The sequence below is a fragment of the Taudactylus pleione genome, unplaced genomic scaffold, assembly GCF_031769625.1.
Source record: "Taudactylus pleione unplaced genomic scaffold, aTauple2 ptg000040l, whole genome shotgun sequence".
In the NCBI taxonomy this organism is placed as follows: domain Eukaryota; kingdom Metazoa; phylum Chordata; class Amphibia; order Anura; family Myobatrachidae; genus Taudactylus; species Taudactylus pleione.
Window position 1 is genome coordinate 23,741,570 of NW_028284442.1, and position 144,179 is coordinate 23,885,748.

Sequence of the window (144,179 nt, forward strand, 5' to 3'; positions counted from 1 at the left end):
TGAACGGCTTGCTTCAATGGCATTCTGACAGGACTACTTCCTACTGAATAGATAAACTTTGGTCTTCAATATATTGGTTCAACCTACAAAATGGCTGCCACCACATGTGTAGATGACATAAGCAACAATGTAAGGGATACATACTTCTAGTGGCATCCTTTAAATGCATACTGAAAAATACAGAAGAATTCTCCAAATATTACATTTTTCTCATTTTGTTTTTCCAGCAGGCATTCTTACTCTTTCTTGTATTTTTATTTTATTTTGCACGGTCATCCTAGAACAGCTCTGCCTGAATTACAGTGTTGGAACATCTAACAGTGAGAACTGATCAGTGACACAAAATACACATTTTACAGATTTTTTCCTCTCACAATCTGCATGAAATCCTTATGACAGCCACATACAGATACTGTGACTGAAATATAAGTGACCTTTACAGTTATTACAAACCACATAGCTAGGACCCATTGTCTAATCTTCTCATACCTGATGCATTGTAAAGAGGACAGAACATTTGGTTCTAGCTAGCATTCTCCGCTACCTGCTACTTGGCAGCCAGGTATCAGGGAGAATCATTGGAGCCGCAGTTAGAGAATTAGCCACAATTTGAAGATTACCATGCTAAAGTAGTCTGTGCTGATTTGTCACATAAAATGGTGGATTCCATAGCTAAACATTTGAATAACAATCTAATTCTCAGTTGACAAGTTTTCAGAACTGTAGAAAAAAAATGCACAAAAATGATGTGTTAAAACTATGAGAGGTTATCGGTTTATATTAAAATAGGCATATTTTATCAACTCTTCAGCAATTCTACATTTTTACACAGACTAAAACATTTATTTTCTTAAGGGGCTGAACTGTCCCCAATATTGCAATTATGGCATGATGAAAATCTAAAAAGACGGAAGATAAAACAATGGGGGGAAATCATGGACAGATAAACGCAGTTACATTAAATTCTGCAAGGATCTTCGTTATTGCACAAATGCCAGTTGCTAAAAGTTTAAAGGAGAACCTGAACCCCCATGGCTGTAATGGTGTGAGTACCCCGAGAGTTTCCCATTGGGATTAATGGGAAGCTTAGTAGCGAGGGAGCTTAAAAACACTGCTAGGAATTTTATAAACACCAGAGCAGGCAAAAGGATTTATTACTCGGTCTGGAACAGCCGTCGTGGAGGGAAGAACAATTTCTTTGTGTTACTTAACGCAACTGAAAACTATTATTTTTTTTTTTTATGTTTCGAATGAGGTTATCCCCTAATCCTGTCAAATTTTTCAACATGATCCATTTATTAAACTAGGACTCCCAGCACACTCAGCCAGCTTTACAAGGGTCTAGTTGGAATATTTTTTGTTGTCATTATGTTGCACAGAAGCCTAGTAAAAGAATATGCTTTACATCATCTGGGGGTTTTGGGAGGTGTAAATTGAGATTAATTGGAATGATTAACAGATGACAATTTAAGCATTTTATGCAACAGCTTTGCCATTATTTATAACATTACAAATGCTGACTGATAAAAAAGAAAAAAACAACAACATGAGTTTCCAAAATGGGGGGAAAAAAAATAAAATAAAAATACTTGTGCTGTGGAGCCCTTTAATTTCATACAGAGCTTTAGATAAATCCCAACTGAATAGTGGAGATCAACGTAGAATAATGTTGTAGTATTTTTTTTTTGGTTGTGTACCCCTTTGCTTCCACAATTTTTACGACCATGAAAGCGATTAATTTGCCTCAAAAACTATTTGCAATTCACAATTATCACAATACAACTTCTGTTTCTAAAAGTGACATTTAAGTTAATCAGGAGCTCAATGGGAAACTCTCTGGGACAATGAAAATAGAAGAGCAGAGGGCTTTGTTAATACAATATATACACAATGCACCTGAGTAGTGAGCTCCTTCATCACGCAGGTGTGAGAATCTTAGTGCTTGCTCGTTATAGGACTACTAGCTCACAATATTAAACGGTGCCTAGAGTAAACTACAAGGGGTTAAAATCATCTGCAAAAACATGTAGTTGGGCTTGATCCAGAAGTGAGCTATCCATCAGGACTGGTACACCGGTTTCCTGTTTATCACGTCAGTTCAAAACTAAAAAGGAACAGAGAAATAGATTAGGAAGCACATCACAAAACATAAGCTAATATTTGCTACTGTGTGGAAAGATTTGCGAGCCTTCACAAGCTTGCAAATTGAACATTTGGAGCAGGCCTGGACAACCTTAGGCTCTCCAGCTGTTATGAAACCACACATCCCAGCATGCCCTGCCAGTTCTAGCATTCCCTAATAGCAAAATGGCAGTAGGGCATGCTGGGACTTGTAGTTTCACAACAGATGGAGAGTGATAGATTGGCCAGGTCTGATTTAGGGCCTGATTCAAAGTTGGGATCAAAGCAAAAAAAACAAAAAAAAACAATTTGCACCTTGGCAAAACCATGTTATACTGCAGGTGGGGCAGAATTATAATTGAGAAGGGGTGTGTCCCAGCTTAATTCTGAATTTCAGGGTAACAAAGTTGCCCAGTATTTGTTTGCTCCATGCAAGTGCAGACAGTATTTTCCCTGCAAAAAAATAAACGCATTAGTACCCCCCTTCCATTGCAACATGGTTTGTTCCAGGAGCAACTGGCTCCTTTTTTTTTCTTGCCTCTATTTTTGTGGACACTGGCAACTCTGGGGTGTACAGGGTGGTGTGTGGAGCTGGTAAAGTACTCTATAGCCGGGCACACATTACACAATGTGTGTACCCGGCTGACAGGGGCGGATTGGCCATTGATCTCACCGAGTAGTTTCCCGGCGGGCCGACACCTGTGGGGCCGCCTGTAGTCCGAGTGAATTATTTATTTATTTTTGACATTAAAAAAAAAAAAGTAGGTAGAAGCCTGGGCCGAAACGGGTGGCTCCGTCCCTGTAGTCAAGTGCTGTTCAAGGGGCAAGCTGATAGGCGCAGCCACAGTCACCACCTGTCATATCTGTAACACATGGCCAATCAGAGTCAGCCTCCCTGCAGTAGCCTAGCTTGCTAGTCGGTTTCCCTGCTTCCTTGATGTGTGCTCAGCTGTCAGCGGCGAGTCCCCGCCCTCCTATGTCTCCACGGGTCTGCCAGGCTGCTGTGAGAGGCGCACACGTGGAGCAGCATACTATAGCCCAGCCCGGAAGCATCCTCTGCAAGCGAGTGAAACGGCAATGCGGATCTGAACTGATCAGTCCCGCACATTGCTGCTCCTCACCTTCCTTCTCCCCTTCAGTCTCCCTGGCTGCAGCTGCTGTAATGGAGGTCAGTCAGTGTTCCGTGGTTATAGAAAAGGGGCAGAGCAGAGTGTGTAATGTCTGCACACCTCAGAGGCAGTGACTGCAGACAACAGCGAAGACAGGCATGCACTGTGATAGCAGCAGTGGATGAAAAGAGAGAGGGGTCTGTGACTGTGTAATGTGAGACTTATTCCTCACAGACTTTCAGCCCAGGTTAGAAATGGTCACAACGTGTGTTACTGAACGGATAGCTGCTGATGGATAAATGGCTGAAGAGTTCTGCCAAGACAGAGTTAAGTTCCTCAATTTTTCTGGCATTTACGCTCTGTAAGGTGACCTCTGACCTCACTTGACATTGAGGGCACTTTCTTTCAGAAGTGCTAATGTTTATATCTTCCCACCAGACTTAAATCACTATGGTACCGATGTATTGTATGTCTTGAACATCAGATAGCACTGTCATTATATTGACATTTATGTGATCTTGTAAATTATGCTGCAATCCTGTGCTGCTTCTCCAACCCTCTGTGCACTGCACCCCTAACCATATGTGTGCTGCGCATCCCACCCTCTCTGCAGTGCACCACAATTTTCTGTGTGATGCACCCCCAACCCTCTGTGTGCTGAACCCAGGTGGGGATTGGCCATAGGGCTCACCTGGAAAGAATGGAGGCTGGATTGACTGGGCAGAAGGGACATAGGGAGCAGGAGGTGATACAGGGGGCACAAGTCTGGTGAAACATCTTTTATATGGTGATAACATTGGTTACATTTCCACAAAAACATGCACCTGGGCCATGTGATCTCCTACATGAATATTAAATAAAGTCATGGGAGGATCAATTTGTCCAGAGGTTCCCTGTTGCAAAGAAACCACCATATAGGTAAGGTGTATTTTAATTTAGTACATAGCAAAAACTATAGATTTTTTTTAAGGTGTGCGCTAAAGGGACTATAAATGTCACCCCAGTTTTAATTTTTTATCTACTTGTTGTACAGCACAATACATTCTAGCCTTTTTTGTGTTCGGTCTGGCCATGAAATTCTCAGCTTTTTTTGGGTGTATCTCCGCCCAGCATTACTTGTTTCTTTAGCCTTGCCTATTATCGATGTCTCCAGGTATAGTGATGTACTAATCCCGCCTACTTTGGTGTTGGTTCCGCCTATACTTGGTTTGGTGCCGCCCATGTGAGGCCACTTCCCAAAAAATTTCCAGGGCCACTTTTATTTCCCAATCCGCCCCTGCCAGCTGACCCATGATGCGATGAACAACATATTGTGCAGTCGTTTGACACATCATGATCTGGCGAACTACCGCACGATATGTCGTTCACCAGCTGCCTCCACAAGCATGGGGTCGTTCATCAGATTGACAGATTGAGCAGCATAATAGGCTCGAGCTGTCGATGCGATGAATAACCCCGCAGGAGCTTGTGTGGTCGCTTATAGTGGGTACACGCTTGCAGATGTGGACGATATGTCGGACATATAGTCTAGTGTGTACCCACCATAAGGGGTCAATTTAGTTAGGAGAGAGTTGAGTCCCGCAAGCTCTTTGCAATTCAATTCCAAACTTGCATTGTACTTTTCCAGGAAAAAAAAAAAGTGTTCGCACCTCTGCAGGTGTAACGATAAAAGAAAAAAATCTTTATTGTACGGTAAACAAAAAAAAAAAAAGAAGACCCTCTGTCAAACCCAGCCAAAAGAAATAATAATGTATTTAGTTTATCTTTATTGAAGCATTATACAAAGTACAATAAAATGTATAGACTGAATAGTATATTATGAAATAAACTGAAAAGTACATTGACATAATATCTCCATTTATAAATCAGAGAAATAAGGATATTCAACAGGGCCGGACTGGCCATCTGGCACTTCTGGTAAATGCCGAAAGGGAGGAGTGCGGCTGCCGCTGCACAGGGTGGAAATTGCCTGCCTGACTCTGGAGGTGTCCCCGTCCTACACCCCACTGATGGAGTTCATGGTATTAGCTCAGGGGGAGGGAAGGGGTGGCGGCAGTGATGGGCTGGCACACAGGATGGGCGGGCCTAGTGTTAAATCCTTGCAGAGCAGCACCGCCTCTCGGCGCTCTACTCGGCCGGGATATTAAGACAGGCCAGGCCGTGTGACTCGCCCAGTGAAACTAAACCTCGCCCCTTTTGCAAACAACCGCACACCTATGGTGCGCACGCCAGGGGGACTGCCAGGTAATCTGCAGCCCCAGTCCATCCCTAGTATAGAATAATGACATTATAATGCTGAAATCAGAATGTAGCTGTGGTGCCAATATGCAGAGCTGGAGTGAAAGCCGTACATGAAACAAAGGTTCTGAAGATGCTCATCCTTCAGCGACAACAATGGGAGGATTACTGAGAAGAGCACGAGTCTCATACCACTGAGTCAGACATACGTCACCCTGGTGGTCCAGTGTTATGCCGCGGCTGCGTTCCGACTTTGACTGTCGGCGCTGGCAGCAGCCACAGTCACCTGACTTTTCTTACTGCGCGCATGTGTGTCTCCTACAGGGCTACGGAAGCCCTGTAGGTCCACAATTATTACCATAAAGGCAATCTGTGATACGGCCGTCCTACCGCGCATAGACAGCCGTATCACACTGGGGATTGGGGACGCCTGGAGCTAGCTTGCACAGCAAGCGCGGAGGGAGGGCGGGGGCAGCAGCAGTAGCGAGTTACACTCAGTATATGAGTGACAAAGCCGCCCTGCTGCTAGCGGCCGTGTCACCCAGGACCCCCCCGCCTCACAGATTTCGTTGGTGCCCCTACAGCCCATTAATACCAATATCCCGCCCCCCTCCCCCCAAAAAAAAAAGAAATAGTAGGCTCCCATAATTAGTCATTTTAAAATAAATAAGTGCCCCTCCAGCTGTGGAACTACACATCCCAGCATGCCCTGACACCGTTTTTCTATCAGGGCATGCTGAAAAGTGTTAGGCATGCTGGGATGTGTAGTTCTCCAGCATCTAAAGGGTAGCTTATTATTGCCCAATGCCCACCCCTGGTAGGAGGATCCCACATGGGAGCCATTGTCAATAGGCAACTCCCATATAAGCAGGGCCATGGAAAGTCCACCCCTGGCTGCACCCTGAATCAGAATGGAAGAGGAGAGAAAAATAATAAAGGAAGAAGAAGAACCCAGTTAAAAGGAAATGAAAGTGAAAAGGGAGAAAAGCAGAGGAAGAGAGTAAAAAAAAGAAGGACATCGAGGCAAGTATGTTTAGTATTGTATTTATTCTCTCTCTCATATGTACAAGGTGCTAAGTGTCAAATGCGCTTTAACCAGCGCTATTTTACTTACATTGAACATCTGTATGTATGTTAGTAGATATCATAGAGAAAATCACTTTTCTCTATGTTATCTGCAAACATCTAATGATTTCACTACTGTATGGCGAAGGAAATCATGCAGATGTTGCTAGAAAACAATAAGCGCACTTTTGTGGCTTATAGTCTTTCATATATCAGCCGGCTTACCTGCTGGCATGTATACTGTGCAGTGCAGTGTCCGTGTCGGTACATCTGCGCAATGTTGGCGAGATCTCACGTATGGGCAGTGGTGTTAGCCAGGAGGCAAGATGCAGTGCATCAGCCTAATAGTGATGTTCTACGGGACTTGCAGGGATCGCCAGAGGAAGGAGTTTTCTCTCCCCTACTCTGGCAGCCGGGTTGTTAATACATCTCGGAGATATTGCTTACTGCTTCTCCTCGATAAGAGGCGAAGCAGAAAGAGCTATAGCGGATGACAAGTGCCGCAATAATACATCTCCCCCACTGAGCTCACCTACATTTTATCCGGCACACTGCTAGCTAAAGGTCACCCACCTCTGTACCAAAATCTGTAATATACTAACATAGGGCCTGATTCAGAGAACTATGCAATGCTGATGTTTCACGGAACTGAGCGATTATCGGCAGGCTGCTCATGTGCTGCGTTCGCATTGCGCATGCGTCAAGGTGCCGCAGTGAATACACACGCAATGTGGATTCCTTTGCTAAGTGACCATTTTGGGGTGTTAACATGGTGTTAGCGGAGAGTGGTTGTAAAAATGCAGGCGTCTCATGGTCGTTCTCAGGGCGTGTATCTGATGTCAGCTGCGAGCCCTAATGTGCAAAAACATTGCGCTGCATGACTACTGAAGGGTCTGTGTAGACATAGGTCTACCCTTCAGCCCGATGTTCCTTGTTCCTGTGTATAGGCTACGTATGTGAACGCAATTGCGAATGAGTTGTGGTAGCTCCGGTGGGTATCTCTTTTCATTTGTGGGCGGCAGCTTCACTTGCTGAGATCTGCAGTTGTGTTGCGTAGAAAATCTCACTTACAGCTGCATTAGTATACTGCTCTGTGCTGTTAATGAATTGCTGCCTATATACAGTAATTCAACTATATGTACATTCCTGTTTTACTGATAAGATTATTTACAATCTAAATTTCTTATGGTAGATGTTTACACCATTGTGATATATTTGACAAAAAAATTTAATAGTTTGCAACTTTAGCATTATGTGAATTTTTGTAAAAAAAAAAATTCTTTATACATAATTTTTTTGCATTATTTATTTTTATTATTTGAAATGTAAAATAATAATGTATCTTTGGGATAATTAACACCAGGCCTATTTTTTTTTTATTAATAAATATTTATTCTACCAAAAACCTCCAATTTAAGGATGCAACGTTACTTATGGGCCAGTGCTCTGGACTTGCCCCCCAGGCTAAAAGTTGCCAGCCAACCCCTGATTGTGGGATTCTGAAAAGTCCCATTCTAAATTGCCTATGAGGGAATAAATATGATTACATTAAGAAATAATTCATTATATGAACTAAATGTCAATAAGGAACGGGATCTAGAGAGCCCACAAACTAAATCTGAGATAGTAAGAGTAGGAAACCTTTGCAGCCATTGCCGCACACATTGGCTAACTAAATCATGGTCTAGATCTTCTCTTAGAAATGTGTAAAATATTGAGATGGCCTTATGAGGAGGAATAGGACGAGAGAGAAGCCGCTCAAGGGAGTTTTGCCAGACTGCATCAGGGCATACCCTTACCACCAAACTTATATAGTGTTGTACCTGAAAATAAGTTAAGGGAAACACCTCTAAAGTTCCAAAGTTTGCAATTGCTTCGAGGGGTCTCCCGCTGGGACATTTAGCAAATGATGATGATTGTGGATTCCCCCCAGTCTCCATAATGTGAAGGAATCGGATGATTGACCATCCTGGAATTCCAAATTTTGTAAGAGGGGAAGATAAATGGATTTGTGGGCATTAGGGCAGGCCTTGTAATGTAATATATGCTAGAGCCCTCAAGTTGTCATGAGGAGAGGTTCATCACGTACCTCTAGGGCAGCGGTTCTCAAACTCTGTCCTAAGGATCCGACATAGGTCACTTTTTCCAGGTCACCCAGCAGCTGCCTAGGTGTATTCATTACTCACTAACACATATTAAAAGATCCACAGGTGGAGCTAATTATTTCACTTGCGATTCTGTAAGGAGACCTGGAAAACATGCACTGTTTGGGGGTCCTGAGGGCCGAGTTTGAGAACCTGTGCTCTAGGGGAAAGTCTTGATCATGGATGTGGAGGAAGTATATGAGGGCCACTGTGGGTAAAAACTTTGATTCCAAGGATGTATAGGCATACATATCTTGGTCCTGCAGCCAGTCTACTAAGAATTTTAGCTGAGTGGCATGATTGTATGTAAGAACATTGGGAAAGTTAATCCCACCATTATCAAGGGCAATGAGCGCTGTGGATCTGCAATATACAACAGGATGTCATCAGCAAAAGTTGTAGTTTTGATGTTAAGTGTGCCCACCCGGTCTCCCCGGAATTGATGCCATTGTTGTAAAATGCGAAGTAGTGGATCCAGAGTGAGATTGAAAAGAAGCGGAAATAGGGGACAGCCCTGACGAGTCCCCCTCCTCAGCTCTGTGGGCGCCAGAAATCCCATTTAACAGTAAAGATGAGGAAGGATTGAAGTGAAATCAATAAGTTGGATAAGGTATGGGGCAAATTTCCAAAGTTCCAACATTTAAAAAAAGGTGAGACCAGAGGACTGTGTCAAACGCCTTGTGTGTGTCAAGACTGAAGTAAATTCTGAGTACTGGTATCCAAAGCCAAAGTACTCACAATGACAAGAGCAGCCCGAATGCCCAATTGCCTTCCCCCCCATGAACCCCAGTTGATGTTCCGATAGAACTCTTGGCAAAATATTTAGCAGGCAAGGCCATGATCTTGGAAAATAGTTTAAAGATAGTATTTAATAAGGTTATGGGATGATATGAAACAAGAAGGAGGGGATCCTTACCTGTTTTAGGCATTACGGTTGCATGGGAGGAATTGAAAGATGCATAGGACAGGGAGTGGCAATGTATTCTACGGAATAAATGTAGGAGGCGGGGGGGAGGATAGAAGTCCTCCTGGAGGAGCTTGTAATAATCTCTGGAGAAGCCATTGGGACCTGGTGCTTTATGTGTGGGAAGGTGTTTAATGGTGACACAGAGTAGTTGATCAGTAATGTCCTCACGAAGAATGTCTTGTTGCTCCTTAGTGAGTATGGGTAGACAGGCATCAACTAATAAAGCTTGTTGTTTGACCAGGTCAACTGAGGAAGGCGAGTATAATGAAGACTAATAAGAGTGAAAGCGGGACTAGATCGCCTTAGAATCTGTAATTTGGGCCTGTGCTTAACTGCTGTAATGTGATTTCTCGATTTCCAAGATTGCCCACATTAGCCAACAGGCAGCCTGCTTTATTGCCCCAGTGGAAATAATTGTGTTTTTAAGTTATGTTTGGCTTGGGAGAGAAGAAAGTCTTCTAGTCGTAGTCGAGCCTGCTTGTAGCGAAAAAAGTTCTCATCAACGGTTTCCTACTCTTACTATCTCAGATTTAGTTTGTGGGCTCTCTAGATCCCGTTCCTTATTGACATTTAGTTCATATAATGAATTATTTCTTAATGTAATCATATTTATTCCCTCATAGGCAATTTAGAATGGGACTTTTCAGAATCAAACAATCAGGGGCTGGCTGGCAACTTTTAGCCTGGGGGGCAAGTCCAGAACACTGGCCCATAAGTAACGTTGCATCCTTAAATTGGAGGTTTTTGGTAGAATAAAGATGTAATCCGAAAGAACTTGGGCGTATGTAGTGGTTTCTAAATATGACAACGTGGCCAATAAAGAAAAGTCAGTTTTCAGGTTATTTTCTCTAAAAAGCTGAATAATGGGTTAAATGATGTGGGGACAGCTATGAAGAGGTGTAAATGATGTGGGGACAGGTATGTGGAGGTGTAAATGATGTGGGGACAGGTATGTGGAGGTGTAAATGATGTGGGGACAGGTATGTGGAGGTGTAAATGATGTGGGGACAGGTATGTGGAGGTGTAAATGATGTGGGGACAGGTATGTGGAGGTGTAAATGATGTGGGGACAGGTATGTGGAGGTGTAAATGATGTGGGGACAGGTATGTGGAGGTGTAAATGATGTGGGGACGGGTATGTGGAGGTGTATGATGTGGGGACAGGTATGTGGAGATGTATGATGTGGGGACAGGTATGTGGAGGTGTAAATTATGTGGGACAGGTATGTGGAGGTGTAAATTATGTGGGACAGGTATGTGGAGGTGTAAATCATGTGGGACAGGTATATGGAAGGGTTGTATTAATGGGAGAGGGAGCTAAGTGTTTTACCCAATTTTTTACAAATAGGTATAGAAACACTGGAAAATCATGTTAAACACATTTTCTGTACCCCAATATACAGTAAAGACTTTGCTGAAAAAAACTCTGGCTATCATTTTTACCACCACTAATAAAACTTAAAAAATCAGCCATTTGACATCTTTCAATAAACTTCAGTACTTTCCTTATGGCCACTAATAGAGTTCTATACCGTCCAGCTATCTTAGCTGGCACTTTGTTGGGGTCCAGGATGATTTCACCAGTATTTCATGCACTTCTCCCGGGTACATTTTGTAGAAAAGTCGCGCAAACTCGCCAAGAATCATCATTTCTAACTGAACGTAACATTTAGCGGGTGCGCACATTGCTGCAATGTATGAGAGTATTATGATGCAAGTTCACCTTCACAAAATTACATCTAATTGAAGTGACCTCTAATTGTTTTCTTACCCACCTTATGATCAGGGCAAGAGAACATGTATCTTACAAAAAATACCAGTTTGGAAGATCTACATCTCTTAGTGTGAGCATAAGAAGGAGGTACACACTTATACAGAAGAAGGTACAAGCAGCTGGCTTTCCTCGTGTAGTATAAGGCGGCGGCCCTCTCTTGTAGATCCCCTATTTTGTTTTCCACCAGGACACGGCTGTACTGCGAATTGGTCCCTCTTTCTGCTGAAGGTGGTGTCAAGATTTAATATAACTCAGGTCATTATAATTCTTAGGCCAAGATATGACCTCAACTGGTGAAGATGACTTATCCCTCCTGGATGTAGTTCGGGCCTTGAAAAGTAATATGGATAGATCGGTTTTGTTGCAGACCGCCTTCTAATCTTGTAGGATGCACACAAAACAGGTTGGGCGGAAGTTAGGTGGTCATATCCGCAGTCCTAACCAGGACATCGTCGCAAAATTTGCCCAGGGTAATGCCAGGGGATATATTCGTTTTGGTATGCGCAGTGTCTTAATGCTAATAACTCTGACAAACTTAAGTCCCAACTAATGTGGGAGATGGACTTTACAAATTATTTTCACACCACAACAATGGGAATCGTTTTATTTAAAGGCACATCAATTGTCTAAATGTCATAAACGTCTAGAACTGCAATACAAAATCCTTCACCATTTATATTTTACCCTAGCTAAGCTACACTCCATATGGCCGACTCAATCCAAATTTTGTTGGCGTAACCGCTTGTAAGTTGGTGAAATTTATCATATCTTCTGCCCATCTCCACATCTTATGGTGCGCGGTAGTTGACCTGGTGTATAAGGTTTTGAAGATTCGTATAAGACCTTCCCCTGCGCTTGCTCTTTTCCATGATTATCAGACAGACATGCATAATTCTGACAGCTATATTTCGGGACATATTCTCATTGCTACCAAAACAGTGATAGCCCAACTCTGGAAATGCCCCCCACCCCCGTCTCTATATAGGATTGTACATAGGGCCTGATTCAGACCCGCTCGCAAGTGCTCTGCACTCGCAAGCGGGTCGATTGTTAGGCAGTGCGCACACGCGGCATGCACGAGCCCAGGAGCGAGCACAAAAAGCACTTGCTCCGGCACTCGCATCCAAAAGGGACGGCTGTCGAAGTTGATCGACAGCTCGCCCCGTTTGGAAGGCGGGGCGGGGGGGGGGTGGCTGGGCAAACGGAGGCGCTCCTGCAGGAACGCCTGCCGTTCGTGAAGTCAGTAGGTGGACTTCCTGCTCTGTTAGAGCAGGAAGTCCACTGGAGCTTGCGGCAACGAGACCCTACCGTAAGGGTCTAGTCTTGACCATTGCGACCATCACCTGGCCGCTTGCATAAGCTGTGGGTGGTAACCCACAGCTATGAGAGCGGCCAAGAGGACACAACTAAAAAAAAAAAACCCCCGCCCTGATTCAGAACGAGCGCTCGCTTTTTGAGAGCGCCTCTGAATCAGGGTCTTAGTCCATTATGCGTTTTTAATGGAAACTCTAAATGTTCCCTACTTTACGTCTGTTTCCTCACCATTAATGACCTGGATTAGATGGCACGAGTTCATTTCTGCTAGAGAGGGGGATGATTTATTGTTGGAATCTGATATTTCCTCTGCTTAGTTATCCAGTGAGTCCTATGAGATTTCATTTTTGAACAGACATTTAAACATGGCAGATTTGAATAATGCTTAGCAGTCTTTGATAACATGTATGTGGTGTAGTTAAGTTTGTATTGTATGCCTGTATGTGCATATTGTATTGTACCCTTATTCCCTCCCTAACCTTTTCCGGTTTCTTTTTTTTTTTCTTCCACAATTCCTCCTTTCATTATTGATATGTCTATGCAAAAATTCAATAAAACACATTATTGGAAAATAGGTTGGTCAGCAACTAAATAACTAGTGGCCATATGAATCACGGCTACTATTCATCAGGCGTACATCTTGGAAGATGAGTGTATTGTGGCGCATTCTACCAGATCTGTGAGCGCCTCTGAAGGTGCAGTTGTGCAGAGCTGCCTCCTGGTCCTCCGTTAATAGTTTCACCAAATAATACAAGCTCTATGAGTTTGCATCTAGAGCGGCTAGCTTTTGGTGAAAAGTTATGTGTGCAGTTTTTAGCTGAATGTAACCTCCCTATGGTGCAACTTTGGAAAGGTACTAACCATTAAATCCATTTCTATGGGGTCGTCTGGAGGACACTACGCTCCCAACCCTTTTTGCACTCTGTCTTTGTTCATTCTCCAGTTTGAGTATGGTTCTTGCTTGAATGTTTATTGTGTTAGGCTTTCCTATGGGCTTTGTTAAGTTTAAACTAAATCATATTGGCTCTTTAGTGATTGATGGCATGTAGTGGGGGAGAAGTTCTACCTACAAACAAGTTTAAATTGATGTGCCAGCTCCTCACAGCACCCTCTGCACACCCGTGTGCCCCAGATGGCGGTTATGGAGGAGATCTGGGTTTTTCTATCCTCCAATATTTTGGGGAACTGCTCCTAATTCTGAATCAGAGCTTTAGTGCGTGAAAGTGTATGTTCATATTATAAGAGTGTTAATGAATTCTCATTTTGTGGAGTACAAGTCAAACTACATTTAAACTAACATTTCTGCATGTAACCACAGGTCATGTCTATTAAATTTAAATGGGACAAAAAATACAAATTTGGGAATGCCTGAAGAGCTAGAGATGCAAGTACTTAAAGTTGCTGTATATAATGCCCAAATACGTATGTGAATGGTTGGGATTCTAGGTGTGACTCTTGAAGGCTTATGTATTAATAATCGCAACACTGCCTCGATTAATAACACACTGCATTGCAGAGAATATTTACATTTTGAATGAAAATATCCCAGGTAAACCTCAATTATCAAAAAAAAATAAAATACTTTCGTTGGGGAAACCGTCCTGGTAAGCTTTTAGCAAGAATGGTAAAATCTTACACGTCTTCTAAGCCTATTTCTTTAGTCAATTTGACCCCCTCCGAGTCCACTAGGATGCCTGATAAAATAGCAGAAGCATTTTTACAATATTATGAAACATTATACCAGGCACCTATGGATGACCCAGATAAAGGAATGAAGTTTTTAGAACAGGCAGGATTAACCAAACTTACGCCATTAGATAGAGAGAGTCTTATTTTACCTATAACAGAGCAGGAGATTACTTCTATTATAAAAGCGTTACCTACTGGTAAAAGCCCGGGCCCTGACGGGCTATCAGCGGCATACTATAAAATGCTCACACCGCAGATCAAACCCCATCTTTCAGCTTTATATAATTCAATACTTAGCGGAAATCCTGCCCCACCTGCATTTAATACCGCGCGCATTATAGTTATACCGAAACCCAATAAAGACCCTACCTTAGTCGCCTCATATCGCCCAATTTCTCTGCTCAATCAGGACCTGAAATTGTTTTCTAAGATTATGGCCCAGCGCTTACAATCCTTACTACCTAAATTATTGCATCCGGCTCAAACAGGCTTCATTAAAGGATGTCACTCTACTCACAATATACGCACAGTTTTAGCAGCAATGTATCAGCCACATACGGAGAACAGTAAAGGAAACATTGTGGTGAGTTGTGACGCTGACAAGGCATTCGATAGAGTGTCTTGGTCTCATTTAATACACATCAGGAGTTCGGTCCCCAATTTTATTCATATATTTGAAACATTATATCAAGATCCGAAAGCCTTCCTGACAATAAATCTTTTAAATACCAGACCATTTTGCCTAACTCGAGGCACGAGACAAGGCTGCCCACTTTCGCCACTACTTTTTGATTTAGCCCTAGATCCCCTCTTGCATCACTTTGAAAAAGCAAGAGGCTGGCGAGGCATTTTTTTGGCAAAACACGAGATAAAATTTTCTGTATTTGCCGACTACTTCTTATTATATTTTGCCAACCCTAAGGAAGCTATCCCACTACTCCTACAAATCCTGCAGGTGTTCGAGGAGATAGCGGGTTTTAAAATTAACTATGCTAAAACAGAGGCCTTGGCCTTTTTTGGGGAGAATAAGGCAGGCTGGGAAGATTCCCTTCCCTTCAAATGGGCAGATAAATACATTACTTACTTAGGGGGTCAATGTTCCTTCGCACCCTTCTCAGCTATATGAGGTTAACTATACCCCACTATTGTTAAAAACACATAATGATTTCAATAAATGGGCCCATCTTCCACTGTCCTACATAGGTAGATGTTACCTTTACAAAATGATCAGTTTCCCCAGATTCCTTTACTTTCTCCAGAAGTTGCCAATTATCCCAGATAAAAGAGACATCAAACTGTGTAATCAGGCTCTCCAAAAATTTATATGGGCCAGAAAACGACCCAGAATTTCATTGTTTAAATTGCAGCAGCAGACACATTTAGGAGGGGTAAATCTGCCATGTCTCAGACAATATGCTATGGCTGCTAATTATCGGATAGCAATGGACTGGATTGGAGGTCATAACATTTACACCACATACTCTATGGAGCAGGCATTTATTCCCCACCACAACTTGGTATCTCTTTTACATACCCATCCCCGTAATATACCTTCAGAAGCTAGAGAAAACATATTAATAAATACAACATGTATAGCATGGCGAGTTATTAGATCACAATCCCATTTATCCAAATTGTCCTCAATTTTTTTACCACTGTGGAAAAATCCATCTTTTTCACCTGGTAACTCTGCCCAATTTAAATGCTGGCACGCCAGTGGTGTTCGGTACATTTACCAATTTTTACACGACCAAACACTTCAACCTCTCACTCGTTCACAAATGCAGGAGAAATTTCCTCTGGTCACTATCCCATTATTTCCATATTTACAGGCGATGAGTTATATTCAAAATATGTTACATGGACTTTCGGAAACCGATCTAAATTGGTGTCTAGATAGTGCACTACGCTGTAAACCAAAAGGACCATTTTCAACATCTTTTATATACTCCTGTGCCCGACCACTTATAAATTTAGAAACAAGTACTATAGGACTTGCAAAATGGAAGGAGGTTTTCCCACAAATCCCCATAGAGTCTATTGCTCTTTCATGTTTTAAAATGAACAAACAATTGGGATCAGTATCTTATGCTGAAATGCATCTAATGCATACACAGAGCATACTACACCCCTAAATTGAAATATATTATTGGTGATTCGCCTGATGCCAATTGTTATAAATGCTCATCGCCTAACGCTGACATCGTACATTGCCTATGGGACTGTCCACAGGTACAAGTTTTCTGGGAGAAACTTAATAATTATATTAAAGAAATTCTAAAAATTGATTTTGTGATTCTTAAAGAATGGGCATTTTGGAATATTTCGGAAAACACACATTCTCAGAGATTGACTAAGGGAAATAAGCTACTTATGACCAAATTGATGGCAGCAGCTAAAAAGACCATTCTCTCACAATGGATTGATCCTCACCCACCTACCCTTACATTATTACACCCTAGAATTATATTTTTGTTTACAATGGATTGGACAGAGACGTCCACTTATAAAGAAAAATATACTGAAAGATTTTTTGACATATGGCTGCCCTATATTCGTACGCTTTCCCCATCACTTAAAGACTCCATACGAAATTGCTTCCAACTAACATCATGGTATAATTTGGAAGTGCTTGATAATAGCCCCCCTTTTTGACTTAACTCAATCTATGATTTTGATCTATGTCATTAATGGTAACCGATTTACTGACAGTACTAGTATATGTAACGTTGTATGTAAATGTTTCTTATATGTGCAACTACAATTTATATCTGTATTTCCATACTGCAAATATTATAATTATTTTGTTGTATGATCGTTCTTGCAAAGTGATTGTTCTATTTACTATGTTGAAGATGATTGTGCATATATCTGTACTACAATATTTTGTTGTCCTAACAATAAAAATTATTTTGAAAAAAAAATTAAAAAAATATCCCTAGTATGTACTAAACTGAACCTGCAGGGACAGCCCAGGCCAGAGGTTGCAGGAGATGGATCGGAAGATCTTTCATGCAAGTAAAGCCTCCATAGGCTTAATGCAGTTTCCACCATCTGAAGACTGTGTAACCTAATGGGGCTACACTCTGAAAAGCTTAGCTTTTTGGAATTTGGTACATAGGGGTCAGATTGTAGTCCCTATTGATATTAATGAGGGCTGTGACCTGCAGTGGTAATTAGCTTTTGCTGGAGATTTCTGTAAAATCTCCTGCATTGTGCTATTATTACATAGCAACAATTGATACAATGATGTATAAACTGCAGTTTATACATCATTTTATGGAGAAAAAAAGCTTGATAAATAGGACCCATTATTCAGGCCCACCCTGCATTTGAGGCACCACATTGAAGCGGGATCTCTACATGTCACAAACACAGAAGCTCAGGCTGCAGTCAGGTAACTTCTTCTACAGCAGGGATGGGGAACCTCAGGCCTGGGGGCCGTATAAGGCCCCCGGAATCATTTGGTCTGGCCCTCTGAGCTGTTTTCTGTTAGTCTCATCTGGCTAGCAGGGTGCCTAGAATGGCACACTGCAGCCAGAATCTATGCAGCAGTGCCGCCTGGAGCGTCTTACGACGCTTCAGACAGTCACACCGCTGCCCTTACAGCTCCTCAGGATGCTCCGGGCATTTCTGTAATCACCAGCGATTGTGGCTCCGCCCCATGTCACATAACATGGAGGGGGCGTGGCCTACACCAGGCCCCCGAATAATGCTATATATATCAAAATGGCCCTTGGCTGAAAAAAGTTTCCCCACCTCTGTTCTACAGCATTGCTCTAGAAAATAGGTTGCACTCTCATAAATATTGGTTCAGGTGATGGATCCCCAGACAGAAAATGCTTTATTGTAAATAATCATTAATAAATAAGAGCGATTGTTGCATTCTTGCATGAGTAATAAAAACAGGAAGTATTTAGTGATCGTACTTACTGAACTCATTACTTTAGTGCTAATCGTCTGCTGCCACCATTCCTTTCACTGGATCCTTCTCTCTCATCTAAAATTGAAACAGTATTATAATTATTCATTTAGGTCACATGAGAATGAACAAGTTAAATCAAGCCATAGAGAAGTGACTTGTTAGTATGTGTAGTTACTTTTTGTCCGCAGGGCAGTTTTTATGGAACTGTGTGTTTTTGTAACTTGGTTAATTGCTTCCTGCAAAGGATGAATATGAGGGGACTGAAACGCATAAATAGCTACTAAATTCCTCCCTCTGGGTCTGCTCTAATAAGTGCCACTGTGAAGGAGAGGAACTAAACAGGAGATGCCAGAGGAGGGCATGACAATATGTCTAGCACCATTGCAGCACCGCTGTCCAATGCCAAGATGACTCTATTCACTGAGAAACACATCAATGAACCCCCAGACTGCACAGTTCTCCGGGAAAGGGGGCATATTTGGGAGGCTGGTTTATTCTCTTGGGAGTCCAAAATTCTCACATATTCTCAGGAGAGCGGTCAAGTATAATATTGTATAGTGACTGATATAATATGGTTAATACGAGAACAAATAGATATACAGCAGTCTTAGCATCGCTAAATGTATGTACTGTATGCGCATTCAAACTAATTTCCCAGCAGACAATTCTGAAGTCTACCCATACCCCTTTTACATCAGACCTAAAACCCGGGTTATTGCAGGGTTAACCCGGGGAGAGCTCCTTGGCGTAAAAGGGGACAGGGTTGGATTCCGGGATGGAGTGACCCAGCAATCCAACCCAGGTAACTTGCAGGGTTTTACACGGGAATAACCCATGAAACACTGCAGTATAAACGGCGCAATACGGGTCACGGTGACCTGGATCGTGCCACATGCCTGCCGATTGGCTGGCTTCAGTGGCGGTTGGAGATGACAATCTCCAAGCATCCATTTTAACGCCGGAAAAGCCGGGTCACTACAGACACGGCTCCGGTGTGAACAGCGCCGACCCGGGAATATCCTGGGTCAGCGCCGGCTAAATTTCGGGTCTGATCCGGTTTGGAACCCAGAATTTAGGTATAAAAGCAGTACCAGATAAAGACAGATTTTAGAAAGTTGTGTTACCCATTTCTAGTCAGATCTAGTTTTATTATGGACAAGAGGGTGATCTACATCTTGCAACCCATAATCTCTAGGCTAAGGATTACCTCTTCATTTTGTGGTTTTGCAGTCTGGTGCTGGTTGTCCAAAGCTATTTAGGAACATGTGAATACCTTCCACTTTGCTGGACCATTTATTGTATGATTTGAAGTGTGGAGCATTAACCCCTTCATTGCTAAGTGTTTTCATTCCTTGTGGAGAGACCATTTTTCAACGTTTGCGCTCGTCACATTCCAGCATCAATATCACTGATTTTTATTTTATTTTTTATGCAGTACCCACACAAGTTGGGGTTTTTGTTTTAGAAGACTTTGCATTTTCAAAAAAATGCCATAAGTCTTTTTGCTCACTCACAAGTTGCCTATCCATTGCACGACTTTTTGAACGATCCGACCAAAACCAGGAGGTTTTGGTCGCATTGTTCACAAAGTCATGTAATGGATAGCCGGCAAGGACCAGCGATGCACGTGCACGCTGGGTCCTTGCCGACCCCGACTATTTACGGAACATTCTGGTCAACCTGACGACGCTCGTCAGGTTCCTCATGTTCCGAGAAAGGTCGGGATCCTGCACTGAAAGACGTTCAGTGCGGGCACCGCACCTGGCGACCTGAAGGACTGAACGCTAGTCGTTCAGTTTTTCAGGTTGCCTAATGGATAGGCCCCTTAACACATCCAATAAAATTTTGTCAAAATGGGCAAAAAAAGTTCTCATTAAAATTTCAAGAAAGTGAATCAAAAGCAAACGCTTGTATATATATTATATATATATCACAAATAAATACTATGTATTTCTTACTTTAGCATTAATTCACCATTCATGAATTGCAACCAATATCTGTGCTTGATAATATATGGAAAAAAAAAAAATTCTGTCACAACTGAAATGGTAACCATGTGTGTAAGAACATTGCAGCCCAACAAGGCCTACAATTTTTTTAAACTAGCAAACCTGCCGCACTGAAAGAGGGGAACCTTTTTATTTCAAATAGTGCAGAGATCTGGGATTTTTCATCAGAAACGGCCTGGCAAAGTCCTGGGCGGGTACTAGAAGTGAGCACAAGAAAAGTCTGTCTCATGGGAGTGTTGGGGGCATAGCAGTGTAAGCGGCCACAGTCAGACTGAGAAACTGCAACTGCCATAGGGCTGGTGCCAGTGATGGCGGTGTATAAAGACACACAGCCAGTGTTACTGCATGCAGAGACGCTGAAAGTGGGCATCTCAGCTTTGCGCATCAGATGCAGGCTGCTACACCAGGGAGGGCTGATACTACCATTTGTATATTATCACAGCCGCGACTCAGGCAACAGACACAAGATCGGATGCAGCAGCGTTTACCTCTACAGGAATCAGGCTCTACAGGTGCAATTCTGGGTGTGGTAGGGCATACAGTGCCCTTCCTGCCTATATATGGAAAACCATGTGTTTTCCATAGCACTGAATAATCAAGTGAAAGGGGTGTGGTGCTCCCATGGTTTCAGGGTAATTATGTGTATGGTAGGACGTGTAGTGCTATCCCGCCCATACATGGAAAACATATATTTTCTGTAGCACATAGTACATGTTGTCTGATGATCACCAGGCAATTTACCATGTGACCCCATCATTGAAAAGGGGAAGCACCCTCTTTCTAATGTGGATGCCCCTTAATTGTTGGAAACCACGTTGGGGAGATCTTCCCCATGCCTGGACTCCATGATTTTTCTGTAGTGTTGGTCAGAGGTTCCCAAACTCCGCCATTACAGCCCAGGTTTTAAGGATATCCATGCATGAGCATAGGTGACTTAATTAGTTCCACAGTCCATTTGATTTAACCATCTGGACTCCTAGATATCCTTAAAACCTGGACTGTAATGGTGGAGTTTGGTAACCTCTGATGTAGAGGGTTAGAAGGTCTGATGGTCACACTGAATGTGGTAGATTCCAAGGTTGTGGAGACAGGGGCATTTAAATGAACTCAAAATACTTTCAGCATTTTTTTTTTTCTTCAAAACGATGTTGGTACCCAGAACTCGCTCCCAGGCTGCCTGGAAGTCCCAATTGGTTGTCCAGTCTAGTAGGGAAGGCAAGTTTTAATTTGTTTTTGTGGGACACCCTGCAAAGCAGATGTGTGGGACTCATTAATCCGCAATCTTGATGTATATGTGGATAACAAGCTCTCTGACGCGAAGGAGTTAAGGGGTTCCAGACTGTATATAGACAGTAATTAGATAGACAATGTCTAAGTAGACACCAGATGTCAGACAGACAAAAGTTTGACAGGGACTAAAGATTGACATGTAAAAAGGTTGACAGGTACAAATGGTTGACCGGGTCAAAATGTCGACACAAAAATGGTCAAAATATTTTTTTTTTGTTGCATGTTAGGGTTAGGCACTAGAAGGGACTGTTAGGGTCAGGCACCTACCCCGACAGTTCGGGTTAGGCACCAGGAGGGAGGGGTTAGGGTTAGGCACCAGGAGGGAGGGATGGGTGAAGATTAGGGCTAGAAAAAAATGAAAAAAAAAAAAAGTGTCGACCTTTTGACCCTGTCGACAATTTGCATCGGTCGACCTTCTTACATGTTAACCTTTTGTCCGTCAAATTTTTGTCTGTATAACATCTGGAGTCTACCTAGACACTGTTTATCTAATTACTGTCTATCTCTTATAGCACACCCGGAAGATAAGGCATCTCAGTGCACTTTAAAATAGCCGGTTTTAAATTGAAAAACTTCCTTCTCGTGTAATGATACAATCCGGGGGGGTGAAAAGCTAAATGAATAAGTGGATTTTCTGAGAAGCAGAAATACCAACCTCATCCAGCTCTTTCTTTGTTTCATCCTCCATCCTGCGAATGTCCTCCATTGTGAGCTCCACCCACTTGTCCAGCCAGCAGAAAAGCTGCCGATGGAAATTTGTAAACAGCCGCCTCTCTTGCTGATAACAATTAAAACAGAGTTAAAGTGAGAAATACAATGTCAAAGTAAGCACAATGTTTATAAAAAAAAAAAAGGGTGTGATATAGATATATATATATATATATACGGAAAGCAGGTGTTTATTGTCCTGAGTGCCACACCTGCTTTCCGTGTGTACTGCTCTTTGCTGTGAGGGCACCGGCCAGGGCTGTTATTTTTCTTGGAGTGCCGGACCTTTGTATATATATATATTTATTATATGTATATGAAGCTGGCAGTCATTCTTCTATAGCTTGCATCTTGCCACGGTGCCGCATAACCAAGAATAAATATACACCAGCGTATAAGGTAGTGGCACTCTTGACTTGATATAGATAACACAACCAGGTGCAAACCACCAAGAGCTGTCCTTAGAATAGTCAACATTTCAATTTTAATAAAAATGAAACGTTGATTATTCTAAGGATAACTCAAGTGACCTGGTGACTTGTACCTGGTTGTGTTATCTATATCAAGTCCACAGACTGCCACGCCTTCGCACCTGAAAAGGGGGCGTGTCTATAAGACCCGTCACCCTTTTCGTCACGCTTGGGGGCGTGCCCGGCACTTACGGATACGCCGGGCAGCCCCCAAGCGCCGCTGACAGGGAGAATAGATGCTGGGCGCATGCGCTGTGAGGGCACACACACACACACACACGGGGCCTCAAATCATGTATTTTCAAAGTAATAAAGTTACAGTTTTACAATGTGAGCACTTTACATCATGGGAATTGCCATAAAGATCCCTCTCAGTGTGCCGTACTCTTCTGCACATGCTGAGAGTGAATACAAACTGTAGTAGGACATTCTGCTTTTTAAATAAAAAAAAGGTGACAATACAATATAAGCACCTATGAAAAAAGGAAACTGGGGGAAAATTGCTATACTCCATTGTTTCCCAAACTCGTTCCCCAGGGCACCTTAACAGTGTAGATTTACTGAGCAGCACAGTTCGTGTAATGGTTAGCATTACTGCCTCACAGCCCTGAATTCTTGGGTTCGATTTCCACCACGGCCCTAACCGTTTGAAGTTTGAATACTCTCCCTGTGCTTGTGAGGTTCTGATTGGCTCTCAACAACAATGAACCTGATTGTGTGTGCATGTGATAGGGAATATAGATTTTAAGCTCAACTGGGGCAGGAACTGATGAGAATGACTGACTATTCTCGATGTAATATGTGTGCACTAAATAACTGGTAATAAATATTAATAAAGAATATCCATGCTTGAGTACAGGTGACTTAATTAGTGCCTCAGTCATTTTGATTTAACCATCTGTGCTTAACCATTGATACCCTTAAACCTGGACTATTAGGGTGCTTTGAGGACCACTGCTGTAATCCAGAGCATCCAGGCACTGACTTTCATTTCATTTACTTCTATTTTCTAAACTGTATTAGAAAATGTACAGAATGATTTGTGGCTATTGTTAGAGGAAAAGTGCACACCAGTTTTATTGTGTGTACCAGCACGTGTCACTTTTTCCTTCTAATGTTGATTTGTATGCAGATATACTGTACATGTAAAAACATTCTAAACATGAACTAACAAACCAACCATCTTATATATAAAATTCATTGGTTTGTTTGTTGGTTATGCATTCGGACAGCCCTGCACAGATTGGGATAAAACCAATGCGAGGAGGTCAAGTTTGGATCCTGGCCAGGTTTTAGGAGGTTAGGGTCCCGGTCGGACCTCCCGTTGGTGTAAGCTGGGCATAACTTTGACCCGGGGAGCCTGTTCTGGGCCTTCCACTGTATGGATTTGGATGAAAACTTCACAGAAGTGTGGCAATTGGTTTTGGATGCCTAATGGAGTGGTTGGGGTCATGGTTGGACCTCACGGCGGAGTGCGCTGGGAAGAACTTTGACCCAGGGAGCCTGTTCTGAGTCTTCCACTGGATGCATTTGGATAAAAACTTCACAGAGTGGTAACTTTGGATCCCAGAAGACATACTAGGAGGTTTAGGTCCCAGTCGGACCTCCTGTTGGTGGATGCTGGGCAGAACTTTGACCTGGAGAGTCTGTTCTGTGGCTTCCACTGGATGGATTTGGTTGACATCACATAATAAGACTTAACTTGAATATTTAAACCCAGCCAACGCTCGGTACTTCCTAGTATTACATATATGAAGAAAGGATGCGGAAGATCTAGAGAGGCTGCTGCCACTGAACAGCAGCAGTCTCTGTCTGCTGTGCGGTGGGGGCGCGATCACACTGACTGCCCTCCCCCCCCCCCATCTGGATTTGCACCTGGCTGAGGGGCACTCAGCGCCCCCCGGTGCAGCGTTTTTTTTAAGGGGGTTGTGGCGACTGCCTAACTATTTGACCACACCCCCTCCAGTACCTTGTCCCGGCCCCACTGAAAACCGGAGTATTTACACTTCCACACAACTCTGCATAGCCTGCAACTCTGTCCCTGAATTTCACCTATATGAGAACATTCCATTACAGCCCAGTTATGCCCCTATGGTCAGAGGGGGAGATGTGTATAGAAGAAAGTACTGAAATTGTGGAATGGATGACAGGCTGTATAAATGAATCCTTAATTAATGAAAATAATTCACTATATTATTCAAACAAGAATGTTACAGAAGCTCTTTCTGCTGCTATGGCTACAATAATGGTAGCAGACCACCTTATATTGTTAAAGTGATTTACATTATTATTATTACAGCTGGAGAAGTGAGGTGTGGGTCAATAAATTGCAATACAGTCACTCACCTTTTGTATAAAGCTTTCCACTTTGTTCTGCAGGCCCCACCACTTGAATTTTACAGTCACTAGCTTGTACGCACACATGTGAGGGACGTCCGTCCGCTGTCCCAGCGTTTTCTACAAGAGGCAATGCACACAAGTTACTGATGTACTTCAGCATTACTTCAAGCAACACATAAGGAGGCACAAACAGTTGCTCTAACCAATTGAAGCCAATCTGTATCTATCTTATGAGAAATGTAACATCTGATTGGTTACAGCAGTTTTTTTTACTTTCTTAGGGGGCGATTCAATTCAACACGAATTGAATAGCACCGGGAGCGAGCTCCCGGAGTTATTCAATTCAGTGCGCTGTGTGGTCGGAGAATGCCGGTTATCGCGCCTTAACAAGGGTGTTAAGGTGCGGTAACCGGCATTCTCTGACTAAAGTGCTGGGCGCGCGGCTGTTAGCGCCTCGCTATGTAGACAAAAAGCTGCGCACCGCCACTTTGGTCGGATTTCTAGTCGCATCCCCTGGGGGGGGTGAGAAGAAATCCTTAGCGCGTCCAAACAGCACGGTGTATTGAATAGCTGCGGGAGTCCCTCCCGTCGCTATTCAATAGCGAGTTGAATTGAATTCCCCCCATAAATTTAAATCAGTTAGTAATACACCAGCTTTCGAAACCTCCCCCTATTACGGGGATAAATTGTACTTTTCACCTTCTAATACAAACTCAATCACTAAAATGTAAAGCATAACTGTAAGTTATGCAAAGTAATTAAGACCATGAAAAGGCCTACAATGTACAATTGGGCAAAAGTCTTGTCTATTCTATCAATGGTAGGTATCTGGTGTAAAGCAGGGTACACACTAGAACATAGATTCTCAAACTCAGTCCTCAGGACCCCAAACAGTGCATGTTTTCCAGGTCTCTTCACAGAATCACAAGTGAAATAATTAGCTTCACCTGTGTATCTTTTAAAAAGAGTCAGTAATGAATAAGCCTGTGCAACTGCTGGGTGATCTGTTTGTGGTCCTGAGGACAGAGTTTGAGAACCACTACACTAGAAGATATGTAATCCGGTCTCGCGATCGGGCCAACATATCGGGCACATAGTCTAGTGTGTACCCACTATGCGCGCTCCTCGTTCATTGGGGTCATTCCATTGGCCTGAATGCACAGCTGATGGAGCAACCCAGCTGCCGGCAAGGTCAATGGTGCTGGTGAACGATATGTCAGGTGGTTGTTCACCGGATCGTGCAGTGTGTACTGACCGTCCGTTATATCGTGTATCGGCACCATCGGGCGTTGCATTGGCGGGTCGCTAAGTGTGTACCCTGTCAAACTAACATTGGTATCAACTTTTTTTTTTTTTTTTACCAGTCTACTCCCAACTCCATGGAATACATATATAAAACCTTGTAAAACAAGAAAAATTGAGATGAGCTTCTAGCTATCATTTTATGATGTACTAGATAAATGATCACTAGAATTCGTTTGGTTTGGTTAGAAGGTTTGATAAATCTCCCACTAGGAGTCTCTGAGGTTCTATTATACCATTAAATTCTCTTCTGAGATACCAAACAACACAAGGGGATGTCCTGTGACAAATACACTGTGCAACAGAAGCGGACACTGGTCATCTTGCACTAAATTCTAATGAAACTACTGACTGAAGTCAGAAATTAGGGCAATGTATTATCATATTGTGGTGATGAACCCATCCAATTACCTTCCAGTCAGGAGCTAGTGGTCCACGACAAGTCTTGACAGACTTGTATTTTGCTGGGTCCTCTTCTGGTTTATAATCCTAAAATGTACAGGACAAGATAAAATATATATTTTTTTTTAAGTTCATGTAGTTCTGCACATTTGTTTAAAAAAAAAAAATGTTACCAACATATCAAATCATCAGAGCTGGAGTATGCAGCTCATTATATGGCCACAAACAGCAAGTTCTACCAAACTGCGCACACAGAAGTGAATTTACACATTTTTGCGTATCTCCGGACAATTCTGACAGATCTTGGCCAGATCTCTCTTAAATTACATTTCTGGGAGGCAATTCTGTGGTCACATGCAAGAGATCTGTTTGAGTCATGCGTTCATAGAACAGAAGCCTGTCGAGAGAGAGATCGAGAGGGAGATCGAGAGAGAGATCGAGAGAGAAAATCCGGGATAGGCCAAATACAGTAGGGCCATAATGGCATATCTGAAAATGTACTGAGATTGGCACAAATATACCTGTCTAAGCCATATTATATGCAGGTGGCTGAGGGTAGCTACTCATGCACGATGCTGACTGAGAATGCACTGCTCGGTTGATCGGTGCTTTCTTTGTTGCTCTTACATTGAATATGTTTTTGTGCTCGTTTAACCAATTTTTTTCTTTTCCAACGCGAGATGGAGAGTTCTACCTGCCAAGAGGTTCTAATGGAGTAATAGAGCCTTAAAACAAATGTGTATTTCTCAAGCAAAATAGATGCTTTGCGGCGGTGAAGCCCGGCGAAGTACTGCAACTCGATGTGGCATCGATTCCACAAGTGGACGGAAGACCTGTGGAGAGAGGTTGACCTATATCGTCTGGATAGCTTCCCACAGCTCCCCGATATTTGTAGGTGTAATATATTTGTGCAAATGGACCTATTCACCACTATTCATAAAAGCTTGATTAGGTTCATGTCCGGCAAACGTGGTGGCCACACCATTAGTCTGAACTCTCCAGAATGCTCCTTGAACCAATTCTGGACAACTTGGGACAGATGACACGGTGCATTATTCTGATGGAATATTCCATTGTTGTGGGGGTACATGAAGTCCATGAAGAACTACAAATGGTAATCAAGCAAAGCAACACATGTTCAAGCGGACCAGCAGACCCAACCAAAGCCACGTGAACACACCCCACACCATTATGCAAACACCACCTGCTTACACTGTGCCTTGTTGACAACTGGAGTCCATTGCCTCATGGGGTCTGCACCACACCTGAACCCTACCATCAGCCTGAAACAACTGGAACTATGACTCATTGGACCACGTCACATGTTGCCAGGCCTCCAGGGTCCAGTGAGGCGCTGTGTCTGCTGTTGTAGTGTTAACGGGGACATTCTGGTGGCTCTTCTTCTCCCATACCTTATGGAAGCTTAAGAACGCTACACTGACTTGCTGGATATGTGTCTGGTAGCTCCAGCATTGAATGTAATTTCAGCCAGTGTCGCTTGCATGTTACACAGACAATTCTGGCCAGACACTGCTGGTCACAATCATTAAGCACCCAGGGTAGGCCACTCCGCTGTCAATGGTGGGTGATAATGCCTTCTTTGCTGCGGAACTTCGGAAATGGAACGTCCCATCCATTGGGCACCCACTATGATCCATCGGGCACCCATGAGCAGCCTAGCCGGTGTTCAAACTGACTCACAAGATGTCAGATTACAACTGATGCAGGCCTGGGCATTCCAAGACGTCACAGTACAGTGACGCCACCTACCATTACCTTTACATACTAGTATCCCATGACTTTTAGCACTTCAGTGTATATATATTTATTTAGTTAATGTTCTGTGTACCAACCTTAGAGAGAACCTGGCTCCGATCTGCAATATCAATTTGTACTATTTCCACATTTTTCCAGACGTCTGGCTCTAACTTATGCACCTGCAAAAAGAGATAACATTAAACAGGCTGTAAATACATCTAAAACATAACTAACATTGCCAGTACTTGAGTATAATAATATGGTGTAAAATTCTGCGGAACCAATAAAACAGACTAGTAACTTATAAAACATGTTGGCAGGATTTGTTCTATACATCAGCCCCAGTACTGACCACTGCACTCTGTATGAGGAGCTAAACAGGGATGCTTGAAATCTGCAATTCCTCGAATTACCATCAACATTTATATTCAAAATAATTATCAAGTTGATCAATAGAAACTTTTATACAAGTTATTGACCTTCTCCGGTCAATAACTGTTGCTGAAAGCCTTAAGTAAAAATCCAGCGGTTCCATGGTACCAAAAACTAAAAAATGGCAGAAGACAAGAGGCTCAGACCATAAACATATGGACCATCATCCTCCCCCCGACCTCGGGAAAGAAACCACAACTAACCACAACTAACCCAGCCCAAAGTAGGCTTCAGATTATTAGTTTACTGTGAGTGCACCCGCTTCGAATATGGTGCCAAATATTTTATCTATTTGTATGTTTACTTATCAACTGTTATGTACTAGAAACATCTGCAAAAATACTACATGCCATTGTAACATGCGTCATATACAGAACACAACCAAAAAGTTTGTAAATCTTGCTTTAAAAAAAAAAAGCAACATCAATCACCACCAGGTTTGGGATGATTTCTATATTAATAAAGGTTTTCTTTCTGTCTAAAACTTACATTGTCTTGTGTACCCATATCTGGCTTGTGCCACGTCTCAATCTTAATCAAAAAATCATCCTTCATGTATTCGTTCTGAAATAGAAACACACGCCATAAGTGTCTTACTGTGTCATCTCAGCAAATAGGACTATAATGTGCCAAGATCATTAGCTGTACGCGGGTACATTTGGTGACTTCACTGAGTGGGAGAGGAAACACGTGTTGCGACCAAATTATTATTGCAAACACTTATAAGGAACAGTCAATTATGTTTAAAACTATGGTAATGTAAGTGAATAATTATTTACTGTACTCTTCTGTAGAATATAAGAATCCCTATTACGGTTTACAGACTTAAAGACAATACTTAGGGAAACCATGTAAAATATTGTTAACATTATAAAGAGAAATTAATGTAATACAGTAGCTAGAACAGGAAGACATGTTAAGCTATTAATGAGAGTACATTTAACAATGAGCCACAGGCAAACGTCCCCCTGGGGAAAACTATTTGCTGGGGAATAAAAAAAAAGAACAGAAATGAAGACAGTGGTGCGTTTTGCATCCCTTGCATGAGTAACGGATTACATTGTGTGGTAGAACACAATCTAAAAGGTCACCGTGTTGGCTGAGGCAGTAATGGCAGCTGCAGGACTTTAAATGTCATCAGAAGTACTTTCCTAGTGACTGCTTTGTTAAATATTGATTAGTAATAAAGATGGAAAAAGCCATCTTATGCAAAATAACTTTTACTTTATAAAATTGCTTTAAGTTCACAGCCTGCAGTCATGTTATATAGGAGGTGCGTCGATAGTACATATAGAGGGGTATTCAATAAGAAAGGTTAACTTCCCTGGCGAAGTTAACGTTTCATATCGGAGTTTTTTTCTGCGTAAAGGTATGGTGCGCGCTTCCGCTTATCCCCGTATTCAAAATAAAATTAACGAAAACGGGAAACTCCGAAGTTGGATTTCCGTAAAGTTACAAATTTTTCCTTAAAATAATTGTAAGACCCCCCCTAAAGTTGTAAAAACATGGGGGAACACTACGGGTACCCCCGTTTTAGCCTTTAATTGAAAGTCGGGGATTTAAATAGCCGCAGCAGGTGTTTTTTTTCCGACATTGAAGAAGTGATGCAGAAGAGCACTTAGGTTATTTTTTTCGTTTTTTTAAGTGGTCTCATCAAATTTGGGGTACATGAAAATGGGTACTAGCTTATTTTTAAGTCCCTAAAGTCAGTTTTTAAAAATTCTGCATTTGTACACCTGCTGCTATAATTCTATTCTAGAAAACATCAGCCGCATACTTGCAGAATAGCCCTGAACCTATTTCCCTATTGTTTAACAATTTTTTCCACCCCAATTTTTTTATTAATTTTTTGGGGTTTCCCTATTTTTTTTTTTTAAACTTTTTTTTAAACAGTTCTTTTTTAAATGTCTATCTCAGGGGTGCAGGCTATTTTTTTTTTAACCCTGCACCCCTAAACCCCAATTCTGCACTTTTTTTCGACACCTATTCAATGGTGAAAAGTTATCACCATTTTTTATCAAAGACTTCTCAAAACTGCGATAAGTCTTTGAAATTGAATACGGTGTAAAACTAAAACCAGTGATAACGCAAAAAAGTTAAAAAGTGCGATATTAACGCAAAAAACTATGTAATCGCACCCATATTGAATACCCCTATTAGTATGGTTAAGTGGCAGTTTAAAGTTTATCTCCCCGACTACCCCGAAAACAGAATCCTGTCAAAATCAAGGAGAGGACCTGTAACAATTCAGGCAAAAACTGGACGCTAGCTTACCATGAGAGAGTGTCATGCATATGTATTTAATTTTTTAAAGCCCGGGTATGGTTCTTTATTCCAAATGTTACAGACCGATTTAGGCAGGAGGTACTAATACAGTGCAAGAACAAGATATGATATCCTGACAAGACCACTGCATCTGGTGCAATCAGACAGAGGTTACAGACACTACTGTTGCTGCTGAATGAACCGGTCAGGATGTGAATACTACATTCATCAAGTCCAATGGTGACTGTCTATCCTAATGGCTGTTCCCAGACTAAAGCAGGGTGGCAGCTCTCTCTCTCACTACAGTACACATATTAGTCAGTATTGGCCCTGTTTTTCAGCATACAGATGCCACCTGACAGGAAGGAAATTTACACCTTTCTCAATAATGGACTTAAATTCACAAATCGATCTGTATACGTTCCTACACCTGGTCAGAAACATATATCAGTGACGTGCGGGGAGGTAAATGACTGGGGAGGCTCTGGCTAGTGTCAGAGCCAGATTTACAGATACATATATGAATCAGAGGGTTCATGTGGGCATTATACAAAAGGTTCTATTGCAGAAAAAAGGGGGAAGCTGAAGCCTCCTACCTGCCCCAGGTGATATTAATTAGTATTGGTCCTTGCATTGCAGTACACACATGTAATGGGCACTATTACAGGTAAGTCCCAGATAAATTTATACTATGTGAGTATTTGGGATGTTAGTGACCCACCTATATAAGGTTCACCATGACGTGGTAGGTGGGCAAACATCTTAGGCCAAACATGTACTAAGAACCTCTATATAACACCATGCTAATTGACAGTTTATTATATATTCTTTATATTTATTATTCTTAGTATTTAGAGTGTGAATCAGCTTCCCCCATTTTTTCTGCAATAGAACTACAGGTCTCAGCATGGTAGCACCTCTGATAATGTTGTAATTAGGTTGTGCAGCCCACCCCCTGCCCCCATTATATAAAGGTGCAGCAATATATAGTGCTGGAAATTTGGTGAGTTGTGATCAAGGATGTGCAGAAAAGGTAGACAGGGGAGGCAGTGCCTCACCTGCCATACACTTTTTACTCCAGAGTTTTAACTACAATTATAAGAAAAAGAAATATCTTCTTTGCATTAATATAATTATTTTTATATAGTCAAAACTCTGGAGTATACCCAAGTATGATAGGGAAGGCTCTACCTCACCTCACATCATTGAGATAGATAGATAGATAGATAGATAGATAGATAGATAGATAGATAGATAGATAGATAGATAGATAATTATCTATTTGTTGAGAGCAAGTTATGGTTTTCGGTTCTCAGTCAGAAGGTGGTAAAGGCTATAAAAGGCTTGATGCACTGTCGTTCAATAAGATTACTTTCACAACTTTCATTCAAATGATCTCTTGTTTTGGGAACCTCCTGGAACATTAATACATTTTTGTGAATGTTTTTAGAAGCTTTCTAATATAGGTCCAGCTTGTATTTAAAATATAAGTCATTCTTTAGGGAACTCCGAACAGCTTTGACATTTCTGGGAGTCAATTAAAAGGAAACAACAAATGGGAATATAAAATTAATCTAGAGGCTGATACATAACACTACATTATGACTTTTTAGTCCTGTACCTCTGCAAAGGTCCAGATAAGTGGTGCTGTCACAGGTTCTTAATAGCTAATGAAACTTGTCAGCCTGCCCCTTTCCCCATGTAATATTTATTGCGACACTTTGGAATATATTTACTAAAGTGCAGGTTTTTAGAAGTGGAGATGTTGCCCATAGCAACCAATCAGATTCTACTTAACATTTAACTAGCACCTTCTAGAAGATAATAGCTAGAATCTAATTGCTTGCTATGGGCAACATCTCCAATTCTAAAAACCCACATTTTAGTAAATATACCCCTAGGATCTTTCTCTGCACAGCCGAGCTACTCCTGGACATACAAAGCGTAATGGCCGAAAGTATCCATCACAAGGTTGCAGTGAATACAAATCAAATCTCTTCTACCCCATGTTCATGACCTCCTATCATATTGGTGGATTTCAAAGAATATAGGGGTAGATGTATCAAGCCTTCTAAAGAGTGGAGAAGTTGCTCAAAGCAACCAATCAGCTTCCACCTATAATTTTATAGAATGTACTTCATAAATGCTACCTCAAAGCTGATTGGTTGCTGTGGGCAACTTCTCCACTGTTTAAGAGTCACTTATCAACTTTAAGGTTAACTTTCATAATAAATGTTATTATATGTCGGGCACACCCACAGTCCCTGAGCTTGGCACTCTACTCTTATTAAAATAAATATTTTGTCCAAGTGGCTATATCTCTTGCAGTCCCTCCCTGTGTACATTCAGACTTCCTTCTTCAGAATAGTACATACTTCTTTCTGTGTTTTTTTTTTTATGGCAAATAAACTTCTTAGAGGTGAAGTGTCTCCCTAGAATTGATGGCGGGTAAATTGTAGTGGGGCTATTAATGTGATATGGGGGCTGGTGGAGGCTATTTGTGTAATGAACCCTATTAGTGGGGGCTAGTAATATATTTGGGGGTTGTCTATTTAGTAAATGTGGAAGTAATTTAAAGCCAGGTCTGGTTAGGTGCAGGTCTGTCTAACCAGACCTTGTTCAGCTTTCCAGGAGGTCAACAGTTCATATTCCTTTTCCAAATAGAGCCCCAACATTCCAGGTTCCTGCTAAGCAGCTGTCGAAGTAAAGGTGTAAGAATAGGAAGGAAAGAGCAGCACAACTGTTCCACTTCTAGTGGGACGGTCCCAATTTTGATGAACTGTCCTGACTGATTTGCAGTTACAGATGGGAGGTATATCCCAGCTTCACATTACGGTCTCAATCCAACCGTCAGCAGCTCTTACCCTGCTGTTCAGTGGAGGTTAGGTCAAAATGCTGCAACAAATTACACAGCTCTGGCTGTGCTGCTCCATGATGCCTTCGGCCTTTGCAAAATGTCAGTGACATCAGATGGAGCTGCTTTAAGACCAGATCCCTCCTCAATCGGACACCACAGCAGATAAGAACCTGCAGGGAATGAGCTTGGGGCATACATGACAAGGGGATAATGGTGGAGGAACATATGTCACAAGGAGAGAGCGGAGACTGCATAAGTCACGTATGTTCCACCATTACTCTCCACCGGTAACATATGAAGGCGTTACCCCCCCCAAACACTATTCTAGCGGGAAGCAGTCCGGAATCCGGTGGTTGCAATGCCGACCACCGGCTTCCCAACTGCTTATTCCCGGCAAGGTACGAATGACAGGAGTCAAAATTTAGATGCCTGTCATTAGACCTACGCCGGGAGCCCGACGCCCGGCTTACCGATCGAAGGTAAGCCGGGCGCCGGGAGAGCACAGCCGCGGGTTAGGGACCCCTAAAGGAGGGTTAGGGTGGGAATTAGGTTAGTTATATTTACCCTAAGGACGATCGGGATTTCCTCCTCTGTCAGGCCGCCACTGCCGGGATTAGAACCGCCGGCCGAAGCCATTCTAGCACCCACTAAATATATAAAACAGCACCTGGATGCATATAAAGAGTTTTTTTTTTTACATTGATTTGCTCATATCACATTCAAATCTGCTCCGCAGGGTGAGCAAATTCCAACAAAGTTTTTTACGGACAAACCATTAGTGGTTTTGTCTGATTAAGAACTGTGAAAGACTTTTTAAGTACAAAGTACAGTACAACTATTTATATTATTAATTCAATAAAGCTGGAAATTACTTTGCATGTATGTTTGAACTACTAAGTTTTTTAAAAGATAAAAACTCATACTTACTGTAATTACTGTTTGATGACACATGGAAGGAAAAAAGAAAAAACACCTGATTATTAACTTATTTTTATTAAAGAGCAATGCTTTATTATTCTGGATTGATTCAATGAAGTAGCAAAGGGGTTAAAGCAGAGCTGCCTCCTACAAAACTTGCTCCCAGCTGCTTAGCTCTGGCTCACACTGCTGCGATTCGATTCGTTCTGATGAATGAAGGGCAGAGACCAGACCCTTTTTTACTGCAGTCAACTGGGCTACTTCCTCTTTTGTGAACTCTAGTTAGTTGCCGGAGTTCACAAAAGAGAAACAAGTCCAATGTGGAAACAGGTTGCTGACAGCAAGAACTGCAACAGACTTAGGGCCTGATTCAGACCCACTCGCGAGCGGCTGTCCGCTCGCAAGTGGGTCGATGTTCTGCACTGAGCATGCGCACGACGGAGGGAGCTCCGTCGTGCGCATGCGCCAGACACGACGAGCGAAGGACTTTCCTTCGCTCGTTGTGTCTGATCAAAGGGGGCGTGCTGTCGATGTTGATTGACAGCACGCCCCCTTTGGTGGGCGTGCCGGGGGCGTGCCTCCCTGACGGGGGCGTTCCTAAGGGAACGCCTACCGTCAGAAGCCGGCCCACTGACATCACTAGTGAAAACCTCAACCGCAGGCTCCGGCTCGCAGTTTCGATGGTCGCGATGGTCAAGACCATCGCGGCCATCAAACTGCACGCTCGTATAGTCTGTGGGTGGTGACCCACAGCTATACGAGCGTCCAGGAGGACGCTCCATAGTTATGGAGGACGGCCCTCATTCAGAGCGTGCGCTCTGCTCAGAGCGTACGGCTCTGAATGAGGGCCTTAGATCTAAGCACATCAGATTAAAGTGAATCAGTGGTAATGGACGAGTAACTATGTCAATTAAATAGAGCTCCCAACAATTTCTTTTGATCATAGCAAATTACTATCATTATTATATTTTAATTCTAAAACACCGCAAAGGGACTGATTTAGAGGTGGACGCAGTGTCAATGCAGCACGCATCCAAAGACAAGCGGCTGCATCCAAATACGCTGAAATGCTTACACAGGAGGCCATACAGAGAAAGGCTGCTGCAAGTTTCGATTTTGCGACTGATGGTGCACCAATGGTAATGCACAGTCTCAAGACACTGCAAGTGGGTGTCTCAGTTTCTAGAAAACCGGTCCTGGCATCAGCGTAAGACGCTGACGCAACTGCGGATCAAGACTCAGTATCTGGCCAGAAGTATCCACAGCGCATACACATCGGAATGACCGCACACATTTCCAAAATGAAACAATGAATGCACAATACAGTTATACTATGAACAAACAGCTACAGTAATTAACAAAGACATTCATGAGAACAGTGAGCATACACAGACACAGATAAGCAGAATAATAATATCACATAACATACATACACAATTCTACATATGACATGACAGGAACAAACAAGGACAACAGAGTGGACCAACATGAGAGCTATGGTAGAAGGTGGTGCACTGTGAGAGCAGGAGAGGGCAATGAGAGACAATAGCAGCTAAAGGGTCATTGAGTTTATGTGGGATACACACTTGGGACAAAGGACTGACTGTCATACACACTTACCAATTGGCTGCACTATATATCTGGTCAGAAGAACCAATTTCAATATGCCCGCCCTGTTTTGATGTCGTTTGGAATGGTTCTTGCGGCCAACATAATGTGAGGTTATATGGTTATGTGTACACACTTTAAGATATACACAATATATCTGTACGCTATATAGCATCTTCCATCAAGCACATCCGATGCAATATATCTGTGAAGGACGTCATTCACAGATGTGTGCACACATGTGCAGATGGACTGAACGATATATTGTTTGTCGGCTGTACATCGTCCAGTGTGTACCCAGCATTAGAGGTCCAGGCAGATAGCAGAAGGTGGCGCTAAACAGTTCAGGTGAAAGGAAGGTGGGATGAAGCATGTAAGGGGAGGGAAATGGGGAAAAGGGGAGCAGGGAAGAGAAGTAGATTAAGAGGGAGGAGGGGAGAATGGGGCAGTCGAGAGGTCAGTTTAATTTGGGGTAGAAGTATATGGCAATACAGAGCAATAACACAATAATAAATATAATAACGGATTGGACATCCTGAGGAACTAAAGGAGAGAGGCTAGGGGCCTGATTCGGCGTACACCGCTGATCGCAGATTCCGGATGTCTGAATGGGTCTGCGATCACACACACAGTCCAGCATTAGACTATCAGTGATTGATAGACTGCCGCCATTTCTGGGCGGGGAGGGGGCGGAGACAGCCTCCGTTTTTCAAAGCAGAGGCACGGGTTTGAGTGTAGGGGTCAGGATCTCTGTCGGCTGCCGGAGATTTCCTGGCCTCTTTTACTTATCTGCGATGGTCACTTAGCCGGACGATGGTAGCGCAGATTATCAGATGATGCATCCAAGGACGCAGTTCGGATCAGTAATGCATGCAGGAGGCATGACACCTCCTACTGCATTACCATATTAGTTCTATCGCAGCTGCTACCATGTTAGCAGCTGCAGTAGCCTCTGCGTCCGCCGATGAATCAGCCCCTAGGTTTGAATATCACAGGGACTTGTATAGCTGCGTTATGCAGTCCACCAGTTTGGGCTGCATAATATCATAGCGAGTGTTAGTTGCAACATAGGCGGGCAAGACCTATTTTCCCTCATATTTCTAAACCAGGGCCCAGAGACATTTAGTACCACATTGCTAAAACTAAACTAATACTGTATCCTTCATGTGATAAAAATATTGACAATAGCTGAATCCGTGAAAGGTTGGCAAACTCAGGTTTAAATCCAGTTCAAGAGAAGTCACACTGAACAATGTTCCTCTTTAAATAGAGTAGGTCAGGGGATACCGACTTGCAAGGAGATATCTTAAGGGAGATAAAAACAGCATGCTTGTGCCAAGTTTGCATCTTTTTAGCCCTCTAGCCTCTCCCAACATAGGTAACGAGATGCCTGTGAAAATGACCTGAATTATTCATGTTGCAGAGCAATGCAAGTGAGAAGCACATGGAGATTAGGTAACAAAGTCACAACTTGAGCAATGAGCCTGCACAGTTACAAGTCAGTCTGCCGGCCTCTAAGTACAGGGTATACAGAACTGCTATTCATCACCTGGCAGTCACAATACTCACTGGTTCGGCAGTAAGGGTAAGCATTCCAGGCCTTCTCGTGCATATTTAGTGCTCCCTCGGGCGCCAGCATCCTTACAAATGTTGGTACTTTGCTGTACACAAGACAGACAATGAAAAAGTTTTGTAGACATTGACCACACAAAAGCCTAAATTCAAAGGCTGCAGACATAAGAGCAGTAAGGGTATGCACAAACAAATACAATAAATGCAAAACAATGCTTTTGCTGAAACCTCTGTAAAAGTTGTCAAATCAGATGGCACAAGAAAAATGCATAACCAGAAAATACAATCCACCAAGGGAAATGCCCGAATGTGTGAGCAACGTATATGAAAAAGGTTACATATACAGTAAACCATTGACAGCTCCTTAAGCAATCTCTCTGTAAATGTTCAATTGACGACAAATAGATGTTAAAATTGTAATTAAAAACAATCAAAATGCTCCACCAATATGGTGAATATTCCAACCGTACAGCCACGATCACATAGCTACATTTTCAAACAACTAATGTCATTTTTGCATTCTTATTGTTTAAAATTAAAGTACACCCAGCACAACATTCCCACCCTTAAACTGCCCGTACACTATCAACTTTTTCATCAGATCAGAGAACTCAGTGATCATGAAGCAATCAACTTTTTTTATCAGGTACGCCAAATATTCTATCTCTAGGGGTCTCCCCATACATTCATCAGATTATTATTTGACTCCTAGGTAAATTTAAATACATGGCTGGACACAAGCTCCGCCACCTGGCTGTAATAAAAAAAAAAAAAAATTATTATCGGGGATTCCCCCAATTCTTAACTAGCACCAGCACATTCATCCCAGTAGCAAAACTGATGCGTGGTCCCTCCGGATTTTAGGATAACCAGGAAGTTCCACCTTGCCTAGGTAACTGTATTGCGAAAAAGAATGGAAGGGATAGGAATATATCAGGGGTTCTCAGCTCCAGTGCTCGAGTACCATCAACTTTAATCATGCACAGGTGAGTTAAACTATTTTGCTGCATCAATAATTATCCAACCTGTTTCTACAGACAGAAATCCTCAAAACATGACCTGTTGGGGTTGAGAACCACTGCCATATGCTATTTACATTATCTATATTATCTAGAGGTCTCAAAGGAGTTAAATAAATAAACAAATTACAAAAAAGTGACTTATTAATTATAATTTTTTTGGGGGGGGGGGTGAAGACTTAAGGAAAGTAATAAAACATGGTTGGTTCTGGGGTGCTTTTATTTATTTATTAAATGGTAAACTTGTATCTGGGCAAGCAGGTACTTGTAGTTCCTCAACTTCTAGTATTCCTGGCAGCCATTTTTGACACTATGGATGGTTTTATCCAGGAGGGGAGCCCGCATCTAATTGTGTGGGCCCGAGTCCCCAGGAGAAACCAGTCAAGGTGCCAACTGACCTGGGGCTGGATGTAACCATGGTAAAGAAGACCGCCACACTGTGGATCTCCCCCAAATGGTTCCAAAGCCTAGTGCTGGTTACACTAAGATCAGGTGGGACCCCAACTTGCTTTTTCCCCTGACAATAGAAGTAGGGGATCTTGCTCAAAGGAGATTGTGATTCTGTATTTATACACCTTGTGACATTCAGAATTTTTTTTGTATAACAACTTAACACATAACGTATACATATACACACACACTATATATTTTTTTATTTCTGCACACCCCGATCACAAAGCCGTTCAGGCTTTGAAACGTCGGCCTAATAAATGATCCATTATTGATTTAAAAAAGACCCAGTGCGTGCCGCCTGTTTCCCATGGGAGAATTTGGACTGATACATATACAGTACCAGTCAAAAGTTTGGACACACCTTCTCTAGGGCAGAAACTAGGATATCTGTCACCCGGTGCTAGGCAGTAATTTTTCGCCCCCTTCCTTCCCGTACCTGGATTTTGTCCTTGCTCCTCCATAAGGCAGTGCACTACTCAGACGTCCCTGGTATAGTGACTTACATTATTCCACACACCGTAATGCCCAATACACATTATGCCACACATTGTAATGCCTATTACCAAAGTGCCACTTACATATTTGCCCGACAACATTTTATGCCCCACAGTAAGGCTTCTAATTACTTTAAAATTACCTGCTCATTGTCAGGGGTTTTATGCTCATTACCAGGGGTTTTATGCTCGGTGCCAGGGGTTTACATGCTCGGTGCCAGGGGTTTACATGCTCGGTGCCAGGGGTTTACATGCTCGGTGCCAGGGGTTTACATGCTCGGTGCCAGGGGGTTACATATGTGTAGCTATGGGGTTTATGCTCGTTGCCAGGGGTTACATGCTCATTGCCATGGGGTTTATGCTCGTTGCCAGGGGTTACATGCTCATTGCTATGGGATTTATGCTCGTTGCCAGGGGGTTTCACGGGAGAAGATGCAGCTTTCAGCATCTTCTCCCGGCACTTCTGTGTGCATTGTGCTGGCCTAACAGACACTAGAGGTCCAATTGGACCTCTAGCATCTGTCTCCTCCTTGGTGGCGGCCATTTTTGGATGGCCGTTTTCAGCAGAGTCTATGCGGACGGCTAGTCCGCCTGGAATCTGCTAAAAATGGCCATCCAAAAATGGCCGCCACCAAAGAGGCGACAGACACTAGACGTCCAGTAAGGACCTCTAGCATCTGTCTCCTCCTCGGCGGTGGCCATTTTTGGATGGCCGTTTTCTGAATATGCAGCCCCCAAGCCACCGCAAGTCAGCCTTTTTTCACCCCCTGCATTCTGGCACCCGGTACACGTGCACCTCTAGCCCCCTCCCTAGTTGCGGCCCTGCCTTCTCATTCAATGGTTTTTGTTTATTTAAATTATTTTCAACATGGTAGATTAATACTGAAGACAAAAGGGGGCTACTTTGAGGAATCTAAAATATAAAACATATCTTGATTAATATATTATATATATCTCAACAATGGTGGTGTCCGGCACTCCTCCAGTAATGTAATTCAGCTTGCCCGGTGCCTATCCTAAAGAAATCATATATGTCCACACAAGATGGATGGCACTCTAGGTCTCATGTGTGCTGAAAAAAATCCCCCAGAGCCTGGAGTATAGGTCGACGTCTCAGGGCGCAAACCCTTTTATCAAGACCAAGATCTTGATAAAAGGGTTTGCGCCCTGAAACGTCGACCTATACTCCAGGCTCTGGGGGATTTATTTCAGCACACATGAGACCTAGAGTGCCATCCATCTTGTTTGGAATATATATATATATATATATATATATATATATATATATATATATATATATATATATATATATATATACATACACCTGAAAGGAAAGCAGTTCTGATATCCTTGTTTGCCCATGCATTATGCAAGATAAAAATGAGGACAAAACAATCAATATTATGGGAAAAAGATATGGAAACATCTAATTAATGGGCTGTGCTGTGATCAGTACACTGAGGTGCCTTACTTTTCAGCCACATACCTAACATTTGCAAAATGTTGTGCAAAGTATCTAGATGGATTATTGGGAAATACACCAATAATGTGCAAGGTAGAAAAATTAACCTCTATTGTTTCCAGGTGCAATATAATCCCCAATACAATAAAATTATGGCCCTCATTCAGAGCCGTACGCTCTGAGCAGAGCGCACGCTCTGAATGAGGGCCGGGCTCCATTTTCATGGAGCGTCCTCCTGGACGCTCGTATAGCTGTGGGTCACCACCCACAGGCTATAAGAGCGTGCATTGTGATGGCCGCGATGGTCGAGACCATCGCGACCATCGAATTTGCGAGCCGGAGCCTGCGGTTGAGGTTTTCAACCGCAAGCTCCAGAGTGATTTTGGCTCTATCAGAGCCAAAATCACTCCCACTGACATTACTAGTGATGTCAGTGGGCCGGCTTCTGTCGGGAGGCGTTCCCTTAGGAACGCCCCCGTCAGGGAGGCACGCCCCCGGCACGCCCACCAAAGGGGGCGTGCTGTCAATCAACATTGACAGCACGCCCCCTTTGATCGGACACAACGAGCGAAGGACTTTCCTTTGCTCGTCGCGTCTGGCGCATGCGCACGACGGAGCTCCCTCCGTCGTGCGCATGCTCAGTCCATAACATCGACCCACTTGCGAGCGGACAGCCGCTCGCGAGTGGGTCTGAATCAGGCCCTATATTTTTCAGAATTATATTGTTTAATACACTAACACTTAATTCTATTTGTACAGCACATTTATATGCAATGGTGCTAGGATTCAAAAGGTGCCAGAAACAATCCTTAGATATTCTGATTCATGGTGACATGGCGGTATCACACATTTGCTGCAGATTTGCCAGCTGCCGTTTCATGCTGCGAGTATCCCGTTCCAGGTGCTCTTTTAGACTGAGATCTGATAACTGTGGAAGCCACCGAATACACTGAACTCAATGTTCATGGAACCAGCTTGACATGACAATGGATGACTAATGGACAATGGATGATTTACTAAGCAGTCTTAGGAGACAGAGTGAAAAGTGATAAGGTACCAGCCAATCAGCTCCTAACTGCCATCTCACAGGCTGTGTTTGAATAATGACAGTTAGGAGCTGATTGGCTGGCACCTTATCACTTTTCACTCTGTCTCCTAACACTGCTTAGTAAATAGACCCCATAGTGTGTTATCTTGCTGGAAGTAACCATTAGAAGAATGGCAGAATGTGGCCATAGACGGATGCACATGGTCAGCAACAATACACAGTTAGGCTGTGACATTTAAACAATACTTATATGCAATTAAGGGGCTTAATGTGTGCGATAAAAACATTCCCCACAGCATTACACTCCCTGAACCACTGCCATATGGAAGGATGAATACATGTAATCATGTGATTTACGCCACATTCTGACCCTACCATCTGCATGCAGCAGCGGAGATTTGTCAGACCAGGGGAGACTGTATCCAGTGTAGACTCGGTTTCCTTTTGTAAGCGGACTTGGTTGGAACCCTGGGGTCTGCTGCTGTATCCTATCTACTTTAATGTTCAACGTGTGGTGCATACAGAGATGGTGCATAGCACTGTTGTAACACATGGTTATTTGAGTTACTGTCGCCTTTCTGTCAGCTTGAACCAGTCTGGCCATTCTTCTCTGATCTCTCTCATTAAAAGGCCATTTTCACTTACTTTTTGTTTTGATATCATTCTCTATAAACTCTAGAGACTGTTGTGCGTGAAAATGCCTGGAGATAAGCAGCATGTAAGATACTCAAACCACCTCGTCTGTCAATAACAAATATTCCATGGTCAAAGTCACTTAGATCATATTACTTTCCATTCTGTTGTTTGGGCTGAGCAACAACTAAACCTCTTGACCGTATCTGCATTTATGCATGGAGTTGTGGCTACATGATTGGTTGATTAGATATTTGCATTAAGGAGCAGGTGTACAGTTGTGAGCAGAGTGGCCACTGAGTGTACTTCCAATACCTCAATACATTCATAAAATTGACATTCGAAGATAATAGCCAAAAAGTGAGTGGCAGCTATATCAAATGATGTGGCACTCATCCACAGTAAAGGAACCAAACAACTTCTTACGAGAAATACAAAATATGTGGAATTTACATCTCTCCCTAAGTAGACAGTGACGTCTAGGTTGGATGTGTATATATTTCTACTTTCCCCCTAAAAAACTTGGTCACCATTTGCCATCTCTACCAATCAAGGAAACTTAGCACAATTTCCTAAGGGGAATAAGGCTTGCCATTAGTTTTCCTTGAACTCAAAAGAGCAAAATAATAGATTACCTTTGTAAATGATAAATCTTGTGTGTGTATTGACCCTTCTCTCCGTCCTTCTCGTAAGGTTCATTGACAAGGACTTCAACGCCCTCGCCCCCGCCTGTTTCATTCTTACTGGCTTCTGCTACAGAGTAGAGCTGGCCCACTTGGTACTGAAAGGGTTATAAAAAAAAAAAAAAAAAAAAAGCATTCAAATTGTGTCAGTGCGTATCAAGTTACCTCCCATTTGAAAGACCAAAAAAAAAATAATCACATCCTATTACTGTAGCAAGAAAAGGTCAATAATGGAAGTACATGCACAGACGTAAATGATAAACCTCTTAAAATATTTTAAACATGCGTCAGATGACTCAGATCCTGTGTTGCTATTAAACAGAACACATGGCTCCTAAAACATTTTCTTGGTGCTTTAAACAGTCTGCAAAATAAGTCTTTACATTGTTATTAATCATAAGCATAACACAAACATGATATTTAATGTAATTTTTTTTTTTTTTTTTTAAATAAAAATAGTTTAAGATTGATCCCTGAGTGCACTAAACACCACCACATATCTCAGTGGTACAGTCCACATTTTGCCCATCATTACCACCAAAGCTTTCTGTTTTCTGGCCTTTATACACCCTCCTTCCTTACATTGCTGATCCCTGCTGTACAGGTCACAGCACAAGTTTTAAGAGGATAGGCTGGTCCCGGCAACACTAGCATCGCCTATTTAATCCTTCCTGTTATTTCTGATCCTTTAATCTCATTTGGAAAAAAATTTAATAAATAAATAAAAAAGAAGAAATGGATGAGGAGGAACAGAGAATCCCACAAGCTTAGCGATAAATACAATTACTTCTCTTTCTCAGAAATATTCAGCTGCCTGGTATTATTTCACCTATTATATACCAATTACACTGAAATGTAAACATTTGGGGATTTCTAAGGGATTGGCCAGGATTTGACGAAAATTGGGAAGAAAAATAAGATACATACTAAAAAAAAACCAATAATAATAATAATAATATAAAAAGGTGCACAGAACTGTTTTTAGGGTCACTTTGAACAAACATATGGCAATGTGAATCTGGCTACGCATGCTTCCCAAAACTTCTGCATCCAACATTCTCCTCGCACATGTACCAGTGTTAAGCTGGGTACACACAATATACCATATATCGTTCCCACGCAGATCAGAACAATATATCATACACATTGTATAGTGTGTGTCTGATCCGTCATTAACGGCGGCCGTTCATCGTATCATGCCAACTGCTGTTCTGCACAGCAGATGGGACGATGCAATAAAAGACGCGGTAATGTTACAGGAGGCATGTAACGACAATGCACTGTCGTACACAAGATTGTGTAGTGTGTACGGCACGTGCGATGTATCCTTACATCGCATCGCACTGTCGCTGGGTCACAGATCATATAGTGTACCCAGCTTTAGTCATTGACTCAACCAACCATAGTATATAACTGCATAAAATCAGAGCTGTGATGCAGACAAACCTGCCATCTATCACGGCTAATTATGTTGGCGCTCTATAAACAACAGATAGCAACCAGTCAGCACCTTCACGTTAGTGCCCAAGCTGTGTACAAGTTTGTAGTTGAGGCTGGCTAACACCTTATTGTCAAATCAGTAAGTACATCTTTATCCATAATCTGTTATATCTCACGCTAAAGGTCAGCTATGTATCTAACCCCTTCGCTGATGAGGGTTTTCTTACCAGTCATTCAAGGGAAATGTATTTTATTGTAATTGAATATTTATGTATATGTTTGGGTAATGTGAATTCCATTGACAGTCAAACCAAGTTACTTTAATACATCATATAAAATAATTTAAAAAACTTATTAACTGGTGTGTTTAATTGACAGAAAATAATTGGGAAATAGTAGCTAGCGCTCAGGTTGGGCTTACCAAAGCAAGCCTAAATAAAACAGTTCCAATTTATAAAGCTAGGATGGAGGCACTGATATAAGGGTACACCGCTTAACTGGCAAATAAGGGTGGGTATATCCAAGACATCAAGGGAGATGGTAACCTAGAGTTCCTTCAGAGGTTAAAGGGGGGTTAGCCCAGTGCTGAGACTATTTTCCCACGTTAGCGCTCATGATGTTGCAACAACAATATCACCGATTTTTATACGATACACACACAAATTATACCTTATTTTGTTTATTTTTCAGAAGACTTTGTATTTTCAGAAAATACCAATTGGCCAAAAAAAGTGTTTTAGTATTAAAATTTAAAGCAAGTGAAACAAAAGTAAATAGGATTTAAAAAAAAACAAAAAAAAAAAACACACACACATGACAAAGACACTTTGTGGCACTTTTTTGCAATAAAATCTTCTCTTAAATAGAATACTTTTTTTTCCTGCAAAATTTTGCATCTTGATTTAGACAGTATGTGTAGGTATAATATTGCTGACCAACAAGGCCTAGCATTTTTTTAAACTAGGAAACCTACCGCATTAAATAAGGGGATGCCTTTTTTATTATATGACACAACACGGGGGAGATTTGGGAGATTTTAACACTGTTTAAGTCATTACATGGTTATCGCCAGACAATTTTTTTTGCAAAATGTTGTGTCTCGATTTAAAAAGTATGATGGAGTAGGGGGGGCAGAGGTACTTAACGTTCCTCCTTCATTATTATTTTGTGTTTTAAAATACAGTGAAGTTGGCACTTCCTGCATCTCATTCATTCTAGTGTTTTTTCACTTCCCAGAAAGCAGCCCAGCTCATTGTTCTACATTTTAATGTACACGCGGATGACTAGTGACACTCGTCCTCAGCAGCAAAGGCGTTAATATAGTTTATGAAATTTTACTCGAAAATACAACAGGCTGGGCCAAGCTCCTTACAATGTTTAATCAACAGAAAGTTTTAGAGGATGGTAACTAGATTAATATGTTAAAATTTAATAGTTGTCTGTAACAATGTCTTTCCTTTGTGCTATGCTTTTGTAGGACTGTTGTGTGCTATATATTTATATATTTTTTTTATGTATGTTTAAAATTAAGAAAAATGCAATAAAAAAAATAATACTTTATCCCCAAAAGAAAAAAATCAGAAAGTTTACTTGTGCCCTCAGGAACTAGTTTCTCAGATGCCTAGATTATAAACTGAACAGGATAAATCAAATAAAACACAAAGTGACACACACAAAACGCCAGTAAGGGGTTAGCAAAATAGCTGGGTCAACTATTTTGATATGCAAAGTGCTATGTCAGGGCTGCATCTATTATCACCACAGACGACAATGCTGTCATTGTAGGACTCAGTATGAGCAACATACGTGTGGCATGGTACTTGTGTGCATCCAAGAGGCTACATGGAAAGGACAACAGCAAACAGGGGAACCAAATATCCAAGTGATCCTACTTAGACTAGGTAAAACCGTATGGCTGGAGCAACTTTATTAATGTAGGGCCTATTCCTATATAAGTATTTTCTCAGGGAAATAAAAGAATGGGTTACCTGCCATATCACAATCTATCACGCGTCCTACAAGTTTACCCTGAAAGCATCAAACGCAAAGACAAAAGGCATCAGCCATGTTCCTCACAACTTGTTACTTACATAGGAATGTTTAATAGTTTATTTTAGGACTAAGCAATCATCTGTTTGGCTTAGTTTGCTTATCATTTCTTGTCCAGAGATGACTCTGTGTTCTTTACCTTAATGGATGTGAGGGAATGTGGAGATTGCCAGCTAGCTGGATTCGTGGTCAGAACAGTTGTACAGTCCAAAGTGATGATCACGATTTATTATTTTAGCCAAATACTCCAGCCAGAGCCTGTGTTCAGTCTTGTTGAAAGAGCAATGAGATCCCCACACAGGACCTGATTCAGATATGTACATGAACCGGATGTTTACGCACATCTCCAATGGTTATTAGATCTGTGCATGTGCAGATCTGGGGCTGTGATGTTGCTCACAGTGCCCCAATGTCTGCAGCATGATTGACAGATGCTACCACAAAATATTAGATTAGTAGCATAAGCGTCGGAATGGGAAGGGGGACTCCCCCGTCCCCCCAAACATTTGAGAGCACCAGTGGAGCGGCGACCCCTGCACTGCACGGAGGAGGCGTAATGTGTGGTCTTTTAAAGTTAAAAGACCGCACATTAAACCTCCTCCTCCGCGCAGGGCAGGGCCTGTGCAGCCTAGCGCTACAATGCACAGCCCCTGACCGTCCACGGCTGCCGCTCCTGTCTCCACCTCCTGCTGTTACGGCGCCTATGCGCAGCCCAGCAACAGGTAAGGGAGGGAGGGGTGCTAAATTAAATTATATATTGCCCCCTTAATAAAATCGTTCCGAAGCCCCTGATCAGGGGTGTGAATTTTGTGGGTTGCAAGATCACTCTAAAAAGTGAGAAAGGGCAGACATGCTTTCAGGCTTTACGTGGCAAATTCAGTAAGGGTGTGTAGAATTAATAGCCACAGTATGCAAGTATACCAGCACAAATTGCCAGCCAAGTAACAAAAAAGTGAATATTTCAGGAAGATTGTCCTTTCAAATCAAAAAGAAAAAAGGAAAATATAAGGTTTGGAAAAGAACCGATAACAACATTAGCTTATTTGTTATCTTAAATAGATAGCAGATGTGAACTATTACTAGCTCTGGAAAATGGGAGTCACACTTACGCCAGTAAATAAGGTGTAATAAGGGAAAAGCATGATTCGCTCCGCCAGTATACTGCATACTGCTCAATGTGCAGATCTGTTCTGGAACTGCACTTGCAGGACTGGAATAAGCAGTTATGGCTGTTCGTTAATGATAGCTCTTCACACACACTACTGTAATTCCATAGCAGCCTGGTCTCTGCTCACTAATTTTGTTTCCAAGCTCCGCAAACACGTAGAAACAACATCAACCTACACACTAGTTGCAAGAAGGGAACAGAACTTAGCCATGTCCCCAAACAGCTGTCCTGCGCGGTCACTTTACACTGCATTGGGCAGGGAACTGCATACACATATAACAGTCAGGTCAGCCGGTGACTGCACCAGTCACCGGCTGACCTGACTGTTGTACATGCCAGGACAAATCAGGTCACCACTTGATGAATCACATCTGATCATTTTGGACCGTGCATGTGATGTGGAGCCAATTTGGTCGTAAACCATAAAATTCCTCCATGAAATTGCTGTGTGTGGCCAGTTTCAATTTATCATTTGAAGGAAGGAGCAGGAGTACTAATGTATTATCAATTCTCCCCGTTTGACACTTGTTGCTATGGAAAAGGAGTAGACGAGCAATGAACACAGACAAAAAAAAAATTTCATGGACTATAAAGACGGAAGACGACACAGTTATAATTCCTTTTGTGAAATAAAAGTGTAAGTGGCCAAGCTTATTAGACACAAGAAAGACAGAGCAAACAAAGGCACAATGGGTCTCATCCAGAGATGGACGCAAATCCTGTCGCAGCTGTGACCCTGTAAACAGCTGTGGTGCGAAAGTATGCAACTGTTGCAACTGGGATTTGTAAGCGACTTACATACATACACAGACGCAGCATCGATGTTCTGAGTAACCCTAAGGTCATTGAGAATTTCCTTTGTAAATAAGATGGCGGAGTTTAACCACTGCGTACAAATTCGCAATTGCATACACGCTGCCAAAACGGTCACGATGCGTCTGCATTTAAGTAACCACCCCCTCCCATTACATCCCACTGACTGTCAATCACTCTGCGTCCCAAGTTCTCTCTACGGCCTCTGTCGGTAATGAAACTTGCCGCATGCGCAGCACAAATATAGTCGTTCAACGCTCTGAATCGGGCCCAATGTTAGAGCGATTATGCTAGATATAGATATATACATATATATCTATAACAACCAAAGCAAGCCGGCACTCAATTGAAACACAGGTCCAACGTACCTGGGTGCCTCCAAACAAAATCTTGAAAGCAATATAGTGGCACTCACATGGCTTTATATAGATATTATTGATGGTGTAGTAACACCAAATCACCCACCAGTATCCTTATAGGTCAACGTTTCATTTTTATTCCAAAAATTTCTTCAGGTCTTGAAGAAATTTTTGTAATAAAAATGAAACGTTGACCTATAAAGGATACTGGTCGGTGATTTGGTGTTAATACATACACCATCAATATGAGTGCCACTATATCTATATATATATCTATATATATATATATATATATTTTATGCTAGTTAAAACTGTGAGTCATTCTTTATCTGACAAGCTAAAGTAGATTACATGTTATTTGTAAGGTATTTTTAGAATATAAACCAATATACTCATTCGTCTAAGCTTAAATGAAACAGTCACCAACTGGCTACAGAATGTATGATCACCCGTTGTTTGGTATCTCAGTTATGGTGCAGTACGAAATGTACTATATTGCATGTAATGAGTTTAATAGCACAATATTCTTCATAGAAATATACAGGTACTCTAGCTTCAGGAGGTTTATTGTGTGTACTGTGCCAGATCATTATAACTTAGATGTTACATATACTATATAATAAGAAGAATATACTCATGTGTCCTATGGTCTAATGTATACTATGATTAAACAGCATTATTTATCTAACCTTGAACATTGAGCCGCATTGTGGGCCTGATTCAGAGCCGGACGCTCTGACCAGAGCGCTCGCTCTGAATCAGGGCCGGCCTAGCTTAAAATGGAGCGGCCTCTTGGTCGCTCGCATAGCTGTGGGTGACCACCCACAGCTTATGTGAGCGGCCAAAAAGATGGTCGCGATGGTCAAGACCATCGCGACCATCAGGCTTGCGACGAGACCCTGCGGTAGGGTCTCGCTGCCGCAAGCCCAGGAGTGCTTTTGGCTCTATCAGAGCCAAAAGCACTCCCACTGACATCACTAGTGATGTCAGTGGGGCCGGACCAAGACGGCAGGCGTTCCCATGGGAACGCCTCCGTCTGGGCAGCCACACCCCTGACACGCCCACCAAAGGGGGCGTGCTGTCACTCACCATCGACAGCACGCCCCCTTTGGTGCGAGACCCCGAGCGAAGGCTTCCCCGTCGCTCGCCGGGTCTCGCGCATGCGCACAACGGAGGCGCCTCCGTCATGCGCATTTGGGTAACATCGACCCGCTTGCGAGCGTACAGCGCTCGCGAGCGGGTCTGAATGAGACCCTGTGTTCACACACTTTATTCAATACACAAAACGTGCTTTGAACTATATCAGGAGATAAAGGCCGCACTTAGCAACCATTTGGTCTTTCACAGGGGCCACTGTCCTAAACAGCCAAATCCAAAAACACAACATCGATATTGATTGATTTTGATTGTTTTTAAATCGATCAAAATTTATTAAAATCGATCCTCATGTACCTGATTCAGAGTTGTACACCAATAACGCTGCTGCTGCGTATGCAGCTGCAATGCAAATATACACAAGTGTCGCAGCTGCCGAGAGATGTATTGAGACGTCCACCTGCGGCTTTGCAAACCCAAGCATCTCTATACAAAGACGCACCGGTCGCAGATCTTTCGATCGTTGCAGTCCTGAATGAGTCTATGGTACCGCAGAATGGACTTGAGAATCGAGACACCGAAGCGATATTCCAAAGTGTACTGGATCGCAGTCACAGGACGAGACATGCCCCGAATTTGGTTGCGACATGCCTGCATTCATTGCCGCCACTCACTGTTACCTCTCCCAAACGCTCCCTGACTGTCAATCACACTGCGAATACTCGCTGCGAGCGACTACAGTAATGGTTCTTAAAGCATGCGCATTGCGATTTATATGCATACATAGATGTCTGATCATCACTCAACTTCTATAATATGGGCATAGCATACAACTCTGAATCAGGCACCATATGTTGTTTATGTTCATAACCTGGATTTTCATGAATTACTCCCATGACTGCACAATACAGTTACCAACATTTTAAAATATCTAAAGGGGCACTTTTTGTTCAACTGCTGTATCCAAGCAGGTTACAAGCAATTTGTTGATCATGGACCTACAATAACCCCGCATGCCATGTTTACAGAACATGACAATAGGGCACTTTTTAAGTTTAAAACACTGCTTTTTCATGAATACTGACTTAAAAAGCCTAGAGAAAAAGTATAGATTTTCAAAAGTGTATCGAAAAGCAGAACAAAAGAAGAAAGTTACTGTAGCTGGCCTAGACTGAAAGTGCAAGGGCCAAATGTTATAGCCAAGGTAAGTGCTGGGGATTTAGCCACAGGGGTAAATTTACTAAGCTCCCATGTTTGTCAGGATTGTATTTCCAAATGGTGTATGGTGATCGTTCCTACCAGTGTTTAATCGCAGTGTTTCCTGTCTGAGTTTCCCTCCCAAACAAGCAGTCAGCACATATCAGTGAGATACGTGCAGGCTGCTTGTGTATTTGTAAGTTATTAAATGGTTAAAATGTAAAAAAAAAAAAAAAAAAAAAGAAAGCATAACCAGCCCGGCCTCCTAAGCAAGTCCTGGTTCTAAAAATACAGGGGGGAGAATATGTAGGGTTCCCCTGTATTTTAAGAACCAGCACTGGGCTCTGAGAGCCAGTCATGGTTTTAAAAATAGGGGGAAAATATGGTGTGGGGTTCCCCCTATTTTTAAAAACCAGCACTGGACTCAAACCTAGCCGGGGAGTAATGCCACAGCCAGGGGACCCTTTCATCAGGTCTCCCCGGCCAAAGCATTAACACCCCAAGCTAGTCTACCCAAGCCGGGGATCTCAATAAGGGAGTCACCCCTCTCCTGAGGACCACAGGTTTAAGCTGAAACCCGGGGCTCTTCCCTGCACTCCTGGCCGGTAATGGTGTCAAAAATATATTTATACTATTATTTTATTTACAGTGGAACTCAGGTGCCAGCGTTTTTGCCAAAGTAAAATTCACATTTTTGCAAAAATGGCAAAGTTCTCCAGTACATGCAATTACAGGCAAACACGGAGCTTAGTAAATTTACCCCATAAGATTGAAGGGCCTCATTCAGAGACGGTCGGAGGATGCAAGCGGTCGCTCAGAAACTGGGCAGCCACTTGCATCCTGACCGCCCGCCTCTGTTGCGGTCGTTAGGCTGTGGGTTAACACCCACAGCTCTAACGACCGCTCCGGTGATGGTCGCGATGGTCAGAGACCATCGCGACCATCGGGGCTTACGACGAGACCCTAGGGTAGGGTCTCCCTTGTCGTAAGCCCCGGACTCTGTCTGAGCCAGAAGCTCTCCACTGACATCACTAGTGATGTCAGTGGGGCCGCCCCCAAACGGTAGGCGTTCCCATGGGAACGCCTCCGTTTGGGCTGCCACCCCCCCCAGGCCCGCCTTCCAAATGGGGTGAGCGGTCAATCAACATCGACAGCTCGCCCCCTTTGGATCGAGACCCGCTACGACCGGCGCTGTCGGTCGTAGCAGGTCTCACGCATGCGCACGACGGCGCCGTCGTGCGCATGCTCTGTGGGGGGGCCATCGACCCGGTCCGAGCGCATCGGCGCTAACGACCGGGTCTGAATGACCCCCTAAATCTTAAATTCTAAATCACTGAAATCTCACCAACTGCTACAACTAGCAGGCTATTACAATTGGTCCCAACCTGGGATGTTTCCTGAAAAATATTTGGCAACTACACAATATATTTAGGAACTTCTAGGCCTCAATGTACAATCACACTGTAATACTTTGTTTGATCAGTTACCTTTTGGCAAGGAGATTGCTGCTAAATGAAACAGGAGAGAGATAAAGATACAGAAGGCTTTTTAAGTACAGTACTTCACAAAAGTTGGCACCTTTCAATGAATCCATGAAAAGAGAAACTGAAGAAGGACAATTACAAAACGTCCTTTAGGTTTTTAATACAAAGTCAATGAGGAAATCCTGGTTTGCACTAGTGAGAGACAGAATTATAACTTGTGTTCTTAGGCAAAACAAGTCAGAGCAGCACAGCTTATAAAGATGCAGGTTAGAACAAAACAGGGCACAAGGTCAGACTGGTATATAGGTTCATCTACTACATTATTTCAACAACCATTTATTACTTGTACACAAAACAGAGTAATTTTATACACTGAACCCAAAATTCAGGACAATGTAGTTTAGTAACTTCTAGTAACAAGTGTCAAAGACTAGCTTTGTCAACAGGCCTGTGATTACAGCTATGAACATGTACCGTAGGAGGATTGCAGAGATTCAACTTATGCGTTAGGGCAATTCTCTTTCCCAAGGCTGGCGGAAACAATTAGTAGGCATTAAAGTGTTCCTGCTGCCTACACACAGGGGTGGCTGAACCTGTATATATGACATAAACTTGATTCACTAGGAACCAATGCCAGCACTATAGAATGAGGCAATTTATTTCTTATACTTTGGTCACAACTACGTAGTTAATGGATCGGTTGTACTCTCAAGAATAACAGCCCACAGAATGGCTGTACAAGAGATCGGTACACTTTGTGAGCAGATACTAGTTGCAGCAGTGATGTCCCTTGATACTAATTTGCCTTTATTTACAGAAATAGTGCAGGGACACAAACATATTGTTTACCTACTTCATAAAGCACATTTTTTAATCTTTCCAATATACAAAATAAAGTAGCATATGTGCAAACGCATACAGTACATGATCACACATTACTTTTGCCTTATTCATGTGGGACAGTTTACATTTTTTTTGTGCTTATTTTGTGACTAAAAGGTTTGATTAAAAGCATTGTGCAAAGAGCCCTACAGTTCTCCATTTAAGGCAATACGTGCAATCTCATTTGTATGGATTAAAAAAAAAAAAAGTGAAAGTCAGAGCCTAGGGCAGTGGTTCCCAAACTGTGTGCCGCGGCGGAACACTTGTAGGGGTGCCTCAGGTTGGTGGTCGAGCACCAAATCCAATTGTTTATCATCAATGTAATGTATATATGTGGACAAACAGAAGTGCAACCCTGTCCACCACAATATAACTGACCCTAAGGATGACAGGTATGCACAATATACTTCACTTTACTACTTCACTGCATTTTAAATAAAATTCTTAATAACCAACTTTTGGCTTAGGGGTGCCGTGAAAACAATGCTGATGCACTAGGGTGCCTTGCTTCAAAAAAGTTTGGAAACCACTGGCCTAGGGGGTAAAATCTACGATCAACATCGATGTTACAGTATGTTTCTGGGAGTAATCACACATTTATGAATTGCTCATAATTAACCTAAATTCAGATGAAGGTCCCGACATGCAAAATCACAAGGTCCGTACAGAGGCGGTATTGTGTGCAGTCCCATAAGGCACTACTTTCCCCTGCACTATAAAGATTTGTGTGCCTGCAATACTCCCTGACGTACCGTGCTATGGTATACTGTATGTAGGACCCTTGACTCAACCTACTAACAAAAGCAGGCTATTCCATATCCACCGACAACAACTTCTGCATTTTTAGTACAGGAAAATCTAATATTGTGAAACAGCACAGCTGACACAAACAAAACCCCAGTAACATAATAATATGCACATCCTCACATTGTAGCTGGGCAGCACACTAACAAGCTCAGGTATGTTCTGCTGGGAAATAAATGCAAACACTGCATGATGTTGAGTTACATTCTTAATCCAATGCTACATCAAAAATAATAATAATAATGCCATGTACCCTGTCACTCCGGGAACTTTTTATCACGTGTTCCCTGATGTTATACATCATTACTCCCTTTTAGTGCTGAATGATAAAACAAGATGGATAATGAAAGTATTATTCTGAGTATAAAATGAACAGGGAGTATTTGAAGTTATCTAGAGTGACAATGGGGGGTGGGGTCATGTGTCACAGGTTGGGAACCTCCTAACACTAATACAAGATACGCAGTATAAAAGGACTCTATGTGCAGCTTAGGACTACGGCATTAATCAGCAGGGAGGTGGAGTGAAGGAATTACAGTGTTACAGAACAATCATTATGAATAGTCATTCTGTACTTTTGGACTTTGCTCCTCAGTATCTTATAGCACATACCAGTGACTAATACCAAGCTGCATTTCCGGCGACTATTTATGGCTAACTGCTAAAGTGAGGATTCAGTAACAGTTCTTGCAATGGCCCCTCCTAATATTATTACAGGACTGCTGTGCTGAACAATAGGGACCTGTCATTATAATCACAGCCTCATAAAATAAACATAGGAGGTCTCAGTGCTCTGCTCCTTGTCCAGAGACATTTAGAAGCAGCAAGGAACATGAAGGAAGCATGCATTTGTGTTATGTAGGCTTGGAATAGGGCACCTCTGCAAATCATTTCAAACTTAAGTTTAGGAAGTAATAGGTTGTCAAATGGCTTGTTATGTTCTGATGACATTACTTGGTGCCTGTTATTCTAGTAACTGATCCCTGAACAAGAGCAGGATAATTAGTAAGAGAAGATGCATGTGGAAGCTTAACTGTGCAAGTTTTAACAATGAATAGTAATTAACATAAACCACCGCATATTGTAAAACGTTTATATCACCTGCATGTGGGCAAAACAGTTAAATTGGCAATTGCACCGAATTGGAGCAGATGAAGACACTTTAAAGGAGGGTACATAATTTGTCACAGTTTGTCCCTGGTGTCACAAATAGTAGATTATTATGGTGGCTGAGAACAGTGATAATAGTGGTAACTTTGTTTGATCACTACACAAGTTTTGAGGTCCTCACTTAAACACGGACCTGTCCACATGAAGTACATTCCTAAACCTGTTATTCTTCCTTCAACAAAAAAAAATTACAAGCATTTCGTAAGTGTCAAAGGCTTTTATTGACAATTACATTAAGCTTATGCAAAGAGTCAATATTTGCAGTGTTGACCCTTCTTTTTCAAGGCATCTCTGCAATTCGCCCTGATATGCTGTCAATCAACTTCTGGGCCACGTACTGACTAATCCTCGCCCATTCTTGCCTAATCAATGCTTGGAGTTCGTCAGAATTTGTGAGTTTTTGTTTGTCCACCCACCTCTTGAGGATTGACCACAAGTTCTCAATTTTGCCTAAGAACACAGCAATGAATAAAGAATGGTACAAAAACATCCTCCAAGAGCAACTTCTCACAAACATCCAAGAACAGTTTGGTGACTAACAGTGCCTTTTCCAGCATGATAGAGAGAGAACCTTGCCATAAGGCAAAAGTGATAACCAAGTAGCTCAGGGAACAAAGCATCGAAATTTTGAGTCCATGGCCAGGAAACTCCCAGACCTTAAAACCATTGAGAACTTGTGGTCAATCCTCAAGAGGCGGGTGGACAAACAAAAACCCACAAATTCTGACAAACTCCAAGCATTGATTAGGCAAGAATGGGCGGCCATCAGTCAGTATGTGGCCCAGAATTTGATTGACAGCATGCCAGGGCGAATTGCAGAGGTCTTGAGAAAGAAGGGTCAACACTGCAAATATTAACTCTTTGCATAAACTTAATGTAATTGTCAATAAAAGCCTTTGACACTTATGAAATGCTTGTAATTTTACTTCATTATACCATAGTAACATCTGACAAAAAGGCCTAAAAACACTGAAGCAGTAAACTTTGTGAATACCAATACTTGTGTCATTCTCAAAACTTTTGGCCATTGCTGTAGAAGGGTCAAGAAGGGTCATTGGCCTCATTCTACAAGACATGGGAACTGTGGACTCCAAATAAAACCTATGCAATGGAAGGGTAAACTTTTAATTAAATTTGATCTACTTAACCTTCCTGCACTGAGCTCTGCCCTTTTCTAACAGTTTCCTACCAATAACTCTATTACCCCTACATTTTCCTCTTATATCCCCTAATAAAAGAGGAAATGTGGGTAATTATTTCTCCTAATAATGCAGGATCATGTTTGTATCCTACTTATTATCTACCTCAGGTGATGTTTGTTTCTGTATCTCTTTTTTGTTTGCAATACCCATGAAAAAAAGTATTAAAAATAAATTAAAATCTACGTAAAACTGGTAAAGAAAACAATAATTTAAAAATATATTGTAGTAATCAGATTGAAAACATAATATCTCACTCAGAAAAAGTCGAACTAAAAATATATAGGTCGGAGGTGTATGTTTTTATGCCGTTACAATTTATACACATCCTTTATGCATAAGACTATGTGCCGTGTTCTATCAGGTGCAAAAAGTCACATTTGTTGAAAAAAGCATTCACATGGCGAAGTTATCGCCGCAATCACCAGTTTTGATGCTATATTTTTGCATACTGTCTCAATGCGCGCTCCCGCTTTTCACCCTATCCAATTGCAAAACACGTAAAAACGCTTATGTACAATAATTGCGCATGGCGAAACTAGCGAAGAGTACAGCACATTTTGGGAAAATCGGTATGTACCCCATAAAAAGCCTAACTGACACTGGAAATCAATATAGAAGTGTAATAATAGCCCTAATAAAAATATTTTGGGTTCTTAAATTGAGTTAAATGGCTGTTATATAATTTTTCCACACTTATGCAAATATGCATATAAAGCAATTTCTTTTGGAAAAAATGATTGCTGTAGTTAAATTGGGGGTACATTAACATGGGTACTAGTATATTTTTGTGTCTATAAAGTGCAGTTTAAAAAAAATTTAAAAATACACCTGCAATCTTAAAAAACACCTGTCTCATTCATACAGCCCCCAAAATACGTGAAACCCATTTTCCAACACCTTTTTCAGTTTCACCCCCCAAAAAATGTCATTATTAGGGGGAATGAAGTTAATTTTTATTTTTTTTTCACTAATTAGTCATCTGAGAGGGGGGGGTGTCCAAAGTGATCTAAACCAAGGGCCTGATTCAGAGCCGCTCGTAAGCGGCCGCTCGTTTGCTCCGAGCGATGTTTGCCCAACTGCGCATGCATACGGATCGTTATACGCATGCGCGAACCAGTCAGTGCGGTCGAAATTCATGTGCTCGCAAAATAGCGAATGCCTGATAATTTGAGTGACAGAAAGAGGCGTATGTGGGTGGTAACAGGGAAGGTGCTTGAAAACGGGGAGTGGAGATCCGATCGCAGGCGTGCTTAAAGGTCAAAACGGGCGTTTTATGGGTGTGCATAATTAAAACAGCAGAGTCATTGACCACGTAACTGGGTTATTTTATAGCCAGAACTGCTCGCAAAATTGTGGTAGCAAAAACCAACCACAAGAATAGCGAGCAGCTCATACCCTGGTCGATGTACTCGATTAATCTAATAAATAGCGGACATGACGTAGGATGCGAGCGGCCAGGGGGGGTAGTTTCCCAAAAAACAACCGCAAGTTTTGTTCGCTCGTTCAGACCTAGAGGCGTGAACAGACCGCAAACAGCGAACGGTTCATTTGAATAGCCACCCCTATTTTCTGGACGAGCGAGCGCTAATTGCGTCTGGCTCTGAATCAGGCCCCAAGTCCCCACATTTTTAGCCACAAATAGAGATTTTGAACATTTTATCAACTGCTTTGAGATGGTGAAAACATTTAGCAGGTTTCAGCCTATGGAGTTTTTGCACATTCGAACACTCTGGCAATTGGATAGCGCGATACGCAGGTATGCGTGAATAGTTCGCACTGGCGAACTCTTTTCGACAAAAAGCGACTTTTCGCAACTTACTGAATACGGCCCTATATGTTCTAGTGCAGTGGTGCACAAAATGCGGCCCTCCAGCTGTTGTGGAACTACACATGCCAGCATGCCCAGCCACAATTTTAGCATATCCTAATAGCAAAACTGTGGTAGGGTATGCTGGGATGTGTATTTCCACAACAACAGTTGGAGGGCTGTATGTTGAGCACCCCTAGTGCTTAGCGGCATGAGTGAATAGGAGGCAGATTTTTTATGACAATGGGTTATATTACTAAAGTGCAGGTTTTTAGAAGTGGAGGTGTTGCCCATAGTAACCAGATTCTAACTTTTATCTTCTAGAAGGTACTAGATAAATGATAAATAGTATCTGATTGGTTGCTATGGGCAACAACTCCACTTCCAAAAACCCACACTTGAGTATAAACATACCCCCGAGTGTCTGAATGACTGACAGCGTGCGTATGCATATATTATAATAAACAAACCTCTCCCCTTTAGACACATGAGATGTGCAATTTTCCACATCACACACAGTAAGAAAAATGCTGACACATAGCAAACATAGTGAAACATGAAAATGAAAAACTACTGGTTAATTACATGGCTTAAAAATAACTTTGTATACATGACATACCACATTTTTATAGATCAGCATCTCTCAAAGGGTTATTTGTTATGACAACACTGTCAAAGGCCACCAGGTACAAAAAGGGTTTTCTGGATGATCTGTTTGAACAATTGACTGGTGTGACTGGTTTAACAAACAGTATCTATGGCAATCTACAGCTAATCAATGATTTACATTATGCTCTAACAATTACACTGTACACTTCATTGTTTCACTTAACTCGACTTTTATTATGGAACCTACAGTGTATCCCTAAATGTAGCATACAGGGTGCAGCCATACAGACCGTCAGCATTAAACGGTATAACCTCTCAAAGTACCAAAATGAATATAAGAAATTACTGGGTGCGTTTACAGTCACAATTGAGTCAGACTGATTGTACACAATTGTTTCCACCTTCGGATATTTACTAGTAAAGAAATGAGTTAAACATGAAAGTATATACTGTATATCAAGAAATACACGATTTTTCTTACCTCATCCACTGATAGTGGCAACACAACTCGGCTGTAATAAAATAAAATAGACATATGAAAATTAACAGGTACCATTTAAAATGTGCAGCATTATTTTTATTAACTGCACTGACAAATGTCAAGCCAGTCGCATTATCAGTTACAATTGATTTTTCTATCAGTCCTTCTGCATTTGCTGCTGTATGTAAAGGAATAAATGGGGACTTAAGAGCAAACAAGGTAAACACTGATATATACTATTTCTTATGCAATCATTTATATCCGCTGCAGCAATCAAAAAGTGGCCATTTGTGTTTAAGCCTATATTTAAAATCAAGATGTAAATTGTCAACACTCAAGTAAGACATATAAAGGCAGGAATAGTGTGGCTTAAGATATAGGTGCCTGTTTATTAATAGCACTGTTAAATCCCCCCAAAATAACATTATTTTTTGTTGCAATTTACAATGTTTTGCTTCCCATTTATCAATCCAGAGCTCTCACCGGCAACCTAAATCTACCGGTGAGGAGTTCTAGCAGTATGTACACGTGGGGTTATCCGACTACACGTGTGCAAGCGTAGGTTACCGGAGGGCCTAAGGATCTCTCTCTGGAAAAAAGCAAAACTGTAGCAAATAGGCTACAATGGCTAACGTCATCTCAAGATGGAGTCTCTTTTTGAAGCGTGATACGTTAAGGAGACCGCAGACCCCATGCAAAAATGTAAAGGGTGAGGACTATGGTATCAGGTGTAGCTGGACACAGGAGTTACCTGTGGGTTACAGAACAAGTGACCTGTGCAACAGTTTTAAGAATTATCCCAAATGTGATTGATGTGACAAAGATAAGACACCTACAACTGACCATAGGCAAAGACACATCATCTCAGTCACTGAGCACTGCCGTGCTACAAATACTATCGCTATGACAAAGTCGTTAGTGTGAACACTATAGAGATAAGGCACAATGATATATAATACTTTCCTCTAATCAATAAGGAATTCTCAGGAAACTCAAGGTAACCTTGAGCCATCTTCAATATATGGAGAATGCTGGGATACCAAAGGGGTTTTTCTGTAACACTGATAAATTGGCAGCTTCCCTGTAATGCGACTGGCATGACCCTTTAGTCAGATTGCATCCCAAAAAGTATATTTTGTTCATTTCTACACTGGTTCAAATAGCAAATTAGTTACAGACGAAAACACCTCCAGAACTGGTTTACTAGGAAACAGCGCAATCCTCTTTCGTAAATTGTCTTGATTTACACCAAATGTAAGCAACAAGTGATTGCACATTACATACTTGTCTGCAAAGTTATATAAACAGTCATTAAAACACACTACCAGACCTCTAGCTACTGGAAATGTCCTAACTATTACAGCTGCATAACAGACATCCTTTTCTGTATTTGTAAATGAACTAAAATTTATATTCTCACTTTGTTGAAGTGAAGTTCCTCTTTAGAATATATATACTTCTTAGAAAATATGGGTACACATGCAAGAGGTATGACGTGTGTAATATGCCACAGAAGGGAATATCCCTGTAGAGCTTCTGTAACTTCCACCTACCTTATGTTTAATACATGTACTTATTGTGCGGTTGCCATTTGGAAACACGTTACATACACATTTCTGTATTTTTTGTACTGACCAAATTAAGGGGGGAGATGTACTAAGAGCTGAAAAGTGATAAATTGGAGAGTGATAACCTACCAGCCACTCAGCTCCTAACTGTCATGTTACAGGCTGTGTTTGAAAAATGACAGTTAGGAGCTGATTGGGTGGTAGTTTATCACTCTCCAATTTATCGCTTTCCAGAGCTTAGTACATCTGCCTCTAACACATTAACTGCACAATAGAGAACATAACCCCATCACTCCATCATACAGAAAGCACAATGATTAAACAATATTTTAGTGATTAAACTGATCTAATTAAATATCTATGCCACATAACAGAATAAGAAATCACACATACAATACAATAAATTACAATGTTTGTACAGTATTGTCTTAACCAGTGCTGGCATAGGTTTACAGCTTCTATTAAACAAAAAAATTATGCGTAATTTAAACAAGACAAAAAAATAAATCCTTATAACTCCTGCTTAGCCTACAGCTTGTACCAGATGACAGGGGCTCTCAGATCATGCAAGGACAGACAACACAAAGCTTCAGAAATCAGTGACCCCATTGTACATATACTGTAGCAATCTTTTACTTCACATAACATTCTGAGAGCCAACACAAAATACTAGAGTCCTGTAGTGCTCTGATTGCACTTATATTGAATGGGATAATCACAAACATTTAGATTATTAATATATTTCAGTTACTTTAAAGTTGTGCAAATATACTATTAACTACAAGAGATGCTACTACAGTGTTCTGCAGGAATATGACAAATTCTCTACACAGCTCAGAGGAGGTCTTGCCCCAAAGCAATCCTAGATCATAGTCATTGCCAAGCTATGTTGCTGTTAATCAAATGATCCGATGCACAGAACGAGTAGATTTTACTGTAGATGACATGTGAGCACCCTTCACTTCAATTGTAGGGATACAGGCCTTTGACAATGTCTCTTTCACCCACTGTATGACGTACAAATTTGTCCACACTTCCTCCAACACAAACTAATAGCAATAATGTGACATGACGTGTCTGTGTTTCTCAATCGTTTACATATCTAATGTGTGAGAGAGAAGCAAAACGCAAACCTCAGCTATATTTTTGCAACAGTTTATTCTTGTAAAATAACACAAGTGCTGGGACTCCAGGATAAATAATAATAATAAAAAGAAGTTAACTAATCACTTTACCAAGTAGTTAAGCACTTCTTCCACCACCAATAAAAAAATAAATAAAAAAAATTCAACAAATAACTAAGCAGTAAGCATAAAAATAAAGCTAATATTTACTTAGAATATAATATTTTCTTGTCTGCAAAGAGGCTGCAGGGTGAAGGGTATCTATCACAGGTTACTCAGCAGTCAAGCCAGCACATGACGGTGTCAAATGTCATTTTCCAGATTACTATCCCTCACCTGCAGCCAGTGTTAGATCCAGTCTGTCCCACTGCCCAGCACAGGTCTAGCACTCCCTACTCCTGCCCTATCCTTCACCCACAGCTCATCCAGGGACCAATGCACCCCACCGACACCAGCATCATTACCCTGAGATAAGCACTGATCCCTACTCTCAGCTCAGCATTGCTCCCTACTACAGCTGCACATCCTAACCCGACACCAGCACTAATCCCTACTGCCAGCCCAGCATTGATCCCTACTACATCTGCACATCTTAACCCCTGTTACCAGCACTGATCCCTACTACAGCTTCACATCTTTACCCCTGCCACCAGCACTGATCCCTACTACAGCTGCACATCTTTACCCCTGCCACCAGCACTGATCCCTACTCCCGGTCCGTTCCTTACTACAGCTGCACATCTTTAACCCTGACACCAGCACTGATCCCTACTGCATCGTTCCTTCCTGCAGTAGCTCTCATCTCATTCATTGCTGGATGCCCCTTCCTCCTGCTCGCCACAGCATCCCGCCTCCCAGGCATCCCTCTCCCGATGCTTACAACTCCTTTATCAGCACCATGGCCGCTCCCTGTGCCTCCCGATCTTCTCCTCCGCTGCTCCCGGCCCCAAGTGAAGGTTACCGGTCACTTCTCACTCCGCACCGCGCTGGGGGCGGGGCGTTGCTGCAGCAACTGGCACGTCACGGGGGGATCGTCAGAAACGGTGCGCGATGAGATCGAGGCGCATTGACCAATCCCCCTCCCACAGCCTTCAACATCTGGAGCATAGAACCCCAGCATTGTTCTGATGACAGTGCTACGAGACCGAGAGGCGCAGCTGCATGCAAAACACTGTCTCCATCACAGGAGCCATTTTGCTGAAGCCTTTGAACGTTATAGAATTAGATTGTAAACTTCAGGAAAATGGCGGCGGGGATTGGCGTACGTACGTACGCACGTACGCAGCATTCCCAGGTGTATCAGAGCTGTCATGTGTTAGTGCTGTGGATACTGTGTAGCAATTAATATTGTGAAGAGTTTATAGGTAATGTGTTCTCAGCTGTAGACTTGTAACTGCTGCACATGAGAATATGGCCCACCATAAATAGAATACAGCTGAGAACACATTACCTATAAATTCTTCATAATATTAATTGTTACACAATATCCACAGCAATAACACATGACAGCTCTGATACACCTGGGAATGTTGCGTACGTACGTACGTACGCCAATCCCCACCGCCATTTTCAGTTTAGGCACCTCATTTAGAGTAAGCATACCACTCAACATTTAAAAATATGTTAAAAATAAGTTCCACCCCTGATCTTGTCCTTGATCTTGTCAAATTGTCTACCCCTCACTATCGCAAAATATTCATTTTTGGGCAGGCCCATGCCCATTTCCACGTAAGTTCCATAACTTTGAGTCACATATCTCTTCCAAATTTGAGGGGAATGATAGCCTGCTATTTTTAAAAACTACTTGTAAATCATCGTATAGAATAGAATGCGAATGGTCTTAAAGTCGCCAAAAATTCTCTCAATAAAGCACGCAGACAGATTTTACTAATGTTAAACATACGGGTGTTTTTATGTAACTTTTGGACACGTCGGAAAAGTTGCCAAATAATATTCAGCGAGATAGCCTCAACTTCACAACTGAAATATTCTCTGTAAAGCGCAGCACAATATTTATGCGCGATATCAAATAATAAACAAGTAAATTACCAACCAGGACTGGTGCCACTATAGCAGTGGAAGGAGGAACAGTGTGCATCCAGGGTCATCTAGCATCTGCAGTGGACCTGTAAGAAAATAAATAAAATACACACTGGACGCGGGCACGGAGTTTAAAAGTATTTTATTGAGAAAAGACACCCCACACTAACCTTGTTTACCCATTTATTAGATGGAATTGAATGCCGTCTTTGGTTCATTAAGCATCTCCGCATTAATACCATAGTAATGAAAGGGCGCCGTAAAGACTGTCTCTAAGCTGGTCATTCCCAAGAGGATCCCTTAGAGGCAAGTTATGTAACATTTTTTCTTCTTCAGGGTCCTTAGGGCATCACAGGGAGACATTGGGGTGTAGGTGGGACCTGGTGGACCGGACACCAACAGCAAAGCTTTTCAATCACAGGATGCTGCAGTCTTTCCCCCTATACCCCACCCACAGCCCGAGGGCACTTCAGTTTCATTGGTGTCCGGCAGGAGCAGGACCACCATTATAACAGAGGGCTGCATTAAGCAGCACAAGCTTTAATTTTATGATTTAATTTACTTTTTATTTTTTACCAAACGGGCGAGCAGCACCAGATTGTCCTTCGGACGTCTATGCTGCCGTCCCATCACTTCTCCGCGGTGCCGTTACACCAAGTCAGTGTTAGATACTCCCAGCGTGGGTCCGAGGGGGACTAGCTAGCAGGCTCCCCGGACCCCAGACTGCAGCCCGGAATCCAGGGGACAAGTAAGGCGGAACCCTGTTCGCGGGGACCCGCGTCTAAGTGCAGTCTTGGCTCCGGTGTGAGGAGACAGACCGGAGGCGCTGATGTGGACACTGGTTCGCCCACTACTCCACTAGGGGATGCGGTGAGCATCCCGAGAAGTGGGATGCCGTCTGACGGAACCCCGGCATCGGAATCCCGAATGCCTAGTCAACACCGGCGCCGAAATCTGAACATGACTCGGGATGCCGACCTCAGGATCCCGGCAGACGGCATTCCAATCATAAGGACACCGCGGAAAGGTGAGTATCAACAACAGCGGGGTGGGACTTAGGTTTAGGTGCCCCGGGGGATGTTAGGGTGCGGGAGGGTTGGGCTCCGGGCAGGGGGGATTAGGTTCAGGCACCACCAGTGGGGTTAGGGTGCAGGGTAGTGAGGGTTAGTATTAGGGTACAGGAAAGGAGGGTTAGGGGGTAAATAGGACAGGGAAACAGTACCCACCGTTCCCCTGTTGGATTTGAACCTTCAGGATGCCGCTGTCAGTGTACTGACAGACGGCATCCCGTCCATCAGTATTTCATACCGATTCCTTCCACTAGACCACTGGGGCATAACAATACTGGCACAGAGGCATATTATAAAGGCCAGGAGACCCGGTGGTTAATGTCAGCCAGGGGATAAGACGCTCTCCCTACAGCCGCTCCCCCAGCTCAGGGCGTCTTTCCACTGCAGTCTTATTGTTCCCTGAGCTGCTCCTTCCTCACCCACCGCCCACTCAGAGACACACGGCAGCCATTTTAGGCTAGCAGGTCTATACCTGTCCCTTTTTCTTACTATACCCTGATGTACTAAGGTATTGGGGGGTTCATTTTACCTCACATCTGCAATTTAAATGTGAGGACTATCACATACAATATAGCCATATACCATAGTTGCCGACATTCAGCTCCCTCCTTCCGGGAGGGAGCTGAATGTCTGCACACAGCGGGGGGCATGGCCGGGTAATGATGCTACATTGGGGGCGGGGGCGGGCCGCATGAACGCGTCAATGTGGCTCCGCCCCCTCTTCACAATGCCGAAAATATTAGCATTGTGAAGCAAGGGACGGGGCCACGATGACGCGATTCAGTGCGAATCGCGTCTCCCCCCCCCCCCGCTGCAGGGGTTTCTATGATTAGCGGGGACAGGCGACAGCCGGGAGGCTTGCCTGCCTTTCCGGGGGGTCGTGAGCGGCAGCCGATATTTGGGAGGCTCCCGACCAAATCGGTAGGGTAGGCAAGCCTGCCATATACTACACTGTGCCATATATAGCGTGGTTGCACAATACATTGTGCCATATTACACATACTGCAAGGTGTTCATTGCACTGTATCATACTGTGTATTCTATTATGCTTGTGGCTACTGTATGTCTGGCACAGAAAAGAATAACAAGCAGCCTGATGCTGCTCCTCCTACTCTGATATCTTGTAAGTCCTGCTCTGTGGGCATAGACCCAGAGGACCTCATTCAGGATGGTCTCTGTATTGTTACACAGCCCCAGGTCCATCAGCCTTGATGTCTCTTCCTCAGGAACCACCCTCACAAATGCTGGCAAAACTTTCGGGCCCAAGTAGCAGTCCCCGTGGTAGCTCCCCCTATGGGATGGCCATAGCAGGTACCCCCTGCAAATCCTTTGCCTCCCCCATGGATAGATGTACTGTCTACCTCAGTACAGAGTTTGGCTAATACCTTTACGGTTTTTCAACAAATACTGCAAAAAGATAATTAGCCTACTAACCATACTATGATCTTTTCCCAATCCACACAGTTATCTGATTCTGAGATATCATCTGGGGAGGCAGAATATGCAGATCTCTCTCACTCTGACTCCATCTCAGAAGAAGAGGAGCCACCCTCTAAACTAAATATACGGTAACTGCTCTTGTGAGAGCTGTTAAAACTATTCAACAAATAGAAGAGGATGAACCTGCTCCTAAGAAAAAACATGCACTTTCTAAGCGACAAAAGGTTGTTTTACCAGAGTTTCCTCACTGACCAGCTATCTGATCACATGAGTGAAGCTTAGAATATGCCTGGTAAAAAGTTTCAAATTCCAAAACGGTTCAGTTCCTTTTACCCGCATCCAGCTACTGATTCCCTAAATGGGAAGTTCCTCCAACAGTGGATTCTCATGTAACACGTCTGGTTAAAAATGCCACCTTGCCCATTCATACTGCAAGCTCCTTGAAGGAGACCACAGATAGACATATAGAAGCTTGTCATAAATCTATATACTCTCTTACAGGAGCTACTACTCGTCCTGCTAAGGCTACGGCCTGGGTGACAAAAGCCAGTGAGAGTTGGGCAGAGGCCCTAGAAGAGACTTTTCCCCCTGATGCTTCATGGGAACAGCTGTCCTACATATCTCACATTAGAGATGCAGCCTCCAACGTAGGTGAATGTTAAGCCATGGGTGTGACTCTTGAGGGTGTTAGTCCTACAACAGCCTTGAGGGCTGGTATGTCTTGGCTAGATGCGGCCATGAAGCAGCTTTGAGAAGAGTGTTATAGCACAGGCGACGACAATCATAAATTAAGTGGAAAATTCAGGAGCATAGAATTGTGTACCTGGGGGAAGGGGTTCATGTTGGAAGGTCTGCGTCCATCACTTTTCCACCACACTTCTGATACCATCTGAATGGACTGCAACAGCACCTTTGTGCGTGCACTCTGTGTAAAGCATTAGTAGTAGGGGTCTTCAGAAATGTTTGCACATGTGCAGTCGCAAATAATCACTCAACTACATGAACATCGGCAGTACGTATGGATTGCGGGTGGCTCTGAATCAGGCCCTTTATGCAGTGTACCTGCCCATAATTAATTATTATCCTTGTTGGTGTCATGGCAACCTGGCAAACCTCATCTTTCTAAACTGTATCACACAATTCTCTTCCCGTGCCAAATTGTGTCAACTTATGTTTAAATGAAGGGTATATATGTATATATCAGCCACCTAGTAGCCTTTTGGAACCTGTGAAGAAAATTACATTTATATAATTTCCAGCTCCCATCCTAACTTTCTGCAACATGCTCCTTCCTCCGTTTACCCCATCTGTGGCACACCTGTTTGTCTGCCCCTCCCCCTTAGAATGTAAGCTCTTACGAGCAGGGCCTCTACCCTCTTGTGCTTCTCCTTACTTTACTTTCACCTACTTCTTACCCCCCACCAGGGCACCTAACACTTGGTTGCTTACGCTCTGTTGCATATTTAGGTGTTATGGTCACTTATGTATCAATGTATATTATCCATGTCCTTGTCCTATTTTTTACTGTAAGTCCGTTGTCAAATTATTTGTTTATGTACTTTGTAAGGTGCTGCAGAACACTTGTGGCGCCACATAAATTATCGATAATAATAATAATATATGTTGCTTATTATTGTTAGCGATGATAACCAAAGTCTTTCTGTTTAGTATACATATTTGGCATTAATAGTGCCATGCAGCTGGTACCATGTACAAAATGGGCAAATTTCTTTTCTGTTTTGTTTAAAAAATGTGCCTACTGTTATCATGGCCTAGACATTCCCCTCTGTATCATGTAATGTTTTCTGTAGTCATACACCAGTGCAGATATAGCATGCAGGAAACGTACATAGAAATGGATGCTCATGTTTTGGCTTACATGGAGAAAGATAGATACCAGCACATAAAGATTTCTCTCACTCCTGGTCAGTCTTCCAATTCAATGAGGACTCTGGGCCTGATTCAGAGCCGCTCGTAAGCGGCCGCTCGTTCGCTCCGAGCGATGTTCGCACAACTGTGCATGCGTATGGGTCGTAATGCGCATGCGCCAACCAGTCAGTGCGATCGGAAATCGAGCGCTCGTCAAGTAGCGAGTGCCTGCTAATTTGAGTGACAGGATGAGGCGTTTGTGGGTGGTAATAGGGGAAGGTGCTTATGAACAAGGAGTGGAGATCCGAACGTAGGCGTGCCAAACGGTCAAAACGGGTATTTTAAGGGTGTGCATAATTAACAAAGCAGCGTCATCGACCACGGCACTTGGTTGTCTCTTAGCCTGAACTGTTCGCATGATTGCGGTAGGATAAACCTACCACAAGCACTGTGAGCAGTTCAGATGCCTTTCGATGTACTCGATTAATCAAATAAATAGCGGAGATGACGTATGATGCGAGCGGCCAGGGGGCCTCTTTACAAAATAGGGAGCGCATGTTTTGTTCGCTCACTCAGACATAGAGGCGTCAACAGACCGTAAAGAGCGAGCTCTCATTTTAAATAGCCAGCCCCTTTTTCTGACCGAGCGAGTGCAAATAGCGTCCGGCTCTGAATCAGGCCCTCAGGTATATAGGAAAGAAAAACTCCTCATGGTGTAGTATCTCAAATACATGATCTTTTAATCTTAACATCAATAAGTATATAAAATCAAATGCATAAAAACAGGAGGATACTCTCCGTACTAGAAGGTGGACAATGGATCATCATGAACAGACAAGCAGATGGATGACACCCAGGTGTATCTTACGTTGTCAATGCTTCTGATCCTGCTGGTAGTCGTAAATGTGAGGCTATCCCCCGTCACTTCTCCGACATGTTTCGACATGCAGGTGTCTTTTTCAAGGACACTGGACCGACCCAGGTCATAGTGCAGTGTGAACGGGTCCTACCTGTGTTATCCAACCCGGGACTCAGCAAACAACACTGATTGGATATTCCTGGCTCTCACTTGATGATGTGAGCAGCCAGACACACAGCCAGCACACTGCAGACAAGAGCAGAGGCAGTCTGAAACGGATTAATACACGACTATTGATGCATACACATGGTCAGATCTGTCAGATGAAAGATGAACGATTTTACAAACGATTTCAACGATTTCAGGCAGTATTACAATGAATGAAATTGTCCAAATCTGACTGCAAACACATCAGATGTCAGATATCGTTATCTGACAATCAGGAACGCGCATCGTTCATCGTTCATCGTTGCAGACTCACATATCAGATTTTCTTTCAGATATGAACGATTGAACGATTTTTAAAATCATTATCGTTCAGATCTGACAGAAAATCTGACCGTGTGTATGCACCATAACACTACAGTGATGGCTAATTGGAGTGATGAAGAAGTGAACTGTACACTATGGTGTCAGAAGCTGCATCATGCTCTCACTGGCTGAATCAAACTGTAGTAGAAGCACAAACACTCATGAACTCAGGGCTACACAGTAATAATCTATCAGCCATGATTCCTGCAATGCTGGGAGCAGTCCCACGCCTCCCTTTTGTGATCTTATCTTTATGAGCCTGAAAAAGTAAATTTTTAATGACATTCATAGAGTTTTACAGGCCTGACCCGGGGTCAATGTGAATGAGACCAACCTGGGAATAACCCGGGTTGAAGGTGTGAAAGGGGTCTGACCCAGGTCGCAGCTGGGTTGGACCCGTTTTCAAAATCCTGGGTCAGAGCCAGATTTGTGATGTGAAAGGGGTATTAGATACAAAAGTATTTTCTCACAAGTATATTCCAGATTTAGTGAAAATGTTGCAGCTTTCGTACTAGTAATCAAAACATTGTTTGATAATAAAACTGTGATGTTACAGCTTGCTCACCAGTAACAAAACCACAAAAAGTAAACAACTGCTCATTTGCTAATTAGAGTGAGACAGGGGCGTCTTAAGAGAGGAGGGGGCCCGTGGGCACTCCCTGTGCGGGGCCCCCTCCTCTCTCCCCGGTGGCCGGCAGCCGACTGATGCGGCTGGCCAGCCACCGGAGCATTAGTAGACTCCGGGCACTAGAGTGTGCCCGGAGTCTACTGCGCATGTGCAGAACGCCGGAAAAATGGCCGCAGTGGCCATTTTCCAGCGTTCTGTGCATGCATAGTAGACTCTGGGCACTAGAGTGTGCTCGGAATCTACTGCGCATGCGTAGAACACCGGAAAAATGGCCGCGGTGGCCATTTTCCAGTTTCTGAGCAGCGCAGACCCCCGACGCGGGACATCGGACAGGTGGGTTTAATATGGGTGCAGAGTGTGCGATGCAGGGCCCCCCTGGACCCGGGGGCCCGTGTGCCCCACACACACTGCACTCATTATAGATACGCCACTGGAGTCAGAGGTGCTGATCCTGAGTCGCACACAACGTGGCTGTAGCTGCGGGCAGCCGCAGTAGCCTGTTTTTTTATTACTTTATACTAATGCCAGTATCCGATCAATTAATGCGGGGGATACGTAACTGCATAGTTGCCACCCAGATACGCCTACTTCACGCAATGAGAGATCCGTCAACAGACGGATCAATCCGCCTGTACCTACAGTCTCCATCCGTGTGTGTACTTTACGCATGGTACTGCACATGCGCAGTCTGCAATCAGTTTCTGTGGCGTATGCACAGTTTGCAGATATCCGAGAAATCCGTCAGCATTTGGACTTGAGTCCTTCTCAGAATCACTCCCTATGACAACCTGATGTAAATGAGGAAGTTGCTACCTCCTTTCTCAAAAGGTGATATTAAAATGTATAGTATAATAATAATATGGCTATTGCAGATACATGTAGCGTTCCCGAAAGTCATTGGTGACAGGATGTTTAATACATTCACAAGATTCCACAGGAACAGCAGTAGCATGAATTCATTCCTTAGATGGGTAGATGGACTTGAAAAGTATTTAGCTTGCAAGAACTGATCGAGGGATATATTTACCAAAGGCCAATTTGAATCGATTTTGGTAAATTTTAAATCGATTAAAATCGTCCTTTAGTAAATATACCTCCAAATTTTTTGCAATTACATGCAATGTTCTTTTTGACACATGACCATGCCAAAAGGACGAAGTTCCCTTTGTCATATGTTTTCAACTTAAAGACACGGGGGCTTATGTAATAGGGTGCGACTTGCAGCCGCTGCTTTGTTTTGCCTTTAAAATGATTGCCACTTTCAAAATACAGGAAGAATCGTCGGAGTTCCCACAGTGGCTGCAAGTCGCACCCTATTACATAAGCCCTAAACAATCCAAACATATACACACACAGGGACCTATTCATGATGTTAATTATCATTTTGACTCGCCGCAGATACTGGAGCAATTCATCATTGCTCCGGCGTGGTGACAGCTGATGCGATATCAGCTGTCCCAGGGCGCCGCTTTACTGCTCCTTTTCGGAGCAGTAACGGGACTGTGCATGCGTGACCTACAGGTTGCACACGCGCATAAGCGCCCCGACGTCCGGCAGAAGCAGCTGGACAGGGGCGGAGGGATTTGAAAGAATCCCTCATCGCAACCCGGACCTGCTTCCCATAGGGAAGGACCGGGTTGCGATGCCGGAGCAGGGGCATTCGCCATCTGAAGATGGCGAATGCTCTGGCAGTCAAGCTCCGAAAATATAATTTCAGAACTTGATTTCTGTCCCCATACTAGTGTATGGGGACAGCGGCCCATTCCGCAAGAGAAAGGTAAGTAGGAGATATCCTTGATATCTCCTGCATTTCCTTCTTGATGAATGGCTTGATAACTTAGGGCCTGATTCAGACCCGGATGCTAATCCGCGGACGCATGCTATGGCCGATAGACTCTTGTCTGCGCATGCGTATGCGTCAATATGCACATGCACGAGTCACTCACTGCCATCGGGAATTGTGCGCTCGTAGTACACAGATGGATGCTTCTTTGAGTGACAGATAGTGCCGTTTGTGGGTGGTAACAGGGGAAGGTGCTTGCAAACGGGGGAGTGGTGATGTGAACGCAGGCGTGTCTGGGCGTCAAAACGGCATTTTATGGGTGTGCATAATTAGCATGGTAGCGTCGTTGTACATGTCACTTGGTTGTATTTCAGCCTGCAGTGATCGCAGTGCTTGCGGTGGGGTAGGGTCAACCTCAAGGGCTGCGTGCAGCTCCGATGGTTCTCGATGGTTCTGATTAATCATACACTTCCTGGAGATGACTTGTATTAAGAAAGAAAAGTGGGCGTCTTTATACCGGCATGCGCTCACTCTGCCATCGCTCTTTAAGACATAGAGGGTGTCCTTACACCAAACAGTGCGATCGTGGAATTTGCATACCCGGCCCGTTTTGGCTGCGAGAGAGTGCAGCATAGCTTCCGGGTCTGAATCGCTCTCTTAATTTTGAAAATTTCAGGTGTAAAATAAATGTGCATTTTCACCTGCTTTTGTGGAAATTAAGTGATGATAAATAGGCCCCTCAAGAGCCAAATAACAAATTTAAATAACAATGGGGCTGATTCTGATATGAGATCAAAGCAAAAAAAAGCAAGTAACTTTGCATCTGGGCAAACCATGTTACAATACATTTATTTATTTTGCATGCAGGGCAAATACTGGCTGCTTTTTCATGTAGCCCATAAATGCTGGACATTTATTTTTACACTGCAATTTAGATTTGAGTTTGGGCACATCCCTCAAATCTACATATCTCATATCATCTACATATCATGTGCCAGCGCTAAGGCGTCTTTAGATACAGTCGCAATCAGTGACCCGCCTGCGTCTGGCTAGCAACCCCCTGCTATCTCCCAGGAATGTCCACAGCTTTTGCGTCCAAATTCGGTTCTATGTCTTTGTGCAGTAACCATCAGGCTATATGCACAATGCGAATCGAATGCACAGGGGCGCCAAAAGGGAAAGGGTGGGTACAGGGCCGGCCCTAGCCCAAATTTTTTGGTAAGCGAGTAGGTTTTTTGTCGCCCCCCCACCTATGCAGTGCCCGCGGTAGTGGTCCCCCCTGTGCAGTGCCCCTTGTGCCCCCATTAGTAAGCTTAGTGCCCCCAGTAGTAGTCCCCCCCATGCAGTGCCCCAATAGTGGTCCCCCCTTGTAGTGCCCCCAGTAGTAATCCCCCCTCTTGTAGTGCCCCTAGTAGTGCCCCTTTGTAGTAGTCCCCCCATTGTTGTGCCCCCAGTGGAGGTTCCCCCCCATGTAGTGCCCCCAGTAGTAGTCCCCCCCAGTAGTAATCTTCCCTTCAAGTGCCCCCAGTAGTAGCCCCCCTTCAAGTGCCTCCAGTAGTAATCCTCCCATCAAGTACCCCCAGTAGTAATCCCCCCTTCAAGTACCCCCAGTAGTAATCCCCCCTTCAAGTGCCCCCAGTAGTAATCCTCCCTTCAAGTGCCCCCAGTAGTAATCCTCCCTTCAAGTGCCCCCAGTAGTAATCCTCCCTTCTAGTGCCACCAGTAGTAATCCTCCCTTCAAGTACCCCCAGTAGTAATCCCTTCAAGTGCCCCCATTAGTAATCCTCCTTTCAAGTGCCCCCAGTAGTAATCCTCCCTTCAAGTACCCCCAGTAGTAATCCTCCCTTCTAGTGTCACCAGTAGTAATCCTCCCTTCAAGTGCCCCCAGTAGTAATCCTCCCTTCTAGTGCCCCCAGTAGTAATCCTCCCTTCTAGTGCCCCCAGTAGTAATCCCTTCAAGTGCCCCTATTAGTAATGCCCCCTTCAAGTGCCCCAGTAGTAATCCTCCCTTCTAGTGCCCCCAGTAGTAATCCTCCCTTCAAGTACCCCCAGTAGTAATCCCCCCTTCAAGTACCCCCAGTAGTAATCGCCCCTTCAAGTGCCCCCAGTAGTAATAACCCCTTGCAGCCCCCCCCAGTAGAGACACACGTAATAAAAAAAACCCACTTACCTGAACCCCCCGCTCCTGCTCCCGCCGCCGCTATCAGCTACTCCCGACCATTCTCCAGGGCTGCTTTGCATTATGAGAGAGACTTCATGACGTCATGAAGTCTCTCCCATTACCCACTGCGGGAGCCGGAAGATGGCGCCTTACACGGCCGCGTACCACGCGTAACCATAGAACCGGCCCTGGGGGGGTACTAATTACCCAGGCCCAGGCTTGTTAGAGAGACCTGGGCCAGCTGATAAGGATAACATTGTCCCCTTGTATGGTCGCCCGCGTCCCTTGTACAGCGGCGAGGAGAGCATGTGAAGGAAGGGCGCATGTTCACTCAGGAGAAAGTCTCTCCCCTTGGGTGCCGGTGGCCTGCTATAGGCAGGGTGTCTCCTGCAGATTACATAGCCCCGCCCACAGCAGCCGACGCCTATGGGGAGAGATTTCCTCCTGAGTGCACACAGCCCCCGTCCTCAAATCCCGTCCTGTGGGTGCAGCAGGTGCTGATTGGGTGCCCCCTGTACTGTTTGTTTGCATTTTTAAACAGGGGCAGTAACCTATTGGCAGAGTTTGGCTAACGTGCTGAATGTGGTAAGTGTGCAGTTAGATGAGCATATGTGTGTGTGTGTGCACGGTGATGGCAAAGTGTAACAGGAAATCTGTGGGGGCCTTGTATGGCTCTGTAATGCTCAGAGTGCGTTGTAACATGCAGGATGCCATGGAGCCGGCATGGGCAGTAGCACATGTCAGAGGTCAGAGCCGCAGTGGGTCCGAGTGCTCATCGGATCTGGGACTAGGAATACAGGCAGCGCAGAGCCATACTTGCCTATTTATTTTTCTCCTCCCCGGAAGAAGCCCGGGGAGGAGAAGCAGGTGGGTTGCGATGGGGGTGGGGCCTGACAGGTTGCAATCTTTAAGCTCTGCCCCCTTTGTGGTAAATTGACACGATTGGCACAAATTTAAATAGGAGCGGGGCTAAATAATACCATTCTAGGGGACCCGCGATGGCTGCAGAAATTCTCCTCATTCTGCCCACTTCCCTAGGATGTGGGCAGAATGTGGGAGAAATGCCTACTGTACCGGGGGTGCGGGGGGGTTACCCAAAAAATCGGGAGCCTCCTGCGACTTCCGGGAGAGTAGGCATGTATGCACAGAGCGCTCCACTAACAATTGATATTTAACCTCTTATAACAGCTGGTAATCTGCCCACTTGTCTCTTCTGTGCATCAGTCAGGATGCCAGTGCTGCAAAAGTAGTACATTGATATCTGGCTGACAGCTTCTTATAACGATAGGACGTGACAGTATATGCCACATTGCCCTGCCAGAAATCACTTTGTCACATTATTGCCATAGTTTGTGACAATAAATACAGATAAAAACACAAAATAAAACTACAAACTAAGGGCCTGAACCAGAGCCCAACACTCTGAAAGAGCGCTCGCTCTGAATCAGGGCGTTTTTTTTTTTTTTTTTGTGCGGCCTCCTAGCCGCTCGCATAGCTGTGGGTGACTACTCACAGCTATTGCGAGTGGCCAGGTGATGGTCGTGATGGTCTTGACCATCGCGGCTTGCAACGAGACCCTTGCGGTAGGGTCTCGTTCCCGCAAGCCCCAGTGAGCTTCTGGCTCTTAATAGAGCCGGAAGCTCCCCACTGACATCACTCGTGGTGTCAGTGGGGCCGCCTCCAAATGGCAGGCATCCCATCGGGAACGCCTCCTTTTGGCTAGCCACCTCCCCTGCCCGCCTCCAAAACGGGGCGAGCTGTCGATCAACATCGACAGCCGCCCCCTTTTGGTGCGAGACCCGGAGCGACAGAGCGCCTGTCGCTAGCCGGGTCTCGCGCATGTGCACGTCGGAGCCGGCATGCGCATGCACAGTGGCCAAACATCGACCCGCTCGCGAGTGCATAGTTCTTGCGAGCGGGTCTGAATCAGGCCCTAAGTTCAGTTGTATACAAACATCTGTTGTTTTCCTCTGTAGAAATCAAATAAGCAGATAGACTTCTGCAACTTGTCTATACTTTAGCAGCTACACCTATGAAAACATACACTGGCAAATTAATTTGTTTGACGGCGACAGAAAGTATTTTATGGCTTGAAATTCACAAATCATGACTGACACACTAAGACCCAACTGGGCATGTCTCATTTGGGTGTGAAAGGATTACTCACAACAAAACTACCTGGTCTGTCTCAAAATGACTAAAATACCCCAAACTGATTTATAATTTAATTATTTACAGACTCCCATACTGCTAGCCAGAATTTCACCTTACAATATGTTCTGTGGGGGCGATTCAATTGTGGAACGCCCCCTGCTGGGCAACTTTGTGAATAGCCACCTGGCTGAGCAATTCAATTGTTTCTCCATTCAGGCGTCCATTAGCATTTACCGCATCCACAAGCACAGGGTTTAGCCATGTACAACGGCTAAACCCATCTAAAGAAGAGGTTAGGGCGCCCCAAACAGCCGCTTGGGTGGCCAAACTACCGTTAGGGCGCCCCAAAACAATTTCTTCTCGCAGCTCAGCAGACTGTCAGAAGGAATGTGTCCCCCGCAGCTTTAGGCGTCCAAACAGAGCAACAATTGAATTGAATTCGCATAGACGCGCTACAGGTAGCGCGCATCACAATTGCATCGCCCGCTGTGTTTCCATTTACCTCTTTTTTTCAAGTTTTTCAAAGTCTTTAGGTAATGTAGCCATGACAGGACAAATCAGGGAAAACACAACAATTGGGAAAACTTTTTTTTACAGACTTAGGAGTCTATTTACTAAGCAGTGTTACGAGACAAAGTGAAATTAGATAAGGTACCAGCCAATCAGTTCCTAACTGCCATCTCACAGGCTGTGTTTGAAAAATGACAGTTAGGAGCTGATTGGCTGGCTCCTTATCTTATTTCTCTTTGTCTCCTAACACTGCTTAGTAAATAAACCCCTTATTTTTTTACTTTGCAAGTTTCATTTTTAGCTTTCACCATGAATTTTGGGTCTGATTCTGAGTTGGAAGCAAAGGGGGAAAAAAACAAGTAACTTTGCTCCTGAATAAACCACGTTGCATTGCAAGGGATGCAAATACGTCTATTAAGTTTGCATGCATGTTAAATACTGGGTACTTTTGCATGTAGCCCACAAATGCTGCACCGCTTAATTTTTACACTGCAATTTAGATTTGAATTTGGACAAACTGCAGGTACACACCAGCGGATGCTCTGAGTCAATGAGGAGCCCAGTACTCAACCAGTGGGGTGGTTTATTCTATAGCAGTGTGAATAGCACAGCCATACTCAGTTATGTATAAAACTATAAACAATATTTTTGCATGGAGCTGTCCCCTACTACAGACAGCCTTCCCAGCCCTGTGACCCCCCAAGTACAGCCAGCCTTCCCAGCCCTGTGCCCCCCCTAGTCCAGCCAGCCTTCCCAGCCCTGTGCTACCCCTAGTCCAGCCAGCTTTCCCAGCCCTGTGACTCCCCTAGTCCAGCCAGCTTTCCCAGCCCTGTGCCTCCCCTAGTACAGACAGCCTTCCCAGCCGTGTGCCCCCCTAGTACAGACAGCCTTCCCAGCCCTGTGACTCTCTAATCCAGCCAGCCTCCCAGCCCTGTGCCCCCCTTAGTACAGCCAGCCTTCCTAGTCCTATGCCCCCCTAGTCCAGCCAGCTTTCCCAGCCCTGTTCCTCCCCTAGTCCAGCTAGCTTTCTCAGCCCTGTGCCTCCCCTAGTCCAGCCAGCTCTCCCAGCCTTGTGCCCCCCTAGTACAGACAGCCTTCCCAGCTCTGTGCCCCCCCTAGTCCAGCCAGCCTTCCCAGCCCTGCGACTCCCTAGTCCAGCCAGCCTTCCCAGCCCTGTGCCCCCCCTTAGTACAGCCAGCCTTCCTAGTCCTATGCCCCCCTAGTACAGCCAGCTTTCCCAGCCCTGTTCCTCCCCTAGTCCAGCCAGCTTTCCCAGCCCTGTGCCTCCCCTAGTCCAGCCAGCTCTCCCAGCCTTGTGCCCCCCTAGTACAGACAGCCTTCCCAGCCCTGTGCCCCCCTAGTACAGACAGCCTTCCCAGCCCTGCGACTCCCTAGTCCAGCCAGCCTTCTCAGCCCTGTGCCCCCCCTTAGTACAGCCAGCCTTCCTAGTCCTATGCCCCCCTAGTACAGCCAGCTTTCCCAGCCCTGTTCCTCCCCTAGTCCAGCCAGCTTTCCCAGCCCTGTGCCTCCCCTAGTCCAGCCAGCTCTCCCAGCCTTGTGCCCCCCTAGTACAGACAGCCTTCCCAGCCCTGTGCCCCCCCTAGTCCAGCCAGCCTTCCCAGCCCTGGGACTCCCTAGTCCAGCCAGCCTTCCCAGCCCTGTGCCCCCCCTTACTACAGCCAGCCTTCCCAGCCCTGTGCCCCCCCTAGTCCAGCCAGCCTTCAAAGCCCTGCGACTCCCTAGTCCAGCCAGCCTCCCAGCCCTGTGCCCCCCCTTAGTACAGCCAGCCTTCCTAGTCCTATGTCCCCCTAGTACAGCCAGCTTTCCCAGCCCTGTTCCTCCCCTAGTCCAGCCAGCTTTCCCAGCCCTGTGCCTCCCCTAGTCCAGCCAGCTCTCCCAGCCTTGTGCCCCCCTAGTACAGACAGCCTTCCCAGCTCTGTGCCCCCCCTAGTCCAGCCAGCCTTCCCAGCCCTGCGACTCCCTAGTCCAGCCAGCCTTCGCAGCCCTGTGCCCCCCCTTAGTACAGCCAGCCTTCCCAGTCCTGTGCCACCTCTAGTACAGCCAGCTTTCCCAGCCCTGTGCTTTCCCAAGTACAGCCAGCTTTCCCAGTCCTGTGCCTCCCCTAGTCCAGCCAGCTTTCCCAGCTCTGTGCTGCCCCCTAGCACAGACAGCCTTCCCAGATCTGTGCCCCCCCAGTACAGCCAGCCTTCCCAGCCCTGTGACCCTCTAGTACAGCCAGCCTTCCCAACCGTGTGCCCCCCCCAGTCCAGTCTTCCCAGCCTTGTGCCCCTGATGTCCAGCCTTCGCAGCCCTGTGTCCCCATTAAGGTACAGCCTTCCCTGCCCTGTTCCACCCCTCCTCTTCTATTCTTGGTCCACCTCTCCCGATGGATGCCCCACCCCGATGTAGCTCCACCCATATTATTTACAGCTCCGCCTACCTATGTCCTATCCCCCTACAATGGGGCCCTGCCTATTTTATCAGTACCGAGACCCACAATTTCTGATGGCAGCCCTGAACAAGGGCCTTATGACGTCATGACGTCTTTCCCATAGTACCGAGTGAGAGGACGGAGCGGACAGCGGCGGGCGCGGCAGGAGCGGGGATTCATGTGTTTTGTGTGTGTGTATGTATGTATGTCTGTGTGTGTGTGTGTTATGTAAGGGACACTACTGGCTGGGGGCACTGTATAGCAGGCTCCGTATTACTACTGGGGGCACTGAATAGGGAGGACCACTACTGGAGGCACTGTATAAGGGGCACTGAATAGGGGGGATAGCTACTGGGGCACTGCATAGGGGGGATCACTATTGAGGGCTCTGTATAAGGGGCACTACTGGGGGCCTGCATAAGAGGGACCACTTCTGGGGGCATTGCATACTGGGGGCACTGTATAAGGGGTACTATTGGGGGCCTGCATAAGGGGGACCACTACTGGGGCCACTGTATAAGGGACACTACTGGGGGCCTACATAAAAGGGATCGCTCAGTGGCATAACTACTGCCCCCGCAGCCCCCATGGTGGCTTGGGGGCGCCGGGGGTCATAGTTTCGCCACTGTAACTGTGGGCAGTGGCCTCTGAAGTGATTGGAGGCTAAAGAAGCCTCAGATCACTTCAGAGGCCAGCGTTCCCAGTAATGCAGTGCGCAGGTGACGTCATGATGTCACCCGCGACGTGAGGAACCTGAGCGGCCGCGTTTGCTGGATCAATTTAGATCCAGTCAGCGCTGCAGGTGGAGAGACAGCTGGATGGCAGCCGCATGGAGTCAGGTAAGTACGGGTGGGGGATAGGTTAAGGGGGGGGCACGACTACCGGAGAGGGCACAACTACAGGATGCACTACTTGAAGGGGCACAACTACAGGGGACACTACTTGAAGGGGTACAACTACAGGATGCACTACTTGAAGGGGCACAACTACAGGGGGCACTACTTGAAGGGGCACAACTGCTGGGGGCATTACTTGAAGGAGGCACAACTACAGGGGTACTCATTGAAGGGGCACAAGTACGGGGGGCACTACTTGAAGGGGCACAACTATAGGGGCACTACTTGAAGGAGCACAACTACAGGGGCACTACTTGAAGGGACACAACTACTGGGGGCATTACTTGAAGAAGGCACAACTACAGGGGTACTCATTGAAGGGGCACAAGTACAGGGGGCACTACTTGAAGGGGCACAACTACAGGGGCACTACTTGAAGGAGCACAACTACAGGATGCACTACTTGAAGGGGCACAACTACTGGGGGCATTACTTGAAGAAGGCACAACTACAAGAGGCACTACTTGAAGGGGCACAACTACAGGGGGCACTACTTGAAGGGGCACAACTACAGGAGGCACTACTTGAAGGAGACACAACTACAGGGGTACTCATTGAAGGGACACAAGTACAGTGGGCACTACTTGAAGGGGCACAACTACAGAGGGCACTACTTGAAGGGGCACAACTACAGGGGGCACTACTTGAAGGGGCACAACTACAGGGGGCACTACTTTTAGGGGGCACTGCATATGGGCACAACTACAGGGGGCACTACTTTAAGGGGCACTACTACAGGGGGCATTGCATAAGGGGGCCTAGTGTAGGGGGCATTGCATATGGGGCACTACAGGGGGCACTGTATAAGGGGCACTAACTTTATAAATGCAGTTTACAGGTTATAAACTATGTTCCCAATAATCTGGCTCTACACGGACATAAAAACTGTGCAACCTGTCTTGAGCTGAGGTGACAGACTGGCAGAAGCGGAGAGGAGGGTGAAGTAGATCTGTAAGGCCGGGATGTAATGGGCATTACTCTGTGGCATAATGTGTAATGGGCATTACTGTGTGCACAATGGCCCTCATTCAGAGCCGTTCGCTATTTGCGTTCGTTCGTTCAAAAACAAGGGGTGGCTATTCAAATGATCTGTTCGCACATTGCAGTCTGTTCACACCTCTAAGTCTGAACGAGCGAGCAAAACATACGCTCTTTTATTTGTTAAAAACGCCCCCTGGCCGCTCGCACCATACGTCATGTCCGCTATTTATTAGATTAATCGAGTACATCGAACAGGATATGAACTGCTCGCTATTCTTGTGGTTGGTTTTTTCAACCGCTATTTTGCGAGCAGCTCTGAGTTAAAAAAAAACAAGTGACGTGGTCAATGATGCTGCTGGATTAATTATGCACACCCATAAAACGCCCGTTTTGACCTTTAAGCACGCCTGCGTTCTGATCTCCACTCCCCGTTTTCAAACACATTCCCCTGTTACCACCCACATACGCCTCATTCTGTCACTCAAAATAGCAGGCATTCGCTATTTAGCGAACAAACGATTTTCAGCCGCACTGACTGGTTCGCGCATGCGTACTAAAAACCATACGCATGCGCAGATGTGCGAACATCGCTCGGAACGAGCGTACTGCCGCTAGCGAGTGGCTCTGAATGAGGGTCTATGTGCTATCAGGAGCATTACTATGTGGCATTATGTGTTATAAGGGGCATAATGTGTAAGGGGCATTACTGTGTGCATATCGTGTTGTATGTAACATTATGGTGTGGCATAATGTGATTTAAGGGCATTATGGCATGGCATAGTTTGTTATAAGGGCATTACTGTGTGTCATTATGTGACACATGGCATTATTGTGCGGCATGTGTAAGGGGCATTGCTGTGTGGCATAATGTGTTGTAAGGAGCATTACGGTGTGGCATAATGTGTTATAGGGGCATTCCATTGTGGCATAATGTGTTATAAGTGGCATTACTTAGTGTGTCATAATGTGTAAGACACATTATTGTGTCATGAAACCACACACCTCAAACTTTGTCTTTGGGTGTGTTTGTTTTTCTTTTGGGGTGGCGCCTGAAACTTTTTTTGGCATAGGGGAGCAAAATTTATAGTTACGCCACTGGGACCACTACTGGGGGAACTGCATACTGGGGTACTGTATAAGGGGCACTACTGGGGCCTACATAAGGGGAACCACTACTGGGGGGCACTGCATAGCGGGGACTGTATAAGGGGCACTGCATAGGGGGGCATAGTATAAGGGTGCACTACTGGGACCACTGCATAAGGGGGACTGTATAAGGGTGCACTACTGGAGGCACTGTATAAAGGGCACTACTGGGGGCACTGGATAAGGGTGCACTACTGGGGGCACTGTATAAGGGGAACTACTGGGGCACTGCTATTGGGTACATTGCATAAGGGGCACTACTACAGTGGGCATTGCCAGAGGGGCACTACTACTGGGGGCATTAAGGTGCATATGGAATGGAAAGGAATGTTCCCAGAGTGACAAGAAGGGGGGAGGGGTCATGATGACATTCTCCATTTTTTCAGTGGCCACGCCCCTTGTGGCATGTGACCATGCCCACTTTTCGGATTGCGCACATTTTGCTGGACATGCTGACCAACCTAGGGGTTACTCAGATGTCTGATGGTCACGCAGATGATCCAATGCTGCGTCTTTGGATGCAGCAGTGGATCAGAGAGCCTACAGGGGCATATCTATAATGGGTGCAGGGTGTGCAGTGCACATGGGCCTCTGGGTCCAGGGGGGCCACACCACACACCCTGCACCCATATTTTTTATACTTACCTCTCCAAAGTCCCGTGTTGACTGTAGCAGCACCACACAAAAACCCTGGTTTTCTCAGCATTTTGCACATGCGCAGTAGGGAAATCACCGGGAAAATGGTGCGGCAGTGCCCAGAGTCTAATGCTTCGTCAGTGCGCTGCCGGCTGCTGGGGAGAGAGGAGGGGGCCCAGGACAGGGAATGAACATGGGCCCCCTCCTCTCTCATTATGGTCCTGGGAAGTGGGTGTCTTTTGCCTCCTGTGGCTTTTGCATATTTTAGCACAGCGATGCGTACATAGACACAGCGGCTGTTCTATTCCGTTAATCTCTGAATCAGGCCCACAGTGCACAGGTGACTGTGACAAAAAATGTGCTCTCAGCACAAACATAGAAAAACAGTGCATTTTCCTTTGATAAGAAAACCTGTCGGCAAAAGGGAGTGTAAAAAAATAGTAACTTCTCAATCAACCAGATTTAAAATTTTGCTAAATGTAGGAGACTTCACTAAATTGTGATTATTAACAAAGAAGGCAGATTTACTAAACATCGGACTTTCAAAGCCTGTCCGATGCTATTCAAATGACAGTAGTAATTTAGCATTAAATTACAAGCCTGATTTAGCATTAATTACTACAGGTATTGCCATTTGAAAAACTGCTCAAAGCCGCTGTTCAGTGGCATCTTTGAAAATTAGTAGATTTGCATCATTTATATACCTTCTCAGATCCGCTGCTACCGATTGCTCCTGCGTTCACCTCTGAAACAGGCCCTGTGAGTAGATGTGCATGTCTGTAATAGGAATTCACATATTGGGGCGAGCAAGTTGCAGTTTATAAGCAAAAGCTGCACTTTATTTATTCGGAGACAGAATCTTGAAAAAGCGAGTACAGAAGCTCTGTTACTCGTTTTATAATTATTTTTATTACACTGTATAACTAATTAACATGTTTCATAAATACCGTCCCCTTCCTTTAATTTTTCCTTATAGTCTTGGCTATATATTTCTGCACAATATCTCCTTTTATAATCACCTAGCTTTATTCCATCCATGGTTCTACTTATACATTTTTGCCATTTATCATTTGATGGTCTTTATTTAGCATCTTTATCTATCCATATACAGCCGTGGCCAAAAGTTTTGAGAATGACACAAGTATTGGTTTTCACAAAGTTTGCTGCTTCAGTGTTTTTAGACCTTTTTGTCAGATGTTACTATGGTATACTGAAGTAAAATTACAAGCATTTCATAAATGTCAAAGAATTGTATTGACAATTACATTAAGTTTATGCAAAGAGTCAATATTTGCAGTGGTGACCCTTCTTTCTCAAGACCTCAGCAATTCGCCCTACCATGCTGTCAATCATCTTCTGGGCCACATACTGACTGATGGCCGCCCATTCTTGCATAATAAATGCTTGGAGTTTGTCAGAATTTGTGGGTTTTTGTTTGTCCACCTGCCTCTTGAGGATTGACCACAAGTTCTCAATAGGATTAAGGTCTGGGGAGTTTCCTGGTCATGGACCCAAAATTTCTTTATTTTGTTTCCTGAGCCACTTAGTTATCACTTTTGCCTTATGGCAAGGCGCTCCATCATGCTGGAAAAGGCATTGCTCGTCACCAAACTGTTCTTGGATGGTTGGGAGAAGTTGCTCTTGGAGGATGTTTTGGTACCATTCTTTATTTATGTCTGTGTTCTTAGGCAAAATTGTGAGTGAGCTTACTCCCTTGGCTGAGAAGCAACCTCACACATGAATGGTCTCAGGATGCTTTACTGTTGGCATGACACAGGACTGATGGTAGCGCTCACCTTTCCTTCTCTGAACAAGCGTTTTTCCAGATGTCCCAAACAATTTGAAAGGGGATTCATCTGAAAAAATAACTTTACCCCAGTCCTCAGCAGTCCAAACATGTACCTTTTGCAGAATATCAGTCTGTCCCTGATGTTTTTCCTGGAGAGAAGTGGCTTCTTTTCTGCCCTTCTTGACACCAGACCACCCTCCAAAAGTCTTTGTCCTGTGTCATACCAACATTAAAGCATCCTGAGACCATTCATGTGCGGGGTTGCTTCTCCATGGGAGCGGGCTCACTCACAATTTTGCCTAAGAACACAGCCATGAATAAAGAATAGTACCAAAACATTCTCCAAGAGCAACTTCTCCCAACAATCCAAGAACAGTTTGGTGACGAACAATGCCTTTTCCAGCATGATGGACCACCTTGCCATAAGGCAAAAGTGATGACTAAGTGGCTTCAGCAGGGGGTTACTAATAATATCCTCAGATAATTCTTGTTTTGGGAATGGAGAAACACCAGTAGGTGCTGATCAGGTAGAAAAGACTGACCCAACTTTGAATCAGTATAATGGTCCATCCTATGCATCCAGTCCCGTATGTATCTCAAAACTCTGCATGACTATTTAATTTTAAATTAGGTAAATTAACCCCATCATTAGCTCGGGTCTGTTGGAGCTTCAACAAGCCAATTCGAGGATGTTTATTCTTCCAGATAAAGTCCCGAAATGTTTTATACAAAAACTTTTCATCCACCTGTGAAAGCAGAATTGGCAACATCTGTAAGGGGTATATGAGTTTAGGGTAGAAGATCATTTTTAATAAATGAATCCTACCTAAATAGGACAACATAAGGTGATGCCACCAGGACAGTTCATCCACTACCTCTCAAATAAGCGACCTCATATTAAGATCATATAACTCCCCAATATAACGTGGTAATTCATTTCCAAAATATCTAAGAGAATTATTAGCCCATACCACCGGATAAGAGTCACCCCAATGTGGCTTCGCCATGGATCCCAAATACAGCGCTTCTGACTTATCCGAAGTAGTACTAAAGCCAGAAACTTTAGCATAATCAGGCAATTTATCAAAGATTTTGGGTAAGGTCTGTTCTGGATCTGAAGTATAAAGTAATAAGTCATCAGTAAAGGCTTGGACTTTAAACTCCTGGGAACCCACCAGAATACCTTTAAAATCTGGCCAGTAATGAAGAATATGCAATAACGGGTCCAAAGCTTTATTAAATAACAAATGCGATAGAGGGCATCCTTATCGAGTGCCCCTCTTCATTGTCATGGGGGAACTACAGGTGCCATTAATTATCAAGGTAGTGGTTGGCGAACAATATAAATAGCGAAACAGAACAGAGAAAGTTCTACCAAAATCACGTACCTGAAAGATTTGAAAGCAAATGACCCCAAGGCACTGTGTCAAATGCCTTTTCTGCCTCTAAGCTCAAAAGCATTGCCCCCAAAGGGGTTGGGGAAAGTGAGTGAGACACAATAGTTGCCAGAGCCCTTCTAACCCCTTTTACCGAAAATATACCACGTGTAAATCCCAATTGATGGTGTTAGGATGCAAAGTAAGAATAATTGGTGGTGATTGCCCATTATTTTGGTCAATATTTTAAAGTCCTAATTCAAAAGTGTAAAAGGCCTATATGGGGCCTATTTATTGAGGTGGTTTTTCATAAAATTATGCAGAAACTACAGTTTCTACATAATTTTATGTACCACCGCTATGTCAATGGAGTTTGCAGTCTGACACCTATGTACCAAACTCCAAAAAATCTAAGTGTTTGGTACATAGGGGACAGATAATAATGGGGACTGTGCCTGCAACACTAATTAGCCTTTGCAGGAGATTTCTGCATTAGGCTATAAGTACATAGAAACAATTCATAACATTATGCAGAAACGGCTCTTTCTACATAATTATATGGTAAAAAAAGCTTGCTAAATAGGCCCCCTGAGGGTGCTTAGTTCATACTTGCCGACATTATGGGCAGTCAGGTCGGCACAGTGGGTGGGGAGTGAGGGAGCGTGACGTGGCATAGGTGGGCGGTGCATGGGGAATGCCGGCATGATCGCGTCATCAAGGCCATGCCCCCGCCATACAATGCCGATATTATAGTCAGGGCTACCATGATGCAATTCAACGTGGATCGTGACATCGCCTTCCCCCAGACCGCACACTTGTGCTTGGTAAGTGGGCTTGCGGGGGGGTTACGGGGGCTGTAGGGGTGTGGGCTGATAGTGGCCGACCAGAAGCACTACCCGATATTCGGGGGCCTCTCAGTCATTCCAGGAGAATAGGCAGGCAAGTATGGCTTAGTTGTTATTAGAAGTATAATAATCCTCCTGCATGTATGCGTCTTACATGATTATGTACATATTAATTTATTGTGATTAGTAAGGACTTTCTTTTCAGTGGTTTTAACGCCACACTTGACACTGAGGAGATAGGATAAATGATGGTGTTTGTCTGTAACTGTACACTATAAATAATCTTGTTTTTCACATCTTAGTGTTTCGAGAATGGAGTGTCTTAGGCAGAGGAAATCCTAAGGCCACTACTGAATATCCACTTTAGAGGAAACAATCCATTTAAATCAGTTTCAGGGTTTTGAATACAAAGAAATAACTGTAGGAACACGGCATATTTATCTGTAAGAAGATTAAACGTGCGGCACTAGAGAGTGCACTATCAACTTATTTAGGCAAGTAAGAAATCGAATCAGCTTCTGCACATTGTGCTAGAGAAAAGGTTGCTTTGGTACTTATGGGGCTTTATTGCAGAGAGGTAATCCATGGGTGCAAGTAAAGGGGATGGATCAGGGCTATAACTAGGGTGGTGCGACATGTGCCAGGGCAGGTGCATTGTTTGGGTCTCTCAAAGTCCTGTTTGTAATCATTCTCTTGTAGCTTCTTCTTTTATCCCTGGCATCTCCTGGCTGCCCCTATTTCCTCCCTGGCCGACTCCCCCTACATCTGACCACCTCCCCAAGCTCCTTCAGTCTTTTATTTAACACACACATTTCAAAATACTGTCATACCCGAAACTCAAACCCATCACCTCTCACTTAGCAGTCAGGAGCACTTACACATGAAGCTACAGGTATCTGCCCCACAATTTCTGCTGGTGAGCTCAGTTGCCAGTGAAAGGTACATACACGGACCTCCCTGGCGCTTATATTTGCTGCCTATACACATAGCACTCCTTCTATACCTTCACTGCCGGCTCCAGGCTTTGGCATGGCTGTTCTGAAGGACAGAGTAATGAGTAAGTTATACTGCATAATTATTGTGTATCATCACTGCAACCATTGGATTCATACTGTATTTGGCAGTGACACCTGAATAACAGTGGCACAACAGGATCAGTACCTCTTCATCTTCATTTGGGACAAATCAGATATGTCACGCCCTTACCCATGAGTCCATGCCCCTTTTTAGGATGTGCATCTTATGTCCCTATTTTAAATATGTGTGTGTGTGTGTGTGTGTATATGTGTGTGGGGTGGGGGGGGGGGGGGGCATTGCTCTTTCTGTGCCAGGGCACCAAAAAGTCTAATTACGACTCTGAGACGGATGGAGAAGTACAACATTCCTGTACTAATTATTTGCACAAACAGAGATTAAGAATAGATATGTTCATGCAGGCAATGTTACATGCAGTTCTGGCTCATCTGTTTGGGGATTCTCGTCGACTTGGTCTAACTGTAACATTGCTCCCTCTGTGTGCCAGAACAATAGCTTTGTCTGATCAAAGTCTCATTGGGATAAAGCCGTATTTAATCAAGCTGGTTGTGATCCGGTCATTTGGTCCATCCATAGAGCAACAGGATATATGCAGTTCATGCCTACAATAACTTGTGGCTGGCATAGGGGGTTATTCCTAGTTTCTTGGCTCTGGGTTCCTTGATGTAAGTGTCTTCACTTATTAATGTGTTATGAAGTAGTTAAAACAGGGCGTAATTTTCAGACTTGTAATGCTAATTATAATTACACAAGATGAAGTGGAATCTGCCTATGAATTACAAACTACATACCATTTATAATAACACTATGAAACCTACCACATCAAACGTGAGGACCCTTGTTTTTATATGATATCTCTGTATAGGGTGTAATTGTCTAGTGATCACATGTGAATTATGCAAATCCCTTATTTAACTCCTAAGCAGAAATTGGGCGGCACAGTGGCTAGCATTGCTGCCTGTAGGGTTTGTATGCTTACAGTGTTTGCGTGGGTTTCCTATGGGTGCTCCGCTTCTCCCCATGCTCCCGAACCATACCAGCAGGTTAATTAGCCTCTGACATAATTAACCCTAATGTAAGGCTGTGTACATACTGGGCGACCCACCAAAGTGACACCCGATGGTACACCTTTACAATATATTAGTTGGTCAGCACACACTGCTTGATCCAGTGACCGACCACCTGATATATCTTTCACCTGCACCATGCACCTTTCTGGCGTCGGCAGCTGGGTCGATCTGCCAGCCGACAGAATAACCCCTATTTCGGCGCGCATGAGCGTACATAGTACATACACAACACACTAGGCGATCCAGACGATATGTTGGTCCAAGCCATCATATTGTCCGAGAAATCGTCTAGTGTGACTGTGTACCCAGAATATGTGTTTGTGTGGTGGAAATATAGGGCTTGATTCAGTATGGATCGCAATTGCGGTCGCAACTGCGAATTCGCACAAAACGCAGCTGTTAAAATATGCTAATGCTTGCCAAGGCTCAGGCGGCATAGAGATGCCCACTACTGCTTTCTCACATCAGTAGGCTGTCGCTCTTCTGCATAAACATCAGTACCATCTACGCCCATCAACCACCATTTACAGCAGGTCTGAGCTGCCGCAGACACTGCAAGACTCGCCGCACGCAGTGGACTCTAAAACTGCTTATGCCATCACAGTGGATAATTTATGCACGCCCATGAAACGGCGTTCAAACGGACAGGCATGCCTGCGCTTTTTTTTCTCCCCACCCCCAAACGCTGACAACCTATCGCTCACTCTGCGATGGATTCCTTTGTGTGTCCGTAATCACAATGCGTTCACTGAGCATGGGCATTGTGGCTTGTAAGCATGCGCAATGGCAAATAATCGCTAGACTACTGCGTCAGTAATCGCTATTGCGTACCCTGCTAAATCTGGCCTATAGATTATAAGCTCCACTGGGGCAGGGACTGATGTGAATGATTACAATATCAATTTAAGTGCTTAGTAATATGGTGGTGCTATATACATAAAGGTTAATAATAAATAATATAAAGAGGATAGATGGCATAGAGATAAGAACAATAATAAATCAACCTCACAGACAGTTGTTTTGGTCTGGTGTAATATAAGTGGTATCCTCTAATCATACTTGCCTACCCTCCTGATTCGGCCTGGAGCCTCCCGAAAATCGTGTGCCGCTCCCGGGCCCCCGGAAGGCAGGCAAGCCTCCAGGTGGCCGCCAATCCGCCCGATCCCACTGCAGTAACACTAGAAACCCCCGCAGGGGGGGGGAGATCCGTGACGCGGTTCGCGCTGAATCACGTCATCGTGGCCCTGCCCCCAGTCACACAATGCCATTAATATTGGCATTGTGAAGAGAGGGAGGAGCCATAATGACAAGATTGGGTGGTCATGCCCCATGCTCCGCCCCCAATGCTGCATCATTGCAGAGCCACGCCGCCTTTTGCCACAACACGCCCCGCCATGAAAGCCGGATAGCTCCCTCCCGGAAGGAGGGAACTGACAGTTGGCAGAAATGCCTTTAAGGCCTTCTATTTATTTTATTTCCTGAAATGTTACAAGTAATTTTCTCTGTGGGCCTGTACAGTCTTCTCTAACTTCAGAATGTGAACTTTGCCTCCAATACCAACTTCCCAAATTGTAAAATAGCCAAAGAGGGCTACTTGAGTTCATTGTAGACAGCTGCACAGAGGCTGCATAAACATCCTGACACAACTGGGCAGACTCCTAAACGAGACAGATAGTGTCAGTGACTCCCAGCCATGTCTACCGACAGACTCCTGGGCACAAAGACTGGTATGCATAGAATAAAATGCTTCCACCATGATGATGGCAGTATCTAAACCTTTGTATTATGTTCATGATTTCTGTAAAGCGCCCTGAGTCCTTATGGAGAAAAGTGCTATATAAATAAAATTGTTTTCATTATTATTACTATTATTATCTAAGATAGTTTGTGTAGCAATTGGGTTTACAGGCCCGGCCATGGCCCATCTTCATATGTTACATAGTCTGGGGTGACTGTTTCTTTCCCCTTTGAGCTACCAACGAAGCATCTATTATAAATGTCTACTAAACTGCTTCTTCCATTTATAGAAGAGGAGGAAGTGGAAATGATACCAGTCCTTAAGGAAGCGAGATTTAGGGCTGTCAAGGGGGAGGAAGGGGGGGGGAGGTAGATGTGATGAAGAAGACAAGAGGAAGGTAGCAAGATGGATATAGGAGATAATAGATGTCATATTTTAAATCTAGTACAGAGCAGAGCTCTAATTGGGGTTTTTTTGCGCGCAGGGTGGGTCTGATGTGACATGTGTGCTGATAAGTCTATTAATGGGAAGCTTGGCTCAGATTTTGCCTTTTGGCCCAGGTGTCTTCAGGCATGACACAGATCTCTCATATCTTATATGTCTGTGAATAAATATTTGCCATTGCTACAAATAGGTCTTTAATGCTTTTATTTTACAATTAAGGTCATTTTTTGGTGTTCCCCAGTCTGCTCACAGCTCACACTCTCCCTAAAGCTGTGTAAATAAAATAAATACCACATTAAATTTTTACTTTCAAGATATGTCCTAATCATATGAATAATTTTATGGATAGTGTCAATCCAGGATGTTCTTAAAAATAAATTTTTATGTTTGGAAATATAGAATTTATAGAATATTTTCTAAACATTATTTGGGGAAGATTCAATTAAGTGCAAGGTCCCGTAAGACCCTTGTGTGATGAGCCTCAGCCAGTGGCGTAAGTTCATCCCAGACGCCCGGAGGCAAGTTATAATTTGGTGCCCCTCCGCTGACACTGTAATGTAGCAATTTGCATGCAGGCAGGCTATAGATAGATGAAGGCAGCAGCTGATGGTCTGACATGGAGCTCTCCACTATTGTATGGTGGCTTCTCAGGTGCCGGGAAGGGGTGCCAGGTATTGGGTGGCCATGACGGTACACTCCGGGTACATAGTTGCAGCCCTACGTGGGGAGAATATGTTGTGGACAATGGAGGAGGTGCCCCTTCAGAGCTGGAGCCCGGCGGCAGGCGCCTCCATTGTCTCCCATAGTTCTGCCCCTAGCCTCAGCACGATATTATTGGCACATATCATGACTTGTGTTTATTCAAAATATATGTTAAATGTATAGTTGTAAATATAAAAAATTAACCTTTATTATTACACATAAAATAATTGAATACAATCCTAGATATAATATCACAAAAAACTCTTATTTTTTTTTTGTAAAAAAACATCCTTGTATGCATAAAAAATCACGTATGCATAGGTGACAATGCACTGGCGAAAATGATAATATATTATGTCTGCACTTTGAAGAATATTATCTTCAATAATCCCTATAACTGGCTTGTTTAGCCTAATAAGTGCTATGGCATAGGTACCGAACAACAGAAAATAATGCACTTCCCTGCTCACTGTATCATACTCGTTTCATACTGCCTATTGTGCTCAAACAAAACAGACATGCATTGTTGAAATCGCATGTGTAGCACTAGATAATCCTAGGTACATACAATTGTATTACTTGCTATTAAATTCAATAATTAGTATTATGGGTGCACTTAAAAATCAACAGGGTATTACTGACAAGATGGCTCCAAATGCACAACAATATATCTTCTTGCCACTCATATTTATTGAAAAAGTGACTCTGAGTCTGCAAAATTGTATTATTTCAAAGGAAATGCTCTGAGTACATTTAAATACTATCCAATATTTTACATATGGTACTAAGACACAACAAACATGCCTTCCTGCAAAAATTGGGTACAATAGTTATTTATTTTTTTAATAAATCCTTTCATGCTGCTAACACTAGGTGGCAGTGAAGAGCTGAAGAAATCTTTGCATGCATGGAAATCTGTAGATGTATGTGAGGTCATCTCTCGGCAGAGCAGGCAAAGGCTCTGCCCTAGACCTCATTTCTGCAACAATCAGCCCTTTTCACTGCTTATTATTATAAGTTGTTTATCTGGGAGTATCTGGAAAACTGGGTTTTGCTCTCTCACAATTTCCTGTATTGTAACTTTTAACTTGTCACGTTCATTACAGAACAGATTTCTAGTAGTATTTATCAGCAATCTGGTGGCTGTGTCATAGATTTTATGATTATATTTTAATCACACAATGCAAAAGACAATAATACAGTGAAATTAGACCTGGGGTGTAAACTGCACAGAACAAAAAATGACTTAGTTATTTGCAAGAAAAAAATTGTATCATGTCACATGGGGAGAACAAGATACATTGCTCTGTTATTTATAGAAACAACACTATGCCCCATTGTATACACACTAGATAAAAATAAATCCATTTACAACACTAACCTTTATTCGCAAATATATACAACTATGGATGCAAAAATTATAGACAATTGCTCAAGTACACGGTATTACATCTTTCATGTTTACATAATACAACAGAGGCACAGGTCCTGGCAATGCCCTTCTTAATTCTGCACGGACACCCGGCAATGGCCACTGCATCTTGGCAGAATTCCTTAATCCATCAAAACAACCTTTGGTGAATAAGACCTATATTGTTAATTGATCTGTGATGAATGTGACCCTGTGTTACATGCTATTGTTTTTGTTAATGTCTATTCATGTTTTGTGAATATGTTTCGGCATGGGATCGCATGTTACTCACCACAGCATCTGCTTCCCCTGATCTCCCAGGCGGTCAGATGCCAGGTGCAGTGGCAAGTGACGCGCTGAAGATTACTCCTAGGGTCCGCTAGAACTTTCGTGGCTTGCGCTGGGACTTGGTTCCTGCGGTTGCCATCATGGATGCAGCCATGACAGTCCGTATCACCTGACTACCTTTGTCCTGTGGTAGCATCGTTAGTTGCCAGCTGACGTGGTCCACCAATGGACTGCTACCGTTGGGTATTTATCCGGGCTCCGTGTACTTCAGTGTTTCTGTGCCTCTCAAGGCCAGAGTGCGGCTCCAAACCCACAAGAGCAGCAACCAAGCCTCCTGGCAGCCTCTCCCCAGCACCCCCTCAAGTCCAGCACCCAGGTCACGTGCCCCCTTAGCCCCCCCCCTATTTGCGGCCCTGCATAATGTGTAAGTTGTCTTACTCTGGCATAATGTAAAAGTGTCCTAACTGTGGCATAATGCGTGGGAATTACTGTGGCATAATGTATATGGGGCATTACTGTGGCATAATGTATATGGAGCATTACTGTGGCATAAATGTATAAGGGGCATTACTGTGGCTTAATGAATAAGGGGCATTACTGTGGCTCAATGTATAAGGGGCATTACTGTCGGATAATGTGTTGTAAGGGGCATTACTGTAGCAGAATGTGTTGTAAGGGGCATTATTGTGTTGCATGATGTGTGATATAATATCCAAATGATAAAAGGAGATATGGTCTCCTAGTGTAAGAAAAAGACTTTGGCTGTATAAGTTCTCAATCGTCCACAGATGGCAAAGTAGAGATATAACCTTTGCATATGCTTATGCTGATAATAGCAACAATATTGGGATCTCACCATACAAATCCAGAGTATACTGATATAACCGCACTGCTGTCTGCTTGTAATTGCGGTCTGTCTCCAGAGACCACAGCGTGATTGAATTAGGCGGCCGCTCTCCCGCTAGGTGATCCTTTAATGTGCAATTAGTCTCTGTATATGATGATGAAGATTTATTCAGCCAAATGTAATGGTTGCATATGCTGGTCCAGGCGTGTATATGATCGGTGTAAATACAGTCACAAGCGAATCTGCCCCCTCTTGTCACACGCCGGACTGGAGACCCCAGAATCAGACCCCGTCGCTTACCTGTGCGGGCGCTGACCCGCGCTGTCTTCCGGCTCCCGCGCTGTACGCTCCTCCCTCTTCTCCCAAGGCAGTCTCCGCTGTTGTCCTCTGGAGGGTCCCGCTGCTGTGCTGCTCCCACGCCGGCTCCTGCTGACCGCTGGTCCCCGCTGACTACCTCCAGGAATTGCTGTCCTCCGGTCCATGGGCGTGGCCATCTTGGATTGCCCATGTGATCCCACTACCACCAATGAGGAGCCTTCTCCTCTCTCAGCCTGTCAGCTCCCAGTGTCCACTATAAAAGGATCCCCAATGCTCACACAAGTTGCCAGTGCAACTAGTTTCTTAGTTTAGCTAAGCAAGCCTTCCCACTGCGCTCCAGCCGCTCCACGTAGCCACTCAGCTACCAACGTCTACCCACGGCTATCCAGCCGCTCCACGTAGCCACTCAGCTACCAACGTCTACCCACGGCTATCCAGCCGCTCCACGTAGCCACTCAGCTACCAACGTCTACCCTCGGCTATCCAGCCGCTCCACGTAGCCACTCAGCTACCAACGTCTACCCACGGCTATCCAGCCGCTCCACGTAGCTTCCTAGCTACCACGTTACTGCCGCATTCCTCAAACTCCTGTCAGTTCGCTGCACCCTCTCATGCGGAAAAACTTCATTCAGCCAAGTCTCCTCCAGCGAGCGTCTGCGCCAAGTAATACAGATCCAAGGCCCAGTCCGGGAACACAGCTCCTAAATTCCACGTTTGTGACAGTTTGCACTGGCCCGATGGACTCGGCAAGTGGTCAAGGATCTGGGGTAGAAGCCTCGCAGGATGTACAATCCCGTCTGGAAAGACAGGAGACCTCTCAGGCTCAGCTGATCCAATTTATCCAAGATATGTCGTCACGCCTGGACAACATTCAGTCCTTACTGGCTCATCCCGCTCCCACTGGCTCCCAAGCCACCTCTCCTCCTGTGGTGGCAGCAGGACCGTTGGCCAATACGTAGTCCAGTTCCAGACTCTGGCTTCAGAACTCAATTGGAACGAGGATGCCCTCATCGCTGCCTTCTGGAGTGGCCTTTCTGAAAGGCTCAAAGACGACCTAGCTTCCCGTGACCTCCCAACCAGTTTGGATGGGTTAATCTCTCTCTGCAACAAGGTGGATCTCCGTCACAGGGAGCGCGCCTTGGAAAGAGGCAGATTTGATCGTGGAAGACCACGTCCAGTTTCCCGCTTACCCTCTCCTCCTCTGGGTGAAGAACCCATGCAGGTCAACAGCTCTCATTTATCGGCTGAGGAGCGGCAGAAAAGGCAGAGGCAGAACCTCAGTATGTACTGCGGATCTCCTCAACATTTAGTTAAAACTTGTCCCATTCGTCCGGGAAACGCCTCCTCCTAACTTATGAAAGAGAGGTTAAGTTAGGAGTTGCCATTGAATCACAAAGGAAGTCTGATTCCACCATCCAGGCTCATTTAAAGTGTCCTCGAGGTTCCAAAGTTGTATTAGCTCTCCTGGATTCCGGAGCGGCAGAGAACTTTGTCACTACTGACTTTGTCCAGAAGCATCAAATCCCCATGGAAGCGTTGCCTCGAGTCATCACTTTAACCGCCATCGATGGTAGTCGCATTTCTAGTGGAACCATCACCCATCGTACAACACCACTTAAACTTACCATTGGGGTGCTCCATTCCGAACAACTATCCTTCCTAGTGATTCCCAAAGCCTCTCATTCTTTAGTCCTCGGATTACCCTGGCTACAGAGACATTCACCACAAATCGATTGGACCACCATGCAAATAACCTCCTGGGGTTCCAATTGCTTCAAAGGCTGCCTTCAGCGGGTAATACCTATCAGATCTTCCGTTGTACAGGATTCTACAGACCTGCCCAAAGCCTACGATGGGTTTCAAGACGTCTTTAGCAAACAGAGCGCAGACCTGTTACCTCCCCATAGTGATTGGGACTGTCCCATAGATCTGATTCCCGGGAAGAATCCTCCTAGAGGCCGAACCTACCCTCTATCTCTCCCTGAGACTCAGGCCATGTCGGAGTACATTACGGAAAACTTAAGTAAAGGCTTCATTCGACCTTCCACATCTCCAGCAGGGGCTGGATTTTTCTTCGTAAAAAAGAAAGATGGTGGCTTGCGCCCGTGTATTGACTACCGGGGTCTTAATGAAATAACTATTAAGAATCGCTACCCTCTTCCTCTCATTACAGAGTTATTTGATAGAGTCAAGGGAGCCACAGTTTTTTCCAAACTCGACCTAAGAGGAGCCTATAATTTAATTCGTATCCGTCCAGGCGATGAATGGAAAACGGCCTTCAACACCAGGGATGGGCACTACGAGTATCTCGTTATGCCCTTCGGCCTCTGTAATGCTCCGGCCGTCTTCCAGTTTTTCGTCAATGAAATCTTCCGGGACCTCTTGTACAAGTGTGTGGTCGTTTACTTAGACGACATTTTGATTTTTTCTCAAGACCTCCAAACTCATCGAGACCAGGTCAAACAAGTCCTTCTGAGGTTGCGGTCCAATCAACTGTTTTGCAAATTAGAGAAGTGTCTGTTTGAGGTCTCAAGTGTACCATTCCTGGGATACATCATCTCCGGAACAGGCCTTCAAATGGATTCGTCAAAACTACAAGCCATTCTCGATTGGTCTCTTCCTTCTTCCTTGAAATCCATACAAAGATTCCTAGGATTTGCCAACTATTATCGCAAGTTTGTAAAAGGTTTCTTGACTCTGGTAGCTCCGATTACAGCCCTCACCCGCAAGGGAGCAGATCCAACTATATGGCCCGTCGAAGCTACCTCTGCATTTCAACTTCTTAAGCAAGCCTTCATCTCCGCTCCCATCTTAAAGCAACCAAACTCCACCCGGCCCTTTATCCTGGAGGTGGACGCATCCTCTGAAGGTGTCGGTGCAGTGCTCTCCCAGCGATTTAAAGATGAAAAACTTCATCCCTGTGGTTTCTTTTCCCGGAAGTTTTTGCCTGCAGAAAAGAACTACACCATTGGAGATCAAGAGTTACTCGCCATGAAACTAGCCCTCGAAGAATGGCGATATCTTCTAGAAGGAGCTCATTACCCCATTACCATTTTTACTGACCATAAGAACCTCCTTTATCTTAAATCTGCAAATTGCTTGAACCCTCGTCAAGCCCGGTGGGCAATGTTTTTCTCCAGATTTAACTTCAAAGTCTCCTATCGCCCCGGTTCACAAAACCTCAAAGCCGACACACTCTCCCGTTCCATGACGAGTGACCCTGATCTACCCATGGAACAGCCCCAACCAATCTTGAATTCAGCTTTCTTCGTCTCTACCCAATTATCTTCTATACCCCCGGTTGGGAAGACTTTCGTTGCTCCGGAACTCCGCAAGAGGTTACTGCATTGGGCTCATGCTTCCCGGTTCTCTGGTCACTTGGGTATGGATAAAACCCTAGAATTTATCCAGCGGTCCTATTGGTGGTCTTCGATGAAAAAGGACGTCAGGTCTTATGTGTCTTCATGCATCAAATGTGTCCAACACAAGATACCTCGGCGGGTTCCACACGGTCAACTCCAACCTCTTGCAATTCCATCTAAGCCATGGACTCACCTATCTATGGATTTCATCTCTGATCTTCCTCCATCTCGGGGCCACAACACAATTTGGGTTATCGTGGATCATTTTTCTAAAATGGCTCATTTCGTACCACTTACTGGGTTTCCGTCTGCACCTCTACTCGCCCAAAGCTTTATAAAAGAGATCTTCAAGCTCCACGGCCTTCTTCAAGAGATCATCTCCGACAGGGGAGTACAGTTCGTAGCGAAGTTCTGGAGGTCACTCTGCTAAGCTCTTCAGGTAAAACTCAAATTTTCTACCGCTTATCATCCCCAGACCAACGGTCAGACCGAAAGGGTCAATCAAGACCTGGAACAGTTCCTGCGCTCTTTTGTCTCATCCTCCCAAGATGACTGGATTGAACTTCTTCCTTGGGCCGAATTTGCCCACAATAATCATTATCACACGTCCACCAGCTCAACTCCTTTTTTTACAGTTTTTGGTCAACATCCTCGAGTGCCAGATTTCCCTCTTCTTCCAACATTAGATGTGCCTGCGGCCAAAATGTCCCTTCAACGGTTCTCCAACATCTGGGAAAAGGTTCGTTCCTATCTGACTAAAACGTCAGCCCGGTACAAGAGATTTGCTGACCGCCAAAGACGAGCGGTTCCAAATTTCCAACCTGGGGATATGGTCTGGCTCTCTACCCGAAACCTAAGACTCCGAGTACCCTCGATGAAATTTGCTCCGCGATTCATTGGTCCATTCCCAATCATCAAAGTCTTGAATCCTGTGGCTTACAAGTTAAAGCTTCCTCCATTTCTTCGCATTCCAAGTTCTTTCCATATTTCTCTTTTAAAACCACTAGTCTTAAACCGATTTCAGAAGGTCCTGCCTAAAGCTTCTAGTGTTCAAACACAGCAGGGAGAGGAGTTCGAAGTTGACAGAATCTTAGATTCCCATTGTCGATACAACCGTCTTCAATACCTCATCGACTGGAAGAATTATGGTCCGGAGGACATATGAAATTTCCTCATAAACCAAGGAAGTGTCCGGTGGCCACTCTTGAAAAAGGGGGTACTGTCACACGCCGGCCTGGAGACCCCAGAATCAGACCCCGTCGCTTACCTGTGCGGGCGCTGACCCGCGCTGTCTTCCGGCTCCCGCGCTGTACGCTCCTTCCTCTTCTCCCAAGGCAGTCTCCGCTGTTGTCCTCTGGAGGGTCCTGCTGCTGTGCTGCTCCCACGCCGGCTCCTGCTGACCGCTGGTCCCTGCTGACTACCTCCAGGAAGCGCTGTCCTCCGGTCCATGGGCGCGGCCATCTTGGATTGCCCATGTGATCCCACTACCACCAATGAGGAGCCTTCTCCTTCTCTCTCAGCCTGTCAGCTCCCAGTGTCCACTATAAAAGGATCCCCAATGCTCACACAAGTTGCCAGTGCAACTAGTTTCTTAGTTTAGCTAAGCAAGCCTTCCCACTGCGCTCCAGCCGCTCCACGTAGCCACTCAGCTACCAACGTCTACCCATGGCTATCCAGCCGCTCCACATAGCCACTCAGCTACCAACGTCTACCCACGGCTATCCAGCCGCTCCACGTAGCCACTCAGCTACCAACGTCTACCCACGGCTATCCAGCCGCTCCACGTAGCCACTCAGCTACCAACGTCTACCCACGGCTATCCAGCCGCTCCACGTAGCCACTCACCTACCAACGTCTACCCACGGCTATCCAGCCGCTCCACGTAGCCACTCAGCTACCAACGTCTACCCACGGCTATCCAGCCGCTCCACGTAGCCACTCAGCTACCAACGTCTACCCACGGCTATCCAGCCGCTCCACGTAGCCACTCAGCTACCAACGTCTACCCACGGCTATCCAGCCGCTCCACGTAACCACTCAGCTACCAAAGTCTACCCACGGCTATCCAGCCGCTCCACGTAGCCACTCAGCTACCAACGTCTACCCACGGCTATCCAGCCGCTCCACGTAGCCACTCAGCTACCAACGTCTACCCACGGCTATCCAGCCGCTCCACGTAGCCACTCAGCTACCAACGTCTACCCACGGCTATCCAGCCGCTCCACGTAGCCACTCAGCTACCAACGTCTACCCACGGCTATCCAGCCGCTCCACGTAGCTTCCTAGCTACCACGTTACTGCCGCATTCCTCAAACTCCTGTCAGTTCACTGCACCCTCTCATGCGGAGAAACTTCATTAAGCCAAGTCTCCTCCAGCGAGCGTCTGCGCCAAGTAATACAGATCCAAGGCCCAGTCCGGGAACACAGCTCCTAAATTCCACGTTTGTGACACCTCTATGTCGACATGTTTTGGTCCTCCAAGGAGCTTTTTCCAAGACTGCTTCAGGTTTATGACACGCGGGGCGAGGGTGGAGGAGGGAGGGGTCAGCCGACTGAGATCCTGGCCTATCCACTCCCCCCCTCCAACAGCTAGCGACACGCCTCCATTTTGGGAAAAGGAGGCCATCATCGCCCCCTCCTTGCCCAAAAACAGCATATGATAAATGGCCCGGTAACCATGCGGAAATGCTATGATATTCAGCAAACTCCGAAAGTTTGAGTTTTCTTCCGAGAACAAGTGCCATCTTCAGACGGCGCTTGTTCTCGGATACCCGCTTCTTCCTATAGGAAGGTGTTCCGGGGATGCGAAGAGGGATCCTCACTACATCCGTAGCCGGGGCGATGGGGAGCAGGTAACGCAGCTACAGAAGTGGCTGCGATACTAACCACGGGGACAACTGATTTTCAGAGCAGCTGCCCCCTCACCGAAGCAATGATGAATTGCTCCAGTGTCACGTTTCCCCTGTTTCAATACTTCATCAATAGGCCCCTCGGTGATTATAAAGATGCAGCCATAGTATTTAGAATAGTATATAAAGTTTTAGAAAAACTGTTCTTCATTTTATTCTGATTGCTTTGGGCTGTGCAATAGAGTAAATCTTCCTCTAGTTTAAGACTTTAGAATCCAGAATTTTACCCTGGGATAGCATGGTAAGAGGAGGTGGTCAGTGTCAAATACACTATAACCAGCGCTATTTGATGCTTGCGTTGAACTTTGGCATATATGAAAGCAGATAACATAGAGAAAAGTCTCACTTTTCTCTACGTTATTGGAAAACCTCTATTGTGTGGCAATGGAAAATCATTCGATAAGCGCACTTTTGTGGCTCATCATTTGGTCACATATGGGCAGAATTACTTACCAGTATGTGCGCTAACCTGTCTGTTTTGTCAGACAGAGCTGGTAGGTGATGTAGTTGACTATAATTCTTCTTAGCCATAATGATTTTTCATATCTTTTATTATACATTTACAGTCACTTCATCCCCATTAGATAAATCACGTTTGCAGTGATTTTGCCACGTCCATTTTGCCGCTGCCATGTCCTGGTAGAAAAACTGGGGCCACTTGATTGCATTTGCCCCCAGACTAAAAGTTGCCAACCAGCCCTTGGGCCCAGCTGCTATATAATATACAAATGCTAGTAACAGCCTTCCCCTGGTGTAGTATCCTGCGCCTGAGTGTGCAAGGACTGAGATGCCCACCATCAGAGCCTCTGCACGCTGTAATACCACCGGTGATTCCTTAGACGCCATCATCGGCGCACCATCGACACGTGCCAGCCCTTTGGCAGGTGCACTTTCTCCATCTGACTGTGGCCACTGCGGCTGTGTGTTTGGCCATGCGGCCGCTGTCACGGACATGCCCACAACGCTCCCATAACACGCCCATGAGTTCGAATTCTTTTGCATTCCCTTCTAGCCACCTCCCAGTTACCGTCCAGGAATGACCATCACTTTGCCGCCCCATTTCTGATACCTTCTATCCCGATCACAACAACATATATGTGCGTAGACTCTGTGAAACACATGGGCCATAGAGGTTTCCTGAATTGTTTCCGCAGGTGCAAATAATCGCTGATCTACATGAACATCGGCAGTGCCTGCGCCTCTGGGTCAGGCCCATAAAGTGTGGATGGAAGAGGCCTGGGAGTGAGCACAAGGTAATAGGGATACATCACACTCTTATTTCTATGTTCTCATCCAGGTGACGATGGCACAGAGGGATTTACATTGTCTGTATTACACATACCAAGGTTACCAGGCTATTCTCACCGCAGGGGGATAACATTTAGCCAGAATGGGAAAAGGCTAATAACCGTAACATGAATAAATAGTATAATGCAAATACTTCATCATGGAAGAGGACACCTAAATATATAAACTATATTGATGATATAAGACAATACACTTCCCTCTCCTTTACATTATGTATGTTTAGCAGCTCTCTTTGTTGATAAAAAATAAGATTTTCTTACATCTAGCACCATCAGTAACTGCAGTTGTTCTTATGAAGTGCACCTTGGTTTTGCACCAGGGCACCTCGATGGTCTGCCCAGTGTACAGCTAGTTACATGTCTTGTCTCTGCACCTGGGAGCGGGTTCCACAAATAAAAGTGCCAGCCTGCAGAGATGCAGAGAGATTGTGACATGCAAAGTGTACAGTCTCCTAACCCTTTAGCAGGGCCGCCATCAGGGGGGACAGTCGGGACTCTAGGCCCAGACACTCAGAGAGAGCGGGGGGGCCCGTCACTGTTCCTACCACCCACCGTGCAACAAGTAGAGGGGGCCCATCCACTCTTTCCGCTCGCTCTCCCGCTCGCAGCGCTAGCTACTACCACCCTCCTGTGCAATGCAGTAAATGCAGTGACAGGGAGGCCCGGCGACCGTGCAATCAAGTTTTTTTTTTTGCCAGCTGGCGCACGCATGGCATCGTGATGCTGAATGGGAGAGTAGCCGCAGTGTGTTGGTCAGAAGAGAAAGGTAAGGTAAGTGTCATGTGGGCTGGCAAAGGCAGAAGGGGGCTGGCTGGCAAAGGCAGAAGGGGGCTGGCTGGCAAAGGCAGAAGGGGGGCTGGCTGGCAAAGGCAGAAGGGGGGCTGGCTGGCAAAGGCAAAAGGGGGGATGGCTGGCAAAGACAAGGGGGGGTGGCTGGCATAGACAGTAAGGGGGCTGGCAGGCAGAGACAGAAGGGGTCTGGCAGGCAAATACAGAAAAGGGTCTGGCAGGCAAATACAGAAGGGGTCTGGCAGGCAAATACAGAAGGGGGGCTGGCAGGCAGAGACAGAAAGGGGGCTGGCAGGCGGAGACAGAAAGGGGGCTGGCAGGCGGAGACAGAACGGGGACTGGCAGGCGGAGACAGAAAGGGGGCTGGCAGGCGGAGACAGAACGGGGACTGGCAGGCGGAGACAGAACGGGGACTGGCAGGTGGAGACAGAACGAGGGCTGGCATGCGGAGACAGAAAGGGGGCTGGCAGGCGGAGACAGAACGGGGACTGGCAGGTGGAGACAGAAAGGGGGCTGGCAGGTGGAGACAGAATGGGGACTGGCAGGTGGAGACAGAAAGGGGGCTGGCAGGTGGAGACAGAATGGGGACTGGCAGGCAGAGACAGAAAGGGGGCTGGCAGGTGGAGACAGAACGGGGACTGGCAGGCAGTGACAGAACGGGGACTGGCAGGCGGAGACAGAAAGGGGGCTGGCAGGCGGAGACAGAACGGGGACTGGCAGGCAGCGACAGAACGGGGACTGGCAGGCGGAGACAGAACGGGGACTTGCAGGCGGAGACAGAACGGGGACTGGCAGGCGGAGACAGAACGGGGGCTGGCATGCGGAGACAGAAAGGGGGCTGGCAGGTGGAGACAGAACGGGGACTGGCAGGCGGAGACAGAAAGGGGGCTGGCAGGTGGAGACAGAATGGGGACTGGCAGGCGGAGACAGAAAGGGGGCTGGCAGGTGGAGACAGAACGGGGACTGGCAGGTGGAGACAGAACGGGGTTTGGCAGGCGGAGACAGAACGGGGACTGACTGGCAGAGACAGAACGGGAACTGGCTGGCAGAGACAGAACGGGGGCTGGATAGTATCTGAAGTTGGATACCCCATTTTTAAGCACCTTGATACCTATTGGGGAATAGCTCTATATAAATAAAATTATTATTATTATTATTATTATCTTAACATTATTTTATACTGTGAATTTCTTACCCTATGTAACAAAGCAAAGACATTGTCAATAATAAATGTAACTTACTAATTAAGTGACAGGGGGACATAGCACTGTCAGGGAGATGTATCAAGCCTTGGAGAGAGATAAAGTAATAATGTGTGGACCCTGTGAGAGTAGCAGTCAGTAAGGAATGGAGACTCTGGCAATGATTACTGTACATCAAACGTTTTTTATAATATGTTAAAAATTAAAATATAAAATATTTTTATTATGCAAAATATTTAACAACAGATATTTGTGAGTTATCCATGAAAAGACACTTCTGGGGGCTACCCACAAATATTAGGCACCCCCTGAATATATATACTGGGGACTGTAACAGATATTACATTGAGTACAAAAGCAGCCACCATAGGTTCCTATAAATTTACCGAGCTCTGGAATGCAAAGCATTCCTGAGCTTGGCCTCGGGGGGTAATGACATTTATAAATCGGGGTATCTATTGTAGTCTATGGGCTACATGGTGCATAACTTCCCAGGATAGGGGTCCTTGGGATCCCTACACATCACTGTCCACTCTCACATACACAGTCTGATAATTGAGCATGTGCAGTAGCGCAGCTGGAGTCTGAACCCAGATGTAAAGTGTTTGAAGTAGCCATGACTTTACTAATTACACATCGCAGGGACAAGCTCCAATCAGAGCCCCTGTTCCTGCATGTGATTGATAGGTGACTGATGGGTGATCATAATGGCATAAAGCCTCATACTAGGGCAACCTCCTGACTCACGAAGAGTCATCCTTCAGCACTCAGGAGAGGAAAAACCCCTGTGGGGGAAACCTTTGGGGAACCATGGCTTCAGGATCACCCTTCCCTCTGGGCATTAAGAGGTGTACTAATAGGTACAGGGAGGGGTTCAATACTTACCAAAGATCAGCAGCTGCTGTGCAGACCAAGAGGAGAAAGAGGAGAAGACGTTGTTAGTGTATGAGCAGGCAGAGTGACAAGCTGTAACCTTGGTGCGGTTGTGAGGAGGGAAAATCTCTCTATATAAATAGGTTAATCTGACTTTCCAACTATTGAGGACATTGAAAATGCCTAAAATAAGAACAATTGACCAAAAGGGCCTATTGTATTCTTCCTAATTTGTGTATTATATAAATAAGTTTCCGTTCTTATAGTAACAAGTGGGAACCTTCTGAAAAGAAATTTGCCCAGTAAATAAAAGCTATACAGTAAATTGCTAACATTTAGGTGTTAAATGCAATAAAATAGTAAAATGTACTGGTGCAATTGTGTGCGATGAGGAACAGGATTCTGGGAAAAAGGTCTATTTCTCACTTAACATAGGCAAAGATAGAAAAATGAAGAATCAGAAAACCTGCGCTGCTCCTTTTGAATTTATTGCTACTGTTGGGAAATCGAGTACTCAGGGTCACCTTAATACAAATGGTAAATATGGCTCCCACCTGGCTACTCCACTGCTCCAGAAGTGTCCAACGTCCTACATGTGTGAAAAGACACACGGCAGATCCTGCCTTCCTCTGCTCCGTGGGTCACTCTAGTCTGCCATCCAGACTACGTCACTGCACAAGAAATGTCCGACCTACTTGTGGAAAGAGACAGGGCCGTAATTAGGGTACAGGGCACCGCAGGGCAGGGGGCACTGTTTGGGCCTGTCAGTTTTCCTGATCATCATCATTCTCACTTCTAGCTTCCTCTTCTTTTATCCTCATCATCTCCTGGCCTCCCCTATCTCTTTACTGGCCCTTCCCCATGAAGCCATGGTACATTTTCAGGTGCACTATCTTATGTCTCTATTTAAAAATGGAGGGGGGGGCGCCAATTCTCTCTCTGGCACAGGGCACTAAAAAGTCTAGTTACGGCTCCCTCCAGTCGCCTGCAGTCCTGACTATACCACTGCTCCAGATGCATCCGGCGGCAGTGGCATATCTATAATGGGTGCAGTGTGTGCAGGGCACACGGGCCCCCGGGTCCAGGGGGGCCCCGCACTGCACACACTGCACCCATATTTTTTTTAAACTTACCTGTCCGACATCCCGCGCCAGGTGTCACTGCTGCACAGAACACTGGAAAAATGGCCACCGCGGCCATTTTCCGATGTTCTGCGCATGCGCAGTAGACTCTGGGCACACTCTAGTGCCTGGAGTCTGGTAATGCTCTGGTGGCTGGCCAGCCGCATTAGTCAGCTGCCAGCCACCAGGGATAAAGGAGGGGGCCCTACACGAGGAGTGCACACGGGCCCCCTCCTCTCTTAAAATGCCCCTGTCCAACGGCCTACATGTGAGAAAAGATACACAGGAAATCCTGCCTTCCTCTGCTCCACTGCTCCCTTCAGTCTCCTGCAGTCCTGACTACGTCACTGTTCCAGAAGCATCTGATGGCCTACATGTGGGAAGACACACTGCAGATCTGCCTTCATTTGCACCGCAGTTCCCTCCAGTATGCTGTTCTGGCTACGCCACTGCTCCAGAAGCATCCGACTGCCTACATGTAAGAAAAGACATATGGGAAATCCTGCCTTCCTCTGCTCCCTCCAGTCATCTGCAGTCCTGACTACGTCACTGTTCCAGAAGCATCCGATGGCCTACATGTGGGAAAAGACACACTGCTGATCCTGCCTGTCTCCACTCCGGGGTTCCCTCCAGTCGTCTGCCATCCTGACTATGCCACTGCTCCGGAAGCATCCAACGCCCTAAATATGGGAAAAGACACACTGCAGATCCTGCCTTCCTACCCTCTGTGGTTCCCTCCAGTTTGCTGTCCTGGCTACGCCACTGCTCCAGATGCGTCCGACGGCCACATGTGAGAAAAGACACACAGAAAATCCTGCCTTCCTCCACTCCACTGCTCCTTCCAGTGCTCTGCCGTCCTGAATATGGCACTGCTCCAGAAGCTTTTGAGCTGAAACACGTTGATCTGTGGGGCTGCCATTACCTAGCTGTCTAGGAGGAACCTGTACCAGAGAGGTGAACTGCTTGTTGGGGTAGCTATAATCACCCCTTATGCTTGTTACTGTGCCTTTCTTAAAAGGTTACCTATGGTACGCTGCCATTTTATTCATTCTGTGATTTTTAATACATTTTGGAAATAAATGTGATAATACTGCACTATGAGAGATCGTATTTTGTGATTTCTTTGAGATGATGTGTAACACTGAAAAGTTTTGTGCGCTAGTGTGTTGAAGATTCCTGTTAAAGAAGAAAAGGAGAAGTTTGTTAACATATTCAACACTTCTATAATTATTTGAGACTTTTTTAAAAGACTTAAGACTTTGTGACATTATTATTGAGTTTTATATATGGATTTTACCTCATGAGGAGGATCGCTTGAGATTTTTGTTTTTCTTACTGCTCCAGAAGCGTCTGACATCCTACAGGCGGGAATTGACACCCTGGAAATTTATTTGCCCAAACCCATCAGTTGATGATCTAACCAATCAGAATTTCTTGGTTAGACATACTATTTAAATAATTGTACTACTACTACATTTTGTGAGCTACTTTCAATCTGTCATTAGCCTTTTTATTTTTTCATAAGCTGGCCATTCACCAGACCAATTTTCCTCCAACCATCCGACTGACCAACCATCCAACATATTTGTCCACACACTAACCAACTTTTCATTAGACCAACTAACCAGCCAACTTTTCCATCAGACCACCCAACTTCTCTCCAGCTTGTGAGGTCACAGAAGTAGGTGGACAGTGTTTGCCCATTTCTGCATGTTTTGAATAAATATTTGTTTTTCAAAAATGTGCATATCTATTTATTTCAATAAAACTGGGCTATTTTTTTTTTCAAAGTGTTTACAGTGAACTACAGGTCTACAACTGTGTTTTACTGAATATGTATTTAAATATAAAAAAATCAAAACAGCCCCAACCTAGTTCATTCTTTTGGGACACTTATTTTGGCACATTTGCAGCTGTTCTCACTCAGGATTTTTTTTTAAATCAGGTTTGTTTTATTTAATTTACACAACACAGCTGTATAAATCCACAACAAAAGAAAAGCTAAATAAAAAGTCAAGACAGACAAGAAAAAAATTAAAATGAACTCATACCTCTACCTAAACTAAATGATTAGGTAGTGCCTATGGGACATATTTATCATTTAATATTTGCGTTTTCAGGGGGTACCCGCAAATGTTAAGCAGCAGATATTTCTGACCACAAATGCAGCCCCATAGGTTTTTATGCATTCCTGAGCTTGTCCCCAATAGCTAATGCCATCTGCAGATGGTATTAGCCTATAGTAGCCGGCGGTCCCAGGTGACACATGCACCGGCCGCACATGCACAGTGTGCACCAAGGACCCAAATCAGTCAGTGTTGTGATAGCGTAAGCTATCACACCGCTTCCAGCTCTTCACCGAGACAGGCTCTTACCGGAGCCGGGCTCACCGGCAGAGCAGAATTGTAAATTCAAGTGAAAATATTAATTTTCATGTTTCATGTTGAAAATGAATGCAAACATAATTAGCACATCCATATTAAACACACAGATTGTGATAAATACCCGGTAAGTTGCTGGAACCCTGCGCTCAACTATTATGTGTTTCAAATTAAATGCATATTTGCCAACTTCTCCTCATTGTCAGGGAGACTCCCTGAAATAGTAGCAATCTCCCTGTCTCCCTGAAGAGTACAGTAATCTCCCTGATTGCATCTTACCCCCATTATAAAGCTGTTATATTAAAAACACAGAGATATATACATTCAAATGGGATTATTAGTTTCATGATATCAATGATCCCTATGGCTACATGCATTTTCTGAGAAGTATCAGTGTGTTTTCATCAACAAATAGATCTTACTATGTAAGTCAGTTTTATAACACGCCCCTCAGATGTAGCAGTACACGCCCACTTTACGTCGTGCTCATAGGTGGTGCTTTCACAATATCCCTGAAATGCTTTTTTAAAAGTAGGCAAGTATGATTATAAGTATAGGGGTCATAGTCATATGTAACAATAGGAGGGGTAGGTGGGGACAAATATGATAAGGAACGGGGGGGGGTCTCTTGCTCACAGCGCATGTGGTGATAAAAATCAGCTTAATCATTGCATTTGGTGCTTAGTTGATAAATACGCCACTAAACTTCTATATGTACAATCATATACTGAGTACATTTATCTACCCCGTCTGTCTCTCATCTCATCACCCTGTCCCTCCTCACAGCCCATGGTATTACTAATGATCCCTCTGCCAGCCCTCCTCACTCTGCACCGTCCTCTGTTACTGTCTCACGTGGACAGTTCTCCTGTCTTATCCTCTTCCATAACCCAAGTCCCTGTTCTTCCAGCCACTGTACTGTATGTGTCATTTCTCTAATACTACATTATCAATTTTTGTTTCTAAATGTGTCATTCTTCCCTTTACTTCTCCTAATTATATGTCCTTCTACATATAGTATTTTGCCTGTTCTATCTATCTTGTCCTGACTTTCACCCTAATACACTGCACTCTGCTTTCCTTACCCACCTCCATCACACCCTGCTATGTAGGACTTACCCACCTCCATCATACCCTGCTATGTAGGACTTACCTTCCTCCTTCCTGGCCAGTAACTGGCAACTGCAGCAACTGTAGATAGAATAGTACAGGATGAAGCACTCTGATGTCACAGGATAGGTGTATGATGTCACAGCAACCATAGAAACCAATACTGCTGAGTTACAGCTATCATACATATACATTTTATACGTCAATTGTAACTGAATTTATATGAACTTGCCATAAAAAAAAGAAATTAAAAAAGAGAATAGTGTAGAAAATAAACTATAAGAAATGTTGTTCAGAGTGCTTCAATATACAGTATAAGTGAATGGAAATGTAAACGATAGGAATATCTCGATTATTATAGTTGATTATAGTTTGTATGTTCTCCCTGTGCTTTTGTGGGTTTCCTCCAAGTACTCCAGTTTCCTCCCACAATCTAAAAATATACTGGTAGGTTAATTGTCTCCTGACAAAAAACATTAACATTAGTGTGTCTGCGTGTGTACATGTGGTAGGAAACATAGGGCCCGATTCAGACCCGCTCGCTAGATGCGTTCGCACGCAGCCAAACTATGCAAATCCCATGATCGCACAGCACAGCATGTCTTGGCGTGTGGTCGTGGTGTGTATTTAGACGCCCACTAGCCTGTCTTAAGACGCCCACTTATGCACATCATCTCCAGGAAGTGTATGCAACCATCGGTAACTTCGAGTACCATCGGATGCGATCGCCGCACTTGTGGTTGACCATACCCTACCGCAAGCACTGCGAGCGCTTCAGAGAGAAATACAACCAAGTGACGTGTACTATGATGCTCCGTGATCAATATGCATGCCTCTGAAACGGCATTAAGACGCTCAGACACGCCTGCGTTCACACCACCACCACACCTCCGTTTTTATCAACCATCCCCTGTCCCCTCACATAAGCACCTTATCCTGTCACTCATTCTAGCGAGCTGGCTATGCACAGTGAGCGAACACTCACCTATTGCATGGACTAGTTCACGCACGTGCACTGCGATGCATGCGCACATTGCGAAATATCGGCAGCTACGAGTGAATGCATCCTAGCGAGCGAGTCTGAATCGGTCCCATAGATTGTAAGCTCCACTGGGGCAGGAACTAATGTAAATGACTCAGAGGCCTATTCATCAAAACATAATTATCACATGTGATAATTATGGTTTGAACTTGCTGCGAGTTCAAACACAGTTTATGAGGCATTCATCATGCCTCCTGCCCTAAACTTTCACTTCCGAAAAACTGCTGTTTCTATGGGGCTTCTATTCATCATTACATAATTATCACAAGTGATAATTATGTTTTAAACTCGCTGCGAGTTTAAAAAATGTTTTGGAGGCATTCATCATGCCCCACTAACAAAAGTATCACTTCCGAAAAACTGCTCCTTTTGCGGAGTCAGTTTTTCGGAAAAGTGATACTTTTGCCCCTTACCACCAAGACATCCATAAGGTTGACCTCACTGCCCAGACCCCCTTCACCCCCATAGCTGCTGGTGTCCATCCTTAACCCCCCTTCTCCACTGCTGCTGCTCTACGTGACCCTGGCCGTGCTGCTGCTTGTATCCATTCTAGCACCCCTTACCTCCGCACCCACCAGTGTCCATAACCCCACGGCTGCCGGTGTTCATCCGTCCCCCGTCTCCTCCCTTCCCGTGAGTGGCTGCTGGTGTCCGTCACCCGCCTCCGCCCTCCGCAGATGTCCTTCACCCCCCCATCACAGCCCCAGGTGTTCACTCCCCAGCGCCCGGCACGTGACCCCCCTTCCCAACGCGGTTATCGGTGTACATAACCTCCCATGCGTGGACGCTGGGGTATGAACACCCATAGCTGCGGGGGAGGCTTAGTTATGGGGTCACCGGTGTTCAACCGTATCCACCCCCTCTGGTGTCCCTCACCCCCCTGCCTCCCCCTTACAATCTTCCTCCAGGTCTCGGCAGCACAAGCTACCCCCCCCCCCCGGCAGAAGAGCACAGGAGGGAGCCAGTGACAGCCAGAGACGTTGGAGGTAAGTAAACAGCCAGAGGGATCTGAATAGATCCCTTTTGCTGCACAAGTTGCCATGCAAACTGCAGCTTGTGCATGTTATCGGATGCTGTACACCATCTCAGAGTGGCGAATAGCATCACTATCAAATTCCGAAAAAAATGCTTTTTCGGAACTTGATAAATTTCATAATTTCCACATCCCCATACTAAATTATGGGGACTGTGAAAATTATCCGGGCAGAATTGTAACCAGGAGATATCAGTGATATATCCTGTGCTACATGCTTAATGAATAGCCCTGAACCTTAATTTTGACAAAAGTATGGGAAAATTTTCAATTTCACCCTCTTTTGTAAGAATTAAGTGATGATGAATAGCAGGGGCATCTTAAGAGTAGAAGGGGCCTGTGTGCACTCACTGTGTGGGGCCCCTTCCTCTCTCCCTGGTGGCTGGCAGCCGACTGACGCGGCTGGCCAGCCACCAGAGCCTTAGTAAACTCCGGGCACTAGAGTGTGCCCGGAGTCTACTGCACATGTGCAGAACACCGGGAAAATGGCTGCGGTGGCCATTTTCCGGTGTTCTGAGCAACGCTGAGGCCCGACGCGGGACCATGGACAAGTGAGTTTAAAAAAAAATGGGTGCAGTGTGTGCGGTGCGGGGCCCTCCTGGACTCGGGGGCCCGTGTGCCCCGCACACATTGCACCCATTATAGATACGCCAGTGATGAATAGGCCCCTAAGAAGCAGTTTTTCATCAGTGAGAAACTTTTCACTGCCAGTCTTTGTCAGCTTGAAGACATGGCAGGTGTACAATCCACCCTCCTGCGGGTGTACGATCTGGACAACCCCCCTACCCACCACGGGTGTTTGACCGCCTCTCCGCTGCGGGTGTACGATCCGGCACCTGCGCTAGGAAAATGGCGGCGGCCATTTTCCCAGTATTTGCGCATGCGTAGAAGAGATGTCCCCGGGAAAGTAGGTGCGGGCGCTATTTCCCCAGAGAACTGCGCATGCACAGTAGATTCTGGCATGAAGGCAGAATCTACTGCGATAAAAGTGTGCTGAGCCGCTGACTGAAAAGAGGGGACCCAAACGGAGGCTGCACACAGCCCCCTCCTCTCTTAAATGCCCCTGTAAAGGATATAATATGAGATATGGTAAGAACTTACCCTTGTTATCTCTATTTCTACGAAGTCCATAGGGTTCCACAGGATACCTTGGGTATAGGTGTGACGTCAGTTGCAGGGCACCAAAGAGTTAAGCTTTCAGCCTCCCAGGATGCACTAGGTCCCCCTCCTATACCCCGCCCCCGAGCCAAGGCATCTCAGTTAGTTTCCAAGCCATAGGCCGGAGGAGGAGAAGGAAGAGAGAGAACAAAGATCTGGACACATACAAGAATCACATTCTCACCAGAGGGAGACGGAAAACCGGTGACCAGAGCAAAGCCCATCGCAGCACAGGTGCGACAGGGCGGAAGTCCTGTGGAACCCTATGGACTTCGTAGAAATAGAGATAACAAGGGTAAGTTCTTACCATATCTCATATTTTCTACTTCAGGGTCCATAGGGTATCCACAGGATACCTTGGGGATGTCCCAAAGCAGTAACCTTTAAGGGTGGGGACGCTCCTGTGCAGAAAGGAGAATCTGCCGCCCGAAGGAAGCATCCTGAGAGGCGAAGGTGTCAAACCTGTAATACCTCACGAAGGTATGGACAGAGGACCACGTAGCAGCCTTGCAGATCTGGACTGCAGAGGCACCACGTCGAGCTGCCCACGAAGGACCCACAGACCTAGTGGAATGAGCCTTCAGAGAAGGAGGAACCGGTAGGGCTTCATGAAGACAAGCTTCAGAAATAGCCATACGGATCCAGGCTGCCAAAGTTTGCTTTGAAGCAGGCCAACCCTTTTTACGGAAGCCATAGAGGACAAAGCGTCCGACTTCCTAAACGAAGAAGTGAGGTCAACATAAGTCCTTAAGGCCCGCACAACATCCAAAGAGGCCTCACCCACGGAAAGACCCGGTGAGTTAAAGGCCGGAACAACGATTTCCTCGTTAACATGAAACTGGGAAACAACTTTGGGAAGAAACTCGGGCCGAGTGCGGAGTACTGCCCTGTTCCCATGAAAAACCAAGAAAGGGGGTCTACAAGAAAGAGCCCCTAACTCAGAAACACGTCTGGCCGAAGCAATAGCCAGAAGGAAAACAGTCTTAGCTGTTAGCCATTTAAGATCCACTGATCCCAGTGGTTCAAACGGCGGTCCTTGGAGAGCCCTCAGGATCACAGCCAAATCCCAAGGCGCCACAGGTGGAACAAAGGGCGGCTGAATGCGGACAACACCTTGCATAAAGGTGCGCACATCCGGGATTGTAGCAATCCTACGATGAAACCAGACAGACAGGGCCGAAACCTGTACCTTCAAAGAAGCAAGGCGAAGCCCATGATCTAGTCCCGCTTGCAGGAAGGCGAGAATCCGAGACAGACGAAACTCCCGCGGTGCATAACCTCTCGGTCGACACCACTGGAAGAACGTATGCCACACGCGATGGTATATCCTCGCGGAAGACGGTTTCCGAGCTCGCAACATGGTACGCACCACAGAGCTGGAAAACCCCCGGGACCTCAGCATGGCCGTCTCAACAGCCACGCCGTCAAAGACAGCCGAGTCAGGTCCGGGTGACGACAAGGACCCTGAGACAGGAGGTCCGGTCGTAGCGGCAACCGCAGAGGACTGTCCATGGACAGACCCTGAAGGTCTGAGAACCAGTGCCGTCTGGGCCACGCGGGAGCTATCAACAGGAGAGTCCCTCCTTCCTGTTTGAATTTCCGGATTACCCGTGGAAGAAGGGAGACCGGAGGGAACAGGTATGCGAACCGGAACTTCCACCGGACGGACAGAGCATCCACCAGAGACGCCCCTTCGTCTCTTGTGCGTGACCCGTACACCGGCAACTTGTTGTTGTGCCGGGAAGCCATGAGGTCGATCTCTGGAAGACCCCATCTGTCCACCAGTAGTTGAAAAATGTCCGGGTGCAGGCACCATTCCCCTGGATGAACGTCCTGGCGACTTAGAAAGTCCGCCTCCCAATTGAGCACTCCCGGGATGAAGACCGCTGATATGGCCGGAAGATTGCGCTCCGCCCAAACCAGGATCCGAGACACCTCTACGAGAGCCGCCCGGCTTCGGGTTCCTCCTTGCCTGTTAATGTAGGCCACGGTGGTAGCGTTGTCCGACTGGACCTGTACCGGGTGACCCTGGAGAAACCGATGTGCCTGCTGGAGAGCATTGAAGACCGCACGGAGTTCCAAGATATTGATTGGAAGCTCCGCTTCTGTCGGCGTCCACCTGCCCTGGAACAGATGTGGACCCGAAACTGCTCCCCAGCCCCGAAGACTGGCGTCCGTTGTCAACAGGACCCAATTTGGAACCCAGAACGGACGTCCCTCGCTGAGGTGGGTCGTCTGTAACCACCAAGCAAGGGACAGGCGAACCTCCGGGGTGAACACAATCATCTGGGACTTCAGAGACTGAGGCAGCCCGTTCCACTTTGACAGGATCAGGTGCTGCAGAGGTCTGGAGTGAAACTGAGCATATTCCACCATGTCGAACACCGACACCATGGAGCCCAGTAACCTCATCGCCGAGTGTAGAGACACCCGGCGGCTGTGCAGACAACTGCGCACCCTTGACTGTAAAGCAGAGATCTTTTCCTCCGTCACGAAGGTCTTTTGCTGTCCCGAGTCCAATAAGGCTCCAAGATGCAGAATCCTCCGAGATGGGATTAGAGTGGACTTCTGCCAGTTGATTAGCCAGCCGTGCCGTTGCAGCAGGGCAATTGTCAGGTCCAAGTGGTGTAACAGGAGCTCTGGAGATCCCGCCACCAATAACAGGTCGTCCAAGTACAGCAACATGCGGACTCCCTGCAGCCGCAGAGAAGCCGCCATGACCGCCATCACCTTGGTGAAAACACGTGGTGCTGTCGCCAGGCCAAAAGGCAATGCCCGAAACTGGAAGTGGTCGCTGCGGGTTGCAAACCTGAGGAACTGTTGATGGCGCAAAAGAGTAGGGACATGCAGGTAAGCGTCCTGTATGTCCAATGACACCATGTAGTCCCCAGGTTCCAGCGCCAGAATGATGGACCGTAGGGTCTCCATCCGAAACTTCGGTACCCGCAAAGACTTGTTGAGTGCTTTGAGGTTGAGAATCGGACGATACGACCCATTGGGTTTCTGTACCAAAAAAAGATTTGAATAGAAACCCTGGCCCCTCTGGGAGAATGGAACAGGCACTATAACTCCAGCCTGGAGCATAGTGTGCAATACCTTCCGCAGCTCCGTAGCCTTGTTCCGGTCTGATGGTAGACCCGTGGTGAAGAATCGAGCCGGGGGTCTGTGCCGGAAGGAGAGGGCGTACCCGTGGGAGACCACCTCCAGAACCCAAGTGTCTGTCGTAGTGACCGACCAACACTGGACGAACTGCAGCAGGCGGCCTCCCACCCTGGGATCCCCCAAAGGGAGGCCCAGACCGTCAGGCCGCAGGCTTGTCATCTGGCTTGGGGGCCGGACGTCTGGTACTCCATGCCTGCTTCCGGGGCTTGACCGATTTCCTAGGGCCAGCCTGACGAGAAAACGACTGTGGTTTGGGCCTGCCCTGGGCCCTAGATGACCGAAAGGACGATGGTCCAGAACCAGAAGGAGCAGCGGCTGACGGGAGACAAGCCGATTTGGCTGCCGCCAGCGTGGCCACAATCTTATCCAGATCCGGACCGAAGATAACTTCTCCGGTAAACGGCAACGCTTCCAGACCCTTCTTGGAATCTGCGTCTGCCTTCCAGGATCGCAGCCACAAGGTGCGACGAGCAGCTACCACTGCTGAAGAAATTCTAGACACCAGAGTACTAATGTCTAGAGCCGCCTCGTTGATGTAGGTGGCCGAATCATGGAGATTGCCAATCAACTCCGCCTGTTCGGCCGGACAGTCGTAATCAAAAGAAGCCTCTAATGAATCCGCCCAGCGCTCCATCACTCTGGCAACCCAGCAAATGGCCATAGCCGGCCGTGCTGCCCCCCCCGCAAGGGAATAAGCGGACTTCAGGCAGATTTCCACCTTGCGGTCCGTAGCATCCTTAAGGGAGGACATGGATGGCATCGGCAATGTGGCACTACGGACAAGACGGGTCACGTGAGAATCCACCTGTGGAGGGGATTCCCACTTAGCAAAATAATTATCCGCGAACGGATAAGCCACCGCCAGGCGTCTCTGCGGCTGGTATCTTTTGCCAGGCTGTTTCCACGCCTCCTCTAAATGGTCCACCAACTGATCCGAAAGAGGAAAGACTGTGGCATCGCCCTTCACGTCTTTGAAAAAGGCATACTTAGACTTAGCCGCTGGGGGAACTTCGTCCTCAATCACCAAGGCTGTGCGGACCGCCCGAATAAGTCCAGGAATATATACTTTGGACTTAGCATCAGCGTCCTTAGTATGGAGAGGTTCCTGATCGTAAGGATCCAGAATCTCCCCATCATCAGACGTCCCTTCGTCATCCTCATAAGGAGCGGACAGAGGCGCCACCGGCCGTTTATGAGGCCGCATCACAGACTCCCCTTGCAACACATCCGACAAGTGCTGTACAGAACTCGTCAGGGAGTTAACCCACGCTGGCTCCTGAGAAACCGGGAGCGGGGAAATAGGGAGACTGTGGGGTACCACCAATTGTCGTGGGAAACCCTGCATGGGTGACGACACCACAGACTGCTGGGACAAACCCATCGGAGTAAACGCGGGCTGCGGAGCTAACTGGCCCACTAAAGCTGTTAGCGCCTGAGCGAAACAAGCCCAGGGCGGCTCCTGTACCGGTGCTGTAACCGTAAGAGGCCGCGCCATGGACAAACACTGCCGGCAAAGGCCCTCCGCGCTACCCTCCCCCTCCGCTAACGGTACTTTACACGTGGTACACTGTAGCCGGAGGGGAAAATCACTTTCAGACATGATGGCACCACGTATGTGACCCCTCTCACCAATTATATATTAAATAGGCGAGAGACCACCCTGCAGCACCGCACCGCAAGGGCTTAGCAGAAAGAACAGGGACAGTAATAAAGCTGACAGTCTTGAGAAGAAAAGTTACAGGCAGCAGCGCTAGAACAGTCACATACAATGCAAAGAAAATCAATTCCTGCACTAACAGCGCTGATCACTCAACTACACAGACACAGGGCCTGGTAGGACACAGCGCTGCATACACAGACCTGACAACAGCGGAGGAGAGGTATGCGGGGGGACCCAGACCACGATGCTTCCAATGCAGGCTTCCAGCAGCGTTCACCATGCTTCTGAAAAGATGGCCGCCGAGGAGCAGAGAGAAGGCTGGCCTGGGGGAGGAGCGCTGACACAGGGCCAGTCAGCACAGCGCAGAGAGGGCTGTGTGCAGCGGGGGAGGCGCCGGCTGTGAGACAGGGAAGGCGCGCTCCCCTGGCATGCATTTAACCCCTGGGACGCCGCAGCGCTACCGGTCTGCTGCGGTCCACTGTCCCAGGGAGTAGTGGAAGCGCAGGTTGGTCGCCTGGCTCCACGCTGCAGCCAGTCCCCAGGGAGCCCCCTGCCTGGGGACTTAGGACCATGTGATCAGCGGGGACCCACCGCGGGACCCCGCTGCTTACCTCTGTCCCCCTTGAATCCGGCCATGGTCCGGAACATATGGGGTCACCGCTAGCTGTGACCCCAGATGCCCACCAGCATCCCTGGATCAGTACCGGCATTCTGGTACCGGCGGGGTGTAGGGAAGACAGCATGGACGTCAGGACTGACTGTCCATGCTGTTCATCCAGATGTGCAGCCACAGCTGCATGAAGAAAAAGCTTCAGGGGCTCTTCTAGCCCCCACTCCAACAGGTGCACCCGACTCCGGCCGGGCACCAAACTAAACTGAGATGCCTTGGCTCGGGGGCGGGGTATAGGAGGGGGACCTAGTGCATCCTGGGAGGCTGAAAGCTTAACTCTTTGGTGCCCTGCGACTGACGTCACACCTATACCCAAGGTATCCTGTGGATACCCTATGGACCCTGAAGTAGAAAATCATATTTGTGTTATATGTGGGTCACTGATGCTCTCTGTATTATATCACATCCACTGCGACACTCTCAGCATTATATGGTGGGCACTGCAGCACTCTGCATTATATGGTGGGTACTACGACACTCTGCATTATATGGTGGGCACTGCGACACTCTCAGCATTATATGGCGGGCACTGCAGCACTCTTTTCATCTCATGGTGGACACTGCAGCACTCTGCATTATATGGTGTGCACTGCAACACTCTGCATGTTGGGCATTGCAACACCCTCTGCATTATATGGTGGGTACTGCGACACTCTGCATTATATGTTGGGCATGGAAACACTCTATGCATTATATGGTGGGCACTGCAACACTGCATTATATGTTGGGCATGGCAACACTCTCTGCATTATATGGTGGGCATTGCGGCACTCTATATTATGTATATGGCGGGCACTGCAACACTTTTTGCATTATATAGTGATTAATGCGACAACTCTATGCATTATATGGTGGGCACTGTGGCACAAAGTGTAGCAGGCACTGGCACCTTAATGGGACTAACAATGGGCTTTTCCCTCACCGTACATACATTTTACTATGCTGATAGCTGTATCCAAGGTAGCCCAAGGTGACTAGAGCTACAGCCTCTAATCCCTATGCCTTCTGTAGACTGGTCATAAAAATTATTACTTACCTAGTTTTAAACTATAACTAGAATACCAGATACAGCGTTATTATTGTTATTGTTTTTATTTTTAATATGGCTCTGGACATGTGCATTTTTCTAAATGTTACTTATGCGCCTCTGCTAGCTAGCCACACCCCTGGCTGGCCACACCCCTTTAGCTTTGCACCGCCTCCCTTCAGTGGGCCCCTACCATTGCATTCCCCCTGTGGGCCCTTCATGTCCCAGTCCGACACTGGTCACGCCTAATTTACCGGTCATTCCCCCATCCCATACACACATGTTGTACCAATTTGGAACAAGCAAAAGTTGTAAGTTATGCTAATGTAAATGACCCAAGTTCTTAGATCAGTAACATTTGTTATACTTTAGGATGGTTTGTAGCATACATGCCTACCCTCCCGGTTTTCACAGGAGGCTCCCAATTTTTCGGGTAACCCCCCGCACCCCCGAAAGGGTAGGCATTTCTCCCACATTCTGCCCACTTCCTAGTGAAGTGGGCAGAATGAGGACAATTCCCATGGCGATCGCGGGTCTCTGTGTAGGGGGCGGGACTTAAGATGTGATTCTACATGAATCACGTCATTTGGCCCCGCCCTCTATGTAAATTGTAGCCATTCGCTGCAATTTTACCACGAGGGGGTGGGGCTTAATGACGTGAAACATCAGGACCCACCCCTGTCGGCTCCCTCCTGCTTCTCTTACCCGGGCTTCTCCCGGGAAGAGATATTAAAAGGTAGGCAAGTATGGCTTGTAGGCTCTAGTGGTTTTGTTTTGTTTGTATTCAGGGCCTGATTCAGAGCCAGACGCTCTGAACGAGCGCCCGCTCTGAATCAGGGCGTTTTTTTTTGCGAGGCGGCCTCTTGGACGCTCGCATAGCTGTGGGTTACCACCCACAGCTTATGCGAGCGTCCATGATGATGGTCGCGATGGTCAAGACGATCGCGACCATCGGGCTTGCGACGAGACCCTTGCGGTAGGGTCTCGTTGCCGCAAGCCCTGGTGTGATTTTGGCTCTATCAAAGCCAAAATCACTCCCACTGACATCACTAGTGATGTCAGTGGGGCCGGACCCAGACGATAGGCGTTCCCATGGGAACGCCTCCGTCTGGGCAGCCACGCCTCCGGCACGCCCACCAAAGGGGGCGTGCTGTCAATCACCATCGACAGCACGCCCCCTTTGGTGCGAGACCCATAACGACGGCTACCCCGTCGTTATTCGGGTCTCGCGCATGCGCACGACGGAGGCGCCTCCGTCGTGCGCATGCTCATTTGGGAAACATTGACCCGCTTGCGAGCGCTCAGCGCTCGCGAGCGGGTCTGAATGAGACCCTCAGTTGTTTGTAGTTTCAACTATCTGACAAGCAGCAGCTATTGTTGTCACAGCCCTTTTTTCCTGTGGGATGTCATGAAGAATTAATTTGCAGGATGTAAACAACCTTCTTAGTGCTTATAGTGTGCATCTGCTCCTCCCCCCTTTCTTTTCTGCTGTAGAACTACATGTCTCAGCATGGTAGCACCTATTATCATATTTAATATTAAGATGTGCAGCCCAACCCCTCCTTTTTCCTATGTGTGTGTATTTAAGGTACATTTGAAGGTGAGACCCCTTCTCTTGGGCTAGCACTCCTCCTACCTGCCCCAGGTGATTTTCATTGTTATGGGTCCTTGCACTGCAGTACACACATCTAATGGGTCCTATGAAAGGCAAGTCCTATATATATTAATTAGTGTGTCAGTATTAGGAATGTTAGGGACCCACCTGTATAAGGTTCACCATGACGTGGTAGGTGGGCAAAAATCTTTGGCCAAACATGTACTAAGAAACCTTACTTTTAAAACCATGTTAATTGTTGCAGTTTATTAAAGACTTTTTGATCATTAGAATTCTTAGTGCTTATAGGACCTGATTCAGACCCGCTCGCAAGATGCGATCGCTGGCTTGCAGAAAGGGGCCGGATATGTAAATTAAGCGCTCAAACTGCGTTGCGGAAGGACGCCCACTGTGTGTTAGCGAGCTACGGCAAAGTGCGCTCGCAAGTGTCTGAAGACGCCCCCTTGCCACTCGCAACACACGTCATCTCAGGGAAATGTATGATCAATCGGGACCATCGTGAGCGTTCGAAGCTGCTCGCAGCCCTTGGGGTGGTCTTTCCCCGCCGCAAGCACTGTGATCAGTGCGGGATGAAATACATGCAGGTGACGTGGACAATGACGCTGCTTTGCTAATTATGCCTGCGTTCGCAACACTACTCCCCCATTCACAAGCGTCCTTACCCTGTTACCACCCGCAAATGGCACTATCTGTCACTCAAAGCAGCGACCTGAGAGTGGATTACGAGCTTCCAAAAGCAGATCGCAACGAATGGCTTGTGCACTCTCACTGCGAGTTATACGCATGCACAGATGGGCGAAAGTCGCTCAGAGCGAGCAATCTCCCCTTAGCGAGCGGGTCTGAATCATGTCCATAGTGTGCACCTGCTCCCCCCCCCTTTCTTTTCTGCTGTAGAACTACAGGTCTCAGCATGGTAGCACCTATTATCATATTTAATATTAGGATGTTCAGCCCAGCCCCCCTCCTTCCTCCTTCTGCCTTTTAGGATGTAAACAATGACCAGCATAACAAAAGCAAACTTCACATTGTTAGGTCATAGCACTATTGCATAACACACTTAATCACAGATATGATTGCCATATGACATATATCAATGGGGATGGGTAAAGGGATCGGCCAGCATCCCGACAGGGTTAGAATACCTACACTTGGTGGTCAGTGTCTGACCATAACCTCCCCATCTAGTGCCTAAGCCTAACCTCCCCCTCCCTGCACCCTAAGCATAACCCTCCCTACTTAGTGCCTAACCTTAACCCTCCCCCTAGTGCCTAACACTAACTGTACTGCTAATCCTCCCCCTAACCCCGCTGGTGTCATCAGTGATTACATTGAGGGCATCAAACCAACCACTGGCGTATCTACCTTAGGTGCAGGGGGTGCAGCTGCTATGGGGCCCAGGGTGTCTTTGGGGCCCAGTCGTCCCCCTGCACCTACGCTGCCAGGCAAGCCGTGGTTGCGTCCTCCTTCAGCAGTTTACTGCGCAGGGCAGGTACATCTGCCATCCCGGTCACTCCGCCTCTGTCTCTCCTCACTGACTGATACTGGGAAAAGGCGTCCCAGCATCTGTCAGTGAGGAGAGACGGAAATGCCTGGGAGAGGAGATGTGCCTGACCTGCCACAGGGAAGGGGATGGAACCACGGTGGACGTAGGGGGAGTCCCATGAAAATTTTGCTATGGAGCAAGATCTAGTTATGTCATTGAAACAACTATCTGAACAACCAATGGTTTGCACCCATCGATGGCCATTCCTGCTGGGGAATACGGTTAGCTGCAGGTCAGTCAGGTTCGTGCAGGGATTAGTAACACAGGGGAAAAAACATCACTGTCAGGCAGCCATCTTTTCCATCGGATGGAAAACATTAATGTTTGATAACCATCAATGGTTGATGGCTATCTCTATTGCAAGAGGATGAGAAGATAGGGGGTAGAGATGGTCATGGGGACAATATTGTGAGGCAAGCAGAGCTGATATGATTGGAGGGAACAAGTGGAAGGGTTAGGTGGAGGGAAAGGAAGGAGTGGGGAAGATAATGTAGACAAGTGGAGAGAGAGCAGGGAGGTGTCTGGGGTGGGGTGTGATGGGATAGTCCAGCTTCAAAAGAAGAGTTTGTGGCAGCTCTTATAAGCCATATGAAGAGTGTATTTTACCCTTTAATTAAGAAGTAAAGTCATGGTCGGTAAGGGAGGGCAGGGGGGAGGAAGAGGCAGTCAGAGCTGGGAGTTCATGGTGGAAAACGGGTGATGGGGTTGTTGGACTGGAAGGAGATAAATAGCAGTCCCCAGAGAAAGCCTAATGCTGGGTACACACCTATACAATCATCGGGCTGTTTAAATTTTTACCCAGTCTTTCGATGTTGCTAGAGTGTGTACCTTCGATCATGTTTTGTCGGATGAAAACTGGTGGAATCGAAGGATCGCATCTTATGTGCAGTTTGATATTCATCTGGGCCAGATCGGATCAAAAGTGCAGTGTATACGCACCTTCAGCCATTCTTGCGTTTCTACACCAGCAGCAGCGCCGCCTCTGTGAGTGGTACAATAATTTTCTTATGGTATTTTGGCAGTCAAGGATCGAAGGTCGCAAGTATGAATGTATAGGTGTGTACGTGTGTATTGACACTGTGGTCTGGACTTCCGATTGGGAGTGAATTTGTTCCAAACATTGCAACCTTTGAGTGATCGCAAAGATGTGTACTCAACGTCAATGGGAGCACTCCTGCAGTTTTGTCTCTTTATTGGCAGACCCCTTATCTTCTATTTTCTTTGCTACAGCATCACTGGACATCACTGGACATCACTGGACATCACTGGACATCACTGGACATCACTGGACATCACTGGACATCAGTGCTAGTGCTGTGGCTTTTTTGGTATACTAATTCTTAAAACATAAAAAAGAAGTTAAGTAATTTCAGAAGTGAATAGAATAAGCTAATGAAGAGTTGCCAAGAGTAGAGAAGCTATTATAGATCAACTTGTTTTCTTAGGTGAATACCGGTACCTTCTTACTGAATACCGGTACCTTCTTACTGAATACCGGTACCTTCTTACTGAATACCGGTACCTTCTTACTGAATACCGGTACCTTCTTACTGAATACCGGTACCTTCTTACTGAATACCGGTACCTTCTTACTGAATACCGGTACCTTCTTACTGAATACCGGTACCTTTTTTTTCATCAAACAATACCATAGAAACTTTGCTTGTCCGGGGTATATGGATGTTATTTTTTTTTTATTTATAGGGTTACTCCCCACTGGATAGCAGAGAAGGGAGGAATGCAGTGTGTGGAGATAACTATCATAGTGTAACATTTGAAAGACCACCAACTCCTTTGACCCAACTAGTCAAATCTTACTGTAGCCTTCATTCACACAAATGTATTAACCCTTCTGGCATTTAATAAGTATGCCAATTAATTTGCCATGGAGAGGCTCACAGTTGCAGTTTACATCATCGACTTACAGAAATGATGGGAAAGGTGTGTCACGTATCTGAGAGGTGAGGGCAGGGGCAGAACTATAGGAGACAATGGAGGCGACGCCGCCGGGCTCCAGCACTGAAGGGGCACCTCCTCCATTACCCTCAATATATTCACCCCACTTTGGGCTGTAACTATGTACCCGGAGTGTACCGTTACAGCCACCCAATACATGGCACCTCTTCCTGGCACCTGAGAAGCCACCATACACTAGTGGAGAGCTCCATGTCAGACCATCAGCTGCTGCTTCCATCTATCTATAGCCTACATCTATACTCATTGGTGTTGCTGCTCCTCAGCAGCTTCTTTTGTCAGTGTGACACGTCCGGCACCCCCTCACCCACAACTCTCTGTCTCCTCCATGGCATGCCTATATTCTGTGTGCAACTGCGGAGTATCTGCTTGCGAACTGCTATATTACAGTGTCAGCGGCTGTGACAGGGGGGCACCAAATTATAACTTGCCTCCAGGCGTCTGATATGAACTTACACCACTGGGTGAGGGGCTGCCTGGGAATGGTAATTTTAAAGAGGCGACTAAAGTTGGAAGGACAGACACTGGTCTGTGCGTGGGGTCACCTAATTTGGACACCATTATTTGAATAACATTAAAATAATTTGAATAACTACGAAAGGAGTCTGGTATCCCTAATGTCCTCTTTATAGCTATTTACTACTAGAACTTGCCCTTGAAAAGCAGTTTGAGGAAACTCTCCTGCCATTCATCCCTCATCCAGTCGTAAAGCTCCTCCGCAGGGTGGGCTCTCATAAAGTCATCTCTATCCTATATACAGATATACTCCATCTATTTTACCTGGACAATCCTCTTCCTTAACGCTAAACAGAAATCTGAATTAAGCTAAATTTCTGATAAGAGTGGGACACAGAGGCTGATTGGCCGTTATTTTCTGCGGGAAGAATCCCGGTGGGCCGATTGGTTGTGGCACCGCTTTTCAATTGAGGCCCCACCCCCGACTCGCGTCCATTGGCGTCATCGAGGGACAAGGGGTGAGGAAGTGGCGCGGGTCTGCGGGTGATTGACGGCGGTGGTTGGCGTGGCCGCGGTGGGTAAGTTGCAAGGCTGGGGGGCCGCTCAGGACAGTCTGTCAGCCCGATTGTCTCCTCTTCACTCCCCCCCCCCCAGGCTGTGAAGTGTTATGTTAATGTCATAGCCTGGAAGGCTCTGAGGGGCCTATTCATGATGTTAATTATCAAACCCCGGTAATGAACATTCTGACTCGCGGCTGCCAAAGCAAATTCATCATTGCTCCTGCGCAGTGACAGCTGATGCTATATTAGTTTTTTTGTTTTTAATTACATTTGGAAAAATCTCAAAAAAACTTTTTACACGTTGTCATTACAGGTTATTGTGTGGAGAATTTTGAGGACAAAAATGAATTTAATCCATTTTGGAATAAGGCTGTAACATAACAAAATGTGGAAAAAGTGAAGCGCTGTGAAAACTTTCCGGATTCACTGTACAACAGATGCAATTATATACTGTATTTTACATAGGATTTACTACAGTCTTCTTCGTACTGGCAAAATAAATATCCAAAATGTGGTATGGGCTCAGGATCTTTCTGTCACCTGTACCAATAAGGTACCCATATTGTGGTCTGCTGTAGTGGGAGGCATAGTAATATTATTATCCTTATTTATATGGCGCCACAAAGGTTCCCAGCGCCTTACACAGTACATAAATGAGCACACAAGAAAAACAGTTAATAGTAATATAAAACAATACAGGACAAGGACATGGTTTATGCACATAGCTGCATAACACAAGCAGCAGGGCCTCAGCAACCAAGTGTTAGGTCCCAATTGGGGAGTTAGGAGTAAAAGAAACTATAAGTAGGGGGAGGAGAAGCACGTGAGGGACGAGGGCCCTGCTCGTGAGAGCTTACATTCTAAAGGGGAGGGGCAGACAGACAGGGGCGACACAGATGGGGTAGATAGTGAGGAAGGAGCTCGGAGCAGTGGGTTAGGAAATGTGCTGCGGAATGTGTGTGTATAAGACGACCTGATGTTATGTCAAACTTAATCTATCCCTATGACAGAAAATAGATTTTGTTTAGGTGTTAGTTTCTTGAGAGATATAAAAATAAAGCTGTAGCGCTTTAATTTTTGTGGGTTCCATTTTAGCATCTACATACATCCTGCTAAAAATGCAGCTATTATGGGACTGTCCCGGCATCCTAATACAGTAGTAATACAGTAGTGAATACTTTAGTCCCAGCTGCTGGGTGCTATGCCATGCTCCTGTGCGTGGGTGCATCTCACATGCTAGACCCACCCACAAATGGGTGCAGCCATGTCCAACATGCTGTGGTCCCACATGATGTTGCCGTATCTGGGCCCAGAATTTCTCTTGGCAGCCCTGGAGGTGACAGGCAGAACCAGGAGGGAATGGGGCTAAATGCTGGGGTAGTAAGGCCATGACAGGAGGGAGGTGGCTGAGAGTGGAGGAACAGGAAAGGTGGGGGAAAGAAGACTGATGAGAGAAAATAGGGGGAATAGCAAGTGGAGGAGACAAGAGGGGAGGATAGGGATGGATAAAGTAGAGGAATATGTGGGCACTGAATAAGGGGGGTGTTTGAAGTAAGGGTGTTCATGCAGGTAATAAGCAAGATGAAAACTAAAGTGGAGGCTGTGTGATGTAGAGACAGTGTGGATAAAAGTTGTTAAATGTTTAAAAATAACGGTAAAAGAACAGTGCTGCTAATGTATGAGCGCAGCTCCAAAAGTGATATATAAAGAGGTGTGTGAGTAGTGGGTGCAGGAATTAGTTATTAAAATAAAGAATGATTAAAGTGGACAGATGCGATGCAACGGAATAAGGCAATACAGTACAAACAGGATGTTCAGTAGTATGAAGGCAAAAATTACAATGTATAGAGCCGATCCAGTCAGAAGTGTTTTGAACAACAAAGATCCATCAACAAGAGCAGCACGCAGATAGGGGAGTAAGGATTTCCTGGATATGTATACAGCAGCTGATGGTGAAGCTGGTAATTCACATAAGTATGTTGCTTGTTGTCGTCCAAAAAGTGTTCTGGTTTTGAGAATGTTTTCCATCAGCTTTCCTCCAGTTTAACTTCGGCGTAACTCCGTCTTAGTTATCAAATTGTAATTACACTTATAATCTAACACAAACGCTATGCAGCCTTATACTGGGCATACACTATACAATTATCTGTCAGATATCTGTCCAATCTGGCTGGTTGGAATAAAAACATGGTAATGTATGGGAGCCAATGACAATGCACTCTTCAGCAGTGCATCTATAGTAATGCCCCTGAGGTAATGCCCCTGTAGTAGTGCCCATATGTTAATGCCCCTGTAGTAGTGCCAATATGGTAATGCCCCTGTAGTAGTACCAATATGATAATGCCCCCATAGTAATGTCCCTGTATTAGTGCCCATATGGTAATCCCCTGTAGTGCCGCTTACAGAGAAAAAAAAAAACATGACTTACTTTAAACGCCGCTCCGCCGTCCGGTCCGCCTGGCTGCTCCTCGGAACTATGGGAGAGACGTCATGATGTTCACGAGAGAACTCCAGCCTCCGGCTACCGCGGCACTGCAGGGAAGGAGCCGGGCACCCGCTGGTAATAAAATCTCAGCGGGCGTCCGACTTGGAGCTTCCCTGCGGCGCCGGGCTGGAGGACACTGGCAGTGTGTGCAGCGGCGCACCACATGCACCTCCAGCTCCCCACTAGTTGAGGCCCTGGTGTAGCCCATAGGCTACAACAGGCTAACACCATCTTCAGGGGGCGCATTCCGGAAGTTGGTAAATCTGGCAGAATCCCATCTTCTATAGACACCTATGGGGACTGCGGCTGCCAGCGGGAATGGAGGGTTCGCAGCAGGTATCAGAGATATCTCCTGTGGTCCCTCCTTCATACATGGGGGTGATTCTAAATATTTGCAGCTAGTTACTCCCTGAAAATTGGTGTTTTCGAGAATAAGCCGCAAATATTTAATTATTAATTGGCCACTGTGTATTGTGACAGCCACTGAGTCTATAACATACATCACATTCATCAAGGGTCGCTAGCTGTGGATCATACATGATCCCTAATTCACATCATCTGAATTGTCCTCAGAAGATCTGCTGAGCTGATATCTCACACGTGTGATTTACAAACCGGCTTCAGGTTTTTTTAAATGGCTGGCTGGGACTTGTAGTTTCACAAACCTCTGGAGCTGCCCAAGCTAACTGTGTCAAACTCTGGTCCTTCCTGGGGCCATGAAAAGTGTATATCCCCGCCGCTCATGGACACACATACAAACTAGGGATCATTTTTTTGTCAGAAGCAAGTTAACCTACCATTATGTTTTGTGAGAGGAAACCGGCACCCATAAACACACAGAGAACATACAAACTCTGCACAGATGATTCATGACTGCGAATTGAACTCATGACCTCAGTAATGCTAACCATTATGCAATTTGTGCTGCCCATGAAAAACATGTTCAGATCCTTCCTAAACTAACACTGGGGAGTTTTATGGGGTTATGCAGTAATTCTCATTACAACTTTTCAGCCGATATAAAAGAACCTTTTGTATGAAAGTGTTTGTTTTAGTAAACTCAAAGAATTACAAGCTACATTAAGCTGCAGGCTGGTACTGATTCTGCCAAGACTAATGCAGTAAACATTAAGCTAATCAGTAATACACATGGAAGAAGTGAAAAGGACATATCTCCCACTTTTCCCTCAAACTGGGACTGTCCCATCTAAAATCAGGGTCATTTGGGAGGAACGATTAAACAGTGAAAAGCCTGTGTAACTCTTTCCTGTCTCTAACACGCTATGGTATTCATATGGTAGTCACAAGGCAGATTGCATGTCATGCATAATTATCTCGTAAGAAAATATGGATGCTAGCTTATCATGAGTTCATTTGATTTTGTGCAATTTGCTTCCCTTAGCAAGGTTTCAGATTTCCATTACCCCCATATTTCCAATTCCCCACATATTCTGCGAAGGACAAATAGGCCTCATCATCTTCATATACGAGGCGTGGCTATTAAATAACGAGACTGATACTATAATTTATGTTTAATTATAATAAGTACATTTTAACTCTGTTCCCCTTCTATGTTCTCCCCTTCTGTATCCACCTACCGCTGCATTCTTATTTTCCATTGGTCAAAGCCGTGCTGTAGCTCATTATTTGTCAGCTGTCTCAACAGCTCCGTCATTTACTTCTATACCTCAGTAACTGATGCAAAACAGGTTCCCCTGAGTACAGATTTGACTTTAGGGAAAAGAAAGAAGTCACACGGTGCTAGGTCTGGCGAGTATGGAGGGCGTTCTAGCACTGCAATCTGTTAATACATTGTCCTAATGGAGGATGAAACTATATTTCTACAACTTTGACCTCTTTGTTCTGATTCTTTCCCGCAAAGTTGCTATAACGTTTTTGTAGTAATGTTGAATCACAGTTGCTCCTTCTGGTACCCAGTCTTCCAAAATAACATCCTTGACATCTACGAAAACAATTATATGGCTTTGAATTTGGATTTGCCTTGACGTGCTTTCTTCATTATTGGTGATGATGGTGTATTCCAGTGTGTGGACTGGCGCTATGTCTCAGGATCGTACAGGAAGATCCATGTTTCATAACAGGTAATAACTTTATTAAAAAAAAATGCGAATCCCCTTGAATTTGTTCCAAAATGTCTGTATAAATTTTCTTTCAAATTTTCTTGCTCGGCAGTGAGAAGCCTTGGATCCATCGTAGCACAAACTTTTGTCATGTTAAGATCTTGATGCAAAACTTGCCTAACACTTTGTCGATGTTACCATTTCTGCTATCATTCGGATGTGGAGTCGATGGTCCATTCAAACAATTATCTAATTTTTTCCCACATTTTTATTTGTTTTTAACATGCAAGGCTTTCCGGGATGTTCATCATCTTCGACATCCTCTCAACCATCATTAAATCTTTTGCACCACTCAAATACACATGCACGTGATATACAATGTGGCCCGTAAGCCTCGGTTAGTATACAGGAAGATTCCATGGGCATTTTGTTCAATTCAACTATAAATTTAGTTAACATGTTGCTCTACTTTTGAACTAAGCATTTTTACGACATACAGAAAAAAGAACTTCTTCAAGCATTGTGTGACAGCAAACTATTGTGTGAGAGGGGTCAAACTTGCAAAACAATTTTTACGATAGTCAAAGGTCAATATTCCCCCACCACCTTTTAACTCATGCAGTATGGTTTATTTTTTACAAGTACAGTCTCTTTATTTTATAGCCACAAATCGTACAATAAGACTGCATAGAATGAGTTCCATTTGATAGGGCCGGCTCTTGAGGTGTTCAACCAGTGCGGTTCAACAGGGGCGCCGCCCCATAGAGGGCACACCCCTCCCAACATCACTATTTCAGCGGGACAGCACTGTCCCACTGTTCCACCCATGGGACATAGTGTCCCGCAGGTGGTTTGGTAGGGGGGTTGGGAACCACCACCGCCGCAGCTGTGTGGCACTGCCGGACCCCAGAGTAGCTGAATGGATGCGGTGCGCATGCGTGCGGCATCCATTCAGTGCCGGGAGATGAAGTGCTGGGCTCTCCCCCAGCCTGACGTTACACGGGAGCCGTGCCATGAAGGCACATCCCCAAATAACGTAACATAAGGGCATGGCCTATAGTAATTAGGTCACGCCCCCATTTTCGCTTGACATCCTTCCGGCACAGGGTGAGACTACCCCTGGAGCCGGCCTTCCCACTTGACCTCCACAGCGATCGAGGCAAAATATATTTTTTGCCCATTTTGGTTACATTTTAATAATATATATTGAATTTTTTCAAAATAAAAGGGGGAAGGATACAGAACAAGAAAAAAGTACACGGAAAGGAAAGAAAATATAGGGGGGTAATGTAGACCAAAAAATCAACATCGTAAAATACAGTAAACAAATGTATACAAAAAAGAGGAAAAATACAAGCTGTAACAATATAATATAAAAGTGAATCAAAACATATTCAGAGAGTATATTAGTCAGAAGAATTGGCTTCAATTAGGCTAAATGGTAAAGGATCTGACAAAGATGGGTTATTAACAAATTGCGCCCCCTCTCAGTCAGTGACATACTCCCGCCACGCCATCCACTGCATTAACGGAGAAGATGGGGAAGAGGAAAAAGGTATATACTATATCTCCATTAAAAAATGGAAATTAACTTTATGAAACACCTTGAGAATAGGGGGGGAATGGTTGTTTCCATTGTTGAGCCAGAGCTGCACGTGACGCTACAAATATATGTCCTAACACATAGCTCTGATAGGACTGTACCACTGGAGGGTAGATATGTAACAAAGCTAACGAAGGGGATGGAGATAAAGTTAACCCAAATACTTTATTAATCCAGGGGAAAAATTCCAAGCAAAACGTACATAGAGCAGGACAGGACCAAAAGATATGAAAAATATGGCCAACTTTTCCACAATTCCACCAGCACAGCTTAGTGCAGGATGGCCACAAGTTATGCAATATTTTAGGAGTGAGGTACAATCTAACATGCATTTAGATTGTAAACAATTTAACATGCATTTCCGTGTGATTCACACATCTTGACATTTTAAAAGACATGATATAAGTTGTTGACCTTTGAGCATCAGAAATAGGGTGACCTAAATACAATTCCTAGCAAAGTTGAGCTGCAGATTTAACAGCAGGACATAATCCCAAAAGAAATTGATACAAAAAGGAAATACTCCCCCTAGCTCCACCTCAGCTAAGCCAAGACCTGGGGCTCCAGTTTCACGGGCAACTCCTCTGCGACCCTCAGATGCACCGGAGGCTGGGCTGATGACCAGCCGATGAACGTAGGATAGGGTAAGTAAAGAGCTAAAGCCAAAGGAGCTCAAACCCAGTACGTCCACTCTCAGTGACGGTTAGGCCAAGCCCCTTATTGGTATTTTATAAAGTCTTAAAAAAAAATTTAAAAAAAGGAATAATTTGTATGTGTACTGCATAAAAAAATCAGTGATATTAATGTTGGAATGGGAATGTCGAATAAATGGACTCGGCACAGGGGTTGATTTACAGGTCCCAGCAAGCCCAAACTGTAAGAGTACACCAGCACTTGAACCCTCAATGTAAAGTAAATATACTAAGTACCCGCTGATTGGCTAAGAGCATTCTGACTCTTAGCTAATCACGTCTGAATGAAGTGCAGGAAACCACTTAGGAAATTACATTTTGGGACGCTGTACTGTAGCATACAGTACATGGTGTCTAGCGTGGATGGAGTACAGGGAAATGCTCTGGACGAGGGTGAGTGTCATGTGAGTCTCTGGCTGCAGACTGGCTGTTAAACCTGGCTAGCTCCAGCTGGTGTTTATTTTCCCGCCTCCCATTCTGCAGCCTCCATAGCAGCTAGGCGTTCTGCAGCCCCCCTTACAGCTTACCGTTCTGCAGCAGCAACCTCAAGTTCTGCAACCTCTAGTTCTGCAGCTGCTTGGAACTCTTGTATCAGCTGCAGGGGTGACACAGTGTCTGTATCCTTCACATATTTGAGGGAAGTTTATAAGTTCCTGTCCAAAGCAGGTTCCTTACCAGAACTAACAGATGTTTCTGACCTCTTTTGTATAGCACAGAGGGTCCTCAAGGCTCCCAAACAGTCCAGGTTTTGGAGATATCCATGGTTGAGCAGAGGCGGTTAAATCAAATTGACTGAGGTACTAATTAAGTCACCTGTGCTCAACCATGGATATCGCTAAAACCTTTACTGTTGGGGAGCCTTGGGAACCTCTGGTATGGCATATTCATATTATCTATAGTTTGCTTTTTTAATGGTTTTTAATTACTAAAACAAGCTAGATTTAGGGGGAGATTTAATAAAGCTTCAGAGAGAGAAACAATTGGAGATAAATAGCACCAAGCAATCAGCACCTAACTGTCATTTTTCAAACACAGCCTGTAAAGTGACAGTTAAGAGCTGATTGGTTGGTGCTATTTATCTCCAGTTTTATCTCTCTCCAAACTTTATTAAATCTTCTCCTTAGGGGCCTATTCATCATCACTTAATTTTCACAAAAGCAGGTGAAAAAGCAAATTTTCACCTGCAATTGTGAAAATTAAGTATTCGGGCCATTCATTAAGAAGGTAAAGCAGGAGATCTCACAGATATCTCCTACTTACCTTCTGTTTGCGGAATGGCCTGCTGTCCCCATACACTTCAATTCATCAAGCTCCAAAAATATATTTTCGGAGCTTGACTGCAGGAGCTTTCGCCATCTTCAGATGGCGAATACCCCCGCCTGTGGATCGCTACCCGCTCTTCCCTATGGGAAGTAGGTCCGTGTTGCGAGAAGGGATCCTTTCGGGTCCCTCCGCCCCTGTCCGGCTTCTTCCGCCGGACATCGGGGCTCTTGTGCGCATGCGTGACCTGTAGGTTGCGTATGCGCACCACCGTCACTGCTCCGATAGAAGCAGTGAAAAGATTCACTGCTCTGAAAGGAGCAGTGAAGCCGCTCGCGGGGGCAGCTGATTTCACATCAGCTGCCACCGCGCCGGAGCAATGCTGAATTGCTCCGGTGGCCGCGGCGAGTTAGAATGCTAATTATCGGGGTCCATTCGGACCATGATAATTAACATCATGAATAGGCCCCTAAGTATTTGAATTTAGCCTTGAAGCCTTGACTAAGAGATCCCAGCTTTTTCCTGCTCTGTTGCTACATTTGTATGTAATAGTTTGTAAGACTTGTTTAAAACGTTTGCTGATATGTTGTTACAGATAAGTATCTCTTTCATTGATTATATAACTGAATGTGCGGCCCTTTTGAAGGTTGGAGGGCCACACATTGCCTTGCCTGTCAGAGATCTAATAATGAACTGTTTGGTCCTGTTGGCTAAAAGTAGCTCTGCAGCAGCTGTTTTTTTATCACCAGTTTTCCCAGCAATATCGCTGCAATTACCACCCTCCTAGAATCACCTATTAGTTGGATTATCACACTGATGGTTTCACTGGTGGAAAAGCAGTGTTTGACAAGGGATGTAGTTAATAGACCGGCGGACTAAATGCCGCCGGTCTATATCCCGACACCAGAAGACCGGCAAGGGAAGAAGATACTGTATACGTCGAAATACCGACGCCTATCTTCATCCCAACGCCGAAGTGCGACTGTCCCTAGCACTTTGCCGTGGGGGGGTTTGGTGTTAGGTTTCAGCAACCCCGGAGGAACTTAGGCTTAGGCACTCCCTGGGGAGGGTTAGGCTAGGGGACGGGGGGATAGGGTTGGGTGCCGCTGGGGGGAGGTTATTGGTTGGCACCCCCCGGGAGGGTTAGGTTTAGGGTGCGGGGGAGGGGGGGTTAGGTTTAGGAATCCCTGGGGGTAGGGACTTAGGGTTAGGCACCACCCCAGGAGCTTAGGGTTAGGCACCCCTAAGGGACGGTTAGGGGGGGAGGGGGGAGGGTTAGGTGACTTACCTGCCACTGTCGGGATTTCCTCCTGTCGGGCTGACGCTGTCGGAATTTGAACCGCCGGCATTTCAATTCCATTCCTTTGACAATGATGATAATTACATAGCTATTCGATTTTATACATAAATGGTTAATGTCAGCTAATGTATTACACTACAGTGTGATATGTATAATAACTTCAATACCTTAGTGCCTAACTTGATCATATATGAATGTAGGGACAAAATGAGTGATTGCAAAACTAGTATCAAATTAGAGTCTATTATCAGAATAAATTCTTAATATAAATTGTGACAAAAGTACTGATAAGGTCATATACTATATATTTGTCCCAGGTTTCTGACCTATATGTATTAAAACCCCAGGAAAATGTCTGTGATTGCAAAACAGACAGGGATGTGCATGCTCCAGAGTTTTGATATAAAAACTGTGTTTTTATTAGGGGTGAGCGGGTTCGGATTTCTGAAATTCGAACCCCCCCGAGCCCCCCGATCCGAGTCAGGCTCGGCTTTTCCCGCCTGACTCAGATCTGAAATTGAGGCAAAACGTCATCATCCCGCCTTCCGGGTCTCGCGGGTTTTGGATCCTATATAAGGTACCCGCGTCGGCGCCATTTTCTCACTCGGCTGTGGACAGTGAAGAGGGAGGGTGGGAGTTAGGGCTGGCTGGGCTGTGTAGTGTTGTAGTGTAGTGTAGTGCAGTGTAGCGTTGTGCTGTGCTGTGCTGTGCTGCTGTTGTCCATAGGGGCTGTGTCCACTACTTCAAAGTCCATAAGGGCTGGCTGGACTGTGTTGTGCAGTCAGTTGTCCATAGGGGCTGTGTCCACTCCAAAGTCCTGTGCAGTGTCCCAGTCCTAAAGGGGTGCTGTAGTGTTGTCCAGGGGGTGCTCTGTCCGTCAGGGGTGCTCCCCCCAAGTGCTAAAAAAAATAAATATTTTTTCTGTGTTTGTGAATTGTGTGCACTGTGGCTGCACGTGCATCAACAAAGGAGCAGCGCCAAGCGTGCGCCTGGGTCCCATAAGTAAAAGGCCCACTGGCTTGTCCGTTAAAGGGTGCTGTAACCCCCAAAGGGCACTCCAAACAAAATAAAAAAATATATTTTTTTGTGTTTATGAATTGTGTGCGCAGTAGCCGCACATGCATCAACAAAGTAGTGCCAAGCGTGCACCTGTGTCCCATAAGTAAAAGGCCGGCTGGCTAGTCCGTTAAAGGGTGCTGTAACCCCCAAAGTACACTCCAAACAAAATAAAAAAATATTTTCTGTGTTTGTGAATTGTGTGCGCAGTAGCCGCACGTGCATCAACAAAGTAGTGCTAAGCGTGCGCCTGTGTCCCATAAATAAAGGGCCGGCTGGATTGACCGCTAAAGGGTGCTGTAACCCCCAAAGGGCACTCCAAACAAAATAAAAAAATATATTTTTTTGTGTTTGTGAATTGTGTGCGCAGTAGCCGCACGTGCATCAACAAAGTAGTGCCAAGCGTGCGCCTGTGTCACATAAAGAAAGGGCCGGCTGGATTGACCGCTAAAGAGTGCTGTAACACCCAAATGGCACTCCAAACAAAATAAAAAAATATTTTCTGTGTTTGTGAATTGTGTCAACGAAGGAGCAGCGCCAAGCGTGCGCCTGTGTCCCATAAGTAAAGGGCCGGCTGGCTCATTTCTTAAAGGGTGGTGTAACCCACAAAGTGCACTAGTCTCCAACAAAAATAAAAAATTATTTTCTGTGTTTGTGTGCGCCTTAGCCGCACGTATATATCAATATAACATAAATGGAGGACCAAACTTTCTCCGAAAAAAATAAAATAGGGAAAGATCAAGAACCACTTCCTCCTAGTGCTGAAGCTGCTGCCACTAGTCATGACATAGACGATAACATGCCATCAACGTCGTCTGCCAAGGCCGATGCCCAATGTCATAGTAGAGGCCACATACAATCCCAAAAGACAAAGTTCAGGAAAATGACCTTGAAAAAAACATTGAAATCATCTGAAGAGAAACGTAAACTTGCAAATATGCCATTTACGACACGGAGTGGCAAGGAACGGCTAAGGTCTTTCCCTATGTTCATGACTAGTGGTTCAGCTTCACATGACGATGGAAGCCCTCCTCCCGCTAAAAAAATCAAACGAGTTTAGCTGGCAAAAGCACAGCAAAGAACTGTGCGTTCTAAGAAGATATCACAAATCCCCAAGGAGAGTCCAAGTGTGGTGGCGGTTGCGATGCCTGACCTTCCCAGCACTGGATGGGAAGAGGTGGCTCTTTCCACCATTTGCACGCCCCCTGCAAGTGCTGAAAGGAGCACCCACAGTCCACTTGCTGATATGCAAATTGAAGATGTCACTGTTGAAGTACAACAGGATGAGGATACTGGTGTAGCTGGCACTGAGGAGGAAGTTGGCGAGGAGGATTCTGATGGTGATGTGGTTTGTTTAAATCAGGCTCCGGGGGAGACAGTTGTTGTCCGTGGGATGAAAAAGCCCATCACGGTCATGCCTGGGCAGAAGACCAAATATTCCACCTCTTTGGTCTGGCAATATTTCTATCCAAATCCGGACAACAACTGTCTTGCCATATGTACCATATGTAAAGGTGAAATAAGTAGGGGTAGGGACGTTAACCACCTAGGAACATCCTCCCTTATACAGCACCTGCAGCGCGTTCATAAAAAGTTACTGTCAAGTTCAGAAACTTTGGCTAAGACCGTAAGCAGTCCAGGGACACCTAATCCCTGTTTCCTGTTTTATCCAAGGAATCGGTGGATGAGGAGGATGAGGATGACATCTTGCCTCCGTAGAGCCAGTTTGTGCAGGGACACATTAATTGCCAGCTTGTTTTGTGGGGGCCCAAACGAACCAATCATTTCAGCCACAGTCATGTGGCAGACCCTGGCGCTGAAATGATTGGTTTGTTAAAGTGTGCATGTCCTATTTATACAACATAATCCCAAGGACAATTCCATCTTGCACCTCTTTTTTTTCTTTGCAGTATGTACTGTTTGGGGCCTAGTTTTCAAACTGCCATCCTGTCTGCCACTGCAGTGTCACTCCTAGATGGGCCACGTGTTTGTGCCGCCCACTCGTGTCGCTTAGCATAGTCATCCAGCTACCTCGGTGCAATTTTTGGCCATAAAAACAATATTGTGAGGTGTTCAGAATAGACTGGAAATGAGTGGAAATGAAGGTTATTGAGGTTAATAATTGCATAGGAGCAGAAAAACCCACAAATTCTGTGATTTAAGCTGTATTTATGCTTTTTTTAAAAAAAAAAATACAGATACAAAACCCAGAACCCAAAACACGGAAAGGGTGGTTTTGACAAAACCAAACCAGATCCAAAACACGAAGAAAGATCCAGATCCAAAACCAAAACACGAAAAGTGGCCGGTGCACACCCCTAGTTTTTATACATGTGTGCCTCCCCAGCCATTGACCTCACCGCATATCACTGGGCTCCTGGGGTTAAAGATGGAGAGTGAGGACGGGCTCAATCCATTAGAACCATTTCAGGTCTTCAGCCTGAGAACTTGGAAATTAGTACTTGCAACTGTAACAGGCTATTAATAGTGTGTCTGTGGTTTTTCAGTGTCTTACTACATGAGGAAAGAGGCAGCAAGCCTGTTAAGAGGCATTATGATTTATGACCAGAAGTACTGTGTGTGGTAGGGGCATTAGGCCTCACCACTGATGAGAGAGGGAACGTCTATGATTAGTTAGAACCCAGATGGGTTAGGATTTTATTTTATGTTTTTCTTTTTCTGTACAATAAACTAGCTTCGGCTAATTTCATGGAAACCTTGGACTGATGTGCTGTTTCCTAGCTGCTGTATGTTTGTAAGTGCCCATCTACCCCAGGAGAGGGCACCCCCGACTTGATCTTATCATAATATGCATAGCATAACACCTAATATAGTTAAATAGAAAAATATTAATCATAGATTGGAGTTGTACAATGTATGCAAATCCTAACCTTTAATATTCTACAAGCAACAAAGTCCAGTAAAAAGACAGTGGTAAATGTATCAAAACCTTTTACTAATATGTTTTTTGGCATACTTACCCGAAAATCGGGTGCCTCTCCCGGCCCCCTGGAAAGGCAGGCAAGCCGACCCTCCAGCCCCCCCCCTTCCCCGCGGTTACAAAAGAAATCCCCACAGCGGGGAAGGCCCATGACGCGATTCATGGGCCTTCTCTCGGTAAGATGCCTGGCCGCACCCCCTATGGTGGGTACGCCCCCTGCTTTGCCGATCTGGTTGCTCCCTACAGGAAGGGCCAGCCATAATGTCAGCAAGCATGGTTCTAGGTTCTGAGGAGAATTTCAGGCCATGTTTGCTATTTTGTCATCTCCTGCAGGCTGCCATCGGTACTACAGGCACTTCACTGTAATCACATCTACTATTAGGGCCGCTTTTAGATCTCTCCCCCCCAAAAAAACCTAAAGAGGACTCTTCTGTGTGTGCTCCCAAAAAGGGGGCGTGGTTTCATGACACGCCCCCTGCTCATCAATCCAGGGGGCATGCCGTATGGAGAGGTAGAGGGTGGCAGGGAGAAGGTGGCAGGGAGAGGTAATGGGTGACAGCGTAAGGCAGTGGGTGACAGCAGAAATCAGAGGGTGACAGAGAGAAGGTGGCAGGGAGAGGCCGTGAGTGACACTAACTACCCAGTCGGTGACTGGGTTGTTAGTGTGTGACAGAGGAAGGTAGAGAATGACAGAGGAAGGCAGAGGGTAATAGGGTGACGGTGACAGGGAAGAGGCAGACAGGGAGAGATAGTGGGTGACTGGGTAATCAGTGGGTGACAGGAAGATGCAGTGGGTGGCAGAGGAAAGTAGAGGGTGACATCCACATTCATGTTAATTAAACCTAATCTCTAACAGTCTCCAAATATGAAACACACTCATCTGTATTAGAGCCATCAGCGCTCTCATTTACTGTCTGCCCCCAATGACCTGCCTTACATGCCTGTATTTCTCAGCATTGAGGACAGCATTAATCCTGACCAAATCCCCAACTCCATTTGCTGAAATGCAGCCCCAAACTTGCAAGGAACCTCCTCCAACTAATTATTGACAGAAGGTTTTGAGAAAGCCTACATTCACAGTTCTGTGGTTAGTTCTCCAGGATGTTTGGAACAACCTCCCAGCCGAGCAGCTTAAAAAACTGTGTGCAAGTGTACCTAGAAGAATTGATGCTGTTTTGAAGGCAAAGGGTGTTCACACCAAATATTGATTTGATTTAGATTTCTTTTCTGTTCATTCGCTTGCATTTTAATTGGTAAAAATACACTTCTATTTTTGAAAGCATTCTTACTTTGCAGCATTTTTTCCACACCTGCCTAAAACTTTTGCACAGTACTGTAACTTCAGTTTGTACAATAAATATCACTTAACACAGAGGGACAAATTAAATGATAATCACCAGGGCCGTTACTAGGGTAGTGCGGCCTGTGCCATGGCACAGGGCACCGCAGGGCAGAGGGCGCTGTTTGGGCCTGTCAATTTTCTGTTTATTATCATTCTCACTTGTAGCTTCCTCTTCTTTTAACCCCAGCATCTCCTGGCTGCCCCACGGCAACCTGGGTTACTGTGCAGTGTGAAATGGGCCAGGTTGAAATAAGCTGGGTTGAGCAACCTGGCATTTTAACCCTGGTAATGAGCAGGATTAAACACGGGTTCAACCTGGCTCGCGATGCAGTGTGAATGGGTAACCTGGGTGGATGTGACCTGGGTCCCGTTCACTGCATAGGAAGAGCAGACGCTGGCAATGATCTCATCTCCAAGTGCCATCTCAGCACATGATGGCGGTGACATCGACCCCACAATAAGCCAGGTAGGGCCGCCAGTCTGAAAGGGGTCTCACCCAGGAAGGACGTGTAAACAAAATCACTGGTGTGACCAAACATTGCAATCTGAAAGGGGCATTAATCAGCCTATTCTTTGGTCTAACCTGTCCACACTGAGCAAAATCAGCTTCTAACATTCCCAGCTCCAACTTGTTTAAATTAGGGATGTGCAGGCTCGGATAGGTTCGAGTTTGCACGTGGAGTTCGGATTTTTCCCTCCAAAAAAACGGAACTCAGAACGAGGCAAAACGTCATCTTACATGGACGAACATCATCATTCCTGGACAAAAGACCAGGAATGATGATGTTCGTCCATGTAAGATGACGTTTTGCCTCGTTCTGAGTTCCGTTTTTTTGGAGGGAAAAATCCGAACTCCACGTGCAAACTCGAACCTATCCGAGCCTGCACATCCCTAGTTTAAATATAAAGAATTTCAGAATGACCCGCCCTTGTCCAACTGACAGAGCAGCTGATTACAATCGCTTTCTGAAACCAGTAATAATCAAAGTAATATCTGCCTGTCAATCAAAAGGTCCCTGTCTGCCCCTACACTAATACTCTTATTTAACACAACCTTAGACTGACATTATACAGTATATGACATACACACAGAATCATAAGACAAGTGGTTGGATATAAAAAGGGTTTATTTTTTATATATTTTTAATAGTAACAACAAGCACTGCATGTAGAAGGTACAGGTACAATAAATACCTATTAGAGAGCTTACAATCTTTTTTGCACCTGAGGCACTGAGAGATACAGTGATTTGCTCAAGGTTGCGCGGTACTGGCCTTCAGTGTTCCACAAAAGATGGATTTTCTAGGTCTCTTCTTCCGAAGGCCAACTCAGTGTTAGACACAGGGGGAAAGAATTGCTCTATTGCTCTTGTGCTCTATTTCCCCCGTGCAGTCACATAACCACTCTGCTTGTAGGAGTTTGGGAACAAATACTGGTGCTTCCCTGTATTACCACTACAAAGAAAAGATCACTAGGTTCTTTGTAACTGTTGTACAAACAGAATGCCGACACCTCTAGCACACACAAAAAAGGAGAAGGATGTTAAACTGCGCAAGTCCCCGACAAATATTGCAGGTAGCCATTTGTAAATTGTACCAATATACAGTCAATGATTCCCCTATAAACCAGTGACATCACCGAGGTGTGAGGTGCACAGTGTCTCATGCCTCAGTTGTATTCCTAATGAATTTATAGGCTACATTCTCATTATTGATATAGGTCCAGATCACACAATGGCTACATCCAATGAGTGCAGGTGACAAGTGAAGGTTGATGTTCTTTCACAAGCTGATCATAGTAATTTGAAGTGTTAATGAAATACTGTTTCTAATTGCAATCAACTTAGTGTAAAAACATTTTCATCTATGGCCAATCAGTACAATAATGTTTGAATTTATGCCAAACATAAAATACTAACAATATATTTAAAGTTTGTGCAACAGGTCACAGATAGACCTGGTCATAAGAATAAATGCCAAACCCTGCCCTGCTCATTTATCTTGCGGTAGGTATATCAGGACAACCTACCAGGTTCACCAGGGGGCTGCATTAGAGTGAGAAAGGTTAATCCCTAGACATGTAAGGGACATGTATGAAAACTGTTCCGCAGGTAACTATGTAGAAAAAGTGATTCAGATTTTGACAT

General features: G+C 45.2%; 2 protein-coding genes across 2 annotated transcripts in view; both read right to left on the reverse strand.

Annotated features, from left to right (window-relative positions):
* Nucleotides 1–309: 309 nt before the first annotated feature.
* Nucleotides 310–64,395, reverse strand: PITPNA (phosphatidylinositol transfer protein alpha). The gene is made up of 12 exons (XM_088453846.1): nucleotides 64,202–64,395; nucleotides 60,630–60,660; nucleotides 44,022–44,167; nucleotides 38,275–38,366; nucleotides 35,107–35,114; nucleotides 29,547–29,621; nucleotides 28,721–28,804; nucleotides 26,877–26,954; nucleotides 25,170–25,280; nucleotides 22,301–22,423; nucleotides 18,355–18,421; nucleotides 310–2,104 (listed from the first exon to the last, which is right to left on the reverse strand). Exons 1-11 carry the CDS (start codon nucleotides 64,219–64,221, stop codon nucleotides 18,374–18,376), a joined length of 816 nt encoding a protein of 271 aa, XP_088309972.1. The 5' UTR covers nucleotides 64,222–64,395; the 3' UTR covers nucleotides 310–2,104; nucleotides 18,355–18,373.
* Nucleotides 64,396–143,142: 78,747 nt separating this feature from the next.
* SLC43A2 (solute carrier family 43 member 2) overlaps nucleotides 143,143–144,179 on the reverse strand; it is a 73,755-nt gene continuing 72,718 nt past the window's right edge. Inside the window, exon 14 of the mRNA XM_088454825.1 lies at nucleotides 143,143–144,179. This exon is cut by the window's right edge and continues 1,676 nt beyond it. The gene's annotated coding sequence lies outside the window, so the exon portion shown is untranslated.

What these genes read in the sequence shown, in the direction of transcription:
- PITPNA (XM_088453846.1), bottom strand. Translation starts at nt 64,221, where the DNA reads ATGGTGCTGATAAAGGAGTT. An exon ending in AAGATTTATCATTTACAAAG is followed by an intron (nt 38,367 to 44,021) that starts GTAATCTATTAT and finishes TCTTGTGTACAG; the next exon opens with CAAAGTACCAACATTTGTAA. An exon ending in TGGAAAGCTTTATACAAAAG is followed by an intron (nt 22,424 to 25,169) that starts GTGAGTGACTGT and finishes AATTGTTATCAG; the next exon opens with CAAGAGAGGCGGCTGTTTAC.